Source organism: Sylvia atricapilla, chromosome 1 (genome assembly GCF_009819655.1).
Source record: "Sylvia atricapilla isolate bSylAtr1 chromosome 1, bSylAtr1.pri, whole genome shotgun sequence".
In the NCBI taxonomy this organism is placed as follows: Eukaryota; Metazoa; Chordata; class Aves; order Passeriformes; family Sylviidae; genus Sylvia; species Sylvia atricapilla.
Window position 1 is genome coordinate 4,828,821 of NC_089140.1, and position 143,563 is coordinate 4,972,383.

Genomic DNA, 143,563 nt, shown 5'->3' on the forward strand with positions numbered 1-143,563 from the left:
CAAGCACCCTGGTGCTAGAAGCTGCCAAAAGTCAGGCTGCTCACATGAGTTCAGTTTGATCTCCTATTTTGATTCCTTTTTACAAGACCCTGCATATTTCAGCAGAGGGGCCCAACCTCACTCAGCACGCTGGTTTGGACGGGGAGTCAAGCCATAAAGCAACCACTCTTCTCTGGTGATTAATGCACACTGTGGGTATCCAGGAGAGGTGAATTATAGTCTTGGCTTTGCTACCACCTTTTGTTTGATGTTGAGTTGGGTGAGATGCTATCATAATGGAACGGTACAAGGTGGCTGAGTTATGGTGGGGGCTCGACACTGTGAATTATGGCCCTCTCCATTGTAGCTTTTCTGCTCTGTCTTTTGAAATCTTTGTGTTCTTGCAACTCAGCTCTTTTCATAGCACACATTGTTCCGGAGGAGTGGGTAGATCCTTGCTTTTTTCGGCTTCCACAAAAGAAAACAGCCTCTGGGAGATCTCTGCCTGGGGCTGCTCATTGTGGTCGTTCTCCACTTGAGGGCGGTGTGACCTGGTCCAGGGCACACAAGAGGCAATTCAGGGTGAAATTAGGATGAAAAGAATTTGACACTTAATGCTGGATGTCCAAAGGAGGTCCAGGCTCTCCATCACTGCAGCTGGTGAAGAGTCACTCAGTGGAGCCAGGGGAGCTGGGAGGGAAAATCGGTTTTGTCTAGAATGGACAGGCTCCAGCTGAGCACCTGAACCGCTCCCTCTGCCCATGGGGCTGGACTGGGGAGGTCACTGCTCCCTTCCTTTTGTGTCTTTGTGTCTTTGAGGTGGTCTCAGCACTCTGCTAAGGGCTCCAACTCTGCCCCAGAAGGGTCTCCTAAAGGTCCTCGCTGGCAGCTGCCATCTGTGTATGGGTATGTGACAACCTTGAGATGTGTCAGGTGTCCAGTGAACAGGACAAACCAAGGCCCAGGTCTCAGCTCACAATGCTGGGAACTTGGGCATTTCGCTCCTGTGCAGACAGGGGCACACAGCTCCCTGCATTTAAGGGTCTTGTTTGCAAGATAAACTCTGCCCAGGGTTATTTATGTCATCAAAGAAGGGAAGATGTCCATCTGGGTGTGGAAATGCAAAACATTTTTTCCGAGGGGGTTGCATGCCCACCTCTCAGGCAGACTGTGACTTGTGGGTCAGGATCTCAGATCAAGAAGAAGCTGATGAAGTTTACTGAAAATGCAGATGACTAGATGACTTCCCACTGCCAGGTTGTACAGTGAGATTTTGCTACCAAATCTGTGGCAACAGGGCCTTTTAAAGATATAAATCTTTGTTTTGCAAAGGCTTGTAATAATCCCTATGGCAAGAAATGTATCTCAGGTTTCTGCAATCAAGACATACACTCTCTTTTTGTAGTCCAGGATAGCAACACTCCAGGAATATGGGAATATGCAATGACTGCCTGATAAATGTTGGTTGATCTAAATAATTCACCTTAGTCGTGTCTGGCTTATCTGTCAGGTCGATCAGCATTTATCTTTCTTGTTTGCAGGCGAGCAGGAGAGAAATATTATAGATGGAAACATTTCAGCCCACTTAAAACTACATGAAACTAAATCAGTGTTACAGTGGCAATTGAAGCAGACATTTCTAATTAGCAGCAGCTTAAAACACACCAAAGGTCTATAATGAAATAAATAGATCACCATTGTCCCCCAGCTTTAGGGAAAGTGGTGTAGGGCACCAGAAGCCTTGTGGTTCATGCATCTTCCTGGAGCCTGCCCCCCATGACCATGTTCAGAGTCTTCGCCAGTTCAGTTCCCTCCCTAAAGCAGTTTTTTCATGCACGTTACTCAAAGATTTTCAAACAGAAAGATGCATATTCTGCCTTGCTGGGAATAAGTGTTGTTCTGGTGTGGTGAGAGCTGCACACAAAGTTTTGGGTGGCTGGGGACAGGGAGAGATCAGGTCCCAGGTCTGGGAGCAGAGCCCAGAGCTGCACACATTTATCTCCTTGGAGGCAGCTGAAGCTTAGGCCTGTAACAAATGTGGGCTCCCACACCTCCTCTGTGGGTATCCCTCTAATCTGATTCCTTGAGTCTGGTCATCTTCTGATGGCTGATTTAATAACACTTGGGTTGAGCTGGAGCAGGAAAGGATTTGGTTTCTTTGAAAAAAAAAAAAAAAAAAAAAAAGAGGAAACTAAAGTGCTTTCATTTATGTGTTAGTGGGTTAAGGAAATGATTCTGGGATCATTTGTTTCACATGTGCCTCTATCTCACTTCTCAGACAGACAAGGTACTGCTGTTCCCTAAGCTTTTGATATAGGACAAAAGCAATAAGAAGAGGGAGTTTGTACAGGAAAAACAAATTCCAAGGGGGAAATTTCAAACTGGCCTGCAGACCTCACTCCCTCACAGGATTACAGAGAGGCCAAGAGCTGGAAAGGGCTTGGGACAACTGGAAATTGTGCTGGCTCTGACAGAGATGACCCTTCCAAACACGCTTTGAGGGGCTCCCCAGTTTTGGCTGTGGTGTTGCATTTGCTTCCCAGACACACAGCCACAGCTCTGCTCACCTGCATCCCAGGGAAGCCATCCAAAAAGCCCTGGCACTGTGGTGGGTGACCCTCCAACCATCTGCTGGTGACAGCAGGAGCCTCCTGGCTGCCTTGCTGTGACATTCCTGCAGGAGGGACTTCTGCTGAGCAATTGCCCTGCAGAAGGATGATTTTATCAACTGCGTCTTAAAAACTTTAAAAAGCCCTTTAAAAGTAGCCCTGAAGATAATGGGAACACACATTCCTGCTGGCCTGCTCGCTGCTGATTTGACATCGTGCCACGTGAGGGAGGTGTTGGAAATAGGCAAATACTACAGAATTAAAAAAAAAAAAAAAAAAAAAAAAAAAAAAAATTACTCTGAGTTGAAAGGGAGGAGAGCCAGGAAAGGAAATACCTCAGGCAGAGAATTACTACTTCTGTATCAAAGCCAGCAACTCCTTACTTTAATATTTAACACCCAAGAGAGCTGAGGGGGAGGATGCTGAGAATGGGTGAAATTTTTCAAAGGAACCCAATTTCTGGTGATTTTCCTTGGGTACATTTTTTTCTAGTAAGTATTCAGTCTGACGAGAAATGTGACTTTTGGTCGTCAGAAGCACATTTACACGCTCAAACTGCAAATTGCTGAACAATTTCAGCTGGAAAGCAAAGTGTGAAGAGCAGCTGGAAGGGGAGGTGACATCAACCCCTCCCATCAAAATCCACCACTCATTGCTGCTGCTTTTCTCACTTAAAAGTCAAAGTGTTTAACTCTGGGTCAAAGGGAATGTTTAGCTCAGGAGAAAAGAAGGCAAAAGGGGTAAGGCAGCTTTTGGCTGTGTTTGAAGGAGGGGTACTGAGAAGACGAGTTTAACAAAGGATGATGAAATAGAAACAAGCCGCATCAGGGGAAATTCATTTTGGGCATAAGAAAAAGCATCTTTGTCATGAGAGCACTGAAGCACTAGAAGAGAAGCCCAGGGAGAGTGAGCAGCCCGCATCTTCAGAGAATCAAAACTCAATGGAGCAAGGCCCTGAACAACTGGAGATGACCTTGAACCCAGGCTTGCTTTGATCAGGGCACTGTGCTGCAGACCTCCAGAGGTCCCTGACAACCCAAATTATTCTCCAGTTCTGTGAAGCCGAGATTGAATGAAATGAGGGAAAAAAAAAGTTCCCTGTTTTCCTGTCATTCCTCTGCCTTCAGCACAGCTGGAGGCTGGCATTCATGTGCTTTGCCATGCTCTTTGCCTTTCATACTTGTGGCCCATACACGGTCCTAATATCCATTTCAGCTGCTTTGCTTAATCAATTAAGCTGGTTTGAAGTTATTTCAGTCCCCAGTGATGCTGTCTGCCTCGGTGACACTGAAATCAATTGCCCTGCAACAAGAAGCAGTCTTACTGCACTGCCAGCACTTGTGGGGATGTCTTTGGTGCTGCAGGGACAGGGAAACCAGTGAGACGAGGGCCAGACAAGGTTCAAGATCCACACCTTACCGAGGGAAAGACAAAGAAAAAAGTTATTGAGAGGGCTGAAGCTGGTTATCAGAGGGACATGGCACATGCACAGGGATCCCTCCTCTCTCTGCTGCCTTAACTTACCTTGTTGGAAGGAATGGTGGCTGCTGAGGGTGCAAGGCTGGATCCAGGCTGAGGGAAGCCAATCCTGTTATCCAAACCAGTATCAGGACAGCTCACCTGTATACCTGTAAAAAGCTACAACCACATCTTCTAAGAAAGGAGCAATTTTACTTTCTTTCCTATTTGCAAGCAGTGTGCAGGAATCCAAGAATCTTAGTTTTGGGGCAGGGAGATGTGGGGTCTTTTTCTTGGTGCCAACCCCTCAGGAATTTTGGAGGTTTTGGGTGGAGAACTCTTTCGGGGTTCTGGAATGGGGCTTGGACTCTGCCCCAGAGGCAGAGAGGTGAAAAGGTCCATTGCAACTGGTGATAAGAAGGCAAATTAATTTAGTGTGCTTGTCACATGCTTGGATATCGTGGGGCTCCAGGCTTGATCCTGCCCACTGCCTCCAGTGGGAAAGACCACAGGCTGACTTTGCTTGGCCTGAGGTCACCTCCCATTCCTCTTGGTACCTGAGTTAGGAAAGAGCCAGGACACAGAGTTAAACAAAACATTCACTGGCATGCATTTCTTTCCCTGCACTGGCAAAAGCCTGGTTTGAGTAGATCCAGAAAGCTTTTGTCCCAAATATTTACAATTACACTGCTGAAAGGAACAGTCGGATGTGACCTGGAGGGCTCCTCTCCACCTCTCTCCCTGAGGGAGATCCAAAACAATGCAAAGGAGCTGGAGCTCCTGCCAGGCTGGTCCCTGCCTGGGGGAGGGATGAAAGAAAAAGAACAGCAGACAGCAGATGTCCTTGATATTATTTAATCCAGCCTGCCATGGGGTGGGGGGGGCAGGAGAAGAAGCTGTAACAAATGGATCAGCTGAAGGTTCTGCTGGGGAGCAGCTTCCTAGAGCTCTTGGAAAAGTCTGGGTCATGGAGTGGCCAATTCAAACCCTGACTTGCTGTGGGTCACTGCATCTGCTTTGACTTCACTGCAACCAGCGAGGAAAGGGGGAATGCTGGTTCTTTGTCATTTATTGGAGGAGGGTACATTTCCTCTGGAGTCTTTGAGTCCCCTGGTGGATCACAGGGAAAACTTTATTGCTGCCCAGTGCTGCTCTTCTGTGCTTTTCAAAAGAAACGGTGCAAAAATGTTCTTTCTTTTATTTGTAGAGTCTGTCCCAGTAGGACTTCATTGGTGTCTCTCCTCTTAAATTCAGAGACTTTTTCTTGGCTTAAAGGTAGCTCATAATTGACTTACAGCTGCCTCTCCACAGGATATTGCTGTATCGTATTCCCTTTTATGTTGCTGCGTTGTGGAAACATTCCTGTGAATTTCGGGGAAAAGGAAGAATGAAAAGGTGAGAGTGGGATAGAAATCTACTCCCATTTGGTTCTGAGTCTTTTGCTGCTTACCCCAAGGATCAGAAGGGATCAAGCTTTGTCCTGATAAGGACTGTCATTAATAAGAACCATTTAGTGATGTAGGGGACCTTTGCTTGGATATAGATAAGTACCATTCCTGAACTTTTTTTTTTTTGAAAAGTCACTCTTGCTTTTGCAAATGGTGTTTATGTCTCCTTGTCTGTTTCCAGAGGACAGTGAGAGAAAGATCCTTGCATTCAGCCCTGGCTGCATTCCCATTCCAGCTCACAGTGCTACAAGAGCCAGTCTTGAGTGCCCATGCAGAAAGTTGTGTCTGCTCCTTCTCGTGGCTTGCATCTCTCTGTGGATTTCCTGACCACTGAACAGTGAAGGAGAAGACAGTTCCAAGGCTCCAGACTCATCCTGTAAAAGCTAGAAGTGCTAACAAGCCCTGAGCAGTGGGAAGTCAATGCTAACTCTATTAGCTCCCCTGCCAGGGGCTGGCCAGCCTCGTTCATCAGGCCAAAGCTGCTCTCTGGGGATGGTCAGAGAGGCTGTTCCCCCCCGTGGAATCAGGTTATATGAGCAGGTGCATGGAGCAGGTTTTATGATGTGGTGCAAGAGCAGCTGGAGGCCCCAGCACCGATCAGGTTTCTTGGCTTGGCCCTCGATTACACATCAGGGATTGCCAGTGCTGGTCTGCTTCAAATCAGAGAACATCTCCCTTCTCCTGCTGCCCTCCACGGATGACACATCAGAACTGGTCCCCAACATAACTCTGGTGCAGCTGAGTGCTGTTCACCTTCATGGAGAGCGTGGTCTGGTGTGTTGTGAAGTGTCAGAGCTTGAACTCCCACTGCCACAGTGACCCACGGTGGAGCTGGTGGAGGTCATGTCTTCATCCCACTTCACATGATCCCACTTCCCCTCCATGGCTTCAGCTTCCAGCTGACTAGAAATGGCTTTTTCCTGACATTCATCTGTGGGCAGATGGAGATTTTCTGGGGTGTGGGTGCACATGGACCTCACGGCTGTGGCTGTACCACACTGCTTGAGCTTCTCCAGACTGGCAGCAATGCTTCTTTGGGGCTGTTCCCTTGAACAAACTCTCCTTTTTTCTAATGCATTGATGGCATGGAAATCTGGCCTGATAAATGCTCATGGTAGAAATTCAGACAGAAATGAAAGTGCTGAAGCATGAAAGCCTTTTCCTCATGTGATCACAAGCAGGGAGACTGGTGACCTGGGGAAGCAGCCTCCACACAGTGACCAGCTGAGCATGGCATGTACTCCACAAGCCCCTGTGGAATGCTGCCAAGCAGCATCTGCTGGTGATTCAGAACTCTCCAAGTCCTCCAAGCCATTTCTGAGTGGGCACAAAGAGTCCTGCAGCATTTTATAAAAAAGCACAGTTGTCCCAGAGCTGCATCACGAGCTGACAGTGAGTACTGCCAGGTTGTGACATGAGAAACCCTGTGTGTGACCTGGCCAGCATTATGATGCTCTTGTCTAAAGGCACTGATTCAATCTTGCACTAAATGGCAAAGCTACAGAGAAGCTTCACACCAACAAACACTGGTGAACCAGTGGGGGGCAATTTCTTAAGTAAATTGGAATTCCTTGAGGTTTCTGGTCAAAGTGTCACGACTGTTGAGCCAGGAGGCTGGGGAAGCAGAGGCTATCACCATTACACAGCAGTATGATTTAAAGCCATAACTCCAGGGGCTGTAGCTGAATGGCCAGGCAGGGGCTGCTGGAGAGCTGTGATATGAGACGAGCTGACCCAGAGAGCAGCTCAGCAGGGAGGCACGTGGAGCAGGGCCTGGCAGGGCGGGTGAGTGCTTGGGAAGCTGTAGTTTTATCTCCTCTGAGATGCCTTGGCTGTGTGTACAGGACGTGGCGTGCTGCCAGGGCTGGAGACGGCGCTGCCCTGAGGGAGCAGGGCTGTGGGGGCTGAGCCAAAGCTTTGGCTGCTCTGGTGCAGCTCATGGCCAGGCTGGTTGCTCAGGAGCTGCAGAAAAGGCAAATGCTGGTGGTCTGGGGGGAGATCTTTAGGGCTGAGAGCAGCCAGGGTCGGTGGGTGCAGCAGATGCTTCTTGGCTGGTAAAAGATGCAGGTCCTGAGCATGGGCTCCCCCAGCAGCACAAAAGTGACCCTGCTGTTAGATGTTTTTTGGCATTTCCCTGGTGATTCCCAGGCACAGTTTGGGGGTTTTCCCAGGCTGTAGCCATCCCCAACAGGCATCAGCCGTGTGGCTGTCCTTTAAGAAGGACAAGAACAGCTTAAAAGCATAGATGAGCTGAAAAAGCCTCTCGTGCCCACCGTGTGGTCTGGTGCAGCCAGGATAGTGCCAGGGTGCAGAATAGGGTCTGGCAGCCACAGGACTCCTGGATACCCACATCACGGCCTCCTAGACATTCCTCTGCTTGCTTATAGTGACCTCTGAACTCTCCCTGACTTCTGTCAGGTTAACACACGCACTCCCCAGCCCTGCAGAATGCTCAGGAAAATTCAGACCGGGCGGATCTGCACCGGGAAATAGCAGCTGAACCCTCTATACGGCTCATCTCCTGCAAAGTGGGACTTCATTTGAGTGCACCTCTGGCTTATCCTGATTTAAACATCCTGACAGTGGTGTGGCCCTGGAGAAGCTCCACCGTTTGAGCAGCACTTTGCAAACGCACAATCTGCAAAATCTCCCCGTGCCACTGGGGCTGCTTGAGTAAAAGCAGCGAAAAAAACCTGCTGCAGGCTACTGTGTGACAGCCCAGCAGAGCTGCAGGCAGGCAGGCTGGCCCCGTGGTGTTGTCACAGAGCTAACACCGGTGGATAATGAGGCTGGCAAAATAATAATAATAATAATAATAATAATAATAATAATAATAATAATCTCTTCCTGGGGAGGAGGAAACTCTGCCGCGGAGGTGAACAAAGCGTTAAAGCCTGGCAGAGCAGCTGCTGCTGACCTTCTGGTCCCAGCACCGCCAAACAAAGCTCCTGTTACAGCTGAACTTTAGTACCAACTTCTGCTGCTCCAGGGATCCTCGCAAAAGTACACTCTGAGCCTCAGTGAGAACAGGCTGAGTGTGGGTGAGGCAGAGGAACGGGATTTACAGGGTGGGGATGCCCACGGAGCGCACTGTGTCCCCCCTCCAGGCTCCCCAAAAGCCGCCCTCTCTTGTCATCTGCAGTGGAGAACTCCTGAAACTGAAGGCTGCTACCAGGCCAAGGTTTTTTTGGTAGCCACTGGTCAATATATCCAGCATTTTTTCTGAGTTTCCAAACAGCCTTTTGGCCTGGCCACCATGCTGCAGCGATGAGTTCTGTGCATGGGCTATGTGCAGCGGGAATATGTGCTTACTTTCGTGCCTAAAATGTGCTTAATTGCAAATTTTCGGCGTGCTCCTGGGTCCTCTGGCACGGGAAATAATGAACAACTGTTTAATATTAATATTTCTCTTCTTATTCATGGTTTTACAACCTCTAAGATCATATCCTCCGAGAATTCTTTCCTTTCAGAGGAAAAATTCAAAGCCATTCAGTCTCTTCCCACATGGGAACCTTCCATAACCTAAACTTAATGCTGCACATCCTCACTGTCCTCCTCCATTATTTCCAACAGAAAGCAAAATTGAGGCACTTCTCAGCAGAGGTTTTACAGGTATGGTCCCGCTCTTAGTGGGACATAAAGGTGTCAGAAACATTTTCAACCCGTGGCATTTCTCATCCTCTACTGGGGATGATGATAGAATTACACATCATTGGGAAAAATGCACTTATTTCTGTGTGAGACTTGATTAGAAGAATGAGGCAGACTGGACAAAACAATCTGGAATCTCCTTGTGCCCACAACTGTGAGAAGAGAATAAGTTGTCCTGCAAAATAATAAATAAGACTTGGCAGACCTAGATGGTGTTTGGACTGGTTGTGGCAAAGAATAAAGAAACAGGGCAAAAAACAACAGGTTTGGGTTGAAATAGTAATAAACAACTTGATGTTTTCTGCGTGAAGCTGAGCTCAGTTGTGGTGCCCAGTTTTGACAGTTTGAGCTCAAAATGTGTCCTTTTCCAGCTCAGGGTTTTTTTGTTTTGTTTGTTTGTTTTGTTTTGTTTTGTTTTATTTTCTTTTTTTCTTTTTTTTTCTTTTTTCTTTTTCTTTTTCTTTTCTGTTTTTATTATTTTTAAAATTTTCTTCTTTTTTTCTTTTCATTTTCTTTATTTTTTTTTTTTTTTTTTTTTTTTTTTTTTCTTTTTTTTTTTTTTTTTTTATTTTTTTTTTTTTTTTTTTTTTTTCTTTTTTTTTTTGTTTTTTTTTTTTTTTTTTTTTTTTTTTTTTTTTTTTATTTTTTTTTTTCTTTTTTTTTTTTTTTTTTTTTTTTCTTTTTTTTCTTTTTTTTTTTTTTTTTTTTTTTTTTTTTTTTTTTTTTTTTTTTTTTTTCTTTTTTTTTTTTTTTTTTTTTTTTTTTTTTTTTTTTTTTTTTTTTTTTTTCTTTTTTTTTTTTTTTTTTTTTTTTTTTTTTTTGTTTTTTTTTTCTTTTTTTTTTTTTTTTTTTTTTTTTTTTTTTTTTTTTTTTTTTTTTTTTTTTTTCTTTTTTTTTTTTTTTTTCTTTTTTTTTTTTTTTTTTTTTTTTTTTTATTTTTTTTTTTTTTTTTTTTTCTTCTTTTTTTTTCTTTTTTTTTTTTTTTTTTTTTTTTTTTTTTTTTTTTTTTTTCTTTTTTTTTTTTTTTTCTTCTTTTTTTTTTCCTTTTTTTTTTTTTTTTTTTTTTTTCTTTTTTTCCTTTTTTTTTTCTTTTTTTTCCTTTTTTTTTTCTCTTCTTTTTTTTCTTTTGTTCTTTCTTTTTTTTCTTTTTCTTTTTTCTTTTTTTCCACATAGCTCCCAGTGGGGTCATCCCCAGAGCTCTCCACTGTTGACTTTTTGCCTTTCAGGGCAAGAGCTCTTCTGTCTTTGTCCTTTTTATCCCCAGACTGTTGGCCTTACACTGGCAGGTGAGGGAAGTGGTGGGAAGATGAGCATCATCCCCCAGGTCTGCAAGCTTCAGGGATGTATCCTGGGACAGAGGTGGGTTGGCAGCAGAGATTTACCTAACAGAACTCATTGATGGGGTGTCTTTGAGGCCAACATTAAAATCAGCTCATTATTGTTTCTTTGGCCTTGGGAAAGCAGGCAGCCTGGAAGGAAAGCAACCTTATTGTTAAGAAGCTGGGAAAGTCTAGACTTTCTTATTCCCTCCCAGCCCAGTGGTAAGAAGTATCTCAAAGTGATAGAGCTCTCATTGTGAGCATTTTGAGTGTGCAGATTACCTTATTGGATCATTCTGGGCATGGAATTCCTTGTTTAGGTGTGGCTGGTACCTTCAAGGAAGCAGTGAGTAACGGGATGTGTGCAGTGCTTCTCCTCTGAGATTTTACAAACAGTGGTGGTGGACTTATTCCATCTGAACAGGAAAATCCCTGAATCCCCTCAAGAGAGGCAGTAAACAGTCACTTTACCATATATTGTAAAACCCACGTGTGCTTGGCTTGGACCAAACCATGGTAGGTGGAAATCTTTTTAATCAGGGAGCCTCCGCAATATTTATTACTTGGGGTGGCTCTTCACCTTTCAGATGAAGTCCAGGTCAGGCTCCATACTGATGTGGTCTCAGGATGGCCTTGGGATGGAGCAGGACCATAGCTTGGAACTCCCTTTGCTTTACACCCCAGGTGGGAGACGCAGCCCCCACTTTGCAGGAAGAATTTGTGGTTGGGCCATGAAGCCATGCCAAGGAGATGAGTCTTGCAGAGGAGATCAGTTTGGGAATCTGGAGGCTGTGGGGCAGCTCCTTCCCCTGCCAGGACACCCACCTTTGCCATCAGGCTGCAAGGCAGTGCAGTGTCACCTTGCCAGGGCTCCTGGCTGACTCACACCACCCCCAGGGCTTTGCCCCAGTTCCTGGGATTTCACGAATCCTCACCTTTCCCTTTGAAAACTTGTGAACCCGACTGTTGCTGGGGAAGACTTGAAAGCGTGGTGCAGGCATAATTGGAAAGCTTAAAGCCTCAAAATTTACCCTAAAAGCTGTCAGTTCTTGGATTCAGAAACCTGCTCCGGGTGGGCGCGGGAGGATAAAGGAGCAGCACTGATGCTTTTAGCAGGAACGCTGCCAGCATTAATATTAACAGAGCCACCACGGCCCAGGACTTCATTTGCATTTGCTCTCTGACAGAACTCATCCCAGAGCAGAGTCTCTCACAGTGCTGCAGATGTGATGCATGAGGCAGCTCTGTCCCAAGAAGCTCCTGGTCCAAGCACAAGGGCTCTGACTCGCAGGATCTTCTCCACAGTCACCTCACCGTGTCCCTCATGTTGCAGCTCCCCAACTCTGCCCTTGCCCACTGGGGTTACTAAAGTTAATGAATGTGGAAGTCTTATTTAAGTGGCTGGGATGCAATTAGCTCAGCACCTCACTGAGAGTTTGGGGGGCCCTGTGGTGTTGATAACCATTCCTATCCCTTCATGAATCATTGTGTTTGGAGGAAGGCAGAGGTAGAGCAGACATTTAGAGAGGTGCCTGGAGCACGCTGAACCTTTCCTCCATGGGTGCCCATAAGGAGAAATCACTGCAGCTGAGAGAGATTTCCTGCCTCTCCCTGCCAGATCTGTGTGGAACCAGTGACAGACAGGTATGCTGGGTTCACCTGTGCCTGGGGTGCACTGGGAGTCATTCTGGCATGTTTGGGGGTCCTGTACACCCTCACAGGTCGGGAGGATTTGCAGGCTCAGTTGCACCACTGCCAGTATCCATCAGGAGCTGAAATCAGGGTATCAGAGTGGCAGTGGTGGCCAAGTTTCCAACCTGGTCGATGCTGCAGAAGGCTGCCAGGACTGAGTCCTCACCCTGGACCTCTGGGGAATGTGCCTGGAAACTGGCTCACCTCTGCTTCAGACCATCCACTGGCCACCCATGTGCTCTGGCAGGAGACTCTGTGCAGTGGTGTGAACTGAGGCCTGGGGACCCCCAGCCTGGGGCTTTTCCCCTGTAAAGCTGCTGAGGAGCCTTACCAGCTTCCTTACAGCCTTTTGCTGTAAGCTGAAAAATGATTTTGGAGTCTACCATGGGGTCCATGTTCAGAGCTTCCCCGTGGTGCTCTGTTCTAAGCACCAGGTTTGGTTTGGGTTTTTTTCGATCCCCTAAATCAATAGTCTGGTGCATCATGCAGTGGAGCCTGGACTGAAAGGGAGGAAAACATACCCAAAAGGCAAACCTCCAACCTCCACAGTTGCTTTGGACACTATGAATTACCACCAGACACATGACTAGCAGGAGAGAGGATGGGGAGAGCAGAGGTCCGTTAGCGACTCCCTACCCCCAGCATATGGCTAATTAAAATTTCTAATTAAGGCACTGTGGGGGTGAAGAAAGGAAGCTCTTGGCCGAAAGTCCCCCCTCCTTTTTCTGTATTTCCTTCGATAGCTTTATAAATTTCCCCCCTAAATTAACTAATTAATATCACCTAATCAGTTAATAGAATTAGCTAATTAGATTGCTTAATGGAATTTCTGAAGAGCAGATTTAGAAGCTCTTAAAGAGACTTTAATCACTTTTTATCTGGGAAGCGGGGCACCAGCGTCTGCATTCATTCAGCAACTTAGAGTGATCGCTGTTATCAGCAAAACATTTCTGAAAATCACTAATTTGGCTTCATCCTGCTCCAGAGTCACAGCTGCAGTCACCCAGGACTGAAAGGTCAGGCTGAGCTTGGCTGTTTCTTCCTTCCAAGATGCTGTTGCCTGCACCTGATTGCATCAGAAGTCCTCCTTTCTGAAGAGCTCAGTGCAGTATTTAACACAACCAGCAGTGAGGCACAGCAGTGCAAAGCTAACCCGGCTCCCTGCAGGGTCTGGAGTGGTTTGTTAGCCCCTGGCACTTTCCAGGCTTGTTTGCTGGTGGTGTGCTCAAAGTGGTGAGTGACAGCAAATCCCTCCCTCAGCCACCGCAGAGGCAGCAGTGGTAGTGTTCACAGAGGTCAAAGTGTTCCCCACCGTGGTGTGCAAACACACACACACAAAAACACACACAAAACACACACACAGAGCCGACTGACCCCAGCACTGACACCACAGAGAGGGAGAAATGTGTGTGCTGAGCAAAACACGGGGCTGGGTGAGCCTGTGCTGCCCCACTCTGCTGTGGGCATGGATGGTTTGCCACACTGCCAGAGAAAAGGAGGACAGAGCAGCTCTAGCAAGTTATTTGTTTAAGGCTGGCCAGTTAAGGGGGTGAGAGCGTGGCTGGGTTTGCAATGGTATCCAAATGTAGGCAGTCTGGTTGTGCTGGGACATCCAGGTTGCCCAGAGAGGTTGTGGATGCACCATCCCTGGAAGTGTTTAGGGCCAAGTTGCATGGGGCTTTGGGCAATATGGTCCATGGAAGTGTCCCTGCCCATGCAGAAGGTTGGAACTATATGAACTTTAAGGTCCTTTCCAACCCCAAATATTCTGTGATTTTGTGATTCAGTGCTGTTCTGTGCTGGGAGGGCAGTCAGGGACCTGGTCTCCCCACAGCTTTTCAGAAGTCTCCACTCTGTGTGCATCTCCCAGCCCTGATGCTCACTGGTTTGTTATCAGTGAGGCTGTCAACAGCCCCAGCTGAGATCTGTGCAGCTCCAGAAGCCCAGAGTCTGTCTCAGGCAGAAGTTCATCCTGGCCATCTGGGAGACATTCAGTTGTGTCCCCCCTGGGCAAACTGTGTCCAGCCTGAAGCAAAAATCAGACTGACACAGCTTTAACAGAGAAGTCTGAAGGCAGTTTAATCCATCCCTGGGTTCTGACAGCACAGCCTGAGCTGGATGCAGGAGTCAACAGCTGTGCTGTCCCTAGCAGTCATAGCTCCAGAGACTGTGTGATTTGTGCTCATCCTGAGCATGGTGTGAAGCAGGGAAGGACCCAGTGTCAGCTCTCACCACGAGGGTATCACTCTGCCTCTGTCAACTGTCCCCTCATAATTTAATTAAACAATTATATTTTGTGTTAGTTGGATTCTTTATAAAATACCACACTCCAGGAGCCCCTAAGAGGTCACTATTTCTTATTCTCCTTCTCCAGTCTGCTTTTGTTAGACCTCCTCTGAAATACTGCATCCAGCTCTGGGGTTCCCAATACAGGGATGACATGGGCACAGCCCAGAAGGTCCAGAGGAGGCCACAAAGATACTCACAGGGCTCTGGTCTGGAGCTAGGCTGAGAGAGCTGGGGTTGTTCTGCCTGGAGAAGAGATGAGCCTGTGGCAACCTCAGAGCCCCTTCAAACACTAAAGGAGACCCAAGAGAGCCAGAGAGGGACTTCGGACAAGGGCCTGGAGTGGTAGAACAAAGGGAAATGGCTTCAAACTGGAAAAGGGCAAGTTTAGATGAGATATTAGGAAGAAATTCTTTATTCAGAGAGTGATGAGACAGTGGAACAGGCTGCTCAGGGAAGTTGTGGATTCCTGATCTCTGTGTGTATCCAAGGCAAGGCAGGATTTGAACAACCTGGTTTAGAGGAAGGTGTCCCTGCCCATGGCAGGGGACTGGAACAGAACAATATTTAAGGTCTCTTCCAAACCAAGCCACTTTTCAGTGGTTATCAAGGTGGGTTCCTTCTCCTAGCTCTCAGGGTGTCAGGGGGTAGTCCAGACAGGGCAGCAGAGCCTTTCCAGAGCCTGGTTCAATTCCTGCTGGGAATCACTATCAGGAAGAGCATGTCTGTATGTGCTGGCTGAGCAGTTCCAGTGCCTGGAGCCTCCCAGCTGAGCTCTAACACAGGCACCTCAGCCTTTCTCCTCTGTCTCTCCAGCACCAACAAAATGGTTTTAATGAAGTTCCCGTGAAAACCAAACCCTCTGAAAGAACTCAGTGTGCTGGGACTAAAGCCAGACACACAACACCATGTTCTGTTAATAAAGAAATCTCAGCAATTTCCCAGGGAATTTGCCCCTCTGTTTCCCCCCTGAGTTGTGGATTTCCTGTGGACAAGTTGAGACCTCTAGATTTCCTCAGCAACTGTGGTGGGGTTTTTTCCTGCTATTAACCTTTGCAAGCCATGCCAGTCCAGGAGTCACCTTCAGCCCAGCCCAGGCAGCATTTTTACTGGAGAGGGGACTTGCTGTGCCCTGCAGTTGTTCTCCTCTTGGGCTGAAGTGGGACTAGAATGAGCCGTTTACAAATGATGAGGCACTTCATGAGCCTGGCTTCAAAACTTTTTACAAAAAACATTTTACATCAAGTGAACAAACAATTAGAAAGGTCTTGCAAAGATGCTCATGGCTCTCCAGGGTAGACAACTGGATTGAACATGGTTCTCTTTGGAGATAATGAAGCATTTTGAATATAGTGGCTTGCCTCTTCCTTGGATGACACGGAGTGAGGCCAGTGAATGGAACCTCTGGAATGATCCTTCAGGGAGCAGAACAGAGACAGTGGTGTAACCCAGCATATCAAGGTTCCTCATCTCTGAGAATCTGGTTGCCCACAGGCTTCACTCAAAAACACAAAGGGAAACATTATTCAATATTCTGTGGTCCTGGGGATCAGAAGAACAATTCAAGAGGAGAGTAACAAACCTTTATTCACACTAATATTGGCCTGAAGAGTCGCAGCCAATTTCTGGTGACAGCAAGGATTTCTCTGGCATGGCAATGGGTGATGGTTGAGCATTCACCCCTCTGGATGCCTGGTGGTGTGTTTCCTGGCAGGCAGGTGGGCTCAGGTTTGTCCCTGGGCACTGGCAGCAGGAAGGGCTGAGAGTGCAGGTGCCTCTGCTGCAGCTGCCTTGGTAACAGGGAGATGATGAGGACCATATGGCACCAAAACAGCATCTCAGTAACAACTCTTAACCCTTTGGGGGGCATCTTCTTCCAGGCTGAGGAGCAGGGCAGGCTGAAATGTCTCCTCTGGGGCCCACCAGTGCAGCATCTCAGCTTTCACAGTGGTCCCATGTAGATGCCCAGGGAAGAGAGGAGAAAGAAAGGAATTCTGAAGCGGCTCTTTCACCTCCCTGATGTCTGGCAAGAGGTGGATTAGTACCTTCCTTATCCACAGAGTTGTGTCTGCAGCTTTGTGTTCCAGGTCTCTTGATAGACTTTGAGGAATGTGTCTAGTTTGTAAAATCTCTCCAGCCTTACGCAGCAGCTCGTGCCCCCTGGCACACGAGTTCATGAAAACAATAGGAATATCATTCCTTCTCTCTCTCCATGGAGATTTCTTAGCCTGCTAGGTAGGTTTTTGTTCTACTCTCTTGGTAATGGCAAAATTTGTTTCACTAAGAGTACCAACATCCTGCTGGGAAATTAAATTCAAACAGTAAAATAGGCCAAAAATGCTTAAGGACTCCTGGATTAGCCCATCTAGATGAAAAGAGCTGGAAGCAAAACAGGGGAAAAAAGCTGAAAAACAGGAAAAAAACGTATATAGTATCTCCACTGGATACTTGAAGGCTTTAGCAGGATGTTGTATGGAGTCTTTCTGAGGCAGTGTCTTCAACTCCAGTAACTGATGGATTATTTGGGAGGACTTGCCTGATTCCTTTTTGTGGAATCCCCTTTTCCCTTGTGCCTCTCTAGCATCCACAGCATCCTGCAGCAAGGAGCTCCACAGCCCGACTGCGCGTGGGTTAATGAACCACATCCTCCTGTTTGTTTAAGACATCTGCCTGTTAGTTTTGCTTGTTGGTCTCTAATTCCTCTACTGGTGGAGACCAGGGACACCTGGTGCTTGTTTATCTTCTTTGAGTCACTGATGAGCTTTCAGACATCACATCCCTGCCTTTTCCCCAGCGGCTTTCAGAGACAGACAAGTCCTAGATTATTGGATCACTGCACAGTGTGCTGTACGAGGAACGTTCCATAACTCTGCTTAATTTTTGTCCATTCCAGATGTTTCGTATTCGGAAAAATATTTGTGACAGCAGATTTCATGTGAACTCGTGAAGAACGCGGTAGGATGTGATCATTCTGGAGAGGTGGAGAGTGTTGTGAGCGCAGTGGTAACAGTGAATGCAGTAGGAGGATGGATAGAGGTTTTAATTAAAATGCTTATGTCTAAATAATGTCTCATATTTGCACAGGCTTGCTAAGAGAAAAAAAAAAAAAAAAAGGAATTTTTTCCTTATTGAAAACTCCCTTGAAGCAGAATACCCCAAGCAAGGTCTGGTTTGTTGTAAACTCTTGCTCAGGGGTTATATTCTGACCCAGCATAAAATGGTTAACACTGGAAAGCTAAAATATCCCTCTCCTGGACATTCCTCCAATGTGTCCATTTTCACAGGCTCTGACTCCTGCACTCCTTGAACATGGGAACATTTTCTGGTTTCCCAAACTGCAAGCTTGTATTAACTTTCCCCTAGTCAGGTCAGCAGCAAAGCTGTGTAAACAAATGACCTGTAGCCATAATCTTCTTCAATTCCCCCTATTGATTTCACTTGGCTGTTTGCCTGCCAGATATTAGCAAAGCTTCCCTCGGAACTGGGGGAAAACTTTGGAATGCCTCTCAGTCAGGGTGAGTCAGGGCAGGCTGGGAACAGCCTGCTGCTGTGCCAGGATCCTTGGCTGGAGTGGAAGAAGTGTGCTGGTTTGGGCTGGGAGAGGGTTAATATATATATATATATATATATATATTTTTTTTTTTTTTTTTGGTAGTCACATGTTTTGCCTTTGTGATGGAAATGGTGTTGATAACAAACCGATTTTTTTTTTTTTGACTGCTGAGCAGCCTCCAGGCCTTTTTTGTTCCTTGATTGCCCCATTGGGGGTGGTGCACAGGGTGTTGGGAGGGGAGTGGAGAGCACAGCTGAGACCAGCTGACCCGAGGAGCATTACAGAGCCTGCAGTGCCACGGTCAGCACACGAACCTGGGCAAGGAGGAGGGGGACAGGAGGACATTCAGGGTTATGGCATCTGTGTCACCAAGCCCCATGATGAGGCCCAGCTTTCCTGGGCTTGGCTGAACACCTGCTTGCCAGCGGGAAGCAGTGAATTTATTCCTGATTTTGCTTTTGTTGTACACATTAAACTGTCTATGTCCCAACCCATAAGTTTTGTCATCGTTATTCTTCTGAGTCTCATCCCTCTGGGAGGGAAGGATGGAATGGCTTCATGGAGCTGAGCTGCTGGGCAGGGTTAAACCACAGCATAGATAAGGCTGATAAAAAACCCTTCCATTAATATCACCCATTGACACTCGACGATATTTAGATTTTGAAAGTGTACATTTTGCAGTATCAAGGGGTCGACAGCCAGGTGGACCAGCTCTCTGCTGCATTTTGAAAGCCATTAATGCCATAGCTCCAAAGAGCAGAGCTATTTTGAGGTAGTTTCCCCAGAGATTGGTCTTGCTCCACCTGTTTAAAGCTTTGTCCAGGTCATTTTGCAGTGATATAGGACACATAGGGGTAAGGAACACTTTATGGCATTACAGATGACACAGAAATTTGCAGGCTAGAGAATGAGGAAGATATGGGTTACTCAGAGATATGGATTGTGTACTTAACTGGTCATGGTTCAGCAGGATGCTTTTAGTCCAGCTAAATTGAAGGGAATCCCTCTGGGAGTGAAGAATGCAAGGTTGTGCTTTCAGAAGAGCCAGCTCTGTGTTTGAAAGCAGTGTCTTGAGGAACGACTTCAGGGTCATCATGATAACCTCTCAAGATGAGCTCTCACTGTGGTAATTCCATGGGGGAAAGGAAAAAAAAAAAAGATAATCTTCAGAGCAGTTAAAAAGGTAGGTAATAACAGCTGGGACAGGGAAAATACAGTCTTGGGAGAGAGCTGTGTTGAGTCTAGACGTGCTGGGAAATCAAATGGGAGGAAGAGTTCAGAGAGACACCCAGAGATGGATGGTCACACTTGGAAATCAAACTAATTCACCCCCAAAGCAGACCTCAGCTCCCTAGAGCTGGAGACAACAGGCCACAGGCTGTCTGGAGAGAGATGGTGGACTGACCTCTCTCCAGATGAGCTTTTGAGCTTATGCTGTAGCTCATCTTTGAGGAGAACTTTTTTAAGGATGGAGCTGGAGCAGTGCTGGCCTCATGGACCAGTCAGGCTCTGGCTGTGACCCCCCATTTTCCTTACTGTGGTCCAGAAACCACTGCCAGACATGAGAAGAAGTAAAACAAACCTGATGAGCTTCAGGCCATCCTGAAATGTCCCAGGAAGGACTCCTGTGTGTGGATGTTTGGGTTCCTTAAGGACAAACCACAGAATCACAGAATAATAAAGGCTGGAAAAGACCTGTAAGATCATTGACTGGTTGTTGCCTCAGTGCTGTCGTGTTCTCCACTAAACCCTGTCCCCAAGTGTCACAACCATGTGCCTTTAGAATACTTTCAGAGCGAGTGATTCCACCACTTCCCTGGGCAGCCTGTTCCAATGCCTGACCACTCCTTCAGTGCAGAAATCATTCCTGATATCCAATCCAAATCTCCCCAGGTTCAACTCAAGGCTGTTCCCTCTGGTCCTGTCACTTGTTGCCCTGGGGGAGAGCCAGATCCCCACCTGGCTGCACCCTCCTGTCAGGGAGGTTTAGAGAGTGAAAAGTTCCCCCTGGAGACTCGTTTTCTCCAGGCTGAGCCCCTCCAGCTCCCTCAACTGCTCCTGGTGCTCCAGACCTTTCCCCAGCTCTGTTCCCCCTCTCTGGACTTGCTCCAGCCCCTCAATGTCCTTTTGGTAGTGAGGAGCCCCAAACCAAACACAGCACTTGAGGTGTGGCCTCACCAGTGCCAAGCAGAGGAAAGAATCCCTTCCCTGCTGGCCACATGATTTCTGGCACATGCCAGGGTGCCATTTGCCTTCTTGGCCACTGGGCAAAGCTGGCTCAGCTCAAACTCAGCCCCAGGCCCTTTTCCCCCAGCCAGGCTGCCCCAGCTCATGGCTCTTGGGGCTGTGATGCAGGAGACCACTTGGATGAGGCAACTCTCCCTCAATGCCAGAGATTCCTGCTCCATGTGTGGGTACAGGGATGAAGGCACCCACGTGCAGGTGAGTGTGCAGCCACACCCCTGGGGTTTTCATCCCCACTGGTGACATCCAGGGCAGCACCCTGATCCTGTGTTCACTCAGCCAGGGATTTTGCCTCCTTCCCCCTGTTCATTTGCCCTTCAAATTCTTCGAAGCACACAATTGATGCAAGAGGGAGCTGGCTGCCTTTTGCCTCCCCCGCAGAGCAAAAGGAGAGAGGCAGAGACAGAGAGGGTTGTACACGTAAAGAAAAAGCTCCAGAAGAACAACCTCCCAGCTGACAGCTCAGCCAGGGTCTCCCTCGGGGATAGGAATGCATTATATGAACTGTGATACACCGAGGAGCCCTGTGCATACATCACTTTCCAAAATGTTTTTAAAAGTTCATTAACTTCCAGTGGAAAGTTGTGGCTGCATCAGTTGTCTCCGAGCCATTTTCGCCGACTCTTGGCCCTGGCTGGGGAATACTTTGTTGATTTAGATGGGTCTATTAGAAAGTGTAAGTCTGCTGGGATATATAAAAGGCAAAGCTTCACTCTCCTGAACATTTCCTTAGTGCAGCACTTTAAAAATTGCACGGGAAGCAGGCTTTGAATGCCTTGCTGCTTTTTAACGGCTGGACTTTCAGCTTGGATGTTTCAACTTGGTTAGTAACCTGTAAATGACACCAGGAAAAGGAGTTTGGATGGGGAGGGAAGAGAAAAAAAGATGAGATTCATCCAGTATTTGTATGGCTCCTGGGAATTTGTTTCTAACCAGTAATAAAACCACCTGACACCCTGTGAGGTCCTTGTGCTGGAAAATTGGATGTGACCCACCTTCCCAAGGGAAAAGCTGTGGATTTGGGGTTTTTTTTGGAGGGGGATGGAAGGGGAAGGGTCATGTCTATAATATAAGAGCAGGGAGAATTATGGGGTGAAACATTATCAGAGCTGTATCCACTGCTTTTTGGAGGCAGTCTCCCCAAAATCGATAACTCTCCCTCAACAAATAATCAGATTTTTTGTTTTCATTTCTATCTCTTTCATGACCTTGACTGACAAAATTTCCTCAGATTCTGTATTTTCTCTTCTTTTTTGTTCTCTTTTCCTCTGACTGAGCTGCAAATTTAGAAGAAGAGATTTAAAAAAGCCAAAACACATCAAACCGCAATCTTCATTTAAAAGCGAGAAAAATGCCAACTGTTTGCTAAATATATTTAATGCATTTATCCTTTTTTTTTTTTTTTCCTTCTCAATCAGACCAGATTTTTCTCAGTGGCCAAAGGGAAACTGCTGCATGTGTCTGGCTCCGACATGCGCTGTACGTCGTTAAGCCTAATACATATTTATTTAAAATATTAATGTAGATGAATGAGTGCTGCCTGGCTGATAAGGTGCTCAGAAGGGACTTCTGTTGTCTTCTGTTCTTCACACAGCTTCATTCAGGAGCCTTGTTGGAAGGAGAACTATACTGGAAAGGAAAGGTTTGCTTCCTAGCCTATAGGAATTTTTTTTTTTTTTTAATTACTGTTTTGACAGAGAACAAGTTTAACTGGCTCTTCAGCCACAGACTATAAGGTCATTGCTATCACAGGCCATAAAGAAGATACAAAAATGAGGTAATAAAGTATATGGGCTGTGTATGTCTGGCAATTTAACATTATTCTTGTAACCCTGTGAGTCACCTGTGACTAATTTAAAAATGCTGATGCACTTAGATGAAAGCCACAGTAAACCACCTAAATCAGAGTCTGAGAGCAGTAAACACTGGAGGTGGGGAGGAGGATGGGGGTGAGGAGGGGATCCAGGCTTTTATCTCAGAGGATGCAGTCAAGATGTGCCCTGGTCACAGATGCCTGCTCTGCACAAATATCCCAATGTGGTGTTCACTCCCTGTGTGGTGCCCATGTGCTTTCCCACCAGAGAAAGACCTGGAAAAGGTAAATTCCAGAGGGTTTTGGGGAGACACTGGCTCCCAGGGGTGCCAGAGCTGGGCTCCCTCTGAATGGGCTGTTGGAGTTACTGGGTATCTGCTCCCAGCATCTCTTCAGCTGCTTGCTAAAGCTGTTTTATCCCAAATAAAGGGAGGGCAGAGACATGAATTGCTGCTTCTGCTGTGTTCTGACCAAGAGACCCTACCTGTGTCAAATTTGGGGTATTGCTCTTTCCATTTCTTTTTCCCTTCATTCTTTGCCAGCAGCTGCCTGTTTGTTTTTTCAGCAGTTGGTATCACAGAGTTAGAGGAAGGTTTTTTTGTAGGTAAACAACATTTTCGGGCAGGTACCCAGAGCAAACAGGCATCAGGTTTGGGCTGCTGGCTGCAAAGATGTGCCCTCTGTGGCCCTTTGCCGTGGGGACTGAGCTCTCATCAGGGTTTCAGAATCATTTTGTCTTGGTGGGAAAAACCAATGCAAATCAGCTCAGACTCCAAAATCCTGCTTGTGCCTGTGCCCCCAGCTGCGTGTTCTGAGCTCTTGGCACAGCTCACCCTGGGGTGAGTGGGTTTGGGGAAATGAGCCAGTGGGAAACTGTTTTCTTCTTTGGGATGGCTTTTGCAGGCTGAGCTCTCAGCCTGCAGAGGGAGGGCAGGTGCCTGCAGGGAGGGGATGGGAGGCCCAGCCAGGACTGGGGTGGAGGATGGGGTTCCCAGTGATTTCTGCAGAGTTAAAGATTCAGGAAACATCCCACATCTGGAGAGAGCTCTTCCTTCCCCATCTCCCCTGCCCCATGTGGGGAAGCAAAGAGATCTTTTTGCATGCTGGTGCTGAGCATTTTGTTCCCATGTAGAACAGCACCAGAGGAGCATTTTTAATGTAATACCTCAGTAATTTTCTACCCACAAAGCCGAGATTTCCACAGTAACTGTGATACAGAGACAAACATTGTCCCTATTACCATTGTTTTGGGTCGTGAATTAGTACTGGCTCTGAGAAATCCAATTTTGGAGTTCTCTTTGCAGGGAATGAGGTGAATTCCTGATGTGTAAAGCAGACAGGGAAAGGAGAGCAGATACATAATCACAGGGGCTGGGGACACTTGAAGGAAACAGTGATGGTCGATAGGTATTGATTCCCCTCTTTGATGTGTTCAGCAGCTGCAGGCTGGGGAGAAAAAAAAAGCCTTTTGTTCCTTCTGGGAAGGTGCAGGAGGCAGGTTGTGCTCTCTGGCCCCTGGAGCAGATGGGCCAGAGATTTTTTTGTGTGCTCTGTGGCACAGGCAAGGCTGGTCTGTGGTGGGAGGCAAGGAATGCTCCCACGCTGAACAGCCCCAGATTTTCTGTCCAAATCTTATCTGAATACCCCCAGAGCAGCATTACCCAGGGCTCCTGTGGGATTGCACAGCCCCATGGGGCACGTGCCACTTGATTTTGGAAGCCAAGTCACTCCCCAGGTGGTAATGGGGAGGGTCTGCCATGATCTGCTGTGCCCTCATGGCAAATCTGCTCCAGGCTTCAGAGTGGTTCTGCGCTGCCTAGTGCAGAGCTCTGGGCTTTGGAAGGTCCCTGCCAAAGGCAGCTGCAAGAGAAAGGCATGAGGACAGAGATGCAGAAAAGATGCTGGAGGATGAGCCCTCAGGGCTATCCAAAAGACCCCTCGGGGCAGAGAGGAGGGGAGTGAAACTCTGCTAGAGGCCAGGTTGATCCTCCCAGTCCCAGGAGACAAGGTGGTCACCTGAGCAGAGCATCCTCCCTTTTTCACTCCTCCCCTGGTGCAGCCATCAGAGCAGATCCTGCCTCCTCTGGACTGGGAATCTGGATGTGCCAGTTCTCCTTCTCTCTCTGGCCTGGCCCGTGGTGAGTTTAGGTTGGGTCACTCCACCTCTCCCTGCCTCCCTTTCCCCAAGTGCTTTGTCTTGTCAGAGGAACCCGTGAGCTCTCTGCTGCCAGTGTTGCCTCTTGTGTGTTTGCTCACGTGTAGCACAAGGAGACACCAAAACCCACCGTGAGCTCCAGCCCTCACTGAAATGCAGAGAGCAATGACTCATTTCAGGCAGCTTTCACAAGAAAGGCCTTGATATTCAACACCCAAAATTTTCGCTTCCCTGCAAATGCAATTTCTGCCCCCCCCAAAAAAAGTTGCAACATTGGTTTCACTGTGACACAGAGTGAAAAATGTGATTGGGAACAAGCTTTACCTGAGTGTCTTCTCTGAATAACGAAGTCTGACATATGGTGACAGGGTCCTGGGGAACGAGTTCAACATTTTTGACATAAATGATAACATTTTCAGCTAAACCCTCAACATTTACGAATGGTGATTTGAAAGGGAAGAGGAGGAGAAAAAGGACAAGCTCTTTGCTTAGACCCGGTGAAAAATAGGACAATATCATCGAAAGCCTTGGTTTTGAGTCAAAAGCTATGTTTTGACAGAACCCTATATTTCATGAAGAAAAACCTCTTAATTGCAAGACATCCACTGAGTGACTCTGCTCCTTCCAGAATCCCAACAAGACACACAGCGCTGCACAAAACCAGGGAGACAGACAAAACCTGTTCCAAGCAGCTTCCTAATGTGCGGACTCTTATCTCTCACTTTTGATTTCTTCACTTTGTAATGTATATTTTGAGAAATGGAGGCAAAGCCTAGGAGCAAAATTGCCCAGTGTGTGACTTTCTGACATATAATCAATTGTCTGCTCACTGACTACGGTCTGGCTGTGTTAATATGTCCGTGAAGTCCTTCAATTTATCAGGCAGGGCAGAAGCATCTCTGAACCTAGAGCTGGCTGGCAATAATAGAGGGGGAGCAAATATAGCCACTCTTCCCTGAAGTAACTTATCATTCAGTCTATATTCATGGATTAGCCTGTGCTGGGGTTTTCAGCCTCTGCCAAGCTTGCAAACTGCACAGATTTTCACTCAGGATGTGTGAACAATGGTTTGGGTTGGGAAAATGTTAAGCAGTGTATAGTAATAAGGTGCTTCTTAATAGAATATTTTGGAAAAAAAAAAGAATCTTTGGAAGAAAAACATTTTATGGGTCAAATATGTTCCTTTTCGGTGGATTTGTGATTGTCTGAATCACACAAAATTGTCTAAATCCGTGGGCAACTTTGACACAGGCACCATCCAAGGAAAACCACGTGGAAATCTTTTTTTATATGATTAAACCACATCAGATATGCTACTGCAGACCTACGAGGGAAAACCTTCCTTGGGCACAAACGTGGACTTGACTGAGGCTTGGACTTGAAAAATATTTGCATTTTGGGTGCTTGGCACCCATGTGGAAATCAGGCAAAGAGCTGAGACACCAGGTGACTGTGGCAAGAGAGTGGCAGCAGCCAAGGTGTCCCAAGACACAAACTCACCTCGGTTCCTTTCCACCTTGCTTCCAAATCCCCAGCATTCCATGGGATGGATGTGTTTGCCCTTTGCAAACATCCAAGCTTTCCCCCCTGTCCTGCCCTTTAGCAATGGCAAGCAGAGCATTTCTCTGCTGGGACCTTTGTTCTTTGCTCTTTTGTTTTTCATTGTTGTATTTTTTTATTTCCTCTGCTCCCTCTTTATTTGTGTGCTTCAAGGAGTTCAGCTGGAGAGGGATTTTCACCAGTGGAGGTGAGCTGAGCACCCCTCATCCGTGTAGACTTTGCCAGGCAACAGCCCCCCAGTGCAGCTGAAGCTTGGAATAGATTAAAGAAAAATATAATAGGGATTTTTAATTTCCCTGTGTGGAGCTGGGAGATGAAGAGCCACCAGGAGAGAAGTTTGCCAGGGGCAGTGAGTAGATGAGAATGTCAAGCCCGGTGAGAAACTACTGAGAAGTAGCAGAGCAGCATTTTTATTGGGAAGGAGTTCTCATCTCCAGCACTTGCTGCTCCAGGCGCCAAGCTGGAGTACAAAATGAGATCCCTGGGGTCCTACCAACAGGACAACATCTAAAGAGGCTGCTCAATTTCAATCACATGGCTGTTGTCACTCCTAATGTCCCCACTGTTCTCTGTGTGAGGGGAATGAAATGTGAGCTCAGGGGCTCCAGTGCCACCTGCCCATGCAGGCTGCAAGGTGAGGACAAGAGTTTCTTGGGGTGATGCCTGGTGTTTCTTGAAACTGCTGCTAATGTGACCCTCTTCCTGCTCAGTTTGCTGTGCCATCCATCATCTCGTGGTGACTACAGCAAGTACACTGTGTTTTGTCTCCTAGGCCTGGAGTTTGTGTCACTTGGCTTTTCACAGCACCTCTAGTCCTGATGGGAAATAACTTTCAAAAGCATTGATAGAATTCAAATAATAAATACCATCTTCCAGCAGGACTTAGGATCCTGCTCACCATTTCAAGTGGAATTCAAAGGGAGTTAAATCAGGGCTCTGCACAGAGAGGCTGGGCATCCTCTCAGTCCCTGCCCGTGGGGATTCCTGTGGTTACTCCAGACCTTCACAGTGAACAATCTAACAAGGGTCAGACAGTGCAGTCAGTACCAACATCCATGTTTTAAAGTTCAGAATAGGACAAAAGCTGATGTTATCTATTTCCTTTTTTTTTTTTTTTTTTTTTTCACTGAGAGCATCTTCTTGCTCAAGGTGCTAGAGATTCACTTCTAGTGTATATCCCACAACCACTCAAGCTCAAAGGAGAGCACAGGGAAAGTGTCAGACCATTTTGACATGACTTTTCAACTCATAATTTCACTTAGTTGTTTAGCGAAAAAAATCAGTTTTCAAAAATTTTAAAAAATATGTATTTTTAGTGTCCTCTGCTATATACCCATCAATATACATACTTGCTGATTTCAACCAAATTTGGCAGGAGGAGGTGTGTCTCAGACTATCCTAAATTTTCTGAGGAAAAGGAAGGGAAAACTAAAGGACACACAAGGGTTAAACTCCTAATACATGCCCCAAAGTGGGAACAAGGTTCACCTTTTCAAGTACCCATCTTTCAAGCTAACCTCCCTCCCCTACACCAAAATCCTGGGACACAGATGCAAAAGGAAGCCAAGTTTCCTCAATTTCTGCTTCCTGCCAAATGCTCAGGGAGTGTCTGGCTAACAGTTGGGATTTCAGAAACTAAAAAAAAAAATGAGCTGGAGGCTCAAACCCCTGTTGCACATCAAAATGCCCGAGTGCTTTGGCTTTGCTGGCCCCTTCTCCCCGCAGTGGTTAACTTGAATTAGCTCGTTCGAGAATGATGCCTTTTATCTGGCTGTCACATGCATGTTCAGAGTGAACAACAGCAAGGAGAATAGCACAAGAATAAAGGCCTTTGATGGGGATTTATAGAGGTCACGTGTCTTAATTTTGCAGGGGTGGAAGTGTGCACAGAGGGCCCGGGAATGTGTGCTTGGCAGGCACCTGGGAGTCTGGAGACCTGGAGGAAATGGAGAAACTTAGGGGAGAGGGGAAATTCCTGGGGGGAGACAAAATAGACCCAGATGCACCTTCACTGAGTGGTTTTTTTCCCTCTCAGGACCAGTGGATCAAAAGGTATCTCCCTAAAGCATCGAACAGGTTGGAAGTGCATGAGCAAGTCCAAGGGCAAATTGTCCAGTTCTACCAAAATGAGGTGCCTTGAGGAGACATTTCAGATGTTTCATCACTGGCTGGGGTTCCCAAGTGCTGTGTTGGCACAAAGCTTTTGGATGGCTGACAAGAGCTTTTGGAAAAGGTGACACCAGCTCCATCAGCACTGAGGGGTTCCCAGCAGGCAGAGACCCCAGTGAGCACAGACAAGTTGCACCCTTTACACCCAAACCCAAAAAATAGCAGCGTTTTCCTGCAAAACCCAGTCCTGCAGGAACTGCTCAGTGGAGCTGGTGCCAACAGTGTGAACCACAGCAGATAATCCCAGTGAAAAGTAACCTTTAGACCCCACCACTAAGCAGATGTGGTATCTCTTCTCCAGGATGTTGGGACTGGAGGTGGGACCAGCCAACACTTCATCAAGGCCTGGAAATAGAGTCCAAGTGGACTTCAGGGTCTAGAGACAGGCAGTAGGTGAGTGCAGTGGAAGAAGAGATGGATTCAATGGAGAAAACATCCAGGTTCTGTGTTCCTGCAGGGAGAAGTGGCTGCTACCAAAGGCTGCTGCTGTCCCCTTTGCTTTATTAGTCCTGCCAGCAGGTTTTTGCTGTGCTGGCTGCTGTTTTCCCCCTCTCTTGAGAAAGCTGCAGCCCCAGGGGGGAGAAAGTGCACCATTGAGTTTTCCAGGACAGGGACTGGAATGGTCCATGTTGGCTGCTTTAAGGAGGGGCTGATGATCTGATCCCTGCAGTAACATGTAGCTGCAGAACCAAACTCTTGGTTCATAGCAGGCAGCTTCTTGGTGGATCCTTAAACTCTCCAGAACCAGATAATGTGCAAAGAAGACCTTTCCTCTCCCTCCCAGCCTCTGTCCCTTGCTCCAGCTCCTTGCTTGACCCCCTGATGAGGTCACAGAGATGTTTCCTCCAGGTCAGTCTCACCAGGTCTGAAAAAGATACAGAAAATAACATCTTCTGTCACAAGAGGAAAGTGTCAGTAGTGAGTGACAGAAAAAGAAAAAAGAAGTAAAAGACCACGGGGCAGACACTGGGTAACAGAGAGATTTTGGGACTCTGTTCTTGCATGCTCTCCTCCTCATCCCTGTATCTCATTCCCCTTGTCTCCACAGTGAGCTGTGCCCCTTCCCAGCCCTGCAGAATGCTTGAGGCACGATTCTCCTCTTCTCTCACACCAAAGGACTGCGGTGCACACGTATCCTCACAGCAAAGAGGGCCCTATTCAGTGCTGCTTGGCTCCAGCCTTGAAGCAATTTAGCAATCTGCCATCTTAAACTGTCTAATGACAGCTCTTCAAGCAATTGGAAGATTGCAGCCTTCAGTAAACTCTCCAGCTGAGTGAGAGCTGGTTTGTGCCTCCTCCACTCCCTCTTGGCACTGGCAGTGGAAGTCAGGCTGCTCCCCGTGCACTTGGCATGACATTACTGCAAAAGCAGCACTCTGAGGATGGGTTGAAGAGTGGCCAGGGTTAGGAATATACAGTTAAATAAAATGAGTTAGGTAAAATAAATAAATAAACAAATAAATAATAACATATCAAAAAATCAAATCAAATCAAATCAAATCAAATAAAAAAAAAATAGTTTTCTCATGAGCACAGACAGCAGCTGGCAGAGCTTACATAACTCTCCTCCTCTTCCAGCCGGGGTGACTGCATCCAAACCACCTGTCAAGGACATGTCCCTGGGTTAAACATCAGCCTGAATTCCTTGTGCCAAGAGTTCAATGGCCAGAACTTGGCCAGGACTGGGATTCTAACAGCCTGGCTGACCACTGGACCTGTTGGGGATATGCCTCAGCTGACCAAGTTTGGTGACATTGGGGTAGTCCCACACTGGTTATCAGGTTTGTAGCCTTGGCTCCCTGCTGCTGTACAGGAGGATTGACAAAGCAGTGTGTGGAGGGTTAGCACATACTCCTGTTTGCTGTGCAGCACATTTAGAGGCTCCAGTGGGATGGCAGGGAGATGTAAAACTGCAGCAGGCATCTTTCCAGGCCCATCACGGCTTTGCCATCAAACTGGGTAGAACTGGAAATAAAAGACCGTAGGTTCTCTGTGGTACAAGTGGGGAAATGAGGCCTGGAGGGACCCAACAACTCCTGGGAATGCTGAGGCCAGTGACCATAAGGAGCTGTGCTGTTGTTTTTCTAATAGCTGGATGCTGGCTGAGGAGAGATGGGGCAGGCAGGGCTGGGTTTCTCTCAGCTCTAATGAAGCTGTCAGGGAAGCAGCAATCAGAGTACACTCGCTTTCCAAAAGTAGGCTAAATCTGGCTGAAGAGATTACATTTTTTGACACATTCAAACCTGCCTGGGAAGCTGACAGCATTCTTGCCTGAGGAAAGAAAAAATGAATAAAAGACATGGTGAATACACCACGTATTCATGTAAGGCCAGGGCAGTATGGAGATTGTGGAAGAAAGGATGTGTGAGGGTGATGCTTCACACCACAACCACAAGGAAGGATTCTGCTGCTGCTCAGCTTGTCCATTACACTCTGTATCATTGCACACTTGGGCAGACCCCAATGGATCCCCTTCCTGCATCCCCTTGGTCATGCAGAAATTCATCCTCACCATGGGCACTGGCACCAAATTTCCAGGTCCCCATGGGTGTCCTGAGCTTCCCACAGCTGGAAGGGTGGGAAGTTTCACTCAGAGTTGGTGTGTGAGCAGGGCATGCTGTGTCTGTGCTGGCAGCTGGCTTGGCTGGACACAAAGGTGATAAACTCAGGGAGAAGAGAGGGAATAGCATCACGGATGTGGCAATGGCTTGCCACGCTTACAGAATCCAGACAAAGTACTTTGGCCAAATTGGTGCACACCAGGACTGGTTTCTTGTTTGTGGAGGTAGAGGACACTCACAGACCCGCTCTCACTCAGGTTCTCTGGCTGCAACTCGTCCCTGGTACAAACTGTAGGAGTGTTGTCCTTCCAAAGCACGTGGGAGCAGCCCCCTGTGTACCTCAGGGCCATGACAGAGAGGGGTGTGGAAGCCAAAGCCAGCATGGGGGCTGCATGCCTGCAGTCACGATATTGAGGGGATGCTGTGCCAGAAGATGGCTGTGACTGCAGCTGTACCAAAGCAGACGTGCTCAATCAGCTGGGGGACCTCACTGAGGGACCACAGCATCACTTACTGACACCACACACTCCTTCCATGTGGGACACAACAACCAGAGTCAAAGCCTGTACCCACAGTGTGTTTCTGCCTCCACCTCTTCCCGCTGTGCCTTAGACTCCACAAGGCACACCATGGAATTCCCAAACCGATGCTGGAGCCAAATGATCCTGCAGTTCGTGAAGGGATTTGATTGCACAGCCCTACTCGAGTGTTATCACCTCAGCCAGCTCCAGGGATGAGCAGAAAGTGGAGCTGGGCTGAGGCCAAGGAGACCAGCGTTGGGCTGAATGGGCATCTCTGCAACCCTCGGAGCTGTGGCTTTCATCTCTATTTCTTTACAGCTTATCATGTTTGCACTAGGGCTCCGCAGATAACAATCTATTAACAGTAAAGTGAATTAGATCACTGCCTGGTTATTTCTCTCAGCTGAGGCCAAACTGCTCTTGCCCATTCAGGAAATTTGTGTTACTTTATTCTCTCTGAGCACGAAAGCATGTCACTCTAATTACCTCCCGTCTCATTCAGCCCCAGCAGCCCCGAAACACTTGGGAGACAGGAGAGCTATAACCTCATTAGAGCGTGTTATCGTAAGAGATCAGACACTGGCAGGGGTTTGTTGTGACGAGCCCTCCACAGATGTTTTCTTTTGAAAGTACAAAAGGGGAAGAGGAATCTGAAGCCGGTGAAGGGGAGCCTTGAAATAACCCCTCCGGTAGCAAAGGACCACGAGCAAGTGCACGGGGTCACATCCTGCTCTCGGCTCAGAGGGGGCTGTGGGCATGCAGCAGGCAGATCAACACCCTGGAATGATCCATTCCTCCCCAGATCTCAGAATTTGGAGAACATTTATTGCACGTGCAGGTAAACGTGTGCCAGGGCAAACAGAGTTTTCGGGCAGCAGACAAGCTGCCAGCACAGGGTGAGAGGATGGGGCTGGTGAGCAGCACTGGGGGTGGGTTTGGGGTGTGATGGAGCCTGGCTTTGCTGCTTCACAATCCCTTTCCCAAACTCTTTGGGGTCTCCAATCCAGAGATGCTCAACAACTGCTTTTTGGAGCTTTTCCCTCATATATCATGAATGGAAAGTTTACCTTCTCCTCCAACCACAGCAAACTAAAATTTCAAGCAACTCAACTCACTATTGCAAGCCGCTCTCCGAATCAATGAAAAAACAAACTATTTTTGGTTGCACCTTGACATTTTTCATTGGAGAAGTCCATTTTATTCAAGGTGAGGAGAGAGGCAATCAGAAATAGCTACAGACTTGCCAGTGAGCATGTGTGGGAGCAGAGTGAGCTGGCTGTGGTGGGACAACCTTTCCCCAAGCCTTGTGTCCACTTCCTGGAGATGGATCCTGGTCAGGAGTGGCCATGCTAAGGGAGGGTTGGGACCAGCCCCATCACACCTCCTGCCTTACAGTGTTTTAACTTAACAAGTGGTGCAGGTTCTGGCTGGAAGACAGGACTGAAGTGTTTAAGAAACACCACTGAATGCTTCCCAATGAATGTAAACCTCCTCACCCGAGTCAGAATAAACTGAAATGGTCCCTTTTATTATTAGCTATTGGAGAGGAGTTGAGGCCATTAATATTTAATGAAGCCAGTGCCCATGAGCAGCTCACGGCTGTTGCATGTGCCAGGCTTGTCTGGCAGAGGCACAAATCCTACCTTGCCAAGGGAGTCCAGGGAGATTCCAACAATTTATAGATGAAAGCAACTTAATGGGACATTAATTTAAGCTATCAGGACAGAATTGGGAAGGTGGTTTTCAGGAGCAAAGGGGTTAATGCAGAGCCACCTGACATCCCAGCCTTGGTGCCATAGGATTCATCCATTGGAGCATTGGTGGGATTGCAGCATGGGGACATGAGACCCACGGCTTAGGGATGTTTTATTCACTGGGATCACCACAGCCAGAGCTGCTGAAAGTGGTTCCCTGTTCACTGCTTCAGCAGCTTCTCGTTAATGTTCATTAAAGACCCCTTGAAAATGAATTAATGTTCATTTTGACCCCTTATTCTCTGGCAACGTTGCTGCTCCCAAGGCAAGCAGAGCCAGGACAGCCTGGCACAGCACCCACTCCCTTCCCTTGCCTGTTTTGGTTTTTTGGGATGCACTTTCACCCTCAGGAGATTTTGGAGTGAAAAATCAATGAAAGCCCTGATCTAAGGGTCTCTGAAATCAAAGGGAGGTTTGGGTTTATTTGGGCTGTTTTGGTTTTTGAGGGTTTTTTTTTCTGCCTTTGACTTCTACTGCTCCAGATTCTCAGCAATTTCCATCAGGTGGGAGCTGCTCAGCACTGGGCAGCAGCCAGGCAGTCGAGCTGAGCACCTCTGCATGCAGACACACTTTGGCAATGCTGTCTGACACACTTGTCTTCCAATGGAAGGTCCCATTCATCCCTTACTGATGGCTCAAGCTGAGGCACTCACTCTTAACACCGCTAAAAATTGGGGAATTAAATATAGACCAGGATAAACCAGACAACATAAATGTGTGCATACAGATATCTGCAGCAGACACCAGTGCTAAAGTCACAGGAAGCTTTCTGCTGAGCTGCAGCACATGTTGGTGAAACCACTTCCACCTTTCTCCCTTGGAAAAACCTGGACAACTTTGACTTTCAGGTGCTGAGTTGCTATTTGGACCCAGGCACACAACTGACTTATCAATCTGGCAGTGATCTCGAATATGGCTTGAGGGGGTGTCCTCCCCACTGAGTGCCAGGAGCTGTAGGTTTCAGCTCTCCTGAAATAACAGGGAGGGCAGAAAAAGCATAGCTCCGAATTTCATTTTTTTTTCCTCTCTTTTTCTGAGTCTTCCCTTGGAAGCTTTTCTTGTGAATATCTCAGGGACAACCCAGGCAATGAATCCCTGAGAGAAAGAGAGATCAGACTTTAGAACCAAACACACAAGTGCTGACTCCTGGGACCTGGGGAGGAATTGTTCAACTGCTCCCTGCCGTGGTGTGTGGAAAGCTGAGGAGCTCATTCTCCTCCAGGACATGCCATGACTGCTCACAAGCCAGTACCTACAACAAATACAACCTCGGGGGACTCCACACATCCCTGACCTCTGCAGGAGGGTGATATTTGAAAGCAGAGAAAAGGCTGCACACAGGCACGCAGGCAGACATTGACTGAGAGTGAGAGTGGCTGTAAGATTCAAAAAGGGAAAATCTGCTCTGATGGACACATCAAAGCCCAGAAATGGCTGGGGGAGCATTCCCAGTGGCAGGACAAAAGGTGACTCTTGCAGCAGTGGAGTCTCTGAGTCTGTCCCATGGCCCTCAGTCTCCTCTCTGGCTGGAAAAGCTGTTGCAAAACTGTCTTTGCCTCTAAGGCTCTGGCTTCACATCATCCCAGCACATGTACAGGACTCCTTCCAATGTCTGCAAACACAAAGGCTGAAAGGAGCCAGTCTGCTCCCAACCCCTTTGGGCTATTTGGGGAGCAGAGGCCACAGGGTGACAGAGGGTAGAGAATAGATGGCAAAGGGGGCAGAAGGCTGCTTAGCCCAGGGGAGCCAAGCGAAACACAGGGGCATTGAAGGCACGTACCTCTTACAGTTGTGGAGTGATTTATTGAAAGCCTAAAGACGGCATTGCCAGGCGCTCTTTGTTTCCATGGTACCATAAAAAATGGATGGGAAGTGACTGGGCTGTCTTGTAGTTTGAATGTTTCATTGGCATGTCGAGGAAACCTCCAGAGGATGCCTCGAGGGCATGAGAACCAGCTGATGGAATGTGCTAGTTTGTTAATTTAATAGGATACAGCGTTTTCCCTTAACACAGGCACATGCAAATCAGGGTGGTGAATCAGGTCAGCACATCTCCCCTGCGCCGGCACTCGGCTCTCACACGGCAGCTCCTCCTGCAGGATGCCGGGGTGCCCCAGCCCCTCCTGCAGCCCTGGGCAGGATCAGCCTGCAGGAGAGGTTTTGGACTCCAAAGTGTCTAGTGGGAAATGAGAAACACTTATTTCTGTGGTGTGGAAGCCAGCCTAGAGAAAGGTGGTGGTATGCAAGGCAATACCAGCTCGGCTGCCTGGAAGGGATCGATGTGCACATCGACAGGAGTATTAAAAAATTCAGGTTGCATGTGATTCATTAGGGGATGCTATCAATGATTCCTTCTACATGGTTAAGGAAAAGACATACCAGATTTATTTGGGATTAGCAGCTTTACTGTAGAACTTTCAAACCAAGTTACTGAATGCCATATTCAGGACATGAATCTCCCGAAGCTCACAAGGTGCTTCAAATCCCACAGAAAGGATATCAAAGTCTAATAAACTGCATACACAAATTCCGAGTAATTTCAATGAAATGGTAGTATTTTGATCCCCATTCCAAAAGGAGGTTGGTGAATCCTGACATAAATATTGTGTATGAGTGTGTGCATTCTGAAACCCAATGCACAAATCTTGCCTCACCTGTCACTAGAGGTGAATCCAATATTTCTGTTGAGCTGAACTGCTAAAGCCTCATTTTGGGGAGGGTTCAGTCCTGTCACAGGCACAGACTCTTCCAGGGATAGACATAATCCCAAACTAATTGAATTCAGTGGAGCTCTGCACGTTTCAACCAAACTCAATGACTTACCCAGTTCCTTCTCCTCACTGCAGCCAGGAGAGGATCCAACCTAAAGCTTTGCTCTAAGGCACCCTGGACTTCTGGAACTGCTGTCCTGGAGCAAGTGTCACTTCGTGCTTCCTGAAGCTTATGCAGCTGTCCTGCAAAGCTGCTGTGTGACACTGGGCATGGGCTCCATGTCAGCAATGTCCCTGTGTGGTGACAGGCACCCTGATGCTGGCACTGACATGCTCTGGTGCCCTTTGGGAAGTGACCTAACAGATCCCAGCCTGGCACATCCCTCACCTTGCCCTGGGAATGGGAACAGGAGTGCCTGCCATGCCTGGGTGGATGGCTGCCCCACTCAAGCTACACTGTGCAGCCAGATGGTTTAAATTTCTGCTGCCTGTTGGCTTTGTGCTCATCTTCCTCTCTGGGTCTGTGCATTCCCAGGGCACATGGCTGGGTTTCAGCCTCTTTTCCCCACACTGGAACTCTGCTGCTCCACTTGCCAGGACAAGAAATTCTTGGTGAGTCATTCCCTAGAATGTCTTGGTAAGACATTCTCACCAAGCTGCAGAGGTGGGATCCCATGGTGCTTTTTCTGCTTTTAGCCTGTTAATTTTTTTTTTAACTGGGGAGGGAAATTACTAATTTCTCTTGAGAACCTGCTGTTATGTGGGAAGCACTCTCTTTGAACTCAAGAGTTTTGTTTTCAGCCACAGAGACCTTAAGGATCGTGGAGAAGAGGTTTTGTGCTTTGAGAGGAGCTCCACCAATCTTCCCCGTGTCACCCCAGCTGCTCCCAGTATGAGCCAGGAGGATAAACACACAGCGAGAACCTTTTCTGGAGAAAAGGGAATAAAAAGAACAACTGTCACAAAAATCTGACTGAGGCTCACTCCCAACAATTCAGTGCCAGCTGCACAGCAGGAAAGCAGATCCAAAAGGACAGTTGCAGCAGTCATGTTTGATCTCTTACACACAGGAGGCCAGAGGCTGCATCAGTGCCAAGTCCTGCATGGCCACCAATAGCTGGCAGCTGAATGGGCCTCTGCTCCTGGCAGGACAACTGATCCTAATTTAATGACTAGGTGGTGAGGAATGGGCCACGCCTCTTTCTAATCAGCCATTAGGTCCTTTTGGTGCTGCATTTATTTCATCTGGCTCCCCTCGTGTGTTTCCCCGTGGCTACATCTGTGCAATGGTGGGGAGCCGTGGGCTTCAGCTACCAGAGCTGAGTGTCTCTGTCATTTCTGGGGCATTTCCAAACCAGCTAAAACCAGGACGTGTAAGAGCCCAGCCTAACTGCAAGTGCACAGCCAGACCACACAACACCCACTCAGGCTTGAATCAAGTGCCTGAACCTTTTGGAATTCCTCCAAAAGTTGTTCTGCTCAGGGGTGGCTTTTTAAATAGATAGTCTATGTGATAATCTTCTTCGGGACGTGAGTTTTAGGTGTGTAGGGAGTGCCTACTCTGGAACAGAGGGTGGGTATAGCTGAAAAAGAATTCAATTTGTCCTGATAGTTGCTTTTTCATGACATCAGGATGTATTCTACGGATTGCAAAACCTGCCTCAGCCCGAGACAAATTAGTTCAATACTTTTTTTCAGCTACTGTTCCCCTGTGTAAAGCATTTTTTGGTCTGTTTGCACTGTGTTCTCATGCACGAGTTGGAGAGGGAAGTGAAAATCTATCAAAGGAGATGTTAGGAGAGGTTTTTCAGCAGCATGACTGTGACAAGGCTGTGCTGCAGCTCTGTAGCACAGTGTCTGTGGGATGCTTCAGTACAGCCATGGAGACAGATGGCTGGTGCAAAGTGAAAAATCTACTTGCATCAAACAAACTATCCAGCAAGCACTCGGCAGGATCCTATGCAAAGCACGGCCAATCTGCACCTGCAGGTCCATATGTACTTGTCCCATCAAGCATTCTCAACCATGTCCCTAGAGTGACAGCAAATCCACTAATGCTTTTTAATTTTTTTGCCTTTTTTTTTTTTTTTTTCCATCACCACTTCTACTCCAGGGGTTTTGAGAGGATGTACAGCATCCTGTGGCTACCAATTCACAACATGTGTCCAGTTTAGCATCCTCCCCGACATGTGACACTGACCTTGCTGTGTGATGGATGCCAGACAAAGGGAATTAACCATTCCTCTGTTCTTATTTAGTTTGGAAGCAGTAACCTTTCAGTGCTCCCTGATGTACCAGATATGTCAGAGCGTCCCACTCTGACTTCAAAGGAATGTCACAGGAATAGGAAGCACAGAACCAGCAGCAAAGCAATTAGTTATACGATCTGGTAGGGCAGTTCCCCTGCTCCACTTCCTAATGCCACTTAATGTGCTTCTATTAATGTTAAAACATGTGTTAAAAGAGATTGGACATTGAGAAATTACGTCCCTCCTAGAAAGGACTGGACACCACTTTGATGTGGATTCAGAGTGAAAAATCTGAAAATCCACAGCTGTGGGTTCAGAGCAAAGTGAGGCAAAGAAACCAACACAGGGTTTAAAGTCTGCACTGGGGAACACTTTTCTCTTGCATGGATATCTCCCATGCAATTGATTTTATCTGAGTTTAAATACAAGAGAATCAAACTCTTTACCTGAAATCCTCCTCTCACTAAACAGTGGGGCACAGGCAATAGAAATGTAAGTAGCCTCACAGCAGTGGGAGAGGCAAAGTCTGGCTTCCCTTAAATATATTCTACAAAAACTGTATTTCCTCTATGGCAAGAAATAACCTGTACACTGATTTATATCAATAAATATAAACTAGCTCATGCTAAATTACCAGCTGGCCACTGCCAAATGTTTCTTCTTGCTTTTCCCTTGTTTGCTAGTAATCCATTGCTCTTTGCTAGCCCAGGATTTGTGCAGCCAACACCTGAATCTGGAACACTCTGCTGATATGGAAAATATAGAGAGGATTTATGCAGGAGTTCTGTCTCTAAGCCCTTTGAATATCCCAGCCCTGCCCCTGCAAAGCTGAGCCCCTGCTTTGCTTTACACCAAGTGCACGTTCCTCTTTCACCACGTGTAGGAGCATTTCAGGACAACTTTCTCCAAGAGGAGATTTCACCTGACACCTCTGCAGGTTAAAGAGGGACAAGGAAGAAGACAGGCACCCAGCTCAGCTGTCTTGCTCCTATCCCATTGATCTGATGTTGCAGAGAACCAAGCAAATTACAAGAGCATCAAGAGCACAGGAATGCCCAGGAGCTGGTGGTCCTGGTCAGTCACGGAAATCTGGCCCTCACTCTTGATTTTTGGGAATGTTTTGATATTGGAGCACATGCCTCTGAGGAAACATTGGTGCCCCCTGACAGGTGAGGGAGAAGGAGTGATGGGTTTGTTGTGAACAGCAGGTTCACTCTTGTGAGTCTGCTCCTGCCCCAAAGGAGGGTGTTCTGCTGCCTGGTGAGGAGTGAGACTACAGACACCAGCCACATCCAGGCAGCTCTAGCCTGTGAAGGTCTGAACCCACATCTGCATTAACAGCATGAAAAACCTGCAAATATGCTTGCATTGTCCACTGCTCTCCCTTATTTACTGCTCTGGTGTTCAAAGGCTCCACAGGCTTAAAGCAGACATGGAAAAACAATAATCTGCTCAACTACAGCACAGGGTGATTGTCACCAGCCCAATAAAACACATCCATACTACCCACGGGCAGAGAGGGGTGCATGCTGATCCCCTCTACATGAGCCCTCAGATTCCTGTGCTACACAAGTGCCTAAAGCCTGTGTTTGGAGAAACAAGGAGAAAAGGATTATCGCCCTTCCTCCTTCAGCTTTTGAGGCTGGGAGTGCTCCGGGGCAGGACCTGCCTGGTTGTTTGTACAGCAGCTCAAAGGGCGCTGGAGCTTTGCTGCTCCTTGCAGAGGCAGCACTGTGACTGCTGGGTTAACATGGGCATGGTTTATGTTTTTCTTTGTCCTTTCCATGCCCTGATTTCAACATCGAACAAGGATCAACCCCTGGAGCGAGCACAGGGATGTTTTCCTACCATTGCCCTGGGTGATGGGTGGATCCTGCAGCCAGCACAGCAGGTCGTGGTGGCTCTCCCTGCCCTTGGAGGGTGCAGAGGATGCTCAACATCGTGCCAGGAGCAGGGTTGGCTCCAGCATGGGGCCAGCCTGACCCAACTCACCTCCCTGCTGCAGCCAGGAAGATGTTGCTGATGCTGAGAGGGAGCAGAGGCAGCGGGGAAGAGGAGGAGATGGAGGGAAAACACTCACACCAGCATCCCTGCAAATGAGGGCAGGCAGGAACAGTCCCTGCTTGGAGGCAGGAAAAAAGAAAGGGAAGATGAAGGAAGGGCAGAAACAGAAGGTTTCTTCCAGGAACAAAACCTGTAAATGCGAAAGGTGTGTTTCCCCCAAAGCCATTATTTTCTGCCAGCATGGGGGAAGCACAAGCTCTCCCCTCCTCGTGCAGGTGTTTAGTGAGTCCTGCAGCTCACACAACAGATTTAAGCTTGTGGCTCTTCGAGCTCCTCTCCCTTTTCTCCCTAAAGTGTCCTCCATGCTCAGCTTTTCATTCTTTACGTCTCCAGCTCTAATTAGCTTTTCTCTCCTGCTGCTTCTGATGAATTGCTTGGGGTTTTGCCTTTTTTTTTTTTTTTTTTTTTTTTTTTCCTATCTTTGGGGTCCTGCTGCTTCTTGGGGAGCTAGGCTAGAGAGTTATATTTCTCATCCCTCTCAGTCATTATGAAAGAGAATCCTCTCAGATGAGGACATTCATTAAACTGATTTGGGATGCCTGGTCTATCTTCACTCTGTGTGTTTGCATTAGTGTGGGTAAAATAATTAAAATGCACAGGAAGTGTAGGCTGGAATAATCAGAAAGCCTGGCCCTAACCTGAGGAAATTTGGGGGCAGGGTTTGCTGCTTTTTAATAGGTGCCTCTACTTTAATTGCAAAACATATTTGAGTGAATTCTTCTCTTTATTCCCATATATTTGGATGTCACGGTGTGTGGAAGACAAAGGAGAAGAGACCCTGGACTCAGAACTGTGTCCTCCCAAATCCTGAGGTCACTGTAGGACCTTGACATTTAATAAAACCTTAATGCAGATATGGTAGAGAAGGGAAGAATCCTTATTTAGCCTGTGAATTTGGACCTCTTTAAAGTTCCCAGACTCTGACTCCTCTTCACAACCAGACAAACTCAAAAATTATTTCCAACATGAAAGCAGAGATGAAACCTATTTAGAGAACACAGGCGTTTAAGGGAGAAAAATATGGAAAATATTAAACACAAGGAGATGTCAGTGCCAGGAGTGACTTTTTATTCTGCTGAGGGAGTAGAGAAGCGATCCCTGAGATACACCCTGCAGTGGATGAGCACAAGAATAGGGTGGTTTGGCGGGCATAGGTCTAAGAGCCACAAAACCCTCACCTTTGCCACAGCATCTCTGTGTCTGGATCAGCCACCTCCTCTCTGTATTGCTCATACCAGTCTGGCAATAATTCTTCTTTTTTTCTTCTTTATGCATTTGTTTCAAGGAGCCTTGGGGCAGGGATGGCTTTTGGGGCCCAGGGCACCTGATGCTCCTCAGCCCCACGTGAGGATTGTGTGCTGCTGGTGCCACTGGTGCTGGCCATGGGGAAACCTGGCTTGATCAGATCCACTGAGGTCTCTTCTTGCCTGTGGAAGTGAAATGGCCACAGCTTGCACGAGCCAAAGGGAGGCTCACTGAGCACAATTAGTCTGGCCTGGCTCCATGCTCATGTGCCTGATTGGCTCTGTGCTGTGTCTGTGGGTGAGCAGCTCTGTGAACGTGTGCTCAGCAGGAGAACCAGGCTCACTCCAAGCCTTTGCACTTGAATGGGCTGCCTTGGGCTGAGTTACACTAGGACACCAAGCCAGGGCAACCCCAGAGACTGTTTAGGGTCACAACTGACTGAAGACCCACCATGGAAAGGGCTGTACTGGCCAGGACCTCAGCAGCTCCTACAGCCTCCATCTGCCGTGGTCTCTGGAAGGGGTTTGCAGCAGACAAGCACTGCTGGTTCCCTCCCTGGGCAGGATCTTGCACCAGGTCCCAGATGGGCACAGAGAGAACAATCTCACAGCAGGGAAGAGGCACGTGAAGGTATCAGAGAAGGGTGGTGTGGCACAGGTCAGAAAGAGTAAGCTCCATGCCACGTGTGACCCTCTCCTGGGTGGCCCTTACTGGGGACATCCAGTGTCCCTGAATGTATGACCTCTATAGGTATCTCAAATAACAGCACTGGATTTTGAGGGCGACATTCAGCTGTGCTTAGGAAAATATTTTCATCTCAGTCTGCTGCCCTTGCTCCTCAGTAGACACTTGGCCAGTGGTGTCCAGGGCTCAACTCATCCCAGAGGAGGTGAGGCAAATGGATAACACACTGTAAATGCTTCCCACCTTGCACTGCCTCTCAGGAGAGCAGGAATGGCTGGCTCAGGTGGAGACTTCCAAGCTGCAGGATTCTAAACTTCAGCTGCCTCACATGACAGGAAACCTGCTGAGCTCCAGGTTAGGGGTGCAGCACACCTGGTTTGGGGTACCTCAGTGTCAGGAACCCATCAGCAGGCAGGCAGGAGGGGTTTTGTTTGAAAACAGTGCAAGATGCACAGATAGTCCTGTTCCATGTGAGAGAGAGTGTGTGTCTGTGCACGTCCATGTGGCTGTGAAGGAGACAGAGATACCCAGGGACAGGGAGAGGGACAGAGAGAAGCAGAAAGAAATTATTTAGGACCGTTCCCAAGGTATGTCCTGTACTCGCCTCCTCCCCAAGGTCCTGGCACCAACTCATTTCTCTGCAGAGAAGCCAGAGGTGTGCTCCGCCACAGTGATACTCTATCAAACAGGAAAGCCATTTACTTTCTGCTGCCTCTGCAGATTTTCAGTGCCTGCAACTGCAGACCTAAAAGTTTATCTTACCAGAGGAATTTATATGGGGCTGTGAGATGGGCTGGTGTTATATGGCTCTAAGTAGTTACATGAAGCCTCTGCGGGCTAATAAAACAGTATTAATTGTATTGCTAAGGTTGCATTTTAAACATTAAATTATGGATGGCTTGATAGCATCGTGAAAGCCAGCATCTTGACATGACCTAACCATTATCTATGGAAATGGCTAAAATGCCTTTTTGCAATGTACTCTGGTTGATTTAACTCTTTGAGGTGACACTTAACACTAAATTATTTCCTCTGGCAGAGGGAGAGCAGGGAGGACTTCTCCTCCTCCTTCCCCTTCTTCACCATCCCTATTCTCTTCCTGTGCTGCTTCTGAACTGCTTTTAACCTCCTCAGCTTACTTTAGCCTGGAAATGGCAAATGGGGGTGGGGAGAAGCACAAGCCCAGATGTCACACCGTCCCCCACTTTGTCCTGTGAGTCTTTGAGAGGACCCTGGGAACAGTGGCAGCAGGAGGTGTGGGATTGCAGGGAAAAGCTCAGAGGAAACCCTGGCACAGTGGGAGCGGGCCCTGGAGGGGTCCCTGACCAACTCTGCCCCCAGAAAGAATGAACCAGCCCCTGTTAATCTAATTAAAGGGGTCAGCCCTAAAGGCCAATTACAACACAGGCAGTGTCAACAACCATTCTTCCTTCGCTGGCTGCTTTAGGGGCAGAGCTGCAGCAGAGCCCTTCACAGCTGGGAATGGTGTCTGCTGCTGGAAGAAAAGCAGGCAAACAAACATGTAATGGGTTTGCTTTTATTTATCGTTGCTATTTATTTTAAGAGACTGACGGGCTCATCACTGGAGGTGACCAGCAGAGGAGCAGACACACACTCCCAAAACATCAGGTGAGTCCCAGCCCTAGTGCTGCTCCTGTCTCCTGAGCTGCTCAGAGACCCAAAAGCCCAAGGAGGGTTTCAGGAGAAGCCCTTGGCTCACCCCAGGGCTGAGGCAACACAGGCTGAGGGAGACATTAACCATGGAAGGAGAATTGTAGCTTCTGCCACCATCCCTGTGGTCCTTGTGGCACACTGCCCTGGGTGCAGGGGGAGTCTCTGCTGGGATGGAGACCCCCGTGTCAGCTTGGATTTGTGCCACAAGCCATGGGAACTCCTGCCCCGTTTCGTCTGCATTCAGGAAAACATCCATGCAGCGGCAGACATGGAAATGAAATGCAAATCTCTGCTGCCCACGGCTCACAAAACACACCTGTGCACTGCTGCAGCAGGAAAACCCCAGTCGTGGCCTCTAGGAATCAGACAAAATAGGTAAAGGGCACAAACTCATGCTCTGTGACCTTGAATTTTTATACTAAGAAAGCTACTTGATGGCTTTTTTAACAAAAGGAAAAAAAAGTTTCTTTCACAGGTTGCTGTCCCCTGACAACATTTTGACATCAGAGACCCATCAGGCCTCTTGTATTACGGAGTGCTCATTTATCTTGGAAGCCTGTAGCAGCTGCTCATATTACAAGTGGGAATTTCTTCCCTTTGTTTTCCTCGATGTTGCTCTCCTGAACTTCAGTCCAAGGGTTGATTTAAGTGGATCTGTGTTACAGACTGATGAGAGATTTCCAGCGAGTGAAATGACTAAATGCAGCATGTTAATGTCTTTGGTGGATAAAGCTCACTACTAATTTCTGGGCACTTCAATGAGCTTTGCTTTGTAGAGTTCATAATCTGAGAGCTGGGTTTATATGGTACAAAGTGTATCCAAAGGAGGTACATTGGTGCAAAATATAGATGAGAATCTCCTCGTGTTCCCCACAGCTCCCAAAGACCCTTGTTCCAAAGCAGCTGCCCTGGGAACCCAAAGTGTTACACCAATCAGCGCAGAAAAGAAAAGCCCTGAACCCAATAAAGTACCCAACAAAGCCAATAATAACTGGAATATGAAGAGGAAATAAAGAAGCCCTGCGACAAAATCCCAGAGGATGATTTATGGGAAGTGTATGATGATAATGTTTACATTTGAATTTATAAGCTTGAGAGCTGAGATTTCTCTTCTTGGAGCACAGAGGAGCCATCCAGATGCTGGTGGGACTGGAGAAGATGCATGAATGTGCAGAAGTTTTCCCCTATCCCTGTCAGTGTTCAAGGCCAGGCTGGACAGGGCATTGAGCATCCTGATCTAGTGGAAGGTGTCCTTGCCCATGGCAGGGGGTTGGAACTGGATGAGCTTTAGGGCCCCTTCACACACAAACCATTCTCTAGTCTATGAAAGATCAGCTGTGTCCTTAAAGGCAGCTCTTGCACAACTCACAAAACAGTTTGTTGAGCTCAGAGCTGTTCTTGTTACTCATGAAAAGCCACCAAAACCTTCATTCAGCCTGAAATCCTCTGTTGGGTGTCTAGGACTGGCAGCCTCGTGGTGAACAGCTCCAGAGCTGTAGCTGTTGGGGGTTTGTTTGGGGGTCTGGCTGGACACAAGGAGGATGCCCCATCCAGGACAATGCTCCTGAGGGGACAGAGCTGGTGGCAGCAGTGCTGCATTAGCTGGTCCATCATGTGGGCTGTGCAGAGGCTACCTGGCTGGGCTGGGATGAGCCAGCTGGCCCTTCTGTCTGGTCCATGCCCAGGCTCTGCTGGTCTGTGCAGTCTGGATACACAGAATTCAGCCAGCTGGCTCTGGGATCACCACCGTGGGCTGAAGCACAGCTCCTAAAGGCAGAGAAATGCAGACCAAAGATGATGAATCCCTCCCTGACCTGCACATTGTTTGGGATCAAGGGTCAATTTTCCAGAGGTAGTGGGAGCTTCCTGCCCTGCTCCTGCTGCTGCATCCCAAAGAGATGAAAGGCAAATCTCTGGCAAAAATTATGGCAGAACATGGCCCGAGCTTTTGCAGGAAGTTTTGGAGCCTGTCCCTTGCTGAGAGGGGGTTCTGCAATCCTACGTGAACCGTAACACCAAGGCAGCGTCTGCACAAAGCGCTGAGAAGTGAAACCAGCACTCCCCACCCAGCTCTTTCCCCAGTTCCCAGGCTGACAGAGACTGCTTGGCTCATCCTTACAGCTGCAGCCTCCCTCTGTTCCCAAGGTCTGCTAGCCCTCCTGGCTTCTTCTTTGTTCTTCAGACCACCAGGACAGAGACACATGCAAAGCCAGCCGTGCCCTGGCTCTGCAGCGGTGGTCTCCATCTCCCTTCAGCACAGACTTAGGAATTTATAAGCAATCATAATTTCCTGCTGCCACTTGCCTTCACTGCACGGACCTTCTGTGATTTGCTTGGAACCCCAGCAGATATCCATCAAGGACGTGTCCTTTCCAGCTGGCATTTAATGGGTGCCTCTGATGGTGGTTGGTGGTCCATTAATCTCATCCCCAGCAGAGTCTCAAAGAGATGATTTGCTTCTTGGCCTTTTAGCAACAGTGAGTTCATGCCTTTTTCGTGATCCTTGGTACCTCCTCTTCAAGTGGTGGCTTGAAATACCTTTATGGAGGGTTGGTATTGATGAGCATCTCTGTGACTCCATGTGTTGTGTCTCAGTCCACCACAGCAGTGACGAGGGGACACCAGTCCCATCGAAGGGTGACCACTGAAAGATTTAGGACTTGGGTTTGGAGCAGCTTCTGAGGGTTCAAATGCTTCTCTGAAGCTAAGCCAAACCCTTTTGGCCTGGAAATAGAGCTGGGAAATAAAATGAGATTAAGCTGTCAAGGGAGATTTACGGTTCATCCTTGTTCCAGATGGGTCAAAAATACCACAAGTGCAGCTTCTTCGAGAGAGCACCAGTGCCTCTGCTCTCAGTCAGAGCCAGGGAGGGGAGGACAGGTGGCCCTTCCTTTCAAGTCAGTGGTTGATTATTGTTTTAGGGAAGTTCAGCTTGTGCTCCTGGCCCATCTGTAGCTGGAGACTTCTGCATCTTGATCAAAGTGGGAATGGGACTCACCTGACCCTGATGATGAAGGTGACACTTTCTTTGGGAAGGCAGCAGATCATGGGGACACTGCCATGGTTCTGGAGCTTGTCCTGGTTCACAAGCTCCTTACAAACATCAGATTTTGCTTCCAGATTCCAAGCAGCTTCCTCACTGCTCTGTCTGCTGGGCTCCCAGCTCGGGCAGCAGTGATAAAACATGTGGATCACCCTCTGCTGTTGCTGGCAACTTCCACCCTCTTTCTGTTCCTGCCTAAAAACATGGGTGAGCAAGGACCTGATGTTTTAAAGCGTTTAAGCCAAGCCCCAGCTGCTTCAGAACATGAACTCAGTGTCCATTGTGTGAGCAGCAGAGGTACCAGGGAGATGAAAGCAGCCAGTGACAGGGGACTGGGTAAAGTCACCTCAGCTGGCCCAGCTGGTGCTAGAAAAGGGCACAGATCCGTGCCCTGAGCCTTCTCAGGCCACACCACGGGGGACCTTTCAGGACGTTTGCATCAAGCCACAATCTCTGTCACTGTGAATCAAATCAGACTCTGGGAATTGTGGAAAAGTGGAGAACAGAGAAGAAAATGTCACTGTGCTGCTACAAATGTCTCCAGCACATCCACATTGACTCAGTAGATGATTCAGGTTCTGAGGATGTTGTTGTCCATAGTTTTTGACATTTTGGTCCCACAGCACTCAGAGGAAAGAAGATGTTTGGAAAAGATCCGTGCAAAGTAACAGGAGTGACTGAAGGCCTGGGAGGAGAGATGCTCTAGTTTGGAAAATAAACGGTCAAACAGAGATACAAGCAAGGTCCAGAGAATTCCTGAGGGATGGCTGAGGGCTCATTGTCTTGTATAATAGAGGAATTAGGAGCAGTGGACAAAACAAGAAGCTGACAGGTTCAGAAGCTGCATCCTCCTGCTGCCCCACTCTGGGGTGTGGGTACAGCTGTACCCCAGAGGTGTGATACAACCAGCTGTAAAACTCATGGGGTGGCACTAAGGTGACCTTCCAGCTGACTTCAGCTAAAGAGGATGCCATGGCCTCAGCATGGCTTTCACACACAGTTCATTTTTTAACCCCTATGTTGAGATCTTTTGGATACTGTTCTATATTTCTAGCAGTGAAACCACTACTTCATTACAAAATCAGCTAATGACCACTGAAATTAGCAAATGGACATCAGTTACCATCAGAGGACATGGGTATACCTTGAAAATTCAACCACATCTCTTCTCAGTGATTCCAGAACCTCAGTCCTCATCACTTTCCGTTTTTTCATAAGTTCATAGTGCCCTGAGAAGAACTGACACTGAAAACTATATTTCTGCCTCTGTCAGTCTTGTAGGGTGAATTTGCTGGTGTCCAATGGAGTGTAAACTCCAAAAGCAGCTTCTCCTGGTGGGTGGTGTTGGATTCTTTACCTGCTAGTAAGGTAGAGAATCCAGCACCAATATTGTCACCTTTATCCAGGCTTTTTTTCTTAGGACATATGCTCAGGGACATATTTGACCTGGCCTTGAAGATTGCTAAGGATGGGGCATCCACAACCTCTACAAAATTTTTATTAAGTTATTTTTTTACAAAGTTATGCAAATTCTGTATCACAATGAGTTTGTACAGACTCTTCTTTCAGCCTTCAGCAAGAAGACAGAGAGATGTGAGGCAAAAATGTTTTTTCTTACTCATTCTGGATTCTGTGTATGTTTTGCCCCACCCCTTTTATTTTGATTTTCTATTTTTTTCCTCTCATTTTCATTCTCTTTCCCTTTAAAAAAAATAATTTTTATTACTTACTAAAGTAAAGTAGTCAAACATCTAATGAGTTCCTTTGTTTTCCTTGTAAGAAGCATCCCAGAAACTCTAACCATCCTGACTCTTACTGCTTTCAAAGAAACATTTTTAATTCTTCAGCGTGGCGCAGCTTTACACTTCACAATATATTTTGCTTCCTTGTTTCTCAATGGGATTTTCTCCAAGCAGTGCTAAAAATCAAGAGCGCTTCTTTTGTCTCCGAACAGCATTTTTAAAATTCTCAATTCGTGGAAAATCTCCCAACTTTTGTCTTACACAGCACAAAGAAAAGAAGCATTTGGAGGTTTTTGCTGCCGGGTGTGTGAGCAGCTGCAGCCATCGAGAGCCTCTTCAGCAGCTGTGAGCAGGAGCTCCAAAAGTCAGCTCTGGCCACATCTGCCACCACACACTTGTGGTTTTTGCTGCTTAAAGGAAGTTTTCCTATCCTTGTGTCCTGCAGTTTGTCCTCAGCTGGGTGCAGCAGCTCCTGTGGCTGAGCCAGGCCTTCTGCAGGTGCCTGATCTCACCTGAGCTCCTCCTCTGGGGGCAAAGGGATGCTGGTGACCCCAGAAATGTCCCTCAGGCCAGAGGGGCTGTTCTTGGCAGATGGTCCAGTGCACCTGGGGCTCTCCATGTGCCTTGAAGGCTGCAGCCCAGCAGGACAGGGAGGGAAAGCACAGCTGTGGAGGGGCGGCATTGCTGTGTCTGAACAGCTGGAAGCATGCACGGCCCTTTGCTCTTTCTTTCCCTCCCTTTTCAATTAGTTTGTTTCCTTTTTCTCCCTTTCTTTCCCTTTCTGTCTTGCCTTCCTTCTTTTGGTTTTGCTTTTAAATTTCTTTTCTCTTTTTCTCATTCTCTTTTAATTTCTTTCTCTTCTTATCTTTCTTTTCCCTTTCTACTTTGCCTTATTTCCCCCTTTCTGTTTCTTTTTCTTTCCTTTTTATCTATTTTTTTTTCGTTTTTGTCTCTTTTTTTAGTTTTACTTCTCTTTTTCTTTCTCTCTTTCTCTTCTCTCTCTCTCTCTCTCTTTCTATCTCTCTTTCTCTCTCTCTTTCTCTTTCTCTCTTTTTATCTTTCTCTCTATTTTTTCTCCTAATTTTTAATCTTTTCATCTTCCTATTTCTCTTTCTTTCTTACTTTTTTTTTCTTTTTATCTTTCTCTCCTTTTCCTCTTTCTTTGTGTGCCACTCTCTCCCTCTTTTCTCTCTCTTTACCACTCATATTTAATTTCTCCTCCTTGCCCCCTTTTCCTCATCCCCCAGCCCCCTCTGGCTGTGTTCCCCACACTCTCACCGGGATGCCACTGCCTTTGCAGCCATCCCCGAGGCCTCCTGGAGCTGTGGGCAGATCCCTGGGCCAGCAGTGCCTCAAAGCTCATTTGTGAGCAGCAGGATGCTTTAATGGAGGGTTTCCCACCAGCAGCATTTCCATCCTCACACAGGGAGAAGGAGGAAATTACCCTGGGGCTGAACCACCTCACCGTCACCTTCCTGGTTAACCAGCCTTATCCCAGGGCAAATCCCCTTCCTACCACTCTGGCAGGGATGGGATTGCTTGGGAATCTCCCCAGCAGGTCCATTCCAGCACCAGCTCCTGCTCTGTGCAGCACATTCAGGGCACAGTCTGCTTTGGACTGGTGAAGAGCATCTGCATCCTTCTGCAATGGCTTGGAAGGTGGCTGGTGGACTAATTTAATATAGCTTGGTCTCAGTTCTTTTAATTATGTCTTTATAGTCTTTTAATTAGGCTGAATCCTACTAATTTAAACCACTCTTGTTCAGAGAGACTTCTGCTGAGCAGCTGTTCTCGTTCAGAGCTTTCTCTGGGTTTAGGAAGAGAAGCCTGGGACATTTACTTCTCCCCTCCAGGCTGTTTTTCTTATTTTGCTGCATCAGCAAAAGGTTGCAGGATAGAAATGGTTCCTCTGAGATAGAGGAACGTGACTTACAAACCATTATTTGTGTCTGGAACCTGTTTACAAGGTTCAGACAATAAGGAAAACCAAACCCACGGTGTTTCCTTTGCATGCAATGCTGCTCCAGCTTCCCTTCAAACACGGCAGGGATTAGGGACTTCAAGGACTAGGACGACAAGCTCATCTGAAAGACAGGGCTCATCCAAAAGAAGAAATCTCCTGGCAGCTAGGCTAACTTCAAGGGAAAGCCATTGGAAAGAGAGCTCCAGGAACTGCTCTTTTATTCCTGCTGCATGCCAGACTGCTGGCTGCAAACCAGGCCTGTCCCAAGGGCTGTGCAGTCCTAAGGAAAAAAAAAAAAAAAAAAAAAAGAGGTTCCCTGGTGCATAGCACAAATCAAAACTCCAGCCCAAAATTTCACATGAGCTTCATCTCCCTCTCCTGAGCTTCAGCTCAGGTCTCCTCAGTGAGGTGGCCTGGAATCTCCTTTGTCACTGAGCTCCAGGGGAAAAGGAAAGTGATTTGTAAAAATAAAGCAGTTTTTTACATCTGCTTGAAGCATCAGCTGGTGCTTCAAGCAGTGATGGGAAGCGCAGGGCTTGGGACCTCAGGGCTACCCCTCTGCTTCCAGCAGCACCCATTGCCCTCCCAGGCAAACACAGGGTGTTGTCCAGCATCAGATTTTAACAGGAAAAAAAAAAAAAAAAAGAGAGAGAGAAGAAAGACTGTGCAACAGCTGTGAGGGATTACCAGTGTGTATCACGCTGTCCTGCTCTGCAAGAATCCAGTATGCTTTAAAGTTCAGGATAGGCATTATTGACTGCATTTAATTGCTCGTGTCCTGTCCTGGGCAGGGGCTGCAGAGTGCCAGGAGTAATGCAAACACTCACAGGGGACAATCCCTGCTAAGAAATCAAAGTGCAAGGCAAGAGGGAGGCAGGCAGCCTGTTTTCCTTCTTTAATAATTCCTCCAAAACATTAGTCTTCCTAAAAACAAATACTGTGGTTGGTGCAGGGAATTGAAATCCATCACAGTGAGGCAAGCAGACAGCCTTGCTCTTGCTGCGAGTCAGGAGGGAGGTGGGAAGAAAAGGGAGAGCCGAGGGGGAAAAGCATCACCATCGTGTGGCTCATTATCATGCCTGCTCTGGTCGTTGTCTGAGTTTATAATCCAGACTCCGTGGTACCACAGGAGCTCATTAATTTGGAGTCCGCGCTGCTGAGTCCAACGCAATTAAGAACAATCAAAGAAATGTCACCGGGAAATAAATACGCTTCCTGGAATTTCTTTTCAAAGCCCGTCGTATCGCTGGGATTATTTGTGGGATGGATCCTCAGCCCTTCTCCTAACAGGCTGTATGGTCATCCTTGCAGAAAGAGGAGCCCTTTGTAGCAGCAGCGCTGGCTCCGGCCGCTGCTGCCGGGGTTTTATGATGAGGAGGAGGTTTAGCCAAGTGCAGATAAGGACCAGGCTGGATTTTGCACACAAGAAAAAGAAGTGACCTGTGAAACCCAGTGCCAGCTGTCGTGGAGGTTACACAGTGCAGCTGGACCTGTGTAGAGATAAAGTTTATGGGTGATAAGAGTGGCTGGCCAACACACTGGCCTGGACACGGAGCTGGCGTAGAACTTCTTTAAACTGGTGTTTGTTGATCGTTAACTCCACGGATGAGACACTTTTATGTGTTATCCCTTTCTCTAAGCAGCCCCTACCAGTCACTGATCTACAAAAAAATAAGCGTCCAGCCCCAGGTCTGAGGCTGGAGGGGAGCTGAGCAGCCAGTGCTTGGCTGTGTGGGTACCAACAACCAGACCAGTGGGAAAGGGGACAGACCTCCCCTCCCTCAGCCTCCCCGGGAGCCCAGCACTGTGTACACCAGGCAGCAGCGCAGGCCCGAAATCCAAGGGGCAGAGAGGTGGAAAACAGCACTCCAAAAACTTCCACTGACCCTCTTTTTCAAGGGGTGAGTACTTCTTTGACTAAGTGTCTGTTCACGTGCCAAAACAGCTGGGAAACCAGATACTTCATGCTGCAGTACAACTAATTCCTGTTTGCTGATGCTTGGGATGCTTTTTGGGAGAACCGTTTTTCAGTTTTCATCTGCTTTCAGACAAAGCATGATTAAATCGAATTTTCCATTGAGAGAGGGGAAAGAATACATTTCTGATTGTGCTGAAGACTTTTAAAGCTGTTCAGGGGGATTGTCACCTTGAGAAATCTGTGCTCTGTGGAGAGAACTCTTCTGGGGGATGCTGAGTTGAAGGAGGAGTGTGCCTTGTTTTGTGGCATGGTTGGGAGTAAAACACATGCAAACCTACAGCTGAGTATTCTAAGTCCTTTAAGCAACTCGCCCAAACTAAAAGTACAGTACATGCTTTGGTGTCAGATAAAACAAGATTCTCTGTTCGTCAGGATAAAGTTTGGTGGAAGGGAATGCCAAAAGCAGCCCTGGCTGTTTGCAGCCCAACAAAGCTGGGATTTTCAAGGAGAGTGAGATGCCATGGAGAACCAGATGCCTGCATCGTACTGACCTCTCTGCTTGCCAAAGGTGCTTCTTTTCCTTGGGTGGGCTGAATTTTGCCAGCTGCTGTCATCAGTCAAGTTTACAGCCTTTGCTGAAGCTTGAGGTGGCAACACAAGCACCCTGCCAAGCACCAGGGTGAAAGATTCACACCTCGGTGATGGTGTTGTGTTTTCTCAGGTCTTTTGCTGGTGCAGCCTTCAAATTCCTCGGGAAAGTGTGAGTCTGCCTGCAGGAGGGAAATATGTGGAAAGGGGTTTTAACTGGTTGCCACCCTTTAATTGTCCCATGATGATGGCCAAAAAAACCTCAGAGGAGATTCCCGATTCCTGTTAATATTATTATTAAAACTATTAGCCATAACAATGATTTTCCATATTAAGGTAACACCTGAGGTGTAAGGTCACCAGCATCCAGTCTGATCTATAAAAAAAAAATCAGGGATATTACAACCTTAAAACCAAAACTAAAACTTTGGTGGGGATTCCTCAAAGCCAACACGAAAACCAGCTGAGAAAACCTCCTCCCAGCCAGAATCAAAGCCCCTTCCTCAGCTGGCCACTAACTTTTTATTACCTTTATTTGCATTTCTTTCCCACATCAGTCATCCCCGGGGTGCCTGATGCTTCTTGCTGCGACCTGTAGAGGGAAGTGTGCAATGTAGCAAAACATTCCAAAATGGTCTGGTGTGTCCCTTGCCAGGAAAGGCTGTTTCTCACCCCATCCCCTCCATCCTTAAGCAGGCCTCACATTTTCCACTCCCATCATTTGATCTCAGGTGGGCTGGCACCGGGCTGGGTTTCCCAGGCAAGACAAGGTGTGGGCAGCAGACAGGAGATGCAGAAAAAGGCTCCTGCCTTTTTTTTTTTTTTTTTTTTTTTTTTTTTTTTTTTTTTAATTAGAAACAGCCAGTTGGTGGAATTTGTCCATTGCTGTGACTCACGGTGTCTCAGTTTTTTGGGGGCTGCCAGTAACAAGTTAGGAAAGGGCTGTTTCAACCCAGGACAGAAGTGTCCAGACTTTCCAGGCTCCCAGCCAAGGCTGAGTGGAGCCCAGTGATTCTGGAGAGAGCAGCAGGCTCAGCACTAGGGCTGAGGCTTGGGTCCTGTTTTATTGTCACTCGTGACACTGAAATAAAAGGACTTGGGACACCGTGGAACAACAGCAGCTTTCCTTGCCCTGTGGCAAAATGAGCCCACTCTCCTCCATCAAGCACTGTGGAATTCCTTGCTGGACAGTTCAAGACCACTCAGCAAAAAGCCTGGGAAAACAAAAAAGGCACCCTGTCCATGCAAATGTGCCCATCTCTGCCCAAATGTGCCCTTTTCCCGTGCCCATAAAGGCAAGGGGCCAGGCAGAGCTTCAGAGGCATCACTCTGCAGGTATTTTCTGATTGCACGAGTTGTCAATTCCGTCAAAACTTCAGCATTGCTGATGTGGCAAAGCGTGGCCTGACTCAGAGCCTCTTAAAAGCAGCAAGAAGATCTGACTGAGGCTGGAAAAACCACTGGTTTGGATCCACTTTTCTACTGATACTGATGATATGGAGGAAACGAGACCCAAGCTGGAAGTGACTGGTGCTGAGGTCTGCAGATGCCCAAACCTTCCCCTGGGATTTCTCCCCTGGAGCAGTCTGTGTGTGTCCAGAAAATGCAAATCTCCTTGGAAAGGGATAGTATGTTGTCATGGTGGATGAGTATCCTCTAGCCTGAATTACTCTTCATTCCCCTTGGAAATGTTGGGAAAAAACCAATCTAACAACTAAAGACAAACAAGGAAACAACAACAACAACAAAATCCCCCACCAAATATTTATTTGGTGACACAAGGTTCAAAAAAGAATTCAGTTGGGTTTTAAGACCTGCAATTTTTAACCTTTCTTGGAGGACTGTAGCCTTGAGCATCCTGGGCTCGCTGTCTGCCCTACAAGATAGAGCAATGCAAAGACCTGCTTATTTTTGATTTTTTTTTCCATTATTAAGAAAATCAGTATGTAATGGTAAGGAACAAATTACCACTGCCTTGCTGAGATTTTGAACTTTACACATCAATGCCATTGTGAGGTGGAGAAAAACCTACCCTGTGCCATGGACTCACTCTTGCAAGGACCTTTTTCAGATTTCTACCCCATCCCAAGGGCAGTGATGGCTCTTCAGCCAGGTTGGCTGGGGCTTGGAGCAACCTGGTGGTGATGTCTTAAATTTTCATGGATTTCAGATTCTGTGCTGCCTAAGGGTGTAGTTCTGAGCCTCATCTTCAGTGTCACTCAGCTCTCTTCACAGAGTAGGGACACCAAACAAATCCTTTTCCTGCTGAAGACCAAGGACAATGAGAACAGCTTTCAGGCCCAACAGCACAAACAACAGTGTACTGAAGGGAGGAAAAGAAGGATGAGACCTCACAACCTGAAGCTGTAACTGAGCAATTAAATCCCAATATGCAAATGAACCAAAACTTATAAAAGTGTGAGATCTTGTGATCAGTCACCCATTTTGTGACCATTCTAAGCCCACCTTGGGTGTAGCCCTGGTCAGGCTCTTGTCCTGCCCAAGGTGTATCCTAAAGGATTATTATCCTAAAGGATATTTCAATAAATATCTACTTTATTCTCTGGCTCTGTCCATCTCTGTGTCAAGTCAGCCTTCCCAAGTGGTGGGACACAATTTGACTTTGGCAAGTGAATTGCAGCCAAACACACTTTAATAAGAGGCTTGTGGTGGTGACTTTTATCTGGCCCATTTTCAGGGCAGAAGCAGGGGTGAGGTGTCAATCTTTCCTCCTGCTCTTAACCTGTCCGAGGGGAGCAGGAGCCCTCGCTGACATTAAAGACAAATATAGGCCAGACTTTATATAATTATATAGGCAGGAAAACTGGGATGTCTCTTTGTAGAGGCTGGGAACGTTCCACTGGAAAACTAGGTTAGACTGAAAAAAAGAAAGAGCCTCTGTAACCCAGAAATAGCTGGGAGGTTTAAGTATAATTTTTTAGCCCTGTGTTATTATGGTGCTAATTCAGGTCTGAGAAATAAATGTAGGTAAAGGTCTCCCAAGGTCAAGAGGAGAAACAAATCACATTTACAGCTTCCTTTTCGCAAAGAATCTCTTCTACTAATTGAAAAGTTGCCATTCACATGACTTTAATCCCCTTCAGTGTGTGGAGGAATATTTGTGTTTAATTGATCAATTTATTAATTAATACTTTTTAAAACAAGGTCATTCTTTGGACCTGTCTGAAGCACATCCTTTCACCTGGAAGGTAAATTTTAAGAGCAAGAAGAGCCTGGAGGTTCTTCACGTGCCCTGGGAGCTGAGATGGAGGCAGCCAGCAGAGAGCTGGGAGCAGGGGTGGGTGGGTGCTGCTCCTCCTCACAGCAAGGAGCTGTGATTTCAGCCTCCATCCCTGCAGCCTTCCCCTAGGCAGAGAGTGATGGCACAGCTCAGGCTGAGCCAACTGCCTCAGGAAACCCAGAACAAACTCACTGCAATGTTCATTGCCCCTTGAATTCACATTTATTTTTGATTTGTGTGAGGCTGATGAAGATTAGCTCCCTTCATGGAGCGCCACCCCACAAAGTGCTGCACAAGGAGCTGCTGCAAAAAGAACAGCCTCAAAACAACATCAGGTCTCATCAGTCCACAAAAACATGCTTTTTGCTTAGAGCAAAATGGCCAGAGCTGCCAACATCCCTGTCCTGTCATGGGAGGAGATTTCTAAGAAATGTCAGTGGTACAAGGAAGGATGAGGAAGTCAGCACAACACTTTTTCTGGGAAGGTGAAACATTTCCCTAGTCTGAAATGTCTGCACATAAACAAGTGCTGGGAAGCTGGGCAGAGGGAAATGATCTGTTGTTCTGACATCAGACCCAAGAATTGAAAGCTTTGGTGCTTTGACATCTTCCTTCACTTCCCATAAGGTCCCAAGCAGATGGTGTATCTCCAGAAGGATCACCAGCAAAGGGGCTTGTTCCCAAGGAGTGACCAGTGCCTGGATATCTAGTAACAGTTTCATCATGCAGACACCCTGAAGCACAAAACTGGTGTCCAGACCCGAGACAAGAAGAAAAATTTGTGGCTCTAAAGTCAGAGTTCAGAGTAGGAAAGAGCAATGCTAGAAATGGTTGAAACAAATTGGAGGAATTGCGCGTTACGAACAATTGGCTGGGGAATTTCGTTTTTCTTAAAGGTCAGGCTTTCACTGGGGCTTGAATTGTTTTTGACTTGGTTTCTTTAGAACATGGAGCCCTCCAAGGGGCAGGCAGTGTCTGGGGAAATGAGGCTGACGAGGATTTGGGAGGGGACAAGGGCAGGAGGGAGGGCACTGGTGTTGCAGCTCAGCCACGCCGCACAGAGCGAGGGGAGAGCAGGCTCCAGCAGCCCTGCACGGGACCACTTGGGATTGAATTGCTCTTCTCCTTGGACTCTTTCTCCTGAGTGTGGTTTTAGCAGCCTTGCCAAGTCCACCAATCTGCCCAGCCAAGGCTGCAGGCTGGAAAAGGGTAAATAATCCCAAACAGTGCTTCTCACTTAAAATTGCTCCTGGAAGCCAAAACGCTGTCCCTTCTGGTTTTTATCCCTGAAGAGATGACAGGTGGTAACTCTTTTCTTTTTCTGAGAGGAGTTTAAATCCAAACCCTGTAGATTTTTAAATAGCAGAGCTCAGGCCTTGCTTTTTAACAACTGATCACCTCTAAATACATCAAGATGACATTTCTTTGGCAAACCTGAGCAAGGTTCAGGCTAGATAAGGGGTGGGTGAGAAGCTAAAATTCTTAGACAGACAACACCAGATTGGATGGGGCTTTGAGCAGCCTGGTCTGCTGGAAGATGTCCCTGCCCATGGCAGGGGCTTGGAATGGGATCATTTTGAAGGTCCCTTCCAACCCAAACCATTCTATGCTTCTATGATCTACAAAATCTCAGCTTTTGAGGAAAAAGTCCCTTAACCCCCAGACCTCACAGCAAGATTTTCACCCTGCCATTTACACTGCAGATCTTTAAAGGCCAAGAGTGACTTAAAGGCCAACCAAGATTTGCCCCTGCTGGTGCAGAATGTGTCAGGTGGCGCAAGGTGAGATGTGAAACAAAATGAAATCAGAAATACCAGCGAGGTCAGCTGTCACCGTGGGACAGCAGGTAAAAATCAGAAGTCTTGGACAGTCTCTTCATGGTTTTTTTTCTCTCCTGCATCATCCCACACTGGGGCAGCAGACAGGGATGGTGCGTGAACAATTTAGTGAAGAGTTTTGCTTGAGTTGGCAGGAGGTGAGTGTCTTAGCTTAAGCAAACACAGAGGACCTTGAAGCCACAGCTATTTTATCATCTGGGAGCAATACAGCTGCAACCTCAGGCCAGCAGCTGTGCTCTTGTGAGTTTTGGACCCCGAAGAAAATGGGAGATAAAAGTTGCCTTTGATCTGACTGGACTGGAGTTTTATTGCAAAGTCCCTCCGTTGATGATTTACTGCAGTTTTTGGTTGGATGAGGATGAGAATTGGGGGAAAAGGACCAGCACAGCCTGTGGGAGGGACAGCTCATTTGGAAATGTGTGTCTGAGAGCCTGTAGGACTGTCTGCTGGGGTAGACAGGGAGCAGAGGCTGTTACTCTCCCCCTGCCCCCTCCTTCACTAGATAGAGCCATGTCTGAAATTGCTCAGTATCAGGGACCCGTCCAGAAACCCTTCCTTATCTCCTGACTAATCACGCCTGGATGAGGCCAAACTGAAGCTTGCTTCATCTCACAAAGGACTAAACAAACATTCTGGCTCCCAGTGATGCAACTCCAAGTTGATTTTTCCAGTTACTCAACTTCTCTCTCCCTACGTCTAATGTGCTGAACTTTGAAATAAATGCCTCTCTCAGCAATTTCAGCAATTTATGTCAAGAAAATCTGGATGCATCAAAGTGAGACGTAATATTTTCTGACAGAGCACAGGAATAAAGCTGCAGCAGTACATGTAGCTCCCGAGCCTGCATCTCAGCTCTGCCACTGACAAGGTCTATGGCCAAGGGCAAGGTACTTGAACTGCCTGTTCCTCAGTTTCCCAGCTGCTGGAGAGGGGATTGTGGCATTTATCCCAGGCAAAGGAAGTGGGATGAGTTCATACACTATACCTGTAACACAGTGGGGGGAAGCTGTCTGTGAAGGAAAGGAAACATGGACTGTGCTGCCTCAGCAGAGAGGATGTTTTATCCCCAATTTGGGCTAAAAAATACAGCATGTGAAGAGGTGCTGCTGATTACTCCTCAGAATCAGCAACATACATTGCTTTCGAAGAGCCTTTTCCATATGCTAGCCCTGGTCTCTTGGCTGCTTCCCAGCCTGGGTCACAACCTCCTGTCTCTTACAACTGCACTGATGCTCCTTTCCCCACCAGGCTCCTCCTTCCTCACCCAAAATTCCTGCACGGAGTTGCAAGGATCCTGAAGGGCTCAACCCCCAGAGAGATGGAGCCCCCTGACAGGAGCTGAGGGCATTCAGGTATTTGTGAGAGCAGGTCCCAGCCTGAGGAATCAGGCCCAAAACTCCTACTTTATGCCAACAGCCTTGCTGATAAAAGACAGCTCTCACTTGAAACCCCGTGTTGAGAATCTCAGGAGCCTACAGGGTCCAAAATCCAGACCATCCTTGTGAGTTATCTAAAAAAGAGGGAACTGCAGGAACTTACCAATGCTTGGAGGTGCCTTTTTTCACCCCCACGAAGGCTGGGGTTGATGAACTTTTATCTGTTAGGCTTGTGTAACCTGACATTGATTTGGTTTAGAGAAGGACACAGAAATCCCCAGCTTTGGCCATGAAATTCCCAATGGTGAAGTGTGGGTTTGTCTCACTGCTATGAATAGGAATCCTCAAGAGAGAAAGGTTCAGCATGAGACATCTCAGCTGGACAATTGAGCCTTGGTGAGGTCCTGCAGCAGAAATTAATTCTCTCTGCACTTTTCCACAACATTTATTGAGCCTTTTTAAAGACAACTTGCCTTTTCACCCTTTTCCCAACAACCTGACGGCACAGGGTTGAACTATTTCTTTCCTGATGTACAGACAGGAAGACTGAAATGTAGAAAACCTAAATAAAATGCCTCCACTGCATCCTCACAGGTGGCAGAGAAACCCTCACACAGCCCTCACCAAGCCCTGGTGACAGTTCAGTGGAGGAAAATATTGTCCTGGAAGGCAAAACAGAGCAACTTTTGGTTTCCCATATTCTCTGTCACCCTGTTTGTGTGACATTCCATGTAGATGAGGCCTCTTTTAGTCTCAAGGCAAGGTTCTTGTGGCGTCCTCCAGCTTGGGCTGTTTTGCTCTCTCCTTTATTTTCAGAGTCAGGAGGAAAATGCTCCCATGGAGTTTTGCTTTCTGGGTTCAGCTCCAGCCAAGCCCTCTCCCCCAAGCAGTGCCAGGAGAGTGGCACTTGTGCCTTTGGCTCCTGAAGCTGAGCTGCAGAGGAGGCACTGATGGGAGCTGAAGTGACCTCAGCTGACCCAGCCTGATCCAGCATCTGCAGAGCACAGCCACTCTCCCTCCCAGCCCAGATACCTCCATCCCTGGCTGCTCTGAAAGGCTCTGCCTCCTCTGCCTGCTCCTGTAACCATCAAAAGGCGTTTTGAGCCTTTGTCCTAACTCACAGAAACATTTCTTTAACATTTTCCCTGATCACAAAGGCAGTGTTAAACATGAAACCTTTAGTGAGGAGTGCAATGGAGGAAGAGGGTTTGGGCAGAGTTGCTCTTTCCCTCTGCTTTTCCTGAGTGTTTTCAGGTTTTGACTGGATTTTGTCCATCTCTGAACCAAAGGTTCCCCTCAGTCCCCTAGGGAATACCCCCATATATATGTGTGTTAAGATTTAGGTTGTGTAGCTGTATGTGTGGCATTCAGGCTCTTGCCACTAATGTCACTACAGTTATCAGAATGCTGATAAACATTCTTTATATTATATATAGATGTATATATATATATATATGTGTGTGTGTGTGTATAAATATATGAAGTGTATCTATACATAAATTATAACCACACCTGAGCTGTTGTGGTGACAGAACACCTCAAACTGAGGTGGAGAAACACCAAAACCCAGGGATGGAGGTGACATGGCCAGTGACCAGCATGTAGATCTCAGCTTCCCTTGAATTAAAGAGGGATGGAGGGACTCCTTGGGCTGGTGGTTTTTCCACCCTCTGACGTGGGAATAACCTGACTGGGATATTACCTGGGCTGCAATCAGCAGGGGACTTGGGGAGCAACACCACCAAACAATATCACCCCTTCCCAAAAATCCTTTAAAAGTGAATACTGGAGCCAGCCACAAATTAAAATCTCATTGAAGCTTGCTGTTGGATGCCAGGAATAATAGACTTCAGTTTCAAGGTTTGCCAATGAGTCATTTCATGGCTACCATCATCCCAAAATGCCTTTGAGCCTTAGGGTAAAAATGACTTGTCCATCAAGAACAATCAAAGGAAAATTGGAGAGGATTTTTTGTTCCTGAGGGCTTTCTGTGGTTATTTCCCTGGATGCAGCTGATGGGTCTGCTTTCCTTGCTGGGGATTCCTTCCTACCCCAAATTAGGGCTCAAATTGCAGCTGCAGCCTGGAGACAGCCCTGTGTGCTCTCCTGGGCCCAGCCCAGGCTGCTCACGGAGAGCCCTGCCTCAGGTGACGTCCCAACCTGGCCTCAGCCAAAAGCTGGTGGGTGTCAGAGTCTTTGGGGTCAAGCAAAGCAGGGCTCCAGCTGACAGCTGCTGTCATTTCTGTCTCAGTGTCAGAGCATCCAGCATCCCCTCCACATCCCCATCAGAGAGAGCAACAGTGCCAGAAGGAGCAGTGGGTCACCAAGGGATGGTTAAAATGCAAGGAAAGGAACAATGGGATTTGGGATCTGGCATGTATGTGGGTTTGGGTAACTCTTTTTCTCTTCATTCAGCAGGAAAGGAGTCCCTGTCTCCATCCTCCAGTCCACAGGAACCTTACCTGGCCTCAACCCTCATCACCTGGCTGCAACCTGTCCTGGGTTGTAGTTTAGGATGTATTCTATCACCATCTTCAGTTCATGGCCCATCAATGCCTTTTGCATGACTCACAGATAACTCCCTCCGGGTGTTATCTCTCTTTAATGGGCCATCAAGTACCTCCTATATGACTCATCATCCCATTGGGATATGCCCCGCCCAGGGGGAGGAGCCAAGCATTCTCACCTGGATATAAACTGGGATTTGGGACAGAATCCAATCCACTGGATTCCCAGAGGACCAGAGCTACCAGATCTTTCTATGAGATCACTGCTTCAGGAAGACCACCTCACCTGGACTGCTTCCATCACCCTGCTCAGGGTGAATTCTGACTCTGTCAGTGGGGGATTTTGTATTATTTTATTTTATTTTATTTTATTTTATTTTATTTTATTTTATTTTATTTTATTTTATTTCCCTTTTCTTCTCCTCATTAAATTGTATCTCTGACTTGGAGCCTCTCACTCAGTTTGTTTTTCAAACCCAGCTAACAGCACACACCTAAGCACTGTGTAAATGGTTTCAGGCAGACCTGGGTTCCTGCAGCTCTCCTGGCTGCTGTTCAGAAGTGATGAGGGACCATGTCCAAAAGTGTCACGGGAGTGTGCAAAGTGCTCCTGCTCCAGCAGGAGATGAGCACTGCGTTGCCCCTGCCCAGCAGCCTGTCCCTGAGACACCAGACAGGACTCCTGTGCATCACCCAGCAGTTAGCAGGGCATGAGATGGGTTTCCAGAGCAGTAGGACACCAACAGAACAAATCCTCAGCCAGTTTAGCCTTGCCAAGCTCTCTAGGCTCAAGCTGCTGAGCTGCTTCTCCTACACCGAGTTTCAGATCTTCCACAAGACTAAATAACCTGTAAGAAACTCCTCTCTTGCTCCCTTCACTGGTTTGGGGCTCCCCAGATCCCACTTTATAGATTAATCCTGATAGAGTGATTGCCTTGGGAGGCAAAGTGCAGCTGTAGACCAGGAGTGACCCATGGCTGTGAGCATTTAGATGAGCCCCATCCAAAACAGAAAGTTCTGCTTGCAAAGACAAAACCTGACCTGTAGCAGGGACGCAGAACAGGAATTTGTCCAGAGGTCAAGAGGAGCTGGCTCTTGTGATTTTTACTTCTTCATCTGTCAGTATCATACTCTTGGCAGGATTTTTAATGAGGAACCTGATTGCTTTGAATACAGAGCTGGAATGATATGATGATTTCCCACAAAATCTTCCCATCACAGCTGCAGAGAAAGCTCCTGATCCCTCAGGTCAGACATGGCAGGTCACCACAGTGTGCTGGTGTGATGTCTGGCAGTGCCAACTCCAAGCTGCCCCTGCTTTCAGAGGGGACAGCCTCATTCCATGGCCAGGAGGACAGAGAAGGGACCTGGAGGACAAATGAAAGGAGTTGTCTTGGCCCTCTCCTAACTCAGATATCACATCAGCATCGTGCTCTAGGGTTTGTTCAGACCTTAAACACCGAAGCTTTCTCCATTTTAAAAATGAGAAAGGAAATTCTGTATCTCACACACAACCTGCTTAATTGGACTCTGAATTGATAGTGAATCAAATCAGAAAATCCAGGTAAGGGAAATGCTTTAATTATCCTCTCTGGACCCAGACCTATCATATATTGGTGACTCATTTGGTCCTTGCACTATCTCAGCCTGGTTTTGCTTTCACCACACAGGGCCAATGTTTTGAGATCTTCTCCTCTGACCTGGCAGTGGCTCACATCCAAAGCAGCAGCCTCATGCTCTGTGGACACAGGTGGAATATAGAGCCCAGCCAAGAGATTGCAGGGCACACAAGCAAAATCCAAATGCCCTGCAGCAGTCAGAAGTGCTCAGCTGCTTTGGACCAGAGTCCCAAGCAGAAAGCTCAGCAAGGAAAGGGAGGCATTCCAACAGGAGCATTTCAGAGACAGCTTCCCTTTGGCTTCCTCCCTGCAGAAAGTGGATCTGGTTCACCTGAAGCACCCCAGCCACGTGTGTGAGCAGCTTTACAGCAGCCAGGGATATTAAATCCAGCCCTTTATTCTCCACATGAAACCTGAGTTCCTCCAGCAGACACACTGCAGGGCTTGTGGCACACGGAGGAGCCACCTGGAGTCCAGCCAGGTTGTGGCTGGTGTTTGCACACACAAACACACTGGATAAAAGTCACCAAAATCTTCCCACCATCTGATTCTCACTGATTCCCACTGCTCCCTTGACTTCAGCATTCTCAACAGGACTCCTTTGAGTCCTGGTATGAACAAACTTTATTTTAAGAGCTGTTGCCCAATCCAAAACACCATTGGGTTAAAGAAGTGGCATCCAATTACACCCAACAGTATTAATCAGCTTGAGTGTGGCAGCATCTTTAACAACACTGTGTCTGCCACTTTTGTTCAAGGAGTTGTTCGTGTGGCATTTCCCTCTGGGTGCCTTTTCATTGTCACTGCACTTGTTCTGAAACCACAGATTTGCTCCTGAGAACAGATGGTGACTGGGGGCTCTTTCAAGTCAGCTGTGAGAGGAACCTGGCCAGGGCCTTAACTGCTGGGACAATCTTCCATCTGCGGGGTCTTTCCTTCCCCTCAGCAGCAGCTGAAGAAGACCCATGTCTGATAGAAAATAAAGGTAATATAAAGACCTGCCCTGCAAAGCTCCCAGTGTCCTAGTGGAAAGTGTCCTTGACAGATGGACTTTAAGATCTGTTAAACAACCCAAACCAACCTATGATTCTACAGTGTCAAGGAGAACTCTGAAGACTAAAGGGAAAACCCTGGATGTGGGAAGCACTGGGTGTGCCAGGATTCCATGGAGCATCCAAAAAGTGCACCCCATGCACATAAACACACTGCCCTCAACTCAACATCAAATCACTCTCACTGGGGTTTTTATTATCCTGGCAGCAAACTACAGAGCCAGCTCCTGGGTTGTGATGTCCAGGTGTCAAGGTGGGGCTTTGGGATACCAAAGTTTGCAGTGTGGTCTTGTGTGCTGAAGAGTGACAAGCAGACCTCATGTGGGGTGTGAGAGCAGAAGGAAAAATCCCTTTTGCTGGAGGAACCACAGCCCACATCACCACCTCACACTCACAGCACTGGTCACTGTCCCTTGTCCTTACCCCCCAGTCCTCACACAGGCCAGTGCCACAGCTCCTCTCTGCCTGGATCCATCCCTGCTCTGAGCATCTCTGTAAGGAGTGCAGCATCCAGATCAACAGTGATGGCTTTGGGAAGAGACGGGTCCCTGCAGACAGCAATTCCCAGCCTTGACAGCAGCCTTCTGCAGAGATGTTCCTTTGCCTTGCACTTGGAGACTGTGCTCACAGTTGTTTCCCTCAGTTAAGTGCTCACATCACATGGCTAAATCAGGACCTGTGGCTTCTAATGCAGATTTTAAGTCATCTCCTAAACCTTGCCTTTAGGGGAGTGAGGAGACCTCATGAGCAGGACAGCAGCAACAAACTACACATCTCCTCCATGCACAAAGAGCCTTCCTCCATCAAAGCTTCTCTCCCTTAGAGAAGTTTCATCCAGGCAAAGCTTCACCCCAGACAGCCCTTGGGAGGCCAGGAAGTTCTGCAAATACAATATGTTGGGATTAACAGCCATGTTCACCAATAACAGGTAACGTGACCTGACAGGTATTGATTGGGCAGCATGGTGTCACATTTGCTCTGTATGTAGGTCACCCAGGCACAAACACTTCACATAATTGTGTCCCAGCTGAGCACAGGGCATCCCTTCTGGGTCACTCCTCTGCCTCCCTGGCCTGCTCTCATCCCAGCCAAGACATCACTTTCATCAGTATCCAGCACTAATGACATTCCTGTTGATGTCTGGGGCAAGGAGATTGGCATTTTTCAAAGTGAAATCCTAAGGTCGTGTGTCTGTTTTTAGCCCCCCTCCATGTCTTCCCCTCCTCTCTTGCCCAAGCCCATTTTACCTTTGCTCTGCTTGTGGGAAAAATGGGAAATGAGCTAGGGATGAAGGAGAGCTGCAACAACTGAGGTGAGTGTGCTTGGGTGGGACAGACCTGGACTGGGGAAGATGTGGGATGGGAAAGGTTTTAGGCCAGTAGGGTTGAGAGAGGTGAATTTTAGGGTTAGAGTGGTGAGGAGGGTGGTGGGACAGAACACTATGGGATGTCCCTGCCAGGATGTTCTCTGAGAGCAAGGGTGTGTACCTGCCTTCAATCCCTCCATCCCTCCACCCCTCCAAACCTCCATCCCTCCAGCTCTCCACCCCTAATCCCACCATCCTTGCACCCCTCCATCCTTCTATACACACAAACATGGGAATGATGTCCCACTGCCCCACAAGGAGCAGTGAGATCTCCATCCTACCACTATTTTTAACCTCCAGAACAGTACTAAAAATGTCCCATGCTGTGGTTTCACCGTTGGGTGAAGGCTCTGCCTGGGCAGATGTCAGGAATGAGCTCTGGGTTTGGCATTTCTATTAAACCACCTCGCTGTGTCATTTTTTTTCCCCCTCCTTTTTCACTCCTCTCTCTCCAACCACAACAACCTTCAAGCCAGCTTGTGAAGGAAGAGGAACTCATGTTGATATTTCTTTTTTTCTTTCTCTTGTGGTTCCTCAAATGATTAATAGAGAATGTGGGACTTGTGCGCTTCTCACTTAGGAAAAACCGAAATAAGTCTACGGGGAAATTCTTTGGGTTCCATCTTGCAAAATAAACCAGATAATCCCAGAAATTGGGCGTCCTGGATCTGTCTCCTGAATAAAAAAAACCTAGATCTTTACCTCCATTGGAAGAGGCTGTGCTTTGTACAGCAATAGCAATAAGACAAACAACAATTTTTTCCCGGTGGTTTTGTAGGCAGCCAGAAAACAGGAAGAATTTTTCATGACAGGTTTAGCAAAGAAATGTAGTGGTTTAAGGTTTGCTTTTACAATGCCAGGGAGCGGGGGGAAGATGGTGGAAAGCAGTAATTTGAAATATTTTGAATCACTCAGACATTGTTTAGCTCATACCTAACCTTCCTGAAGCACTGCAGAGACCCATGGAAAGGAGAGGAAAATCCAGCTTGGGCTGGTATGTAAAATCTGGTGTTTTACACTCTGGTTTTCTGTTCCAGGTCCCAAGGATGTGACCTCCAGGAATGGGTCCTGCTGGAGCTACTGGGCTCTGGGACCATCAGAAATCATCATTAGGGCTTAATGGTCATGATCTCAATACTAGTTATTGGTGCTATGCCTGATCCAAATCTCGTGTCAAAACACAGAAACCAGAAGACCAAAATGTCACAATTTCTCCTGATATCTCTTTGCTTTCAGTGGTGCAGATGAGAGCTGCTCTCGGCTTTTCTTAGGCCATTTTATGGCCTCATCCTTTGGACTTGGCAATGTTGGCTTAAAGGTTGGACTCGATGATCTTAAAGGTTTTTCCCAACCTTGGTGATTCTGTGTTTCTATAATCATAAGACTGAAGAAAAGACACATTAAAGTCGTGATTTTTGGATTGCAGACAGTGAGCAGCTCATTAGCATCATCGTTAAACTCACTGTTGGATGGTGATATTAAAATGAGTGATTAACAACATTATGGATATTTTAACATTGGAAATTAAAAAATGAGTCATTGGTCATTTCCCAGACTGCAAGGTTGCTTCAAGTTTAGAAACATGCTCAGGCTTTTAAGATTTTTCTGCCCAAATGGGAGGCCTCAACAGCTTTTCTTAAAAAAAAAAAATGAAAGAAAATTTCCAAGATCTGGGCAATAGAAGAAAAAAACAACAAAACAAAACCCAAGAGATGACAGCCTGGGAGCCTTGAATCCTGCCACAGCAAAGATCAAAACACTGGATTCCTGTACTGCAATCTTGATTATGGGATGCTCCAGTGGTTTATTTTGCCGTGCAGAATGTTTGTTGAAGGGAGGAGAGTTTCTCATGGATGTGTCCCAGGGCTCTGTGTGTGCATGGTGGATGTTGGAGAGGAAGATCAGTGTTTTTACCCGCTGTGTTTGGCTCGTGTAAAAACAAAGAGAAACCAGCAGCCTCGTGTAAGGCTCAGGAGCAAATGGTAAAATTAAAATGCAAAGACTCGTTTTGGGATAAGGCTGTGGGGCTGTGCTGAAATCTGCTACACACGTTGCTCTAGGCGTAACTTTTTTGTAATTCTGGAAGAGATCAGAGAGCAGAGTTTACTTCACTATGTGTTTGCAGGTCAGGCTGTGGGGAAAAATCCCTTCCATGCTCCATTTTTCTAATGCCAAGGAGAGCAACAGCCTACACTCAGGACAGGGAGAGATTTCTCTGTTCTGACATGTAGGAGGAGACATTCCTCTCCAATGAGTCTCCCAGCACAGAAATGGGACAGGGATGGTGGCACAAGCAGGGGGAGCACCTGGACACAGGGCTGGTGGGATGTGTGGTGGCACTGCGGTCTCACAAGTGCCCCAGAAGCACCAGCACAGCTGATGGGAACTGCTGAGCTGCTTGCATCTGGCATGAAAATTTTTGGCCCTGAGGGGACCCTGTTTGGCATCTCAGCCTCAGCAACAGACAAATAACACTTGCAGAACATGCTGACTGATAGGGAGTAAGAAACCCAGAAGAAGGATTTCAGAGGTGTGTGCAGCCCTGCTCAAAGCACTGCAGAGCCCACTGCCCCTTTTCCTGGCCTATATCACCCCTCAGGGCTCCCTAAAAACCCAAAATGTGCAGCATAATGAAAGCAGAAAATAAGGGAGGAAGAGAGAGGCATGTCTTACAACCTACCAAACTTAGCATCAATACCAAGGATGAAGGATTCTGGGATGGATGGATGGGTGGGTGGGTGGGCTGGATTCAAGAGATCCAGCCTTCAAATTGACTTGGGTTTTGACACACATAATGCATGGCCAGGTCCCCAGTTAAATTCATCTGTAGCTTTTGTTATATGGCTTTGAAAACATCCTCATCCTTCTCATTATAGATACACTATCTATCTATCTATCTATCTATCTATCTATCTATCTATCTATCTATCTATCTATCTATCTGTCTATCTATCTATCTATTTATCTATCTATCTATCTGTCTATCTATCTATCCTTAAAGGCAATTGCATTTTGGGGAAAAAAAAAATTCTCTAAGGTTGTATTACCCCAGAAGTGCCATGGCAGGAGCTGATAATCAGCAATTTAGGTGTGCATTTGGAAGATCATGAGGACTGGAGCAGCCTTGGCACTCCTTTCAGTGACCCCGTGGTTCTGGGCTCTGTGTAAGCATCATCTGGAAGAGACCCTCACTGTCCCTCATAGAAAGGGAAATTGTACTAACCCAGTTTTTATAAAGAGAGCAAAGGAACAAGGCAATTTTTGCTGTTAATGTGTGTCTCTTTGTTGCAATAGCTACTGCAAATTTAATGTTTCATAAAAACACATCGAAGAAAGGATGGCGGCCTTATATGACCTACCAGAGCTGGAAGCCAGGGCCAGGATTAGGACTCCAGCTCTCTGCTCCCAGTGCTGGATTCTCCTTATTAAATGACACCTCATCATTACAATAATGAGATCATCCCTGTTATTTAATTACATTCTCCTTGTTGCTGCAAATCCTCAGTGTGGCAATCCAAGCACTTGCTTTCTAAGGTTAGCAGGAACACAGAGGAGCGTTTCCTGCCTTGCAAGTGATGTGTATCACTTGCATCTGGCCTGACATCAGCTTTTTCCTGCTGTGGCCCTGGAAAAGCTGAACTCATGAGCATGCCCGTGCTCTGAGCAGTGACACTGCCAGCACTCTCCTCGCTGTTCAAACATTCAGATGTGAGTTTAATTTTGGAAACTCGTGGGATTCCTCAAAGACTGCTCACACCACGGAGTGGAAGCATATACAGGATCAAGGCTTCTGGGGCTACAGACCATTTGCTTGTTGCAAAGACGTTGCTTTTTAGGGTGCAGGCCAGGAGGAGGTTCCCTCTTGCAAAGGGGTTTGGACATAATGGAATTTGACTCTCTGTCCAGCTCTCCTTGGCTTTGTACAAGAGACACTTCTGTCTCCAACAAATTAAATCACAGCTCCTGAGAGTGAGGAGTTGTTAGCTCTGGGAAGACCTGTTGCTTCTTGTGCTAGTACTGCTGTGGCAGAGTCAGGGCAGCTTTTATTACACATAATTAATTCCTGATACATAGGGGTAAACTAGGGGTCAAGGGGGAGGATTTATTAGCAAAAAATCTCGTGTGCAGGGCTGGACTCCACCACAACTTCATTTAAGGGCCAGGAGCATGGATGGCAGCAGCAGCAGCACCACCGTTAAAAGTTATTCCACGAAAAAGAAAAGCACTGGAGGAGAACAGCCTGGGATGACTTCTTGGGTGATGGCTCCAGGCTGCTCCCAGCTCTGCCTGCAAACTCTCCCAGGGATGGCTGGGGTTGCATTTTTGGCAGGCTCCGTGGCCCTGGGCGAGACTGGGGCTGGCTGAGTTTCTGGGTGTGAGGAGAAGGCAGCTGTGCGAGTCACGGCTCGTGCGTGGATCACTCCCTGCCAGCCCTGGCTACCAGGGCTACCAGCCCTTCCCACCATGACTCCTGTTTGTCTTGGCACTGGCCCCTTGGGGATGTTGGCATTCCCAGTTAGGCAGCCTAGGTCCTGAGGAATGTGTGTGATTTATACGCTGAACATTGTGGCCAAGGAAGGATTTAATCCCAGTTTGGGAAGATCTACAAGTTTATGCCTTGACTGCACAAACATTCTTTTATAACTTCTTTCACTTCTCATATCTCAGAAAATTAGGTCTTGTCTTGCTTTTACATTCATTTTCAAGATGTGTTTAGCTAGGTTGCCTGAGAGATAAACAAGCAAAGCTTCTTCCTCATTCCAGGTGCTAGTTTTCCATCTCTGCCATTCCTGGCTGGACAGCAGTGCTCGGTATGCCTGAGCAGATTCCCCAACTTCTTTCTCCCCCAACCTTTCACCACTTCATTACAAATTTGCTCCATGCTGTCAGGAAGGAGCCAATAGCTCCCCAGGGCAAGGCAGTGTGTCTGGGCAGACTGGGAGGGTCTAGCATACTTTTCAGTATTGGAATAATTAACAATTAAGTCCTTAATTAATAGCTCACATGTATTTCCACCGGCATCTGAAGCACTTTTCTATGGCTGTGCGAGTAAAAGGTTCCTCTCATGTTTAAGTCTAGAGTAATAATGCTTGAAAAAAGAAAATCAGAGGCAATCTCTCCTACATCCCTGAGAGATAGGGAGACTTCCCTTTAGACAGACAGATGCTGCCTTTCCTCCCAACATCTGGAGAAGGGAGCTTTCATGCTGGTGGTGAGAAATGTTCTTGGCTTGCTCTGGCTGGATGAGAAACCGCTGCTATCTGAGACAGCGGCTTTGCCATGTTTGTACTCCCACCAGTCACTGGGGCAGCAAAAAACCATGAACTGGGAGAGAAAAGTGCAAGGGGAGAAATATCCGGTTAGTATTCCCAGTAAATCTGCAATTGTTCTAATTGCTCAGGGCATTTGCTTTCTCTCATCAGCACATAAACTTGTGCCCTTGAATGAGTTTGAGCAGTGATGCTAAACACCTATGAAACTTGAAATTGAGGATGGAAAAAAACAACCTTGCTTCTATTTATTATAATGCAACTCCTGCAGAAATCCATTTTAACACCTCTGTCCCCACCTTCCAGAATAGGGAGAAGGGAAGAGAGAATTTTACACACACACAAGTGCAAAGCCAGCCTTTTACCTAAGGTGCTCAGTTTGTATGCAAAAAAAAAAATTCCTGCTTTGCTAAAAACATCACCCTTCACTAAAAATCAAGGGCAAAAACAGTTTGGTGGAAATTTTCCAACCAGTCCAAGTGTCAGTTCCCAAGCCTGAGTTTAGCTGTCCTATGTGGGACAGACAAACCCATCAGACACTCTGATCCTGAGATAATATTGCCATGTTCTGCCTCAGACAGACAGGTTGACTCGAAGTCCAGAGTTTAAAATATGTTTGACTTCAGTGCAATAAAATCAAAAGGGAAACAAGAAACCTGAAGCAGCATCGTTAACCCGTGCTGCTGCTGCCATGAATGTCATATTTGTGTGCCTGGAGTGCAACTGAACTCCTTGGGGTGGTCTTTTATGTACCTGTAAAGCAGTGTCTACATGTACAGCACTCTGTAAATAAATAATGCACAGCAATAACCCTTAATAAAATAGGCTGGATGTTGGGGCAATTTGGCTGTTCAGCTGGATTGCTGCTGACAATTCAGAGGGCCGATTTATGGCTTTGAGGTCATTCTGGGAAATATTATACCATGGTTTTGTCATCCTGTTGCCATGTTTTTCTGATTATTTGTATATTTTTGTGTTGAGCAAAGCAAGCACCATTCCATTATGCTACAGACTTAAAGTCAGAGGAGAGCGTCACGGTTTTCTTTGTGCTCCAGCTGTTTCTTGCCAAACCAGTGGTTTTCTATTTGTGGTCTGTGAGTAATGGTGGGTGTAAAGGCGATTTCGGAAGGGTCTGTAAAAGGATTTATTTTCCCAGAGATCTCCACAAGCTTCTGGTTTCAACAACATCTCAGAAAATACTGAAACTTATTTTGAAGGTATCAAGGAGCAGGGCCTTCTTTGTGTTCGTCACCACCATCTGTTTGTATCTTGCTTTCCACTTGGAGATCTCTCTCTCCAGACCTCTGGATTTCATTTTGGCTTTGTCTGTGCAACAGCAGAGCACTCTGCTGAGAGCTTCTCTGGTGAGATGGTTTGCAGCCTACAGCACTGGGATGCCTGGTGGGGCAGTGATTATTACTGAGGTTTTCACTATATCCTCACTATATGTTCCACTATCAAGAGGGAAATTGGAAGAAATTCTTTGAAGATCTTGCGGTGGACTCCATGAAAGAGGCTTAAAAAAGCCCAATGTGGTTTCCTTTCCTGTTCCCACATGTAATGATTTATTTTTTTCAATAATGGAATAGTTTGGGTTGGGATGGACTTTTAGGATTGTCTTTTCCCAGCTTCCCTCTCTGGTGAACATCTCAGCTAGACCAGGTTGCTCAGTCCAAACCGACCTTGAATGTTTCCAAGGTTGGAGCATCCACCAGCTTTCTGGTGCCAGTGTTTTACCACCATGACAATACAAAACTTCTTCCTCGTCTCTAGTTTGAATTTACTCTCCTTCTGTTTAAGACCATTACCCTTATTTCTATCACTGCAAGCCCTACTAAAAAGTTTTTCCCCATGTTTCTTCTATGCCTCCTTTAAATCAAGAATGCTCTCAGTAAGACCTTCTCAGGGCCTTCACTTCTCCACAGGTTGTGAGCAAGGCACTCTGTACATCATTGCAAGCACCAGCATTTCTGATCACTCCTACCTTTAGTGGTTCAATTTTATTAGGTAAAGCTCTTGAGTAGATCTGAAGATGGGGAATTTAATCTGGACTGGGATTGGGAGCACAGCTGGGCTCTCAGTGGGGTAGAAGAGCTGGGTGAAGGAGGCAGATTGAAAAGCATCATTGGACACCCATTTGGGCAGCAGTAGCAGAAACCTCAGTACCCTCTGTTGAGGTTGCTGTTACTGGACACCAACCTGATGAATAGTCAGTGGGCTGCAGGGAGTGATCCATTGTGGCCTGAAGAAGATGAATCATGCCCTACACCTCTGCTTCTGCCCACTGACCGTGGGAACCTTGAGGGACTAACATGGCTGAGAACTCGTCTGGAGTTAGATGGGACAAATATCACCCTCACTGACTCATCTAACCTCAGGTTCTTGCCTGTCACGTTAGCTGGTCCCCACAAGAAACTTCACCTTCAGATCCTAAAGGTCTCTTGCCTCTACTCCGCTGTTTGAAGGCTCTGAGACCCAGCCAAAACTTCATTCCTGAGACAATTAGGAAAAGGCTTCTGATTTCCATTTATGTCTCACTATTGTTTTGCTAGGCAGAGCAAAGCAAACAACTTTAGTCTCCTGTCACCAGACACTACAGCCAGCTTTCCGCTGCACCTACTCCGGTGTAAAGTTGCATAGTGACAATTCCCCATCAGCAGTGATGTTTGGAGATCTCTATCAAGGCAGGTGTTCAGCAAATGGCCTCTTTGTAGGGGGAGCACCTCACTCTACTAATTGCCAGCACAAGAGCCATACTACACACTGACACCAGGCTTTGCAGCCTAAGGCTCTTCATGGGGTGAATATAATCTTCTCCTGCACCTGTAAATGCAATTTAAGAATGTTATTAGGCAACTACACAAACTAGGTGCAGTACAAAATATTTCTGCTCGCCAAATGAGCTGGGCAGGGGGCACTTTGGGCTGCCTTTTCAGTGGTGTGGGTGAGCAAAATCAGCACAAGTAGAGTGAAAGGAAACACCAGATAGACACTGTGCTTCTGCTATATCCGCTATATCAAGTACAGAGCTGGAAACTGGAGCTGGACAGCAGGCAGAGACTGTGATTTGTGGAGGAGATGGAAGTATGATGTGTTTAGTCTTCCTGCTACACCCTCTTCTAAGTGGAGGAGGTATTTCTCGCTGTACTCCTGTCTGGCATTATTCTGAAACTCCATTTGGCTGAGGTTTGCCTTTATCATATGAGTTATGGAGATGTGCAAGTGTCAACTCACAAAGATTACAAAATGTCTTCTAGAAATTAGCTTATCCCACCTTTACTTCTCTGCTGCATTTAACCATTAGGAAGGATCATCATAAGAGGCATTAGCTAAACAACAGGCAGAAATCTGCCTCCTTAGATAGAACAACTTTCCCCTTCTCACCTTCCCTCCCAGACTATTCAGCTACATTAAAAAAAGTACTAGATCTGAGCTCTGCAGCTTGACTTTCATGTTTGCTCACAGCCAAGAAGCTGAAAGGCCTTGGTTTTGAGAAAGTGAATATGAAAACACTCCTCCTTGGGCAAGAGGAGATTTGCAGTCTTTGTCATCTCACGGGCCACCATTCATTTTTTACTGATGGGGAAAAGCATCGGCTGCATGAGGGAAAGAGACAATCCCCAGCCAGCTTCTGTTTGATTGCTCTTGCCAGGCATCTGCAGGACCTGTTTGGATGTTTTTTGTTGTTGGAAGCCAAATGGGTGCCACAGATAACCTTCCTCAGAGGCATGTCCCCTCTCAGATTGTGCTTTTCCACCAGTGGCACGCTATGGAACGCACTGGGCTGTGCGCGGAGCCCGGCTCCTGGATGTGGAATTCCTGCTCCTCGCCAACTTTCCCCTAAAGCTTCATTATTCCAATAAATCACGGAGCTGAGTTATGGGGCTCTGTTTGGTGGGGGCTGCTTTTAATTGCAGTTTTAGGAACTGTGGGAAAGCAGAATTAATGCCATATGTTCTTTAGGCTTTCGGACCAGTCGCGAGGTCTCGCTTTCAGTTTTGGCTGGGATTCAAACATCACAGCGAGTTTTCAGGTTCCTCTGTGTCAAGCCACAGCAAGAGGGAGGGGGAAGGGCAGGAGGGGAGATGGTGGCAGGGTGAGGGAGGGTGCTGCTGTGTGGTGCAGTGCTTCTGGCCTGGAGAGGCACAGAGGAAGGCCAGAGTTCTTCTAGAGGCTAGGAGAAGCACTCCAGGTAAAATCCATCTGCTCCTGGCCTCAGCACGGACAAACAAGACTGAAACTTGTGACTAAGCAGAACATGCTGAGAAGGGGAATGGAAGACAGAGTGGTCTTTTCCCTGTCTTCCCTCCCTCTGCTTCTTTCACTGATTTTCCTTCTCTCAACGTCCCCAGTGCTGAGGGATGTGGTGCCTTTGTTCCTCTCCCTGCCGATGTCAGGCTGTGCTGTGCACCTGCATTTATAGACTGTGAGCTTGGAGGAAGTTCAGGGTAAGGTTTACACACCACCGGACTGATTTTGTGAACACGGGTAAACCCTTAGGAAGATGGGACAAAAGTCGCAAGGCTCCCTTTAGCTGTTTGAATCCTCCTGGCCCCAGCCCCTGTGCCCAGTGTCTCTGGTACCTGTTCTTGGTGGTTCTTGTGGGAGTCCAGCTGCTCTCTGTTCAGGGAGGATGTGGCCATGCCCAGCACTCCAGGTCAGCACACACCACATGGCAACTGGCCACAGTCTCTATCTGATAAGATTTTGTAGACTCAGACACACAGCCACAGGCATTTGCAGATCCTCAGGACACACTCGCTGAGGCTCAAAAGGAGTAATTTTGCTTTTTCTCATGCCAGTCAGCTGACCCCGTTGCACGGGATGGAAGTGACGAAGCCTTTACCCTCTGAAAGCCTGGTCCAGGAGTGTGTTGAAACATCCTTCCCCTCCAAATCTCACCAGTGGTGCACAGAGCAGTTGCTTCGTCAGACACAGAAATAAGAGCACTTCTGAGAAAACAAAAAAATACAGCATTTTGTAAGCTCTGGGAATCTGGGAACGGAGGCAGGTGAGAGGCTGAATGGTGAACAAGGTCCCAGCTGAGCACAAAAGACACAGAGGCACCTCTCTATTTTCCCTGCTGTTGCCGGGACCTTTGATGTTGGAACACAATCATGAACACACTTTTCTCTCTGCTCTTCCAAATTCTGACTTGATTTTCTTTCAGGTTTAAAGTGTCCTGAAAGCAGCATAAATTATTCTCCTAGTCAGCAGTGTGGAGGGGGGAGGAGACAACTCTTGTCCAGGTGGGAACCCATCCAGCACGTGTGGCCTTCCAATGGACGTGGTTTGGAGCACGACTAATTAGTCATCAATGGTAAATAACAAAAGGATGATTCCAGCCGAGCCAGAGGTGGTAAATAATTAGTTACCTCGTGTGTTAAATGGTATGAGGAAGGACGGCTCTGTCAGATGACTCAGCGCTGATGAGGGGAAAAAAAAAGTGCAACGTCACAGTGAATATATGGATTTTCCAGGTCTGAGGATGATGTTGCCCAATGTAGACGTTGTTGGCCGTTATTACTGAAACAGCTCACTCTGAAATCTATCCAGCAACCAAAAAGCACCTGCCTCTAATAACAGAAGACTTGTGATGTGCATTAAAAAGGGTCTGAGGGATTGTTTCTACCAGCTCTGAGTAGGTGTAAATAACTTGATTGCTTCTAGGTCTTGCCAATTATTGGAAGTGATGTAATTTTTGTAGAAAAATAAAGACCTGACATCAAAGTGATGCTTAGCAGTGTTTTCGACAAAATCACTATCTCTAAATGCATACACATGAGGACAAAAATGTCCATGAAAAGCTTTCAGTGAAAAAATTTCCACAGATTCCATTTTCTCAGTTTCACTTCAGCAATGTTAAAATGTTTTGGTGACATAGAGAGGTCTTGTTTCAACTTGTTTTGATTGAATTTTGCATTGTATTCCAATATTAACTGAAATATTGTCAATGTGTTTTATATTTTATTGTGCTGGGATTTATGCTGCACCTCCTTTTGTTATGTTTAGTTTTGACATTATCGAAGTGAACTGTTTCAGTCGTATCAGACCAAATGGCTTTTATATTCTGTCTCCATCAAACCTTTTTAAATTTTATTGGTTTTTGTTCAGATTTGCAATGATGAATTGGAAGCAAATTTATGTATTTCCTGAATGACAAAAATTCTAATATCCAGCTCAGTCTGTCTGTGTATTTAAAAAGAAACTGTATAAATCAGCAACTTTGAAGAGCTGGTCTGTCTCCCAGCTCCACCAACACCCTGGACATGTCATTTAGGGCTTGACTATGTGAGAAAAGCGACTATAACAGGTATCCATGATCACCCAGAGCACATCCACTCCATATTAAGGATGAATTCTCATCTACAGTAGTTCTCCAGTCTATATCACTCACCCTAAACTCAAGCTTTCACCCTGTGTGAAATGTCAGTTGTGGTCAGATGAATCTTCCTTCACATTTCAAGGTGAGCACCCACTCAGCTGAAGATGTGCAGCATTCCTGTGATTAATCCCCCTGCCAGTGCCTGGTGCAGTGAGTTTTGGCCCAGCCTCAGAACAGCTCACAGCCATGCACAAAGGTTTTGGCTACATGATGCCCCTGTGTCTGCAGGGTGGCAGCCTCTGTGGGGCAAAGAGGGGCTGCACACTGGACCCCAGAGAAAAATGAGGGCCTAAAGAAAAGCACCACTTCTGTCATTTGGTCTGGACATTGTTTCAAGCTCTGCAGGTGGCATGGAGTTTTAAATTCCCACCAAAATTTAATTCCCCAGACAACTCCCTACATAAAAAAATCCCTCAATCTACCAGTCCACCCTATTTGTCAGATGCAAAATGAGCATTTATGCTAAAGTTTCTCATCTCAGATTGGTGTATCCAGATATATCAGGAGCATCTCTTTCCTTGTGTGAGCTCAGGGATGAGTGCAAAGGAACTTTGAACTTGTTGAGACCTCATTCCCACTCAGTATCACCCACATATTACAATAGTTGTCCTTTCAGTTTCCTGCATCATGGAAACATTTTCCTTCTGAGTGATCAAACACAGCAGCACCGAAATCCTTTCAACATGTCCATGAAGACACAGATTGCTTTTCCCACACCACTTTGCCCAGTCTGACTGTGCCTCCAGTTTGTAGAGCTGCACTGACAGAATCAAGCCACTCAGGGCTTGAGGACAGAGTTGGGCACACCTCATGAAGACTCATCCCATTGACAGCCAGGGAAAATCCCCACCTGAGCTGCTGGGAGCAGGGTGATGAGCTAGAGGATGTCCCATCCCTCATGCAGCTGGCTGGGGAGCAGGGGGTGAGCAGTCAGGACAAGGAGGCACGACCAGGACCACAGCAGATGTTTTCCCATCCGGTCTGGTCTGAGCAGCAGCCCCAGCTGCTTCTCTGGAGATGGTGAAAAGAGGAAGAGCTGTCAAAGACAGACAACACTGGGGTTTCAGTTGTGCATTTCAGTTCACCTCAAAGACTTGGCTGCTTTGTTTTTGCAGTGCCTTTATCTTTATTTTCCTTCACATGCAAGTGTTCTGAAGCCCCTTCTCATCTGGGGAACGCCTCAGGAGGAGTGCAGACCCAATTGTCTGCTCCCTCTGCCCCTCCACATCCAGGATGCGTTTGTAAATCATTTTATAGAGACAAGAAGTGTGATGGGCTCTTTGCACTCCCCTTTCTAGCAGCCCACTTTGTTATAAAATGGTCAAACCTTGGCCAAGTGGGAGACAAACCACAAACCTCTTCTATATCTTCTGGTTTCTTTTCGAAGACTCTGCAATTCTTTGAACACATTTTTTTCTTTTCTTCCCCCCCCCCCAGCTTCTTGGGCTGGTTAGATAACAAAACAAAAGATAAAAGCTTAAATAAAGTTGCAGCTGCTCAGCACCAGCCGAGCTCTTTATCACCAAAGGGGTGTGCAGGCAGAGAGGGGCACCATGTGGGTTCTCTCCTGTGACTCAACAAGGGAAGAAAAGTACCAGAAGGGGCTGATTTTGAATCTGTAATGAAAAATTGTATGAAACCTTGTGTTCCTTGTCTTTCAAAGTGATCTGGCCCCTTCCTGTCCTTCCAATTCAGCAAACAGCTCTCAAAGGTGAGGTGTTTTCTGCTGCTTGCAGTAGTATCTGCTCCATTTCTGGGATTTCTCCTCTTCACAGCTGCTACAGAAGGGCATTGGAGCTGCTGCTCTGGGTCACATCAAAGGCAGAAAAGCCTATTAAACAGTATTTCCCAGCAGCCTGGTGACCATCAGGCTCCCTCCCTTCCACCTGCTGGGCACTGGAGGAGGCTTGAGATGAGTCAACAACTCAACAGAGGTTTTGTTTCCCCAAAGCAAAAGGTGCACATGGTTTTCATGGAGAAATTGGAGTCTGAACATGGTTGGACACACTGCTGCTCTCTGCACTGGGCCTGAATCCCTTGACAGCTGGGTCTCACAGGTTAAAAGAAACAAGGAAGTCACACAAAGGCAACAGACTAGCAAGAGCTGTGGTTGCATGAGACAGCAGCATATTTAAGCTGGGGTTTTGCCTCTTTTCAACCCGAGCCACAATGCTGAGTATGCAGAGCAAAAGGTCACAGTAAAAAGCACCTTTAGGTTGACCAGAGTCACAGCATCACGATGTAAAGCAAGACAAAGAGCAGATTTCTTCCCCCCTTGTTACTCCAGATCAGAGGTAGACAACAGTGAAATCAATCCTGAAGGAACTGGGGTGGGGATGGATCTTCGGGCAAAACTCCCACAGCAGCCAGTCTGGCCAAGGAAAACAAAAGAGAAATTTATTACCAAATGACATCCAAGCCCATCCCATGCCCCAGTGTTTAGCAGGTTTTTGACTCTATGTGCTCTTTTTACCTTCCACCCCAATCTCCCCCAGATTTTACAAACAGCCTAAGGGACATTAACATTTACTTTAGCACCCCAATTATCAGTGAGGGTATTTATGTGGACAACTCATGATAAATTTATCTGCCCCTTTCTGAAGGATGACCTATGTCCAACTTTACTCCAAACAAACCTAACTCTTAAAGCACCAATCTGTGTAGGGACACTAATTTTGAAATAGAAATGGCTGAATTTCATCAAAGATTGACTTTCATCAGCAGGATGAAGCTCGGTTTTTCAGACAATATGCAACACTTGCACTGATGAGACAAACAGTCCAAAACCCAACTGTCTTTATTTTTGTACAGAATTTACATATGGAAACGTCTCCAGAGCATTTACTGTATGACTTAGAGAAAACAACTTAATTTGGGGCTTCCATTTCCTCTTCTATAAAGCGAGGAGGATGCTATTTATGCATTTTTCAGTTTAAATAACATGGAGCAGGTGCATCAAGTCCACAAGTGCTGCAGTCCTGGGACTTACTCCGTGGGCATCCGTGGGAAGGGGATCAATAACCCTGAAGGGGACATAAAGCTCTCCATCACTTTGGATGGCTGTAGGCACAGAGGTTTGTAATTTAAACTAGATTAATAGGCCATGAAAAGAAACAGACACCCACCTAAACTGCCTTATTTTCATTATCTTAGGAAAAAATTAATCAGGGCTGTTTAATACGTACTGCTCACCCTCATATTCACTATGTGGTGGATTTTATACATTATTAAAATCCTCACTTTGGTCCATTAGCCCTGAATCTCAATGTACCACTAACAATATAATTTAGACCTCTAGAGCCCCAACCACAGCCCTATTGGGGTATCTTTGTACCCCCATGGCAAAAACTAAATCATTAATGCTAAGTGTGGAGTTAAAAGCAGGCTGGGTTTTACAACCCTGCTGCTGTGAGCAGAGAGGCAGTTTCAGAGGGGAAAACTAAAATAGCACAGCACAAACTAAGAGGAAACCACCTTCCCTGGCTCTCAGGAAACCAAAACCAAACAAGGGTTAACTGGGCAGAGCCAGCACTGACTGTAAGTGGGAGGCTTGGGCTTTATTTTATTATTGTCATTAATTTCCTTCCTTTTACTTTCAGGAGAGGAGCACAGAGTTATTTACATTACATTCAAGTGTGCCCCACTGAGAGATATATATATATATATATATATACACCAGAAGAAACTTCAGGAGTAATAGAAAAAAAAGCAGCTGAAGGGACATGGATGATTTCTGCTGCTCACACCAAGGCCTTGTGCCATTTTTTCCCTTTGAGGCACACTGTGACAATGCCAGTTCCCCAGTTCTTCACTGGCCCATCTGCAGGGTGTCAGAAGGAGGGATGAGCCACTGTCACATGATGGGACAAGAGATGCCAGTGACATGCCGGATCATTTTCTTTAATCAATACTTTCTTTAATCACTTTTCAATAACACTTGGATTGCAGAAATAAGTAAGAGACACTTGGTTGGAGCTGTAGGACCCAGAGTTAATGAACTGGAGCAGTTCATGCCCCTTACTGCACACCTCTGCTCAGAAGAAGGCTCTCTGCCCATTTCCATTGCTGCATCTTGGAGGGTGGGTTCCTTTCCCTGGGAGCAGGGGGAATGGAGGCAGCAAACCCTGCGTGACTCTGCCTGCACCACTCCCTTTCTTTATACATTTCCTTTCTTCCTCCTATTTGGCTGTCTCGGCTAACTAGATTAGTAAAACACGTGCCTTTTGTGCAGCCCCGGGGATGGGGGGACCTGACCTCACCAGTGGCTTGGACATAAAAGCTCACTCAAAGGAAAGGACAAGTCCCCCCAGCCACCTCCACCCTATTCCTCCTCTGCTCCCTGGGACCTTGTTTAACTTCTTTCCCAGGGAAACCCAGCACAAGGCATTTGCCAGACCATCCCTTTGTGCAGCTGAGCCGAACTGGCTGTGAGAGGTTTTTTTTGCTGGAGAATCACAGGAGATTCACCAGCTCTCGTGGCTCCTTTCCCAAGGCTGCTCCTCCAGGGTATCCCTGCGTGCATCCCTTGATGGACACAGGCTCCTGGAAAAGCCTCAGCAGGGACCAAAGCATTTCACACTCCTGGCACATCCAAAAGTCCACACCTCATGGCCAGGTTTCTGTACAGCCAGCCAGAGGCTTTATTTACGGGCTGGGATGCTCAGCAGTGAAATGGTTAGAGCTCTTGGCATCAGGGGGTCATAATTACCCTTCCAAGTTAACACCCATTGAGATGAATGGGAGCACACCCTTTTCTGCGGGTGTTTTTGTTGCAGTCTGCCTGGCTGGGGACTCAAAGGCGAGAGTTTACCTTGGTTTGCAACCAGAAAGGCTGGAAAGCGCCTCTCCGTCTCTCTGGCTTTCTTTTTTTTTTTTTTTTTTTTTTTTTTTTAATAGGAAAAGGGAAAGTTTTGCAGATTTGTGGGATAGGGACCATGGGGGAATGGTGAAGCCGTATAATTTGGGTCAGGTGGTGCTGAGCACCCATGAAGTTGCCAGGCTTTGGAGAGCAGGAAAGGGCTGGAGTGCTCTGGGAACCGAGCTCCCGGGTTCCTGTCAGCAGCACGGGAAAGCTGCTGTGTTATCTTTTCCTCACATCTGAGAAAAGGAGCTGGAGCTGCTCAATCCCCAAAGCTCCTGGTGTTTCCCACACTTGGCTGCTGCAGGCACACCCTGGGCTACAGCCACTGTCCCAGCAGCATCACGACAGTGTCCATCTGGGAGGTGGAGCTGGGCTAAGCCTGGGGCTGCAGCGTGGGCTGGACATCCCTCCAAAGGTATTTGCCTTCAAACAGCTCTGGCAGGTGCAAAGCATAAGTGATGGAAAAGGGATGAACCCTGGCCTGGAATGAAACACCTCCAGCCTGTGGCTGCTTCAGACATCAGGTGTTTTTGTGGGTACAGCAGAGGAGATGCTCACCCCATCTGCCTGCCAGCAGTGGTTCTCCCCCAAGCAGGAGGAGTTGGCTGTGGAGGCAGAATGTCTGCTCTTTAATCCCCAGTTCCCATCCTGGCACACCTCACCCCTTCCAGCACCCCTTACCGTTCCCTGGGAATCCACAGTCAGAGCAGCTAAAGCCAGCTGGGATCACAAACTGGTGCCTGGAGGCCACGTTTGCAGAAGAGATGTTCACTGAGCAGCCCAGAGGGACTTCACTCCCCTTGCTGGTGTTTTGTGTCAGGATAACAACCTCACCTCAGGGGCTTGTGTGTACTTGAAAGGGTTCAGGTGGGAGAAGCAGCAAAACACCTGTCCCCCAGGGAAGATGCAGACTTTGCCATCAGAGGAGAACTTTATTGTGGATAATCTGGAGCAGTTCCTAGAATAAAATAAACCATCCTGGCACAAAGGTTTCCTCTCCACAGTTACACATTTATCAGGGGGACTAAGGGCCTGTAATGCTGCTCACAGCATGATTAGCATGAATGTAACCCAGGGAACACAACAAAAAGCAAGCAGAAATACCTTTACCACTCCACTCTATCCCGTTGCAGCTGCTTCCTCTCTAAGGTGCAAATGAAAGCTGCAAACGCCCATGTGCCAGGGGTTATTTGAAGGAAAAATTATGCTGGCTAGGGGATTAATGGTGTTTTCATCCACACTTTTCAGTGTAGTAAAACAAGGCTGAGACACATTCTGCTTGGCAGCAGGAGCAGCCCTAAGGCCTCGGGTGATTTGGGATTTACATCCCCTTGGAGCTTCCCTGTGTGTGTTTGTGCAGCCAAAGCCCCGTGGGGGGAATGGCAGTATTCTGTGTGTGTGTGTGATAGAGACACAGACCTGTATGCACAAGCACAGCCACGGCTGGGCAGACAACCCCAGGACAAACCATTTCCTGTAACCTTCTCCTTCAGCTCCCAAAGGTGTCAGAGCCAGAGTGGTGAGGGGATCTGGGCACCCCATGGGCTGGCAGCACCCATTTCTGGGGATCATGCCCCTCCTGACCCCTCTGCTCCAACCACTTGGCCATACCAACCTCTGCACCCTGCAAAAATCACACCTCAAGCACAGCTGCCAGCACATGCAGGTCCAATTAATCCAAAACCAGGAGGCAAGCCCCCAGATTCCTGAGGTGGGAAAGAAAAATCATCTACCGTGGTCTCATTTGCTTTTCTAACAGTTACCCTTAATCAGAAAGGCTTCAAACACACTGAAAATAAATTCCAGTTAATAAAGTCCGGTAAAGCTGCAGACTTGGAAGTGGTTTGGTTTAAAAAAAAAAAAAAAAACAACAAAACAAAAAAAACCAAACCCAAACATTGGCAAAGGACAGGATTGTCCAAGGAGCTGGAAAAATCTCGGCGTCATTTCTGCAGAAACGAAACTGCTCCTGCAGCGGGTGCAGCCTGTAAACACCTGAGTGGCCCCAAGAGCAAGGGAGCTAAGTGAAATCACATGATCTTCTGTAAAAACTTCAGGAATCAGATGTGAACTGGTTCTGTGAGCTGAGGATAATGCAGACACATAATAAATAAGGGAAGAGAAATGTGGTTGCAAAGAAATCCACTCCGAAGTAAATCCTTATCTAAACAACGCTGCTCAGAATTGCTTAGCCTGTGCTGCTGTGACTGTGCTCCCCATTACTTTTCAGAGCAGCATCAGGTAAAATATCATTAAAACCCTCTTCTCACCCAGTTACACCAAATAAAGAAGTTTTGCCAGCCTGAGAAATTTGTGTGCTTGCAACCAGAGATGCAAATCCCAGCCAGCCTGGCAAATCCCTGCATGGCAGTTCTTAGTTTTGTGCAGTGATGACTTTGCTGTGTGCTGTTTATTTTTCCTGGTTCAGCTGGGAGTCAGGTGCTTTATGTAAAAGCAAAAGGTGATGCTAATGCTCAAAAATAAAATGCTGCTTGAGTGATCATGGGCTGCTTTACAGACAGCCTGAAAACAAGAACCCAAGAACAGCTGATGCAAAAAAAAAAAAAAAAAAAAAAAAAAAAAAAAAAAAAAAAAAAATCCATGTGCAAAACAACCACATAAGAATCATAGAATTATAAATAGCTTGGGCTGGAGGGGACCTTAAAAATCATCTCATTCCACTCTCCTGCCATGGACAGGAACACCTTCCACAATCCCAGGTTGCTGAGAGCCCTGCCCAGCCTCACCTTGCACATTTCTGGGGATGTGGCAGTCACAGCTTCTCAGAGCAATCTACTCCAGTTCCTCACCACCCTCCCAGGAAAAAAATTCCTCCTAACGTTTTATCTAAGTTTCCCTTTGTCCTCTATCAGCCCATGCAGAAATAACTGTGGACATGTGCCGATGAGAGCTGCGTGAGCATCACCCTTTGAATTCAAGTTGTTGCAACAAGTTGTCTTTTGTTTTCAGAGCACTGACTGTGCAAAATGCCCACAGCAGGGCAATCCAGCCCATGGGCACCCACAGCAGCTCAGCACCAGCAACTTTTCCTCCTTTTCCCACAGTTCCTTGACCTGTTTCAGATCCCAAGAGCTGCGCTGGTGTCATCCCAGGATTGTCTGCACTGAGCTGCAGTGATGGAGCAAAGGGCAGGGGCTGGGTGAAACGCAGCTCCTGGCTCAGCCCCGGTGTGCCAGGGCTGAGCAGGGTGCACGGGTGACTCAGGTTAGCTGATGGGACAAGTCACAGTGGTTTCGTGGTTGGAGCCCAGGCCAACAGAGCAGAAGAGCTGAGAGCTCTTGCTCCATCTGTCACCAGCTTCCTCTGCGAGCTGGAGTGTTTATTCACACACCCCAGACTTGGAAAAGAGCTCGGAAAGCTGTTTTCTTTCCAACCCAGCTGACTGTGCCTCGGATTAAAAACGATACCAGCGAGAGGGAGCGGAGCAGCCTCCCTCTCCGTGCCCACGTAACGGAGACGAGCTGTGCTCTGCTAATATTTGCAGGCAATAGGTTTGGTCAGACTCTAATGATCACCTTCCTCGCTACACAGAGCTTCCTTCTCGTGCTCATCTGCAGGGCTCATCTCCTTGGCTGTCAGCTGTGTAAATTTGCTGAAAAGCAGAACTGCAGAAATAACTGATAGGGGTGAGGGGTGGCCAAGCTGGGAAAAAAAAAAAAAAAAATCGACCTATTTGCCATGGGGTAACCAGAAACGGTATTTTAATGAAATAACGGTGTTTTGGGCCAAGCAAGCACTTGGTCTGGCCGCAGTGATCTCTTAAGTATTTTTATAAATTGCTCGGATAATTTGTTAATGTGAGAGAAGCTTCAAAGAGAAGTGAAATATTTCTGCTAAAAAAAAAAAAAAAAAAAAAAAAAAAAAAACACGCATTTTATTTTTTTCCGCTGGGGAACAATTTCCTGAAATTGCTTTCAGTCGGTGAAACATTGCAGTCAAACCCATCTGCATATTTTTGAAGAGAAAAAATTGCTTTCTTCCACCTTGCATCTCCCCTGGCTGCTAACTTAACTGTATCCTCAGCCATTTAATCCCCTTTACTTGCTTCCTCCTTTTCTCCCGTAACAAATGTGAATTTCCTGTCTTTTATTTTTTTTTTTTCACCCTGCCTAACCCCTTATCTGATCTGTGCTCTCTCAGTCCTGACCTCTCCTTCCTCCAGCTGACCTCCTGATATCCATTTATCTCCTGCTCCCCAAACCCACCTTTTCCCGTTTTCTTTCCCACAGCCCCAGGGAGAGGCTGCTGGGCGTTACAGGAATCAGAGCAAGGAGAGAGGAATAAATCCAAACCCAAGCTGTCCAGGGCTGGGAACAGAGCCCTGTGGCAAAATTCCCTGGGCAGCACTGACACTCTGACCACCTGAACTAAAACTCCGAATCTCTCATCCTCCCGTTGTAGGTGTGAAGTCAGCATCAGCGTTGACCCCCAAGGATGTGGATTTAAATTAACGAGGTCCCTTCATGACACTCATTAACCTTGCTCCCTGTTAGGTGCTGTGGATGGGGCTCTGCTCTCCAGGTTGCTCTCTGCCCCTGGTGAGATCCCATAAAGCCTCTCCAGGTTTCCCAGCTGGGATGGAGCTGTGGAGCTCATGTGGCCAGGGTCTGATCAGTGAGCAGGGATGACTAATGAAAGACAGGGCTCCTCGGAGGGTAACTCTGCAAGCCAGCAGGACACAAGAAATGGAGCTCAAAATTCCCTTCCCCCGTCCACAGCTCTTTGGTTCACGGTTTGCTGCTTCCCTCCTTGCCATAGAACAGCAAAGATGTGGGACATGTGAGCTCTTCTCCCTGGGGTCCAGCGGCAGGACACATGGGAATGGTTCAAAGCTATGCCCAGGAGGTTTGGACAGGACTTTAGGAAGCATTTATTTACTGAAAGGGGAGCCAAACACTGGAACAGGCTTCCTGAAGAGATGGTCCATGCCTCAGGCCTATCAGTATTTGAGAGGGTTTGGACAATGCTTTAAATTTGATCAGTCCCAGATTGGTCAAGGAAGTTGGCAGATGATCATTCAAGGCCGCTTTCGAATGAAATCTCTCCTCTCCTCTCCTCTCCTCTCCTCTCCTCTCCTCTCCTCTCCTCTCCTCTCCTCTCCTCTCCTCTCCTCTCCTCTCCTCTCCTCTCCTCTCCTCTCCTCTCCTCTCCTCTCCTCTCCTCTCCTCTCCTCTCCTCTCCTCTCCTCTCCTCTCCTCTCCTCTCCTCTCCTCTCCTCTCCCTCTCCTCTCCTCTCCTCTCCTCTCCTCTCCTCTCCTCTCCTCTCCTCTCCTCTCCTCATTTTGACAGGGTTAAATCTTCAAAGGTTTTCACTCTGGTGTTTTACTCAGGCAGTTTTTACTCTGATGTTTCCCAATCCAAATTCCCATTAAACCCCAAAATACTCCCTGCCGCTTAGCTGCTCAATGAGCACAGCTCCTGCAGCCAGAGGCAGAACCTTAGAACCCACAGATGCTTTAACCCACTCTCTTGGACCTTCCCAGTGGGGTTGTCCTAAACTGGGAGCACCAGCCCTGCAGACACGCAGCAGCACGTGGAGTTTTTGTGGTGTGGGGGATTTCGTGGTCTTGGGATTCCCCGAGGCAGGGGACAACTCCAGAGTGGGAGAGGGCAGGGTCATGTGTGCCACCACCCTCCCAGGCAGAAAAGCTCTGGTTAAAGCCTGTGGCACCAGAGAGGAACCATCAAGTGGCCTGAGGGAAATGGTGGTCACTGAGAAGAGTTTCGGTTTTGTCTGAATTTTCCGGGGAAAAATTCCCCCTTTTCAGAGAAAACATGCATGTCCATTTGTTATGGGGAAATAGAACTGTGTACACATACACAACTATTATACAAAATGTAAACACTTCTCTGTGTGTACAGGCACATCCATATATGTATACATCTCCATGGATGTATTTTGATTTGATTCAGTCTTTTCCTCACCAACAAGTGTTTTCAAATTATAGTGAGTTTATTGCAGAAAAAAAGATGAATTTAAGATCCCTGTAAGGAAAACACGATCTTGAAAATAATCTGATTTTAAAAGAAAATCTTCAGCCACTGCTGCTGACCAGCATTGATAAATCATTCTCAGAGGAAGGTTCACTGTTCACAGGGATGGGCTGCCAGCAAACACATACAGGGGGACCAGAGGTTTTGCTGCTCCCAGTTACCAAAATGGAATAAATGGGCCAGAAAAATGACTCTTTTTTAAAATAAATGTATCTGTGTTACAGCTTTTACTTATGGTGGGGAAGCTTTGTACTCCATCTCCCTGTAAATCATCACCTGGCACAGGTCCAGTGAGAGCCTCCACTGAACCACCCACCAACAGGTGACTCAAGTGTGTCCTGGCCTGACCTCTTCATTTAAGTAGGCTGCGTTTCTCCTGGTTTTCTGGAGCTCCCCAGATCCTGCCTGGATGGGTTTCCTGCTGCTGGGCTCCAGAAATGTGGCTCTGTGCTGCAGGTGTGCTGGTCAGTGTGTGTGCTTTACAGGAGCTCACCCTTCACTGTGGCACAAGGAATAAACCAACACGAGATCAGAAGCACTTCCCTGCCTGAGTTGGGTTTTTTCCTTACACTCTGCTGACTTTGTTAATATACCCCCAAAAATGTCCTGGATCTTTCCCCTCCTACACCGGGTTTCTCTTCTAAACCCCTTCACTGCTCCCACCTCCTCTGAGGAAGCCTCCTTTTCACTAGGCAGGTTCTTCAATTCAAAGGATTCGTGTGTTACACAAAAAAATCCTGCCTCTTTGTTCTTCCTTCTACACAAGTTTCCTTTTAAGTGGCTGGAGAGACCTTGATTCCCCTAAGTGCCAGAACCCTTTGTCAGGCTGGCTCTCTGATCAGGCTCCTCGGTGGAGCTAAAGCCCTTGCCAAGCTTTCCCACATTTAGCCAACCGCCCCTTTGAGCTGAGTCTTGAAAAACTGGCTTGTCCTCAGCAGCAGCTCCCTCTTTGTCCAACTGAGCTCCATTTGAATGTGTAATCATCAAAGTTTAATGAGGCTCTTTTGTGAGCCTTATACCAGGTGGAAGCATTTTTAGATTTTTTTTTTCTCTCTTGCGGTTTTTGGCTCAAAAATCCGTAGGCAAGAAGAGAAGAGAGCAAAGAGCTCCGTACCCAAAGCAGAATTTGCTGCTTGATACCTGCCTAAAATTCTGCAGGAAAAATGCACCAATAATTCAGACAAGGTGCAAGGAAAGACAGAGAGGGTGGGTCAGCACCCACCACCTGGGAGTTCTTTGGGGCTTGAACAGGATGTGGAAAGAGAAAGCAACAAACTATTGAACTGGGGCTGAGAAAGTTCTTGGCTTGTTTGGAGTTAAAGAGTTCCCAGCTATATCTTATGAGAGGTAGATGGAGGAGCTGAGGTTGTTTAGCCTGGAGAAAAGGAGGCTCAGGAGAGACATTATTGCTCTCAACAACTAATAGGAGGTTGTGGAGAGGTGGGAGTCAGTTCCTCCTCCCAGGTAACAAGCGACAAGACCAGAGGAAACAGCCTCAAGTTGTGCCAGGTGCAGTTCAGATTGCCTGTTAGGGAAAATTCCTTTCCTGAAAGGGTTGTCAGGCTTTGGAAAAGGCTGCTCAGGGCAGTGGTGGAGTCATTGTCCCTGGAGGTTCTCAAAAGACATGGATGTGGCCCTTGTGGACATGGTTTAGTGGTGAACAGAGTGGTGCTGGGTCAACAGTTGGACTCAAGGATCCTACAGGTCTTTTCCAACCTTAATAATCCTATGATTCATCTTTACACACTTTGCCTCCAGCCCAGCTCTCAGCGGCTCTATTTGTGCCCTATTTCTGACCTTGCCAGGAGCAGAAGAATCTTAATTATGAGTCCATGACCAGAGAGAAGGAGCTTTTCAACTCATTGTTTATCTACCCTGGAACAAACTCAACCAGCTCTCTCCTGGAGCTCCACAAATGTGAAAAAAAAAAAATCACTTTAATGAAACATTTCCTGCCTTTTCAGCTGGTTGGTACCTCTGGTATGTCTGCTCTGATAATTAGATCACAATTTAATCCTGAATTTTCTGTTGATTCAGGGTTGACTTCTGCAGGTGCAGCAGATTTCTCCAGCTGAGCCTCTAGCCCAAGAATCAGGGAAGGGGGTGGATATTGGTAGAGTTCTGGGCTGACACATGGTATTAACACACATTTCATCTGGGCAGGTGACTTCTCTGAAGATTTTCTAAGATTTTTCCACCTCCAACCCCTCTGGACCTCAGCAGCCCCTCAAGTGAAGTTCCCAGCTCTCCAGTGGCCTCCTGGATGGACTCACTTCTCACCATGGAACCAGAGGAGTGGTAGAACATGCAGAAAGAGCTCAGGCTGAGGTGGAGCTCAAGCAGTTGAGCTTTCAGGAGGTGCTCTGTGACCAGGGCTGCAGAAAGCTGGCTGTGACACTTTAGGAACACCAGGACACAAAGAGGCATCCAGGCTTTAACTCAGTCTTGAAGACTGAGACAGAGTGGGAGGAAAATTAATCTGAAGTGAGGCAGGAAAGCCACAACACAAAATGCTAAATTCTTGGAAATCAGACCTTAAAACTAGGTATTATTTCCTCATTTTGTGTTCTTTTGTGAGAATTGAGAAGAAAATAACAAAACCAGGTCCTGTTTGAGCAAAAGGTTCGGGCTGGTTGGATGGCAGAGAAATGTCTTCACCAGATCAGCAGCAGACTGGGGCTGTGGTCCAACAAAGCTTCTCCAAGTATGTCAGGAAAGGAAAGGAAAGGAAAGGAAAGGAAAGGAAAGGAAAGGAAAGGAGAGGAAAGGAAAAGGGAAAGGAAAGGAAAGAGGAAAAGGAAAGTCGAAAAGGAAAAGGAAAGGAAAGGAAAGGAAAGGAAAGGAAAGGAAAGAAAGGAAAGGAAAGGAAAGGAAAGGAGAGGAGAGGAGAGGAGAGGAGAGGAGAGTGAGAGGAGAGGAGAGGAGAGGAGAGGAGAGGAGAGGAGAGGAGAGGAAGAGGAGAGGAGAGGAGGAGGAAGAAGAGGAGAGGAGAAGGAGAGGGAAGGAAGAGGAGAAGGACAGAGAGAGGAGAGGGAAAGGAAGAGGGAGAGGAGAGGAGAGGAGAGGGGAAAAAGAGGAGAAAAGGAAAAAGAGAGGAGAGGAGAAGGAGAGAGAAGAGGTGGAAGGTGAAAGGAAAGGAAAAGGGAAGGTGAAAAGAAAAGGAAAAGAAAAGGGAAGGTGAAAAGAAAAGGAAAGGAAAAGGGAAGGTGAAAAAAGAAAGAGCTGAAAAGAAAAAGGGGGAAGAGTAGAAAAGAAAGGAACAAGAAAAGGGAAGGGTGAAAAGAAAAGGAAAAAAGAAAAAGGGAAAAGGTGAAAAGAAAAAAGGAAAAGAAAGCTTAAAAGGGAAGGTGAAAAGGAAAAGGAAAAAGAAAAAGGGGAAAGGTGAAATAGAAAAGAAAAGAAAAGAAAGAAGAAAAGAAAGAGAAAGAAAAGAGAAGAAAAGTAAAAAGAAAGAAAGAAAAGAAAAGATAAGACAAAAGAACAAGAAAAAGACAAACGACAAAGAACAAGAACACGAATCAGAACAAGAACAAGAAAAAAGAAAAGAAAAGAAAAGGAAAAGAAAAGAAAAAATGAAAAGAATAAAGAAAAAGAAAAAAGAAAAGAAGAGAGAAAAGCAAAGAAAAAGAAAGAATGAAAAGAAAAGAAAAAGAAAAAAGAAAAGACAAAGAAAAGTCATTTCATATGGCCTGTTTACATCTGCCTGGTGAAAAATGCTGTGACAGATCATTCTGCTGGCAGAATTGCTGTGGAGACCAACTTCTCCACCTATGAATCCAGCTGCCTGTGGCCTTCAGGTGCTGAGTTTCCCAGGCAATGAGCACTCAGGCTGTCCCCTGGGTAGGACCAGAAGCCATTTTTCGTGCTCCTGCTGAGGACATCTCGAGTGGGGTTGATGTGTGACACTTGCCCAGAGCATGAGTGAGTCAGAGGCTGCTGCTCCCCACACATCCACCCCCTGTGTCACCTCACTGTGGCCAAACTTTTATCACTGTTCCTGCTTTCTTTATCACTCTGCTGTGCCCAAGCTTCCCATCTAGTTGAGGAATCCCCAGGCAATGAGACATAAAGCAGGGACTGCATCCAAAGCCTATCACACAGCCGTAAATACAGCTGGCAGGAGGCTCAGACCCAGGGATTGTCTTGGTGCTCTCTCTCTGACCTGAGATGGCAGTTTGACCCCTGCAAACAGCTCTTCCATGTTTCCTCCAGTTGAATGGAGGCCCATCTAAAATGTAACAAACCTTCTTTGTGAGCCTTGTGCCAGGCGTGAGGGTGACCCTCTCCTTCTTGGGGGGGTGGAGACAGGAATCAGATCAAGAAAATGGCCTCAGAGCCAAAACTGCTTTCCTCTGTGATACCAATATTGCAAACACTGTCAGTGCCACCATGGGATAAATTATAATCTTATTCCCACAGGGAGAGGGGAATCTATCCCTCAGGGTCACCATCTCACTCCACAGATCACTCCCAGTCACATTGGATCCATTTAAAAAGGACCTCTGTGCAGCTTTTGGAGGTGTCAAGGAAGAAAAACCTGGATGTTTATTTTTTATCTGATTATCGTCCAAACAAAGTCAACGTGACAGGCTTCAGAATTAAACAGGACTTTAAAACCAGTTTGGCTGCTTTATTGCCACCACCGGAGTGAATGAAGCACCTGGATGGAGAAGGCAGGTCCCAACAGACCAGAGGCAGACTTCTGGCAGCGATATTGAGGGCAATCTCTCAGCAGTGGGGGTGGTTAAAACTCACGGGCATTTCCAGAGAAAGTGTTTTAATTGCTGAACACCAGTCAGCAGCACCTGCTTCCATGGATGCACTGATGTCTCTCTCTCAGCGTTGCTGTTTCCAGCTTTCAGGCAAACAGCACTTCACATTTAGCTAATTACTCCGAGAGAGCAGCGGGGTTTCTAAGGGCTGCAGCTTTCACACAGTTTCTATTAATATCCCCCAGGGGCTTCCAGGTTTGTGCTTCTTTGGGATAACACTGATCTCTCTTTGCCAGGACCACTCAGGTCTTGTGCATCCACTCACTACCGACCACTTAACATGGCAGCTAGCTAACAATCTCCCTTATCACACAGCCCTCCTGATAAAGCTGCTCTGCAAGAGCAATGAGGGCTGGTGCCTGATTCCCTCAGACTTGCCCCTGGCTCCAGAGGGGACTGGAGGCTCCTGGCAGCAGAGGAGCAGATGCCTTGGGCTGGAGCTGTGTGGGGCTTGGTGCTGTCTCACCCCACCTTGTGATTCTTATCTTGCTGTCCCCAAAAACATCACTGCCTTGAGCTAAATACCACAGCTTTAGAGGGCATGAGGAGGGGTAGGTACCAAAAACCAGCTCCCTGCCTGCCAGCCTCCTGTGTGAGTGCCCAGGGAGAAGCAAGAAACTCCTCCTTTTGCCCCCCAGAGCAGAGGGATGTGAGCACTAACATAGGAGAGCCCAAGATATAACACTTTAGAAACTAAACCCCCTCATGCATTTGCAGCCTCCTCCTGCCTGCACGCAGTGAGGATTCAGATGGGCCACATCCATTCGGGTTTAAAAAGCTCATCTGGCTTTGCCTTAAATTTATGGGGATCACAGGGAATCAAAGAGCGCACGGCTGGGAGTTTAAGAAGTGTTTTGTTCCTCTGAATTACATGAATCCTAAAAGATCTCCGGCATCAAAAGCACCCATTAACCCCAGCAACTTTGTTATTGTCATAAGGGACTTGGTTTTTATTCTCTGTTGCACTTCCCAAAGCTTAAGTCAACAGAGATAGTCTGTTGACTACCGCTGCACTTTATTAGGCTGATAGCAGAACCCATGACCATTCTCTCTGCAGTGATTACAGAAAACTTGAGATAGAGGGAGAAAATTTAGAACAAGACAAGCCCAAGCGAGTACATGTAAAAATGTGAAAAAATCTGCATCAGTCTATGAATCCCCTCGGTGGTCCTTGAGCTCTTGCAGTTACAAAAAAGTCACAAACTTCTTTTTTGCAATAAAGTTTTCTTTCCCACTTTCTTGAATGATTAACAGGAACAACTCCCTAGCGAGAGCTGGGGAAACAAGGCAGCGAAAAAGTACTATACTATCCCACACAAATCAAGAAAGGAAAAAAGCAATAGTTATAATCCCCTAATTACTTATAGCCACAGTCACTGGCTGCCCAACATCTTCAACCGGTGGCAATCCTGAAACTCAGATCAAGACGTCATTGTCTTCCTGGGAGGGGAAAAAAAAAAATCCGACATTGTGTTAGTGTAAACTAAGACTTGCAGGCAATAAAAGGCTGTTTTGGGGATGGCTGGCATGGAGGTTACAGGCGACAGCTGGTGGTGGTCTGATGGGGCTGCCCTTTCTAGCTGCCATCTGGACTTTTGCATAGGACAGGCGGAGAAATAAGCTACTTATACCTTAATAAGGAAAAAAAAAAGCCCGTAAAAATGGAATGGGGGGTGGTGGTTTGGCTGCGAGATCACTTTGTAAATAAACAGGAACGCGAGCTTGGACTTTGCTGCTCTGCCCAGGCTGAGGCAGGGACAGCAGCTGAGGCTGAAAGCACCTAGAAGTTGCAGGGATATATAAACACTCTGTCCCCTGGTGCATTAGCCTGTGTGAAATCTGTTTAAACAAATTAATTTGGTTGTTATTATCGCTGTTTGATCAGAGCAAGGACGGGAACCCAATGCACTGACGGGGCTGATTCTTCCACCCGGACAAACAGAACCGTGGCAGCCCTTTGGAAATAGGTGGATGGTGCCAGGGTTGCAAAGTTAGAAGGAAATGATACTGGAGAGAAATACAGGACCAACATGCACTTGGCAGGTGTGTGGACTGCTGTCGGCGCACAGAGATCCCTATTTACTCCCACTTTGGGAGGGGAGTTGCATTAGGGTGGACCAAATTTACCCCGTTTACTTCAAAAAGAATAATTTTACTGGGCCTGGCTTTCCCCCCCAGCCACTTGGAACTGCACATATAATGTATATTAGAAATAAATAGGGAGTAAACTCACTCAAAGACCAATTTCCCTGCAGGAGGGCTCCAAAAGATCTATAAGAGCTGTTGACTCCAACCTTTGGTTCACCTTGGCGTGAAGGTGACCAGGGTGAAGTTATCACAGCAGCAATGCTGAGAGCTGTCAGCCTAAAGAAAAGGTTTGGCAGATAAGCTCTGCCCATTCTGCCTGCAGATGTTTTGCCTTTCCCCTCTGCCCCATCAGCCCCGGGAGCACCTGGTCCAGGCACTGGTGCCCAAACTGGTGGTGGGTTGGATCCAACCCCAAGCAGCTGAGCTGCAGGGGCAGTGACTTTGCTAATAACAGAGATGGAAGCTGCAGAGATGGAAGCTGCAGAGATGGAAGCTCTTCCTGCCAAAGCTCGTCTGTCATAGCCTTGATTTGCTCCTCTGCATCCCAGATGTCTCGTTCCCCTCCGTGCAGCTGGCCAAGAGGAGGCAAGGCTTGTCACCCTGCTGTGTTGGCACATCCCTTGGCTATGGCAGCCCCTTCCCCTGGGAATGCCCGACTCAGGAATTGCAGGTGGTTTCCAGCCTGGCAGCGTGACCTCTCCGGGAGCCTGGATGCATGAGATGCTTCTCCTTCCACCTCCTTCATCTCACCCTGTCCCGTTCTCTCTGGGGAGCAACACGACATGGAAGGCTATTTCCCTGTTTTACACACACAACAAACCCTTTGTTTTGTCCAGTTTTAGCTTTCTGCCCCCCAAACCCTCTTCCATGCTTGCCTTCCCACGCCCCGTTGCAATTAACTCGCAGCATCATTAAGGCGTGGAAAAAGCAACACCAGCAAAACTTCTGCTCCCTCCAGCAGCGCTTCAGCCACGTTCCAATCCCTGTCTCCAGCAAGTCACCCTCATGTCAGCATCCAACGTGACCAGGATCCAAACTCCAAACGCTCTGGACCATAACCCGAGCAGGGAGCAGATCATCAGATGCTACTTAGAAAGCGTTTTGTTCCGATTAAAGCCAAAACACGTGCGAAGAGCTGCTGAGGGAAAGTGCAGAGCATCTGATTCGCCTCTTTTGCTAACACGCTCGGAGGAAGAGGTGACAAGTCAGTGGAAATGGCTGCAATTTGCAGTCGAACGTGCTGCGTGCATGAATAGGAATTGGAAGGGAGGAGACAAACAAGCAATGTGCTGCACGGATTTCCTCCAGTGATGCTGGAGCTTAGGCAAACTAATTAGTCCCTCATCAAAGAGCAACCCTATCTATACTTTTTATTTCCTAACAACTAGGTGGTCGATGTTTAGTATTTTTTTAAAAATTGTTTCTCTTATCTTTAATTTTCCTGGGGGAAAATGTACCTGAAGATCCAGGCAATCGTTCTCTCCCTGCTCTGACATGGTTTTGCCATGAGGTAAATTTACGAGTGTCAAATAAGTTGCTCCTTATGCCAATGTCACAGAATACGAGTGTGTGGAGGGCTGGTGGCTTCTGCTTAGTGGAGTTGCCAAGGATTGTGCTAATTAGCAATTGGAAAGACTTACATTTTAGAGGTGTGGAGTGATCCAGGGAGGCAAGTTGAGGCTTGTCTAAAAACTGGTAAAGGCTGTTCTGCACGGACCAGCTGCAAAGGGACTTTGGCTTTTTGAGAGACCTTCAAAAATTTGTCTGGCTAAGTTCAGGTGCGTGCCTCACTCAGGAGTGAACTAAGGGCTCTGACTGCATCTCCAGCAGCTACTTGACCTCAGGAGCTGGAAGCTGACAGAAACTGCTTTGTCTTGTGTTCCCTTCACAGCTCTGGGCTCCTGCTAACCCAGAGGCTGGCTGTCTCAGGGCTGGGCTGCCCATCCTTCTACCCCTTGTGGTTACTTGCAGGGATGAAAGAGGAAGCTAATGACAGGTGAATGCAGCAGTGACACAAAGAGGCTGAGATGGACCTTTGGGTGATGGGAAGGAAGTTTTTCACCCAGCTGCCAGTGGTCAGTTGAAGTGAAGTTATACATCCCATGTGTGAGTTGGAGCTTTACCTGCAGCTGAGCTGCCTCATCCTTTCCTTCACTCAGGCACAACCAAGAAAGAGCTGGTTTGCCCTGCTGTAGCCCCAATAGTACCCCACGGGGGTCTCTAAGGTGGGAGCATGTTGGGGAACCTTCTCCTTTGTAAATGCTGGAGATGACAGGAGTTGCTTTTTCCTCGCTGCATCACTGTGGCATCACTCCCTGCAGCATATCCAGAACTGTGGCTGGACTGTGGCAGCTCTATCTGCTTGACGTCAAAATAAACCCATCCCAGGACCCACCATCACCAGCACTGGAGAAGGTGTTTCTCTTCAGGGAGAGCAGCTAATCCAGGTCCAGCAGCTCCAGCATGAGGAAAGCCCCTGGCCATGCACATTGTCTGATGTGCAGTGCTCATGCTGGGGGGAAAGCTGGAGACCAGCTGAAATGACAGTGCCTGAGAGAACACAGTGCATCATCCACACATCCCCAGCTGCCAGAGCCATGGGAAAGGCCCTTTTCCAGAGGACCAGCACGCTGATCTCAGCTCAGGGAGCTCTTCTGAGCTGAACAGGCTGGGGTCTGGACTCCAGAGCAAACCAGCAGCAGATTTGAGGTGAGACGTTCTGCATGGAAGGTGATGGGTGCAGAAAGAGCAAGTTGGGAAATCTCCATCATCTCAACTGAATCCAGAAGGAGATCCATGTTGACAGCCTCAGTGTCTCGCTTTCGACAACTGATTGGCGAATTTGGGCCTGTGCAAATAACTAAGAGCACATGTGTCAAATGGTTTTTATTTCCTAGAATTAACACTAGATACAAGAGTACTAAAGGAAGTGGCCTCCATATCCCTGCTGTGGGAGTCCCCTGACCCACTCATACCTTCTCTTTGCTGTTCCCTGACCAGATACAGATTTCACTAGAATAAATGAGATTGGCTGGAGCTACAGCAGATATCAACCAGCACACAGAGAGGTGAGGAGGATCAGCTCTTTCACACCATTTGCTGTGTACACACAGATAATGAGTTTGCCTGTTACTTGTTTTTTAGCTTCCTAAAAACAAGTTTTAGCAGCAAGTCCTTCCAACACGGAGGGATCACCCCGCGACGCCACATCTCCCTTGATTTCCTCTGGAACAGAAACGCTTTTGAGATCCCATTTTTAACTCTGTTCACAAAAAATGTGACAGTTTTAGCTATATTGGAAGACCAGCCTGACCCTGGCAGCCGCTCGCACTGTGATCAGAATAGTTATCAGTCAAACCCTGGTGTGTGATGTCTGGTGGCACTGAGGATGGAGCTGCTCTTGCAGTGATGTGATGCACGCAGTGAGAAGCAGTGAAGCACAGCCTCACAGGAACAGACAGGTGCAGGAGGAGTTGTCTCAAAGTCAGGCACAAACCTGAGCTAGCCATCCTGGACTCCCTGTATGGTCCACAGGGAAAAAACAGGTCCTTTCAGGGAGTGACTCATCTTGTACTAAAATAGGTCAGAGGAACTGCTCTCCAGCAGCATCTGACTCCTCTCCACAGGCTGTAAAAGGAACCTGAGGGGGGCTAGTTCAGATTTAAGCGACTTACATTCACTTGCCCAGTGTTTGTTGGTGTGAGTCGCAGCCAGGCTGTACAAACTTTTCCGGAGTCAGTGGGAGTCGTGTCAAAGGGCTTTGGACCTGACACTTCACTGTCTGAGTCAGACTCTGCACTTCCCAGAAAGCCCCTGGACTTAAAGAGCTGGTCAGGGCCGAGCTAGAAGGAAAACATGCACCTTAACCCTGTGTTCTAGAAAATAATGACAGGCAGCACATCCAAACAGGGAAATTCTGTCTTTTATTTTAAACACTCCGATGTAAGACGCTGCAGAGCTCGGCGCGGCATTTTTTCCCCTGTTATCTCTCCAGTGAAAACGAGGTCACACTTTTCACTGTCACAATTGCTGGGACTCTCATCATCTTTCAGCCCGATGCATTCTCCTTCCTCCGGATTTTCCCCTTGATCTGAAGCATGTTGAAGTCAATGGAAATCGACGATGCTGGAAAGAGGCGCCAGAATCCCTCGCTGGGAGAAGGGCACCAGATTTCTTGCAAACTCCTCCCTTCACCCTCTCTCAGCTGAAACCGATGACAGGATTATTTTTCATCGAGATGCAGATACTACACACAACCAGCACAAAAGATCAGCGATTAGCCTTTGCATAAGCAGCCAAGATTGCTTTGTCCTGACCTTATCAATCTGGTATTTGTATTTCTAGGGAGTTTTTGTGAGTGGGTTTTCTCGGGAAGCTGAAATCCTTCTTTTTATCCCTCACACAAAGTTCCTGCTAACTTCATTGGAATTAGTTTCTCATTCAGGATGAAAACCAGATAGCTGTCCATGACTTGTCTGAGTTCAGGAAGGCCTTCAGGTTGCCAGGGATTTCCTTTTCCTTCCTTTGCCCCACATTTCAACACAGCCTATAAAATGAGAACAAGTTATTTCCTGTGTAGTAGAACAGGAACAAAAATATCCAAATGCACGTGGCTGCTACCTACAAGCTGCAAGTCTGAGCTTCCATGGAAGATCCAGGGTGTAATTCTGCTGCTTAAAGGCAGACATCTGGTCCTGTCTGAGCTGCCTGAGGGCATCTCAAATGTGTGCACAGGGTTGGCAGGTACAACACAGGAACTGCAGGAAATTCTTCTAGAAATCCCCATCATTTGGTAATCAAACTCCAGAGCACAAATAACCCCTTCTTTTATTCATCCTCAGCAAATGATGGTTCATTTAGGCAACCAAAAATGCAGTTTGACTGGGCATCTCCTGATAGGTCTTGAGTACCCAGTGATCCTGTGAAAATATAGATCTTTGCAAGAAGCAAGAGATCAGGCTCCCTTTTACACTCTCTTTAAAATAAGTTTTCAAACTTAATACTGAACTACTCAGACAACAAGGGAAGGGAAAAAAGGATTTTTTTTCCTCTCCTGTGTCCCTCCAGTACTGTTCCACTGACTGGGCAGGATACTTTTAAAAACATCTCCTGGGGCTGAGGAGCTAGAAGTCCACAGCCCGCTTTGGGTCTGCACACCTCAGACCCTCCCTGCAGTTCCTATGGCCTTTTGAACACTAAAAACCCACCAAGTCCACATCCGTCAACCTGCAAGGGTTTGGAGGAAGAGCACGGGGCAGTTTGGAAAGTCAGGTCTGTGTAAAGTGTTGTGTTGAAAGCCAAACTCGTTGTCATTCTGACTGGACCAGTCCTGGATGACTGAGCCAAAAGGCCACTGCAAATAGGAGCAATGAAGCTCCTGGACCTCAGGGTGAGACATTCTGGCACAGAGAACATCCTTCCACATGTTCACGGCTCTGCTTTCCACTTTCTGACCTGCAGTGCTCCTGACAGCATCCTTCCCCAGGCTGCCACTGGTGCAAGGCTGCAGCTCCTTTCTCTGGCAAGAGGAACTAGAGTTGGGATGAGCACTTTTAACAGCATTTGGTGTTCTCACTCCTTTAGCCTAATTCTGCAAAGCAAAAGGAGCACCACATTAATTCTGGCCAGGCTTTGGTCACTTGGGGAATCCAGGTGTTTTGTAGAAGGCAACAAAAACATTTGGGATCCCCAGTGAGGAAACCCCAGCAGGTCTGGGTGAAGCACATGGATCCCAATCCTTCCTTGCAGGCAGAGAGCAGTTGGCTCTCTGATCTTTTTGAGGAGAGAAGCACAGAAGCAGCCTCAGCAGGACAGTGAAGGGAGCCATGGCACATCGTACAAAGGAGAACACAATGAAGTAAGCATGAAAAAGTCCTGCTGTGGATATAGAAAACAGCCAGGGGAGGGTTGCAAGACCAACAGGTCCTGTCTGCACATTCTGCTTTGCTTCAGTGTGGAGGAGCTCCCCAGAGAGCCCCTGCTCCTGCCTCTAGTGAGCAAGCAGTTCAGTGGAAAGCAGTGCATTTATTTTTAGCTTTGTGCAGCAATTAGGCAATGGCGGGGAATTGGGGGGAGGGAACTGGGGTGATGTTCTCAGGAAGAAAATTTTTGACAGTTTCCTTAAAAAGATAAGATCTATCCCATTCCAGTAGGTGATAATAGCACAGGAAACCGCTGGGGGAATTTTTGCTACGCGTCTTGTTCTTGTGAAAGTCGCCTACTGACACCCTTGGATTTTGGCCAGGTGTCTACCTGAACAACAAGAACCTTCTTCCAAATTGCCTATCCACCCCAGGAAGGTATGTTCCCTCCAATCTCCAGGGACATGGGGACAGGTATTTCCTGGGTCTGGCTGTGGTTCCCCCAGTTCCATCGCCTGCGCCTGGAATTCTCCACCCCACCCCTCCAGCTGCTGATGGGGTCCCATGACCTCCTTGAGCAGCTTCAGACAGAGCCTTTGCCATAAGCAGGTCTCACACAAAGCCCGTGAGTGCTCAGCAGAGCCATCTCCTCGTGACCTTGGGGAGGGACTGGGAGCACCAGGGAAGGGAGGAAGGCAATTGTCTGGCACTGGCACAGCTGCTCGCTCAGGGAACATCTATTCAGACTTAGGAGCAAACAGATGGTTTTCTGCCACCGGCCAACCCATTCTTTTTTTTCTCCTGACACTGCCCAAAGGGGTCACAGCAAGAATGGTGATTCTCTGTGTCCCTAATGTATGTGCATTGTCCTCCCTGTCCCACACAGAGCAGAAGTGACCAAAGTCAGATGGATAAAAAAGCTTCCTGACCTATTGGATGAGTAAAAAGTGTGCAGCTTTCCCTGTCCAGCCTCGGATCTGCTCGTGCCACAGCCATTCCTGGCTCTTCCCCCTGCGAGGCCGTGCACAGGGAGAAACTTGAGGCTGGTGACTGAGCCAGGGGCTGAATCGTGTTTCAGCAGCTTGGGCACATCCGTGTGCTCTAAGCCAAGAGGAATGCAAACTGCTCAGCGATGAACAACTGCTCCAGCAGCCCACAGCCAAAAGGAGACACTCTGGGGCACGTCAGGCACTGACCCAGCCTGCCGTGGAGGGAGCTGTCAGATTGTGTTATCACAGGGCAAGGCTGCATCTTCCGCTTGGGAAATAAATGTCGCTGCTTTGGCGTGGTGGTTGTAGAGAGGCAAGAGACCATTACCCAGCAATTATGTTCTATCTCGCTGACGTTATCTCTTAATTGCACATTTGCAAGTGCTTCTACTTGCTGGGTGGTTGGAAGGAGGAAGGTGAAGTGGGGTTGCCTGTCTGGGAGATACCCAAGCGACCTACACCACTGCTAATTTTTAAGATATAACAGCACAGTTGCACTTCTGCACCAGTTAATGGTTATTCCCTGGGTTTTCCCTGGAAAGAACTTCAAATGGTATAATTGGTGCAGACCTGCTCATGCAGGACTTCATCAAAACCCTCAAAGTGACAAGGATGATCAGATATACCTTGAAAACATAACTTTTAAAGAAGAAGCATAAGAACAGCCACTCAATCCACAGACATTTCTATCTCCTTCCTTTTCCTTGGGATTTTGTACCAATCCATGGCCAACCAGGAACATCTGGTCCATCATTCCATTGCACAACATGACCACTCACAGCTTGACGTCGCCTGCAGGAACAGAAATCAGAACCACCCATCCTAAAAGCCATCTGACACTGCAGCAGAGGAATTGTCACTGGTGCCTGCCAGAGCACTGCATATGACACATTTTCAGGGCTGTCTCTTTCCAATGTACGGCAGCAACACTCACAAACATCTGCCTGTGCATTTATAGCATGGCTGATTTTTAAAGACTGGGCCTTGGATCTTGAAAGGCAGTTTGGGCACCAAGATCTGAGGAAATCACCCAGGAATTAGGTTTCTGGGTAGTTCATCTGATGTGTGTCTGTTCCTTAATTCTGGTAATTGCAGTAGAGGTCTGTGCTCTCTACTAGACTTTGCCACCTCTCCATTTTTTTTCTGAAGGTAGTTTAGGCCTGGAGCCACAATTTCTTTTTAGGACATGGATTCTTCCAAAGGAAGAATTTGGATTTTTTCAAGTATGGCAGTTAGTTGTGTGCCTTCATCTTTGGTTAACTCCAAATTCTGATGGGTTGTGCATTGAATTTTCTGTCATTGATGTAGTGACATTGGTACAAACCCATAATGTAGGTGTCTGGCTAAAGCTGGACCTTGTTCACATGGAACAATCTTTCCAAACACCCCAAGCTTGAGGCCAGTTTGTTGGGGTGACAGAGGAAAACCCCAGAAACACCAGCCTGAGCACCAATAATAAAACTGAGATGTGTTGTCCTTGGCTCTCGCAGCACTGAGCCTCAAGATGACCTTGGCTCTGGGACCTGAGACTCTGCTTAGAGACTCTCCTGGTACTGGAGCCACCAAGAGATGGAGACATGTCACACCAGAGGGATAAGGTTGATTGAAACCATCATGGATGTGGCAAAGGCTGAGAGCTACAAGATGGGCTGTCACCATCAGTGCTACTTGCTTTTGATGGTAACTGTTATTTTAATCAAACCTTTAATTGCTTAGAAGTTTGGTGATCTTTTCAACCATTTTTGAATTGAAAACTGAGCTGAGAGCCACATACAGGCTCAGAGGAGTGATCTGACTTCAGTTGCCTGGTGGGACATTGCCTGATGCTTCTGACCTGATTGGTGTGGCCACACCCTTTCCTTGTTTCCCTGCTGCTTAAAACCTCTCTGAGATGATATCAGCCTTTTTAGTAAATTATTTTTTTATTTGTTTGTTTCCTTACATGCTCGAAAGTAATTTATGCTCAGTATTTTTTTCCACCCTGGTGCTATTGGGAATCTGGTCACTGCAGAGTCCCTGGGCACATGTCAGCACCTCGTCACAACCTGGAATGTTTTCTGCCAGGAATGATGAGATGCGACAGTTCCCATTGAAGGGTATTCCACCCAGATCATTCCAGTTCCAAGGTCCCAGGGCTTTGAAGATAAACTTGTTGCTTGTTTGGTTTCCTAGCAACTTGTGCTCTGCAGGCAGAAATGCTTCCTTGGACCCCAAGCTCGACCTCGACACTTGGAGCTGGGATGTGCTCTGCTCTGCCCCAGTGAAAGCAGCTGCCTGAAAACACAGGGACAGAGTGAGAAAGCTGGGGCTGGAGCAAACCCTCTGATTAGATCTGGTCTCTCCCAGTCACTGTTGTTCAATAGAATCCTCATTTTAAGTTTAAAACAATACATCTGGCCAGCTGTGAGGGTGGATGTGGCTTGGGCTGTTTTGTTCTGGTTCTTGCTGGGGGAGTTTGGCCCTGATGCCACAAAGTGGCTAAACTTGTAATCCAGAGTCAAACATCACAGCCTTTGCTGGAGCTTTGTCTTCAGATGAGAAGCCCAAGGGATCCATTTTTTCATGAAATATGGTGAGGCAAACCATCACCACCATTGAGACCCTCAGGGGTGAATCCAGAGAAAAAAAGCAGATTTGGTCACCTAAAAGGCACATGAGTCTTAGCCTGGTATTTTTATTGAGCTGTTGAAAATAGCAAAGGGCAAACCCACCTTATCCTGCACATTGCCTGTTTAGCAATATTATTTCAGTATTTCTGATGATCATTGGAATCTCAGCTCCACTGCAACTTTTAGCTTAGGTGCTTCAGCTCCGATGTCCCAAGGAACCCTTGAAGCTCAGATTTAGTTTCACCAGTCTGCACCAAGGTGAGTGAAGGGCAGACCTAAGAGATACTGAATTTGATTCTCTGTATCCCACTCCATCAGAAGTTTTTTGCAGGCATTTCTCACTGGTGCCTGGTGGGAAAAGATATTCCTTCCACTTATGCCCCAGTCAAGAAAGTAAAAGATGATCATTCTCCAGCTCAACAGAATAATGGACAATCCTGTGCCAGAGCCACTGTCACCTAGGTAGCTGCAGCATTGAATGAAAAAGTCTCTTACTTTTTAGACAGGGAGGGAATTGCTAAATACCAATGAGGTCTTGATCTTGGAGCTGAACAAGGTCTTCTGAATCCCAGTATTACACTTTTATATAGCCACCTTTTCTGAATTTGTCTAACAAATTTAATCAGAGCTGTCAATGACCATAAGAAGGTTTTTGTCCTATTTCAGTTAACCCAGGGCATTCTTTCCTGAGGATAATCTTTAGCGAATATAGCACTGCTTTGTGGTCCAGGGAGAAAACTGAATGTATTGCTCAGTTTGAATTATAGCATATTACTGTCAAGGGTGCTCCTTCAAAAAGCTGACACCTTCTAATTACATCTGTGAGACTCTGAGAAAAATGGTATCCCGGGGAAAAAAATTGCTTGGCACCCACTTTGTTAGTTTTAGCCTGATGTTCATTTCTAGCCATTCATGTAGGGCTGAGTCATACAAGAGAAGCCTGTAAGGGAATCACAAACAATCTGTCTGGCTTGAGGAAATCAGGAGCCATTTCAAGTGTGCATTGCCTCACTCCAGAGTTAGTGGCAGGGGCTATTAGAGACTCTGGAGACTCTGAAAATAGAGAGGGCATTTTTCTACCTGAGTAGTCTGCAGATAGACTGGAGATGGGACAAAAACAAGTTTTGTGAGAGAAAGACCATCCCAGGCAGAGCCAGAATCAGATGCACCATCGGAGTCGGATGCAGTCATCCCTCACCTGCCCAGGGCATCTCTAAATCTCAGCTGACAATCTTTTCCTTCTGTCTTTAGGCAACATTTTTCACCTCCCCTGTGCTAGCTTGAAACCTTTAATTCCATTCTGCCTGTTCTTCCAAGAATGTGGTGCAACAAGTGGAAACTCATCTCCACGTGGGGGAAGAAGCGGGCGGGAAGAGGGGGAGCACTGCGTGGATATTAAAACATTTGCAGTGGGAAATGTTGAGTTGTGAACAACAACAGCACACCTCGGGCTGAAATCATGGTGCCAGGGCTCTGCTGGCCCATGGGGTGTCCCCGAAGGGCTGGCAGCAGTGTCTTGGGGGGATGCATGCCTTGGGCTCAGCAGAGAGATGATCCAGGATTGAAGATGCACAAAAACTCTGCGTGGTGCAAACCTGCCAGTGCAGGAAGCTGGTTTCCCCGTGCTGGTGAGGCTGGTGTATGCCTGGAGGCAGCATTACAATCCCATTTAAGAACTTATCCACTTTGTGTGCATGCTCTGATTGATCCACATTTGCTAAGGGACTCTCTTTCTTCCTGGCCCAAACTGCTCTGTGTGGTGAAGAAGTTTTATTCTTCCAATGCCATTTCGTGGTGGAGCTGCAAAGCTTTGGCCCTGCTCTGGTGGCAGATGGGGACCCAGGATGCCTCTCCCTTTGGCTGCAGAGTGGAAGGAAGAGGTCAGGTCTGAGCAAAGCACCTTGTTCCTGCTCTTGGTGCTGATAAGGTACCAGAAAGGTTGTGCAAGCCCTATCAGAAGATAAGAATGTGCCTGAGGCCGTAGGCTTGGTAAGCTCAGAGTAAAATGATTACTAATGAGTAGGACATGGGGTAGTTAAAGCCTTGGAGTTTCTGTGGGGTTTTGGGCTATCAGAGCTTGAAGGGGGTGAATTGCAGTAGATGTCCAAGGCAGGGAGCATCACTGCTGCATTAGTATGGAGTGAAAACGGGACACAGGATACATCCAGGAACAGGAAGAAAAATGACCCTGGCAAGTGCTGTCGTTCCCTGGAACCCGTGTGTCTGTTTCTCACACTGCTGTACTTCATATGGTCCTTGGCCAAGTCACAGGAGAGTGGCTTGCTCCAGTGTCTGAATTATCAGTGCATTTCACATTGGTTGTGGAGACCTTGCAACTCTAACTCTGAATCTATTACTCCAAGTGTAATAAAAAGAGCCTAAGGTTGGTGGTATGAGAAGCCTGACATTGTTATGGAACAAACTGGGAATGGTCAGTTTCTGGGGAATTATAAAGTGGAGAAGGAAAACCAGGATCATGCTCAGAGGACTCAACCAGGTGAGAGGCCACAGCTGTGGTAAAGCATCTGCTACAGGGATGTCTGCCAAATGTGAGATTTTGGGAAGGAGCTGTGGGTGACCCAGAAAAGCACATTTCCTAATGTCTGCTGGCAGCACCTGCACACTTCCCTGTCCAGGAGTTCCCCCAGCAGCACTGCAGATTCCTGCTGAGGGGTATCCAAAGGGACAACCAGACCAGGGTGCCTCAGTTTACCAACAGGGCTCATGACCTTTGTGAGGGGCTTGATGCCTTCTCATGGGCAGTGCCAGGTCAGAGCAGACAACTCTCATTCCACTGATGGATTTCTTATATTATTTCACTTCCTGGCCCAATTCTTGTGCCATGTCTGTCTGAGAAGACACAATATCCCTGGAGTGTGCAGTGGCTGTGAACTTGGTTTTAGGTTCCCCTGGGCACAGCAGCTCTCATCTGGTGGCTGTGTTGGTTCTCCTGGATGACTTTATGGAGGACTGTATCACAGATGAAGGTGAGAGCTGTCTGCTTTTTGAACACAAGGGGACGATTCAGACCTTTTGTGAGGGATGATCAACCAGAGTAAATAAAGTTGCTGCTTGTGGGAGTAACAATTAAAGCCTATTATAACCTGCTTAACTAGTCAGGGACTGAAGTGCCTGGAAGAACTTGCTCTGTCCTCCCTGAGTGCTGTTTGGCCCTATTTTCCTGATTTGGGAAAAAGATTGTGTTCTGAGGGGGTTAGCTTGAAATTCCTGCTCTCATGACCAGGGCAGTTACCTGGTTCCTATGGATGACTGATACCATAGAAAAAAAAACATAGATGGTTTCCAAGTGATCCTTCAGAATTGAGTATTTTGATTCATGGGACATGCAGTATGCAACACTTTGTGTTCAGGACAGACAACACATCACAAATTAAACCAAACTGTGTGTCAGGTCAATCTCTGAATTTACCAAACTGCTGCTCTGATGTTTTCAGTGGACTCACCTGGAAGACAGACAAGTTGGTGTGACAGGTAACTCGTGTGGAGGCTTCTTGCTGGCTCAGGGGTTTGGAGAAGGGAAAACAGGGACAGAGAGCCCATCTACATGGAGAAGGCAGGGTCTGAGCTGCTGGGGCCTGTGAGCTGATGACTCAGGGCTGGATTAGTGAGTGTGAGCCATGGAAACTGGCTGGGTGTCTGACTGCCCCCACTGCCAGGCAGGAACACTCAGGAGCCACCTCAGCCTTATTTTCTCCTTCTTTTTCTAGAAGAGTACACACATGGCAGGGCTTATCTACGATGATTATTGCTCTGTTTTCAAGAACTCTGAAGAAAGAGACGCCATGCCTTTTCCCCTCCCTCTGTCTCTCTTTTCAGGAGATCTGCTCATGGCTTTCTAGATTTTTTGCATGCCTTCCAGATACCATCAGAAAGGAATGGCTTTTCCCAGGTCTTTCATGCAGCTCAAGGCATTATTTGGCTTTTGTGGCTCTTTGTGTGTTGCAGTATCTTTATTTGGGGCAGCACTGAGATAGGTTGGGTGTCAGTCATAGTTTCCCAAAGCCAAGGGAAAGTTGGGTTCATGTGCTCATGGTTCAGCCATGGCTTAAAAATAGGAGCTGGAGTTTGGTGTGCCCAAATATGTGCCCGTGGGCTGCAGGGTGACCACACCCCATGGCCACTTGTCTGGGATTTGGGGATGCCTAGAAAATTTGTCCAAATGGTCAAAGTCTTCTCATATTCCACCAGGATGGGAAGTTAGGAAGGAGAAAGGGGACATATCAAAAGGAACTTCTCTACCAAAGACAAAGCTGCCCATGATGTCCTGGCTAAGAATGAGCCAGACCTTTTGTACAGCTGGGTCAGTGGGGGAAAACTGCCTTCAGCACATGTCCAAGATGGGTAGTGAGGCACTGGAACAGGTTCCCCAGTGGATGGCCCTTTGCTGGAAGTGTTCAAGGCCAGGCTGGCTGGGCCTCTTGAGCTACCTGCTCCAGTGGAAGGAGTTAGAATGATCTAACTACACGATCTTCATGACCCCTTCCAACCCAAACCATTCTGATTCTCTGACAGGTGCCAGTATGTCCATCCATATTCTCCTGCCACCAGACACACGAAGAGAGATGTGTAACTTTTCTGGTTTTTGTGTAACTTTTCTGTGCTCTCCAGAACACCAGGTCAAAATGGGAGAGGTGTATTTAAATGTTACACCCCCTTCTGCCACAGTAAGACCAGCAGTCTTTTGCTCCCTGCTCCCGGAGAAGAGACTGCAGATTTCAGGGATGAAAATGTCATCAAACCAAATGTGAAAGGCATCTGTTGGAGACACAATATCTAAGTATGTGTTCTTGGCTGAGATGCCATTGTTTATTTTGCTGTGGGAGGTGTTCACTAGAGGTCTGGTTTGTCTTCCCTGTCCTCTCTGTGCTCTCAGTAACGTCTCTGATGTGCCCTGGATGACAAAACTCTTGTCCTCCTTCCTCTCCATCACATAAGATGTCACCCTGAAAGAAGGACGGGTTGCAGGACTAAAGCTGAGGAATGGGGGGTCTTTCTGCTGCCCCCTTGCCAAGAGGGAGCTGGCAGCCAACTAGAGAAGTGTGGAGAGAAAATGAGGAGAAGAGAGGTTTGTGTTGCTCTGTGATGTGACATGAGACAGGCCTGGACCCATATATGACTGGTTCTGTCCAGTGTAGTGACATGATCACTGTCCACTGATGACACCACACATCCCCTTGGCCACCACAGAGGTGTGGCAGGGCCATCCTTGTCCCCACACTGATCCAGGAGCTCATCCACACTAACCTAATCCCTTCTCTCCCTGGCTGTAGCTCTGAGCTCACAAACTCTGCAGCTTCTGTGACTGCAATGAAGAAGATGCTCAGATTTTTTTCCAGCTTGGGCACAGCAGCCTCATGGCATGAGGGTGAGCCAGGGACATTCCTGCAGGGCAGGCAAGGCTTCATTCAAGTGGTTTGGTTTTTGGCCAATTGTGCCATGTCAATCCCCTACTAAAAATTGTGATGGAGGGAGACAGCCTTAGGTTAAAAATAAATATCTTTGGTAATTAACAGGCATGCTTGGGGGACTCCTGAGCACCACTCACTTCTCAAAGCTTGAATTCCCAAATCAGGGCAGTTTTGCTCAACTTGCTTTCAGTGACACATCCACTTGGCTTTTCCAGGGGATTTGCTGCTGTTCACATTGCAGTGCCACAGAGGTATTTATGGTCTTAGATTTCTGCTTATCTGATCCACCCCTGCCCTCCACACTCCTGGTATGGTGCCAATACTGAAACACTTTTCCTCCCTCTGTTTTTGCACCCCCGGAGGAGGTAATATCCAAACACAACAAAAACCAGGTAGGTCATCCAAAGAACTTGTGGAGACGAATTTTTTTTTTTTTTTTTTTTCAGTTTCAGCAGCCTACAGCAGGGGCAACACAGTGATTTATTGTCCTTTGGACGTGGTTTTCAAGAATAAAAATCTTATGGTGTTTAATGCGGTGGAATAAAGCATTGCTGTGACCATGTCACCGCTGCTAAGGAAATTTCAAGTGGGACTCTGGCTGCTCTCCGAACTGCAGCCAGGATCTGAGTTACTGTCCCACAGGGGTTTTCTGTTGGAAACAAACGTAATTGGCTCTGTCCCGTTTCCAGTTTCCAGTTCACGAGACACGAGCTGTAAGAGCACACGGGTACTGGGCCGGCTGCTCCCGGGGCTTTGGAGCTGTGATAATGCAGCAATCAGCCCGGGAGTGCACAGAAGGTGCTGTCCTCCCCTCCTGCCTGGGGTAAGGCATCATCAGGAGCTGCTGCTGCCCCAGCCCTGCTGGGACATGGGGCTGTCACCAAGGAGACACCGCTGCTCCCTCCCACCCATGATCCCAGCACGGCTTTTAACCCAAATAGCTGACCTCACATTAAAGATTACCTATTTTTATTGCTCCTCAGGATGGGAAGAAGAAAAGGCTGAGGCTTGCAGAGGCAGGCTGAGCCAAGATGTTGTTTATAGTGGGGATAAGGAAATTACTCAGAGCAAGTTTAATTCTTTTTTTTTTTAGTTAAATTAAGGTAGTCCCCAGTTAAGCCTGGGCATTATTCCATTTGGTCTGCTAGTAACAAAGCAGGAAAGACCCTGGGGCCCAAGAACTGCTGGATAATGCCACATCTGTGCTAGTAAGTCAAAAGTGCTTGAGACTTAGTTGTGGGCTCTCAGACCACCAACAAAAGGTCCTGTGTCCATTAAACCCCTTTAGGCTCTGAAATATGGCAGACACGAAAATTTTGCCTTGGGAGTGGATCCTGGCCTGTGCTAATCTGCAAACTGTCCTGGGGAACTGTTTGGGACACTGGGGCTGTGCTGCTGAAGCTGCTGCCAGGGTCAGTCCCCAGAGCACACCCTGGCACCAGGGTATTTGCAGAGGCATCACCCCAGCAGAGGAGCCAGGCTAATGTCCCAACCCTTGGAACCAGGAGCAAATGAGGCACAGAGAGATGGGGTCACCTAACAGAGGTCTTAAAACACATCTCTGTCAGAGCAAGGACGGGTTCTTCATCACTCTGTCATTCTCATGGAGTCCCTGAAATGCTGCATTTGCCTTCTCCAGATTTCCTTTTCTGAGAGGCACAGGATGTGCTCCCAGTTTGGGGATTCTCACCTGGCAATTTGGGCATCCTGAAGTCCACACTTTGGTACCTGCTGGCACAGCACAGAGCAGAGTCAAGTGCTGAATCCTCTCTTTGCACCAACCCCACATCACCTTTCTGGGCAGTCTGTGGCCATTTGGGGCCAGCTGGAGGAGAAAGTCCATCCTCAGGCCAACACCCAGGAGATCACAACTTTCCTGTCTTGTCTGACTGCCTCACATCTCCATTTGCAAAGCAGAGGTTGTCATCTTGCCTTGTGGTAGGGCTGTGAGCAGTCAGATACAACAGTGATATGCATCATACAGGCCATATCTAGATTAACAGGTAATTGCTACAACTAGATTAGCAAGGCAGCAATAGGAGAGTACAAGAAGAACAAACTGGCTGGTGCTGTGGGCTCAAGATCTATCCAAGTGCAGTCCACAGTGGTTACTCCAGGTCAGATTTATTCCAACCACCTGCACTGAAAATTCCCACCCTGCACACTGTCTGAGGCTGGCTGAAGGACCAGATACTCATTTATTACCTTGCATTCCTAAGAGGGCTTGTGACAGGGCTTCTGGTTCCATTTCCACTGAGGCAAAAACAACCAACAACAACAAAAAAGATAAAACATTAAATTGTGTGCATCAGAGCTGTTTGCAACTGGATCACTCTGGAGTGGGGGAGGCCAAGCCAGAAGCTGCTATAAAACAGCATTACTGCTCTGAACCAAAATGCTAAGGCAGAGGCAGCCAGAAGCACCTCGGGCTTAATCCAACATTCAGCAGAAAGATTCTCATTTGCTGCAGCTCTCCCTGAGTCAGGCCCTAAGGGCTCGTCTGTACACAAAAATTAATCTGGATTAGGATGGGGCAGGAACTTAAGGTAAAGTAGCTCTTCTGGAATAACTTCACTTCATAACAGACAGCCTCTGGAGGGTTTGGTTAGGGAGCACTGTGTTACCTCACATTTGGGATGATGAAATGCATCCTGAAGAGAATGTCCTTGTGGTATTTGGTCACAATTACGCAGAGAACACTTAAAACACATCCATTTCCTGCAGGAGGAGAACAGAGCTCCCTGCAGATTTGCAGTTCTTTCCAGGGCTGACTTGCCAGAACAGCTCAGAGGGGTTCCATCGTTCCTCTGCTTCCATTCACTGAAAAAGTGCACAAAATCTCAGGTGGCCAGCACTGCAGCTCCCCTGGCAGCAGGGACATGTGGAGCATCAGCTCAACGTGTATGTGGCTGTTATTTAAGAACCTGCTCCACACACGTAGAAGCACTTCAGAGGATCAGTTCGAAGCCCTGTCTGAAATAATAAATCCTGCACAAGAGTGGCTCTGCATGGATATAAATGCCCCTCTAAGTGAGCCTGAATTAGACCCTCCTGTAGTGCAGGTAAGTCCTCCTTTCCAATATCTGCACCTCTGATTGTTCAGAAAATCACATATTAAGTAGAGAAAGCCTAATGAATGTTATTAAGTTGGACATCATTGAGCAGAGTGATAAAAGCAGGCCCCACCAAGAACCAAGGACTCCTTATCCCACTGCCCAAAGGACAGAAAGGCAGAAAATGTCTTGATAAGTGTGAGCCTTCCTCCTGCACTGAAACAATTTTTTACATCCAGGACTTTTTCTTCTACCTGGCTGCTCTTACACAGCTTTATTTCCAACCAGGTTTCAATGGCCTGGTAAATATTTCTACCAATACACATTCACTCTCCCAAATACTCTGTTTGCACTCAGCTTGAGTTAATTGTTCATAAGCAACAGTCCATAGGCACAAAAGTTTCCACATATCATTTTTTTAGCTCCCTTGCTATTTATTCTGTGAGGTGATACATTGGTTCCTCTCTGGCTTTATCAGTCTTGCACAAGGACAAACGAGGAGCAAAAAGGAACCTCCCTTCTCTCCCACTGTGGAGTGGAGTCTACAATCCAGCAGCCAGGGCAGAGGAACAAGCCCTTGTCAGTCTGTAGGCACAGCCTGGCTGGCAGAGCACATTTTCCTTAACATGCCTAATCCACAGGTATGTGGTGGCTTGCTCTGCAGAAACCTCAGCTTTTCAGGTGCTAGAAAATATGCATGTTCCATGGTACTTGATAGTTTGCTCACATCCCTATCTCCTGGAGGAAGGCACTGCTGACCCTCTCAGCTTTAACCTACTCTTTAACCTACCCTACACAACACTGCAAGGAATGACAATGCACTTGTCATTTCTTTATATTATTTTCCTGCTGTAAATCCAGAAATGAGACCTGGATTATTGTTTTCAGTTTGCTGTGATGGACATGCAGTCCTTGCTTCCCAGCAGAGTGACCCGTGCATCTGAGCTCTCCCACGCTTCCTGGTGAAGTTGGGGATTGATAATGGAGCTTATCACAACCACAGAATAAAAAGTTATCATTGCTTCTCGAGTCCAGCCCCCCTAGGGGTAGGGGGGAATTGAATGAGGGCCCACCCAGTAGGTGGGAAGGATTTTCCTCCTTCTTAAAAGACCCTCTGAGGTTTTTTAAAAAAAAAAAAAAAAAAAAAAAAAAAAAAAAGAAAGAGTGGTTTTTCTCTGATGAGGTGGAAGAAGCAAATTGCCACATTTTTGTAACCTACATGAAAGGGCTCACACAAGGCCATCCCACTTTGCACAACAATCACCTGCCCTGTGCCAGACCAGCTCCATCCCCTGCACTGTCATTATCCCCCGGGTGTCCCTCAGCCGGGCTGCAGGGCGTTCTGCAGCCTCCCTCACTCCTTCTCTTCTGAGCTGTTCCACTCTGGATAAACACCACTCATTGATGCAGCTGTTGGGAGACTTCCCACATCCCAAGGGAGTGCTCCAACCACAAAATTATCCTCACCCTTGCTCTCGTCCAGTGGGTATTTAATTATTCTTACAAAGTGAAGTAATTCCGACTGAAGAAAACAAGAGGCACCCGGGTCAGAGTACCCCATCATTATCACAGTAGGGAGCATTCTCCTAGGACATGAGATTTCCCAATCAGACGCTGAAAACCCGAGGGAAGATGGGAAGAGAAATGTTATTGTTTTCTCCTCCATTTGTGAATAGTTCCTCAGAATTCATGAGAACAAGAGAGTTTGAAATAGATATTTATCTGTATATGTGTGTTTCTGGAAATGCCGAAGTGAAATGTTTCAACATTTCCAATTTATTTAATTTTTTTTTTTTTTTTTGCATTTAATCCAAAACCATTTGAGAATATGCATCATATTTGGCAAATAACCGTGGCCACCCTGAAACCACATTTTTAGCAAATAATGATTCATTGAGTAAATTTAGGCTCATCTTAAATGTCTATTTATATCACGGGAACACACCCTGTCACTGTTGGGACTTCACCATGTTGAGCACTATCCAGAGCTCACAGCCAGACGTGCTCTACCACAAACAGCCTGAGAGGGAAAAATAAAGCCCTGCCTATTTGCTTTTGCAACAGCACAGATGTCAGCCTCTGTGTCTCAGAAGAGCTGTGCCCCATCCTATAAACCTACCCCAGATCCCTCACACCATTTTGGGACTGGCAAAGCAGAGTATCATCTCGTCAATCTCCTCTCTGTCACCAGCACAGCAAAGTCATCCATCCCTTCTTTATTTCCCTTTCCCAGAAAAGAAGCATCTCAGAAAATAAAACCCCTTTGCCTTCCACTGGCAATATCCAGTGATTGCCGAATGGGTTAATCCCCTTTAACCAGCATCCCAGTATGAAAGGTTTCACTCTTTGTCACCTAATGGTCTTGTGTCTAAAATAGAAGCCGAGCTGCCTTCACTTGAAATGTTTTTAATCATTGTGGAATAAAAACCTAGCCTGGCTAGTGCCAACCAAAGAGATGTTGTCTGCTCAGCAGATTTATCAAAGCTTCCTTGATGTCTTTGCCTTTGTAATGCTAAGCACTTCACTGTTTGGCATATTTAAAGTAGGATGCGGTACATGTGAAGCATTCACAGAGTGATGATGTATCGAGTGTGCTTTAGGAAGTAATGAAAGCAGCAGACTCATGATTTTTGAGCTTTTAATTACTTATTAAGTGGCATGACATAAAAGGCTACGGGGGAGATTTTTTTATTTTTTTTTTTTTCAGCATCCAACTTATTGGCTTTGAAGTCGGTGCCTAAATACCCTTTGTGCCTTTGAAACTTTCCGTCTGCTCACAGGGGAACGTGCTGCTGCTCTGGGCTTTGTTTCACGCTGACCACATTTGTTCAGGGGGAGAGGAGCCGAGGGATGGGAGCCTGCTCAGACACAGGTCTGTGCCTTTGCCATGGTGGATAAAGATGAGGGACAGGCGAAATGCGTGTCCTTGGACAAAAGGATATTATAAGAGAGGGCTCTCAGCACAGAGCCCGGAGCAATGAGTTCTGACCTGGCCTCAAAAAAAAATAAAATGCCAGCACTACAGGGGGCAAATAACCATAGCAGCCCCCAGGGTGCTTTTAATGAGCTGAATCACAGTCCGAGTCCAGCTCTTCATCACTCACAAGCCACCGCCACAGCTGTTTCAGCAGATGTCCCCTGTGACAGCGAGGGCCCGGCCGAGCACAGTGGTTGGCCCCATCACCATCTCCTGCAGGTCTGGTGTCACTGCTGGGACAGGAATGCCAAAGCCCCGGGAGCAATAAAGTCCAGGAGAGGCCAGAAGAAAAGACCCTCAGATTCAGGTTTGGGGATTTGTGGGTACTCTAGGATTTTTTTTTAAGCATATTCTGAAGGAAAATACTTTCTTCCCATTATTCCCGTGATAAACCAGAAGTCTGGGGTCTCACCGAAGTGTTTTCTGTGAGGATGGAGCCAGATAAAGTATTTTTCATTGCAGTGAAGATGAAACCAGATCCTCCCCTCGCCACCATCTGTACCAACACTCATAGTGTCACAGGATGTCCTCGTGAGCAGAGATCTCTCTGTTCAGTCAGCAGGTGACCCGGCAGTGAGAACACCTCTTTTTCACCAGTCCCACTGATTCCAAGAATCCCTCATGGACCATGAATCCAAGATGGTCACTCTGCTCCAGTGGTTGCTAAATTCCTGGGGGTGATGTCAAAGCTGGAGCCAAATACAAGGGGAGAAATTCACCCTGCAGCTGCCTGAGGCACCATCCCTCTGCTCTGTGAAAAAGAGGTGTCATTCTGACATCTTGAATCAGTATCAAATACTCCTTTCAAAGAGAAAGAAAACAGGGAAAAGAAAGGAGAAAAAGAAGGGGCTGCCCTCTCCACTGATGGAGAAATGCAGTGCCAAAAGTGCAATATGTGTATTTTATCCCCACTGAAGGAAAAAGCAAAGCCACAACTTCCCATGTTCAGTAAGTGACCAACACAAACATACAAGGGCTCAAGTGCATTTCTACCCCCTGGAAAAGTTTTCTTTAATTAGGACAGACACAGTGCTCAGTCAAAGCAACATCAATGTCCAGGCACACAATTTGATTAACCCACTTCTTACAATCTTTGCTACTTGTTCAAATATTCCAGAGGGAAAAAAAAAAAAAAAAGAAAAAAAAAGAAAAAAAAAAAAAAAAAAAAAAAAAAAAAAAAAAAAAAGTGGGAAAGACTAAAATCCACTATATTTCAAACAGCTGGGGATTTTTTCTTCTTATCATTTTTTCCCCAAAGAATGACAAATACCAGCATGATGCTTTTTTGAATTTCTGAGTCTGCAATACATTGTCTCTAACTGGATTTTTCTCAGTACTGGTCAGATCTGCACAGGGTCATCTGGGCAGGCAGCTGCAAAGGGATTTGCTTCAGGAGTGGAATGACTCAGGCTGCCTTCCCAGTATCACAAGCAGGACATGAAAGGGTTTGTGTCCTGGTGTTTCCCTGAAGCTTTATTAGATCATATTATTTAGAAAATGTACTGCATAAAACAATAATTATTCTTTTTAAAAAAATTCCTGCAGTCCTATATTGCTCATGATAGATTAATTTGCAGACCTATTTTGGGTATATTATTTGCATTTATTACTGCAGGTCCAATAAAGAGCAGAGGTGAATGCTGCCAAAAAAGAGAAAAAAGAAACAAAGGAAGGCAAAGGGCTGAATATTAACATCTTCATTTTACTACTAGGAACTGAACACAAAAAGGACTAAGGGCATGTAAAAAGAAAATTAAGTTCAACATAAAGAGCCTGAAGAGTCCCATTTGGCAGAAACCCAAGTCTGAAGGTGCTGTGAGCATTTCACTTTTAGTTTTGCAGTATTTTCTGGGATCCAGGGTGTCCCCTGACACAGTCAGCTGGAAAAAGCCTAGGGTTTAGGTCATGATGAACTCCTCAGCATCCAGAAATGAGCCATTCCTCTGACTAATTCCCCAGTGGGATCCCACCCACTCAGTGCTCCATGCACAGGGTCAGCCTGCCCACAAAACGGGGCACTGATATCCCTCAAATCTTCCTGTGGCACAAAACTGGAAATCCCAGGAGGTGGGAAGTGGGTGTTTGGTGCTCCACAGCCTGAGGACAACCTCGGCCCTCTCCATCCCACCAATGTCCCTGCACAGCAGCTCAGCAGGCTGGTCTAGGGGGGACACAGCTTTTGAAACTGGGATGTTGCATACTGAACAAATCCAGTGCAATTAGGTGCAAAGGAGAAAGAGGCTCTTTGCCCCTTTCACCAGATCTACCTGGACTTGTAGGTGAGCTTCATTTCAACAGGAGTTTTGGAATCTCTCCATTTGTTCAGTCTCTAAAGATCAGGTGCCATCGGGGGCTGATGTTGGAATATAGAGGATCCTTTATCAGACTGAGCCCCAAACAGCTTCACTTCTTGTCATAGGTCAGTGGCACATAAGGGACTGAAACTCACGGCTAATGTGGTGGATTTCTGCAATTTTGAATCAGGAATTTGTCCTCCTTTACTTGTTGCCCACTAACATCCCTTTTCTGTGGCTCCACACTGGGCTTGTAGGGGCTGTTCTCTCACCTGGGACTTCTTAATAACATTTCTGTAGTGGGTTTACTTGTTGTTGAGGGAAGAGAAGTGAGAATTTCCCCCAAAAGGCCTGAAGGAGAAGTTGGCCTGGACACAGGTTGGAGGGGTTGGTGTCATGGTCACGCCTGTCACACTGCAGGTCACGATGGGAGAGGTGAAAACCACCCAAGGTGGTGACACCAGCTGACCTCTGCTGGGAGTGAGCAGGGGCAGTGGGGAAAGTGCAAGTGGCTTTACCACACCCTCTTTTCACCTTCACAAGGAGCAGTTCAAAACCACCCCTGGAAGGCCAGGAGAGGTAGCTGAATTTTTTCCTCATTCTCAAAAACCTGAAGTGTTTATGTTTCTTTTAATGCGCACATACAATTCTCGCTATGAGGATGTACCACCAAACACTTTGGGCCAAATTTATCCCAGCCATGGCCACTTTCCATCCATGGTAGCTGAGCAGGAGCCACTCCAGACTGACATCAGTGTAGCTAAAAGCAGGATCTGATCTTTCTTCCCTTCCAATGACATAAGAATCAGAGGGTTTAGATGCTGATGAGGGATTTTCCTCACTCAGCTCTCTTACACCAACACAGAGGCTGAGGGATATAAAAGAATTTAATTATGTTTATTAGAACAATCTATGGTTTAGTGTCAGCTGGGGGCAGCTCCTCAGTCAGGCCAACTACCACTTGATAAATGAGCATAAAGGGGTGAGATTGCTTGGTGTTATCCATTGCAGGAGCCTGGAGCTCAGCAGCAGCTTTCTCTGCTCCAATCCCCTGCATTAAATCTGGAAAAATGCAGCCTGTGCGTGTGGGAGAGCGTGTGCAGGAGGGGAAGGTGAACCTGGCATCGCCTTCACTGGGTATTTAAAGAGCTGCAGTGACTCCAGAGTAGTTCCCATGTGGACACACACATATGTTCACACTCCCACTTACTTCAGTGTCTCTGAAATGAGACTATTTTCTTTTTTTTTTGCTTTTGAGTTGGTTTTGCTGTAGCGGCATTTGAAATTGAACTGTGAGGAAGGGACCGTGATTCCAGAGAAATATCTGATGCCCAAATGCTTCCTTGAGATGGCTGTATCCAGGAAGCAGCACCCAAACCAGTCACCCCCACCTGACTAGCTGCTAAAGACCAGCCCACTGAGGTCTCCAGCACAGTTCATCTCCTCCGACAACAGATGACTAAAATATGGCAGGGGAACTGTACCCAAAGTGCCCATTCCTCTCCAGTGACCATAAGGGTGTGTTTGTGCAAGAGGTTCAAAACAAAGAAATGGAAGTGCCCTTGAAAGAAGAGATGATGTGCAGATCCACAGGGTCCTCTCAGAAGAGCTGAAGGCATGGGCTCTGCCTTCCCTGCCTGGGTGGTTTGTGGTTGTTATCCACCTTCAAAATCACAGAATCACAAACTGGTTTGGAAAGGACCTTAAAGACCTGTCTCATTCCAACCTGTCTGCTGTGGGCAGTGACACCTTCCACTAGAGCAGGTTGCTCGAAGCCCTGTCCAACCTGGTCTTGAACATGCCCTGTTGGAAAAATAACTTCCACTATTTGGTCCTAGAGTCCATGAAAGCCTCTACCATTCCTATTCAGGGTTTTGTGTTCACATTGCATCACTGCTGTATAAATTCTCAAGCAGATAAGCTTTGCACAGGGTTTAGCATCCACAAAATCTTCCTCAGGAAACTTTCATTATTTTTTCTTCGATAAGACAATTTAAAAAGAAAGGTTCAGATGAATCAGGATCTGGAAGTTCCTCTCAGTCCATGTGCACATACAACCAAAGAATTCACAATTCACACGAGCAACACCCAGAGATAAGATTTCACAGTGTGGGCGAGCATCTGTAATCCTGCACTCTGACCCACAAAGAGGGTATCTTTTATTATCCCATCTCCGAGGCATTCAGCTTCAATGGGCGTGTGGTTTGTACACATCCCAGAGGTTCCTGCCCTGGTTTTCCTGACTGTAACCAGGGGCTGATGGAGGCAGAGGTAAGACTTTGAGGGATTTTTTTTATCAGGCATGGAGTGATAGACAAGGGGAATGACTATAAAGGAAAAGAGAGTAGATTTAGAGTAGATACCAGGAAGAAATCCTTTTTTTGGTGAAGGTGGTGGAGGCCCTGGCACAGACTGCCCAGAGAAGTTGTGGCTGCCCCTGGATCCCTGGAATGCCCAAGGCCAGGCTGGACAGGGCTTGGAGCAGCCTGGGATAATGGAAGGTGTCCCTGCCCATGGCAGGGGGTGGGACTGGATGATCTTTAATGTCCCTTCAATCCAAACCATTCCATGATTCCACATTCTCTTAAGGCTTCTCCCCCCAGGATGCACGTCTGCAGCTGGTGGGGGCTTCACTGTGGCAGCTCAATTTGCAGGGGATCAGATATTTGCAGAAGAATAATTCAGCGGCATCTGAGAACAATTAAATCAATATTAAGTGACAGCTTTTAAAAGAAGCTTTCTGAGTGCACCACGGGCATTAAAGAGACCTCACTCTCTGTGCAGGCTTAGTGAGAGCCCAGAGAGCAGCTCCAGAGCAGGTGAGGAGGCAGCAGCCAGGACAGGGCCAAGCCTCCTGCCTCCTACCCCATGCTGCTAACCACAGAGCATCCCCTCCCCTTTGTCAGGAAGGATAATCCTGTAATGTGACTCTTGAGCAACGCTTCGGAGCCTAAATAGAACTTCATTCCAAAATAGCTCGTATGAAAATGAAGATAAGGCTCAACAAGTTGTAACAGATGCCTGTTAATTAGTCACTGTAAGGCACTTTCAAATGGGAGCTGTGTTGGTGGCAGCAGCCATCCACAAAGGCTGCTGTCCCCTCTCCTCTCCAGGCTTGGGGAAGGAGCAGGGATCAGCCTGGACACCCTCAAGTCCCTCAGACTCCCAGGCTCCCAGGCAGCAAGGTGATCCCTGCTCGCCCTCTGACAGCTGGGCTCAGCCCAGCATTAGAAAGGCAGGAATTTGGGGTTCACAACTTGCACACAAATCCCAGCATCAGACAGTTCTATGGGTGTAGGGCAACCTCGGGAAAAACCAGCCAGGACTTATGTGCCCTTCTATAAGCACAGACAACACACACTGGTATAATTTTATTAATTTTGTCTTGATACTTGCATTTTATCTTCATTTATATCTCATATTTCTGAACCCAGCAGTAAACAGTTTCTCCCTCTTTCATAAGCCTTAATGATACAGGTTCCTTTTTCCCCCAACTCTTTTAGATTACCATTTAAATTAACTATATAAATCAGGCCCTGGCCTCTATTACACGGGAAAACAATTGGGTTCTGTTTAACTTAGGAATCTGCAGTGTTTATAGATAGACAACCCCGAAGGTAAGTTACTAAACTAGTTTCTAGTTGCATTGATCTGTTGCCAGAATACATAAATTATTAACTGAGAAGTAACTCCAGAGAGTGTTGTGTATTAAGTTCATATTTGGTAGGGCTGGGGATAGGTGGCTTGGCCATAAGTAGACACTAGAAATATTAATCACTTTCAAGTAGAATTCTATATTTTAATTGCCGAGAGGAGACTTCTTGCTTTCAGTGTCTGGGTAAGAAACCTTTCCCTTGCTTAATTTAAGTTACCACAGTGCAATCCTATGGGAAAACTCCCACTGATTTCCCTGAGGACTCCAGAGCTGAGTCCATGGGAGTCTGACCATATATTTTAGTTGATCAGAGTTGCCCAGATCCCTCTGCCACCTAAATCTATCTCCCCTGAACTCCAGCTACTCAAAATTTAGTGTTCTGTCACTGGAGCACTACGTGGAGAGTGAGATAATAGTGTTTTCCTCCCAAAATGACACGAGGCACTCAAAATACTTGACAGTGCCAAGGTCTGGGTGAAGAACACTCTTTTCTGCTCTTTCATGTTAACCAGGAGGCTGACCCAAGGTCAGCTGTCCTTCAAAGCGTGGAGGGTCACAGAAAAAAAAAATTTGAATTAATTCCCTGGCTGCCTTTTTGAGGACTGAGACAAGTCTTTTCTTGAAAATTAGGGGAACTCACTGGGGCACAGCATATGCCCACCAAGAAGCACAAGCTGAGAAACACATTTGCTCTTTATCATCCAAATTCTCTTCAATTTCTGAGGTGTGGAACTCGGATCCTCTGGAGGTCAGCAGGACAATATGTGCACCCTGGCTGCTCCGTGGGGCCAGCCTGGCTGCAGAGGATGGGGCTGTGAGGAATGCAAGCTGTCTGCATGCCACTCAGCCCCTGGCTGGATTCAGCACTAATTCCAACTCGCCTCTCCCACCTCCTTGGAATAAATTCCTTCCCAGCTGAACTGTACTGTGGCCAGCAGCTGTGAGAGAAGGGAGGTGACAGCCTGAGTAGGCTGGATCCCAGCTGGGCAGGTATCACTCCACACTTGGCCTCATCCTGGAAAAATCAGAGAAATCTAGCTTTGCCTCCACGGCATGGGGTGTCAACCCACTTTCCACACAACAAGGAGAAATCCAAGTGTGATGACTGTCACCAGAAAGAAATTGTCTTGCAGGAACAGCCCAGAGCCATGAGGTGCCCCATCCCTCTGCTTGCAGCAGACCCATCCCAGAGCAGCTCAGGGAACAGCAGGAGAGACATTTGCATGGGCAGCAAGTCAGAATTAAACAGCCACATCTTGTCCAGGCACCTACATAGAGCACCTCTGCTGTGAGAGAAGGGTGTTCACCTTTTGTATAATCTTCACCCACGCCAGAAGAAAAGAACCTTTTTGGCTGTACAGGTGCCACAAATATTTTTTAAAATTTTTATTTTGCAAAGCCTTGTGGTTCTCTGCAGCTCAGTGTAAGCTTTAAACTCATTAGGATTTGGGATTTTTTTTTTCTGCTTCAGAACTGTGAGGGGCTGGAGGATGAAACCCACTGCCCTTGTTTGCACAGTGCCTGAGGTTCTGAGGTTCATCCTCATGTCTGGATCCTCCTGCCTCTGGAGGCTGGTGCTGTCATTGAGCAACGTGGAGGTGAGGTGAGGATTGCAAGTGGATTTAAGCACTTAAATGACTTCAAGCAAAAGGGATGGACAGATTTTCTGGCTATAGCCCAGGAAGTCCACAGAAATTCGAGTGAAGGGAGCCCAGTTATCTAAAGATGTGTGACATGTGTGACAGCTCTCAGGCAAATTTTTCCTCACCAATGAGGAAAGATTGTGGAGCAAATTTTGTGGAGCTGAGTGCTGAGGGAATCAGTTTTGGATGCCCTGGTCATTATATGTCCTTCTCTCATAGTTCCTTCTCCAGGGAGGCCCAGTCTTCTGAGGTGTAGCATGGGGCTTTGAGATTAAAAAGAGAAATGTCTTTCTTGTATTAGGCATCTGTGGTTGCCAGAAATAGAAATAAAATTGGCCCTGAACATTTAAGAAAGACAGAGATTTGGCTTTGCAACTCTCAAAGGCCCACAAATTTAGTTTGATATGAACATTTTATTATGTAATGGTGTGGGTGACCTCTGGACTGAGGTTCTATCCCAGGGTTTGTGTTTTAGTTCTATTCCTCAGGAGCAGGGTAAAGTGGAAAGTTTTGTGGTTGCAATTCTGAATATGTTGGTAGTCATCCTCTTTGTGACCTTCTGCAGGTCGCTTTATCCCTCTGCAGAAATTCTCCTGAACAAAACCAGGGGGAAAAAGCCTTTCCCTGCACCAGGAACAGCTTCTGAAGACGTTCAGGGTGTGAGAAGTTCAGAGGCCACCGAGATGGGAAATGGTCCAAGTGCTAAGGTCCACCTGCTGTGACTGAGCTGGAGCTGCAGTGGTGGAGGCAGCCATGAAGATGAGGCAAAACAGAGACAAAACCCCTGAATATTGTGATAATTTCTGTATTGACCCTACAGTTTGTCTCCCTGAAGTGCAGCAGCAGAACTGTGGTGAAGTGCCATATCCAGAGAGCTTTTTGAGGTGGTGAGCAGCGATCTCCAGAGATAAGGAGCAAGGCAAACACTCTGTGAATGCCTCTGCAGACAACTATTCTCAGCCTCATAAGCTATTAATTACCAGATGTTAGAATTTATTTATTTTTCCTGAAAAGAATTCTGACAGCATAGAGTCTTTAGAAAAGAATGGAGGGAAAAAAGGGAAAAAAAAAATAGACTACTTGTTAAAAATTCCTCTTCTCCCTCCAGTTTTTTAAATGCTGCTGGGTTGCTGAGCTGTGAAATATAATGTCTTTTTAAGAGTTCCAAGATTTTTGCCCAGAAGGAAGAAAATACTGTTCAGGTTTGTCTCTTGAGGATTTAATGATCACATCGTAAATTTCTCTGGAGAAATGAAAGAGCAGTCAGTGGGTAATATCCCATCTAATGCTGTTTTCCCCTCTTTTCTTCCTCAAAGGCCCAGCCTTTCTCTTCAGACCTCTGGGATTTTCTGCATAATGGGAGGATGCAGAGACACAGGATGACGTGCCCTTCACAAACCAATTTGACACACTCAAATATTATTCCTGCTCCAGCTTAAATCTTCCTGCTTGATCTAAACCCTTCCATGCCCTAAAAAAAAATAATAAAAAAATCACTGTTCAGTGTCCTCAAAAGCCAGAGCAACTGAAATAAGGGAATTTTTCTATGTAGCTGGTGTATGATAGTCCAAACATCTGTGCTCCTGCATCCCCAGGTTTCAGTGGGATTTGTCTTTTACTGGAAGGACACAGATACTGGAGAATAATGATTTCCATTTTCTCCATCATCTCTGCAAGGCAGGTGAAAGCAGCCTGACTCTCTGCTCAGAAAAGCCTGCATGGAAACCTGGGAAAGAATGAGACAAAGGGGCAAAAAGCTGTTGTTTTTTTAAACATCAGCCACCAGCCGTGGAAGCAGAGACTCACAGAATATCCTGAGCTGGAAGGAACCCACAAGGATTGTGGAGTCCAACTCCTGGCCCTGCAAAAGGCAGCCCTAAGAATCTCATCATCTGAGTTCAGCTGCTCAGCTTCATTCCTGGGCACAGGCAAAGCAACAACAATCCTTTTTGGCTGCTGTGGTTTTTTTACCCAGAATCACATGTAGAACAAAGGGAAAATCTGTATTTGGGGTAGAAACACTCATCAGGCTATGGCCAAAATCAGTGTTTTAGTGTTGTCCTCCACATTTTCTCCACCTAAACCCTTCTTACCATCTTTAAGGTCAAAGCTTCTAGTTCTGGTGTTGGCTTTTCTGGGAACCGTGTGTCTTCACCCACCCTGCACCAAATTTTCATCATAAATACTACAAAATAAGGAAGAAGCTTTTATTATTTGCATGGACATTGGTACCCTTGGGCTGAGATCTCCCCCAACCTCAGGATTTATACATTTCACTATTTCCTGACCACCAGCAGCTTGTGACTCTCAGCCCTTTGTTTCCCAGGCACCTTCAATGAAAAAAAAAAAAAGAGCACAAGACTCCTTTGTTGTCTGGTTCCTGCCTTGCAGCACAAATCAGATTTCAAGCTATGCCCTCCTTTATCCCATGGTATTTTTAGATCACATCTTACCCTATTTGCTCATCTTTTTGCTGGACAGGGCTTATTTCCACGTGTGCACAGGCTGACCTGGCCACTCACAGCAGATGCATTAGGGAACACCATGGGGAAGGTGAAAATGGCACGAATGTTTGAAACCCTGGCCTCAGATGGAGGGAATCCCCTGCCATCCAAACCACCAGTGCTGGTGTGTGGTTTGTAGGAGGAAAATGGCTGGGTCTGAACAGGGGGGGACCCTTGCCCTCTCCTCACACCCACTCAGTGCTGAGCTTCAATCTGCTCAAGTGATGAGTGGGTTTAATAGCTTTGGGCAGATCTCTTCTTTGTTCTCCAGGTTTCCTGCTGCCTTGAGAGCCACAAATGCCACACACAGGTTGTGGGCATGGGCAGGAGAGGTGATGGGTCCCTCAAGAGCCTTCTCACTGCCTGCTGGGGCTTTGGACAGGTCTTCCCTCCTTCAGGCCTTGGGGGTTTGGTTTCCTTCTCCTTCCCATGAGTCAATGTGCCTGATCACAAAATAAATACTGTACAATATTCTTTTGGGAAACACAGGGCATCAATGCTGTAACCCACTCTTAAAAATAAATATTGTAGAACATTCCTTTGGGAGACACAGGGCATCAATGCTGTATCCCACTCTTACTCCTCTGAATAACCCATTTCTGCATGAGGCACACTGCCCTGGAAGGACTTGTTGAATGTCAGGGTGGCACTCCAAGCCTTGATGTTGTCTCCTGATGCTGGGTCTGACCACACCTTAGCACCAAAACCACCAAAAGACACTTTAGAATGCACCTGGAGATGGGCCTAAGCCACAGATTCAAATGTGAATGAAGACAGAAGGCACTGGCTCCAGGGTTCTGGTTCTAGTTCTTAAATAAGCAATTTAGTTTACAGCATGCCTGGCCCAGAGGAGCTTGTAAGAAGGAATGGAAACCCTCCACCAGAAGTTATGGGCTTCATTTGGAAATCTGTGCAGGAGAGTCCTACAGCCTCTGCTATGAAAACATTGGGCCAAACCACCAGCCTTGTCATTTAAATCACTGCTGCCACACACTTTCACTTGACATTGGCACACAGCGTCTCCACACACCTACAGAACTGTTTCATAAAGTGCTCAGCCTGGCAGGATGCACTCCCAAAGGATAAATTAATAATAAGCCACATTTACAGACACGACATACTCAGAATTGCATAACAGTTCCAGAAATGAACAATCCATATCAAGTTGGGAAAAAAAACGACTCTGTTTCAGATCCCCTGTCAATGGGCACATTCCTACTTTGTGCTGCCAATATTTGCTGGATTTAGTGTGGCACAGATAAGATGTGACTCATGGTAAAACAGGCAAATCCTGCCCGAACTAGAAGCAGCCCATTTAGTGTGTTGAAAAGGCACCAAATTAGCTATTTCCTCAACATTTGCATAAATTTTTTTGCATAAAACACACTTCAGGGTGTATTCCCTCTCATAATCTTCCGATTTATTAATCTTCATGGCATGGGCATAATTATTTTCATGGTTCTGCCATGGTTCCTACAGGCAATAAGCAACACCACGTCTAAACAATTATATCACCTTCTTCTCTTCCTTCTCCTGTCGCCTCCCAAAGCCAGGGCTCTCCTTCTTTTGGCAAATCCCGATTTCCTCCTTTCTTGCTCCCAACCCACCTGAAAGGAAAGGGATTAGGATGGAGACAGTTGTGCTGGCTGCAAGTCTGGCTGTGTGGTGAGGAGAGATGGGATGGCTGCAAAGTTCCCACAAACTAGAGGCTCCTTCCAGCCAGGGCTTCTCCTTGGCACCCTCCAGACACGAGGGTGGAAAGGCAGGAACAGCCAAAAGCAGCTTCAGACTCCTCTGTCAGGGCAAGGAAGGTGAGTGTAGGAGGCCTGGAGAGACACAAGGCTCTACCCAAGGGGTTCGGAGTCAGTCAGGGCCTTTCTGCAAAGGGAGTTTTAGGTGTTGCCAGTAGAAAAAGCCCCACACCCCCATGGCCTCACAGTGTGCACGTTTTCCTGGAGGTTTCTTTCTCCAGGTGTCCCTGGCTGAGGTGCTGGCAGCTGAAGTGATCTCCTCAAGAACTGTCTGAGGGACACAGGTGAGGTCCTCTCAGTGTTTGCACCCATCTGACTACATGGATGGGTTCTCCTCCTTCTCTGGACTGGCCTTTCAGCCTCCACACCACAGTGCTGGCAGGGTCTCCAAATGGTCCCTATCTACCAACTTCAGCCCTATTCTAATAGAATTTATGACATTTTCTGTCCTGGGGCAGAGCCATGGGTTTGACCCAAGGTGGGTGTCAGGTCCCCTATGTGCTCCAGCACTTGGGGATGCCTCTTGTTTGAGCATTTTGACCTGTCAATGCCTCCTTGGAGAAGCCAGCCCATACCTGCTGGCAAGCAGATGGTTTCAGAGCCCTGTTTTGTGAATATCTCCTGGCTGGACCTGCTGGACAAGGGAAAACGGAAAACCAAACTCACTTGGGCTCCTTGTGCTTGATCCCAAACAGAAATCAGACCAAGAAACGAATGCACAGTGATGTCTGTGCCTAGAACACCCCAAAATCACACACTTTGAATAATCAGAGCTCTCTTTACCACCGAGAAAAAAAAAATAAAATCACACACTGGCTAAAAGCCGAGTCTCAGTGTTGGCAGCCGGCTGCTGCTGATGCCAAACGAGCTGCTTTCCTGGCTGGCAATAACCAGCTGCATTCCCATCCAGAAAGCCAAACTTGCACCCAAGAATCAGAGCAGGCATGCAGGCAGCAAAGCAGGGCACTGTGATCCCACTTAGCACACGGCAAACCCGAGTTATTCTAGTGGATTTCTTCCAACCTCCTGCCAATAAAACTAAAATCGTGATCTGGCCCGTAGGCATTGCTTGGTTCATGGAAATATTTTCTGCTTGCTGCTGGGTGAGCTCTCCTCACTGTGCCTGTTATTGAGATTTGGGGGTTTTTGCCCCTCACAGCAGTGCTCAGGAGAAGATTGTAGACATAAAAGAAAAAAAAAAAGAATAAGAGCCATTACAAAAAAAAATAAATTAAAAAAACAACCAAAAACAGAAACAAAAGACAAACTCAAAAGCTGGCTCTTCCCTGCGATTTTTATCGCAGGCAGACAGCAAACCCACACAGCTGGGTGCTGGTGTCTGCCCAGCCTGGGAAGAGCTGCTCTGGGAGAGGTGCCTACCTGTGCTGGCTGTGCAGGGGAGCGGGGCAGGAGAGCGTGGGCTGCAGCAGAGCCTGGCAAACAGCAGCCCCCAGAGAGCCCCCGTGGTGGCTGCTGACACAGCTCCCAGCCAAGGCTCTCAGTCCTGTGCCAGCTGGATGGAGCCACCCTCGGGCCCCAGGGGATGGAGCTGTGGTGTTGAGGCTGCTGGTGTTGGGCAGTGGGAGGTGTGTGGTCCTTGCCTTGTATTTTCCTTGTATTTCCCTTCAGAAAGAGAGGTGATGGCTTCAAATTGCACCAGGGGAGGTTCAAGTTGAACACCGGGAAGAATTTCTTCACTGAAAGGGTTGTCAGGTGTTTTAACAGGCTGCTCATGGAAGTGGTGGGTTCGATGTCCTTGGAAGTGTGCAAGAAATGAACGGACACATCACAGGTTTAACTTGGTCAAGGGTTTGACTCAGTGATGTCAGAGGTCTTTTCCAAATTTAATGATTCTCTAATTCTGCAGTGTTTGAGTGCATGGGGCTCCTGGTCCCAGCATTTTCATTCCTTGGACTCTTTCCTATTGCCTCCCAGTGCTGTGCCTCCACAGTGCTGAGATTGGAGCTTTACTGCAGGTGAAACCTGCCCTGAAGGTTTTCCTTCAGAATTCAGCCCTGGCCATGCTCAAATCACACCAAGGCTGGCTGTCAGTGATGCTGAGGGACCCGAGCCCCTCTTTCTGCCTCTCTGAGCTGGAGGGTCAGGCTCAGACCCAGTGCAGACTCCAGGATTAAAGCTGGCTCTGCTCTACCTTTTGGCAGGCTGCTCCCTCTCCTTCTGGGACCTGACAGCCCTGTTAGTGGCAAATGTCCTCATTGTCATTGGTGCCAGGCTAATCTGCCCTCGGGCACCATTTGGGACAGTGGCTCCAGGACCACCTACTCCAGAGGCTTCATCCTGGTGATTTTGCTGTCACAGTGTGTATTCAGACAGGTCAGGTAGCTGTAGGGCTGTCCCCAAAACCTGTCTGACTGAGTGCCATGGATTGCACCTGGGTTGGGATTTTTGACAGGGAAATGTGTTTCCATGATATTAGCCAAGAAACTCAGAACAAATTGCATCTCCTCATCGTGCTAGACACCTTCTGCTCAGGCTGAAGGAAATCTCTGAGGGCAAATGCAGAGGAGGACACAGAGTGATAGTCAACTCTGAAATGTGCTGCTCTAGAGAGAGATCAGAAATAATCCCATGTATAAGTGACCCCTGTCAGTTCCCCAGTACTCACTGTCCCTGTGTGACTTTGCTGTGACACGAGACAGAAGGTCCCTCAACAGCAGCACCCCAAACACAATTTGCAGAGCAGGGAAGCAGTTGTGAAAGAGTTTGCAAATAATAAAAACCCAGCTGGAAATTTCCCTACCAATATTGATGAGGCAGAGCCAAAGGCTCTCACCAGGATTTGGTAAGACAAAGTCCTGTAGTCTCTCTCATGGGAGTGCTCAGGATCTCAGCTGGTTTTCTCTCCCCAAGTGTGATGCCAGGCATCTCGCTCATGTTTGAGCAATTTCCACACGTCTTTGCTCATGTTTGCAGGCTTTTGAGAGTTGCAAAATTTCCCCTTCCGCCATCATCCCAAGGAGGGTGGACACTAGCACTGTTCCCAGCCCCAGGGTCAAATTGCTCAGCCTTTGAAGATATTTCCTTGGAGTCCTTGAGCCTGAGTTTCTTGGCCTCTTTGAAGTTTCCCCTTGATGTTAGTGCATCTCTGGGTGACTCAGTTCCCTCCCTCTCCAAGTGAGATCAGATCTTGTTTGCCAGCTTTGTCTTATATCCCCCTGCTCAGATATGTGGTTTTGGGCCACTGAGTCCAAGGGCTCTGAATTTATGGTGGACTCTGCATGCACCAGCATCATCTGGTTGCTTCTTGTTGGTAGCACATTTCCCTGGTGCAGGGGCTCTTTGAGGCATCCCTGCTTTCTGGAGGTGAAATTCTACAGCCCAGCTCCAGAGGTCCCAGGACTCCCACCAAACATCAAAGCCCTCATTTGCTCCCAGTTTTGCTGTGTGGGACTGAAATGAAGATGAGAGAGCCAAAAAAACTCTCCTAGAGCCATGAGGAAAATCCCTTTGGCCTTTTTATTCCTCCTTCAGGAATGACTCCTTTGCTCACTTCTTTCCTGGAGAACTTTCGCAGCTGCAGTTGTCTCCTGAGGGCTGTTGTGGTCACTTCAACAGCAGGAATCAGCCTTGAGCTCTTCATACTGCCCAAGGCTGGCAGGAGCTGCACGTTGGGTTCTGCTGTCCACCCTGCAGCCACAGTGAGCATGCAGAGCTCACAGCCACACAGAGCCAGCTTTGAAGGGGAGTGGCCCTTATCTGACATCCCTTGATTTAGGCCCTTAACCTGGGAAGGAATTTGCTGCAGGTCACAGGAAGCCAGTGGATAATTCCACAATCCTCATCGTGTCCCAGTCCTGCAGCGTCAGCCTCTCAGGCATGTTTGTCTCCAATGCAGATATTTGTGAGCTTCTGGATGAGGAAACCAGTCCCTCAACTCAGTCTCCTTACACCCACTGACTCCTGAAACCTGGAATTTTTTTGGGAAAAGCAAAGATTTCAATGCTAACAGCCAGCAGGCAGAAAGCAGAGCCCATCCCTGGCTGTGCTGGCGCTGCTGGAAGCAAGTGGCATGGAGTGAGAAGAATGAGATGGGGAAACCCAGGATAAACAGGCTCATTTTAGTGCTGCTATCCCAAGCCAGCAGTGACTCTGCTCCCACATGAGAGTAACCCTCCCTGAGCTGGGGAGCTGGACTGCTTGTGGAGCTACAACAAAGGATTCAAACGTGTTTCCTCTTGGAACAGGATGAAGCAAAGCGTCCGCAGCCCCATCCAGTGGGCAGGTTGTCATCCCCCCTCTCTCTGCCTCCCTCCAGAGAAGCAGCTCTGCTTCTCATCCACATCCACCCTCCCCTTTGAAAGCCAAGCTTCCTGCTCTGGGTTATTTCTGACCTCCAGAGCCAGGCTGCCTAGAGCCCAAGGATGAGCTGGCCAAGGGGGGCTGGTGGGGCAGGGTCAGGACTTGGGGTGCTGGGGGGTCATCAAAACAACTTTTCTCATTGAAACAAGGCAAGATCACAGAATCATAGAATGATGGGAGTAGGAAGAGACTTTAAAGATCATCTGCTTCCAGCTCTCAAGATGCGTTCCTGGTCAGCTCCTGTTCCAAGCAGGCAAAGTTCTCTCACCCTCATCCCAAGGCAACCAAGGAATTGCCATTTTTTAGCCCTCATTTTCAGATGTTCTGGTGTTTCTGCATGTGCATTTATTCCCTCCTATTCACACGGATGTATAACCAGGCAGCAGCTGTAATGTAATACCAGAGTCCCGTATATAACTCTGAAAACACCACTGGAGCAGCCCTATTATCGTGAGACCAATCTGAGCAGGAAATATTATCATTACCAGGGGGCATTATTTTTTCCAATCACACTTCATATCAGTTGTCATCAAACCCTGTGTTTTATATAGTGTTACAATAGCCACAGTTGCCATGAATTGTCTCTGGATGGACTGTAAGTATTAAAAACAAAATAAGAAGCATATGTTGGAATGTCTGAAACTAGCAGACAAAACTCGAGGCTTTGACGACGTTACGGGTTTTTTTGGAAGGAGCCAGATTTTAGCAATAACATTCCACTTTTGTGAGTCTACCCACCAGCATCTAACCTGCCCTATAACATCTCACTTGAGTTTACAATTTCCTTCACCTCCTGTTCCTCTCTAATGTAAACTCTCTGGCTTTTCTCGAACGTGTGGCTTGGAAGAGAAATAGCTCCAGCCTCCCAGGTGCCAACTGGAAATCTTCCTTCACAGTGGACGAGCAAGAAAAAAATATACAATCTAAGGAAAGTGCTCATCCATAGCTCATTTTTCCCCCCTCCCTGCTCCTGTTCTAGCTGTAGCAAAATGTCAGAGGCATGATGCACACATTCCTTTGAAGCCATTCCATCTCCTGATGATCCATTTTGCTTACGAAAGGAATGTACGCTCGAGCGCTGTGATTTTTGTTGGAAGGCCTCAGCAGCAATGGAATAACTGCAAGGAACACTGCCAGGTTTCTCTCCCCCCTCTTTCCCTGTGCATTCCAAAACATCCATCCAGCGAGCAATAAATAGCAAAAAAATATTAATTACCCAAAGGAAGAATTCTCTCCTGAACAAATATTGGCTTTGTGACAAGAAGGAGCTTGTGAAATGTGTGTTTGCCTACCAAGCCCACTCAGTCTATTTCTGATTCCCAAAGAACATAATGACCCATGTGCCAGATTTTATTTGGGCTTTTTTTTTTTTTTATATTTTTTTTTTTTTATTATTATTATTTTGCATGGCCAGCAAGAACTGTAACAAACATTCAGGAAGGAAAACACTCCATTGTTGCTTTTGGTCTTATGGTGGGTTTTGTTCTGTGCTTTTAACTGTGCTTCACTTCTGGAGCTGCACAGAAAAAAAGAAAAAAAAAAAAACAACACCCTGTTATTCTTTTTTAACTTATTCACCAGTTCTCCCAGCTTTTCCCAAATTAATTTACTGCTTGAAAGTGTTCAGAAAATCAGCTTGGGAGAAATCACTTTTGAGCTATCATATACCACACACAAATACAGAAGCACATGCATATATGTGTGTGTATATATATGTATATATATACTCACAGATACATGAATAGGGGCTCGATCCTGGGGCCACACAGATTAATTTAAAAATCATAAATATATAAAAGCTTCCAATCCACACTCCAAAGCAAAAATGATGGTCTCCATCCTGTGCAGAGTGCTGTGCACAGGGGTCAGTCTTTGAAGATCTTTGTAGCTGATTTTTTTGCTCCTGTGGCAAACACCACCCACCCTCATCCCTGCCAGGCAGCCTGCAGGAGCTCAGCTCTTGGAGCTACTGCAAAGCAGCAGCTGTGGTGAGCATCAGAGTGGCTGAACTGGGCCAGTGAAAGGTCCAGCCTGCCCAGACCCCAGCCCAGCTGAGCAGAGATGCCCTGGGAGGGGTGTAAAATGCTGTCCCCAGGGTCCCCCCAGCCCCCTCAGCCTTTCCCAGCTCAGGGGCTGCCTGAGCTGGATGTGGGGTTTCTGTGTTTAATCACCCTTTGCCTTCGACTTCTCCAATCTCCCTTGAACCTGCAAGCTGAGAAGTTTCCTGCAGACTGGAAGGAAAGGAGAACTGGGAAAAGGGGAATGTTTCTGCTCCCACTTTGGTTTGCTGGATGCAACCCCCTTCTGCCAAAAGGAGTGTAGGTCACCCTGCTGCAAAACTCACTCCCATGGCATTTCCTCAGCAGGTCCCACAACCTCCACGGGCTGCTTCCCTTTGTCAGAGGCTCAAATCTTTTGGTTTAACAGGAGCTAAAAAACCATGTTGGCATTTGCTCCTTGCCTTGCTTGTTTTGGGGCCATTCTTCTGAGAAAACAAATAAACATACAAAAAAAAAAAGCATCACTTGGACAGACACTTGGAGGAAACCAGGAAGGAGTTCAGGTCTGGGTGGCCCCCGAGCTTGGTAACCACAGTCCCAGGACATGGAATGCCAGTGCTCTCCTGCAAAACAGCACGGCAGTGACATTTGGAGTTTAAATAAAATCGTGGCAGCCTTCCTGAAAGCAAAGCCTGCTTCAAAACACTCAGAGGAGACCACCCAGAGAAGACATGCCTGGAGTTCCCCATGAGCAAATCTCTTACATCCTAAGCTATCCCTCATCTAAGTTGCCCAAGGCAGGACAAGATCCATTCATAGGTTGTGCCCTTCCCTGCTGCGGGGAGCTGGTTGTATTGTAAAGGCAGTCAGCAGTTAGGAGCAGTTACATAGAATTATTTATCCACATAGAGATCTTTTCATGAACAGAATAGTAAATCTTTTCATTCAACAATTTTTAGACAAAAGCTATTTGTTAATGTGACATTTTTCAGCTGTATCAGTGCAAACATCCATCCATTTAGTTTTTTAAGCGCAGAAAACTTCTTTCTTGCTGTTTGCAAAGAGAAAAAGAGAGAGGGAGGGTGAATGAAAACTGAACCTATTTTGGTTGTTGTTGTTGATGTTGTTGTTTGGGGTATGTTTGGCTGGAAAATAGAAAAAAAAAAAGGTCAAAATAAGATGATGCCGTGAGTCTTTAATTTAGGGAAAAGGTCATTTTTAACCATCTAAAATCACTTGATTCAATAAATGTTGCCCAGATCCAGTGTCATGTTTTGCTAATCAGATTTCAGGAGGCATTCAGCACAGTAAATCACACTGCCATGTCTTATCAGCCAAACTAAACATTGTGGTTCCACCATGAGGATTATCACAACTGGAATGCTCTCCACAGCTGGCTCTTGTGGCACCCCAAGCAAGAAATTGTGCAGAAAAGAGGAGCAAAAGGACAGGGAGACCAGGAAAGGGATTGCAAAGGTTGGTAGCATTCACTGGGATTCCTCAGGGCTGAGATCCACCCAGCTTTATCTTCCCTTCCTCACCTTCCCCACATTAGTGACTGTCTGAGGGGAGGGATGCCATCCTCTCTGCTTGTCGTGTTTGCTCTGAATTTGCGCTGTGAAGTTACAATTTCTGATCACTGTGGGGTTTTTTACCCCCCTGTGCTTGTCTATCCTTTCCACAGGATTCTTTCCCCCTCCACCAGCAGACACGAGAGCGGATTACAAAGCAATTCAGCCGGAAAAAAAACTACCAGGAAATGAAACAAACAATTGATTAAATTGTTTTCTGCACAAAAATCCAAATTCTGGCTGATATTTCTAGAGCTGGAATACCACCCAGGGGATTATGTGCAGTTATCTCCAACCGCTGGGTATTCATCTTTGCTCCTGGTGTGTTTCTCTGATCATCAGTGGGTTGTAGCAGAAGATAAATTTCTTCCAGTCGGATGCTATTCCTGGGGCTTCTGTGGCGTTCCCACACAAAGCTTTAATTGTCATAAACACCTCGAAATTTGTTGCGCATCAAGAAATGAACCGATTTGATAAACAACACTCATGGCAGCAAAGTAAGCACGGGCTTGATTCCTATCATGCAAAATGAGATGTGGTGTCAGAGTCGGAATAGCAAACAGGAGGTTTCATGGGAAAGGCTGCTGCTTGTTTGCAGCAGGTAGGATGCCTCTGAATGTTTCGGGTGTGACTCATTCGGCAAGAGGAGACACCCAAATTGCCCATCTGAGAAAGTCTCCCCAGTCTCCTTTTGCAGTCGCTGGAGAGCTCAACAAGGGAGACTGGGACTCCTCCACAAACAGGCACCTAAAGCTGGGTTGATGTCCTGTGCTCTCAAGCCTGACCATGGCAGTGTCCCTGTGGTTGGCAGAGGTGCTGAGCTGTAACCTGTGATGAGGTGAATGTTTTTGGGGTTTTATTTTTGTGTTGGAGCAAATTCTAGTGTTCTGGAGCGCTGCAGGGAATGTTAACGGCAGAAATTATAAACCCAGAATGTGTGCCTCTGCAGGAACAAACCTCTTGGTTCTGTGTCAGGTTTAACCCCACCCAGATCTGTGTTCCGTGTGAACTTTCTCATTTGTTGCTATGCATTCGTGAACACTTGGTGGTTTTTCATATTCCCATCGCTCAAGAGCTTGCACCCTCACTTTGCTCAGGCTGCATGCAAAGCCTTGACTCTGCAAGGAAGATTTGGCCAAAATCTCACTGTCCTTGGTCAAACCTTGAGTTGGCCACTGGGTATCTTTGGGGTAGGATATTCCCCTCCCTGGTCCTGGTGTTCAGCTGAGTGGGGATCAGAGATTGTCTTCTCAGCACAGCTCAGGTGCTGGGAGAAGGACAGACCTCCTAAAATACAGACTCCTGAAGCCATACAATGGTTTAGGTTGGAAAACAGCTTTAAGCTTGTCAAATCCAGCAGTGCAAAGTCCACCACTAAACCCTGTCCCTCAGCATCACAGTCACACATCTTTTCTGCACCTTCAGGGATGATTCCTCCACCACTGCCCTGGGCAGCCTCTTGTGATACCTGACAACACTTCCAGTGAAGAATTTTTCCCTAGATCCAATCTAAACCTCCCCTGGTGCAACTTGAGGCCATTTCCTTCTCCTATTAGACAACCATGGCCATGAGGAGGGTGAGGACATGGAGCTAAGGCCAGATGGATCTCCACTAAAGGATTCATTCCTCTGCTCCCTTTTTGGCCAAGGCAGTCCTGTGAACCCCTTGGAGCAGTCAGGAATTCCAAGGAGGAGCAGGTCTGTTTTAGCTGACAGATAAATCACCGTTCCCAGCTGGCCCCTGGAACTGTCAATACCCTGCCCACACCTGGGCATTTCCAACAAAATGTTCAGTTTTCACCCATGCATTGCTTTGAAATCCACCAAAATGCATCCACCACAATTTCCACGTCCTGCTCTTCTTGTGTGGTGATAATCTGTGTTTGAGCTGCACCAAGACCTCAGGTGTGACATGTATTTTCTCCTGCTAAGGCAGAGACAGCCTGTCTTATCCCTGTGTCCTGCATCCTCTAACACAGTGTGGTGTCACCATAAATGACCCTGAAATTCAGGGAACATCAGAGTTTATAAAATCCAGTCTTTATCCAGCCTCATATTCTGGATAGATTAGGGATTATTTTGCCTTTTTTTTTTTTTTTTTTTTTTTTTTTTTTTTTTTTTTTTTTTTTTTTTTTTTTTTTGTAAACAAGAGAAACCCTAACCCATTGAAAAATGTTAGAGGGAAATTGCAAATGTTACGCTTGTCTGAACAGGAGTCACTCTGGGGAACACAGCACAGACATACTAATTTCTGAGAGATCCCCCCCCACCTTCCCCCCATCCTGTGTGTAACTCAGACAAGGAATGTTCTGGTTTAGCTTATTCCCATCTACTAAAGCACACACACTGCTTATCAGAGATGCACTAGTTAAGGTGGAGGAAATTAAGGTGACCTCTACTAGTTCAGGTCTTTATGCAATTCGAGATGGTCATTAGTCACATATCTTGGCATGCAGTGAATTAAGGGCTCTGACTTACAGACTATCTCAGACCCTTTGTTTTGCGTTTTGCTCTCCTTTGTGTGGCTGAACACCCAAGAAGGTTGTTTTATTCATCGGAGTCTTAAAACTGGTTGCTTTATATAATTTAAAACAATAATATACAATTTAAAAACCTGTATGTCTTCTGTGGCTCTTTCAGCTAATTACGTGTGAAAAGTCCTCCCAGACTCGGTGGGAAAAACGTTTCTCAGCTATTAATCAAGCCATTGATTTAGGAATTTTGCTCAGGGAAAGAACTTAGCCCTCATGCAGGGAAAGGACCATAAATCTGCGAGAGGAAGAACTTCTGGGGCTCTGTGACTCATCCTCTTCCTGCCTGTGTGAATGGAGTGACTTTTGCAGACCAGATGCAGCAGTCAGCAGCACAAGAGTGGCAGGGAAATCCCTGCTGCCCTCTCGGCATGGAGGAGACACAGTTTGAACCTGTTTGGCTGCAGCCAAAGAGGAAAATGCAGAAAACAAGGTAAAAACCACCCCTGGGCTCTGCAGTTGTGCTAACACACAAAAAATGGACAACAGAAAATGTTGCTTTTCATAGAATATCCTAGGCTGGAAGGGACCCACAAGGATCATCAAGTCCGACTCGTGGCCCTGCACAGGACACCCTCAATTGTCACCATGTGCCTGGGAGCATTTTCTGAACAATTCTTGAGATCTGTCAGGCTTGGTGCTGTGACCACTGCCCTGGGGAGACCCTTGCAGTGCCCAGCCACCTTCTGGGTGAAGAAACTTTCCCTCATAAAGTGGTGGGACACCCACATTTGTACCACACAAGGCTCTAAACACTGCACGAGGAGATGCCACCACAATTCCCTTTGCAGCACACCTGGACCCACGGCACCTTCCTAATCCCAAGGCTTCACAGACCTCCACCTCCTCACCCCACCCTGGCCAGTGCTTTCACCAAAGCTGAGGTGCCCCTGGGGGCAAAAAACCCAACAGAAGAACTCAGAAACTGCAAAAAGGAGCAGCCAGGAGTTGTGGGGAATTTGTGCCTTTACGGCTAAAAAAAGGGCTGTGCACAGCTGATTTGGGTGAGTTATCTCACTGTTAAACAAATCTTCCTGTTTGGGAAAACATTGCTCAAGAGCAAAAGGGCCAGAAATTGCTTTCAGAAGCTCATTTTTTTTGTGTGGGCTTATACACTTTATGCCTCTGTCCTAAGAAGCACAACTCCCACTGACTTACTAGAAATATTAAGAACTAGTGACTCAATTTCTAAGAATAATTTTGGATGTTTCTATTTATAGGTATCGGCCCTAAGCTCAAAAGCACTGGCAACACCCAATCATCTATTTTTCCATCATGCTTTGATATCACACTGAAATAGCCTGGAAAGCAACACTTTCCACCGTTCCTTGTCTCTGGATAAGTGCACTTTCCAATCCAGAGAGCTCACAGCACTCGATTGCTCAGGAAGGGACATGAGCCATCAACTATTTTCAGGAAGTGCCTGGAAGCCCAGTTTAAAATAGAAAAGGAGGTGCTGGTGGACAGATGCAAAATTGTCCTTCTGTGGTGGGTTAAAGGTATTAAAGAGCATTCCTGAGGGGCAGCTGGTGGGCTGGAAGTGTCACTGGTGGAAAAAGTGTGGGTAAAGGAAGTTCTTTTGTGGGGCTGAGGATGGTGAGGCAGAGGATGGAGAAGGAAAGGATGGAGGGATAAGGCAGGGCGTGCAGAGGTAGAGGTTGGAAAGGCAGGGCATGGATAAGCAACCTTGAAATTATTTCTGCTTGTGGCAACCAAAGTACCTTCAAGAATGTCCCCAAAGATGAGTAATTAGACCCACTCCAATCATTTTTGACTGCACTCTTAAAATGTGGCCCGTGATTTTTAGAGGACAGACAGAATCACAGAATCACTAAGGCTGGAAAAGCTCTCTGAAAATCGAGTCCAACCCTTAACCCACCACTGCTAAGGTCACCACTAAACCCTGTCCCCAAGTGCCACATCTACATGTCCTTTAAGTCTCTCCAGAGATGGTGACTCCACCACTGGCAGCATCAATAGTCTCCACATACCAAAAAAATTCTGGCTAGAAAATCACTCTTGAGCGTTTCGACCAAAGAAATCAGCATCTGTAACCAAATAATGAAAAGAGACACCGACAAGATTTAAAAACTCTGCAGAAAGAAGAGACAGCTGCTTGTTACAGGAATCCCCCAAACCATTTAGTGCCCTTTCTTTAGGATTACAGCACACCTATTGCTTTAGGGCAAAAAAAGACCTAGAAGGGTTTGTAGAGGGGGGGATCCCATTGGGAAGGTGTTGGGGCAGGGATGGATGCAATTCCCCCTCCACGGGGCTCAGCACAGCATCCCCACAGCCCCAGGCATTCCCAGCTCACCGAGGGGAGCTTAGAGAAGAAACCCTGAAGGTTCTCTCGCCCTTCCTCCCAGCTGCCCTGGGCTCGGGGTGAGAGGCAGGATGCCGGATGTCAGCTCGTGACTCATTCTCTGGGAAACTGAGTGTGGTGTGGCTTTCTGAGGAAAGAACCCATGAGTAAGGGCTTTTTATTTTTTTTTTCCCCTCACTTTTTTTTCCTCACTTTTTTTTTTTCCCCACCTCACTTTTTTTCTTTCCTCAATTTTTTTTTTTCCCAAGAGGAATTGGGCAATGCAGAACAGGTTACATCAGTTTGTCAGGGAAGAAAGGCACTGCAAGGGCCCCAGTGCTTTCCCCTTGCTCAGAAGCCACAGAGTTGAAGGCTGTGGTCGGGGGGTGTTACTTTCACAGGTTATAAAAGCTCATTTTGAGCAAAAAGAAACAATATGAAATAAAACGCAATTGTTTCTCAGAAGTTCTTGTCTCTCCTGAAAGGGTGGATTTGAACAATATTATTTTAATCAAGTGTTTGGCTGCTGCAGGATGTTATAAGGAGGCTGGGATACACATGGATCAAAACAGGTTTAAACCAGCTTTGCAAAACCAATAATGTGTATTTCCTTATAGGGCTTCAATATTATTATTTTTTTTAACCAGTTCTGCTTAATTACTGGTTTAGATGGCAAAACCAGTCCATCTTTGATTTTTAGGAGAGATGAAACAAGCCTTCCAGTAACAGCACCTCCCTGCCACACCAAGAGCTGTGAACCTGTTGTATTAGGAATTATTAGTCACGTAGAGAGACTGTCAGTGGCCTAACACGCCTGAGTTATGCTTTTTGTGTGGAATCCTCTGCTCAACACGCTCTCTGAGCATCCTCCTGCCATCAGACAGCCAGCCTGACCCAGGGACTGCTGGCTGGCTGCTGCTGGGCATGGTGACATGAGTTAGCACTGTCCTGGCCTTCACACAAGCTCATTTTGGCTGTCACAGGTGAGCCAACAGCCCCAAAGTTGGGAGTGAAGTGGACTCCCAGAGGGGCTGTGCTTGGTGTGGTGGGGAAGGGCTGCTGGGACCTGGGACCCTCTGCCAGCAGAGAGGGTCTCAGAGGGGATGTGAGCCCACAGCCCTGTCCATGGTGAGCTGCCAAAGAGCCCTCCCAGTGGCATTTCCCAGGAAGGCAAGAAAAAGTCAACCGAGTTTTCTAATAGGTGCAGGAAAACTCACATTATGCCCAAAGAAGGGGTTAAAAACAAAAGGGAAGGAGTCAGGGCTGGGGGGACATCCCTGTGGCAGGACAGCTTCAGTTAGTGGCTCTGGGGAGGGAGGATTGTGACAATATCCCCAAAAAATAACCACTCAGCTTTGCAGGAGAGGTGACCCCACTGGCAGGGCTGGCCCAGAGCTGGTGAAGGTTCATGCAGGTGTTTCCCTGTAATAGGCACTGTCAGGTACCTTTGCAGCCTTGATGACCATCTGGTTACTATAAAGAATGGTTTATGGGATCTCATCCTGGCTTTTGATGACTATAACATAAGTATTGAGGGCCTGCAAGCTACAGCTTCATAAAAATAACAGCTTAATAATGAGAACAACTTTCCCCTTCCAGAACAGGGCAAATTCAGGTGTATATTCCCCTTTCATTAGGATTGTAAAATGAGACAAAAAAAGACCCAGTCATCTAGGAGAGGAGAAAAACCCACAATCCCACAAATTTCTTAGAACTTAAGCAAGGTGCAAGCACATCTCTCAGCTGTCTCCAGGGCAGGATAGAATCCCAGTCTCTAAAATAAAGAAGGGGAAACTGAGGCACAGAGGTTTGAAACAGCTGGAACAGCATCACCCAGGCAGCCAGTGGTCAGCACAGGAACCTCAGCTCTCACTCACTCCTGCACTCCTGTAATTAAAGACATCAGCACAGCTACCCAAAGATTGTCACCTTTTATCATGGATCTGTCTTGCTCTTTCAAACTCTTTTTTCTTTTTTTTGCATTTCCAAAAAGTACTAACTCTCTTCAGTTCCAGTTTCTCAGTGGTTTATAGAGTATCAGGGCAGTTTGCAAATACATGGCTTTCTCCTTTCCAGAAATGCTTGCTATGTCTGGCCCAGAATTGTTTTATTTTCTCACAAAGGTATGGAGGATGTTCTGCTGTGAATTTCTTCAGGACACTGAAATCTTGGATGTGTAAAATCAATGGTTTGGAGGTTTTCCTCGGACATTCCTCTCAAAAATATTTTCTGAATTTGCTCTTGCAAATAAAATACCCCAAAACCAGAACAGAAAACAAACAAAAACAAACCAAACGAAAGTAACACAAACAAGAAAAGCTCCAGAAGTTTTTCATGCAAGTATTTTGAAGAAAAGATTGAACTTCAGGTATCCTGATATTTACAGGAAACAGAGGCAGCAATTTCACCTGAAAACAGGGTCTAGGACCATCCTTTGGAGGCAACTGTTTCTAGAGAGCAGTGGGCTGAGCAGACAAGGCCAAGGCTGATCCCTGGAGAAGTGGGATCAGCTGGAATTGAAGCCCTCCATGGAGCAGGGACATCCAAGCACCTGGTCCTCCCCCAACCCTTCTTTTGCAAATCAATCATCAAAAAGTGGAGCCACCACAAAACAACACCTGACCAAGAGCCAGGGTGGGCTGGGGACTCCAGCCTGATCCTCACAGCACTCATCCCCTGCTTGGATAGCCCCTTGCACGGGGAGTTTGGTGGTCCCTGGGGCAGGGAGGGCATCACTCCCATCCTTTATCTGCCAGAGAAAACTCCCTCTCTTTTTCCTTTTGAGAACTAAGCCACCTCCTGATGTCCTGAGATGGGCCAGGGGAGCTCTGGAGTGGGTCAGGGCACTGGAGACCATTGCCTGGGAGGAGGTAGGGGTGGGATTCTCTCTCTTACGCCTCGGGTTTGACCCCTTTGCCAGCAGATTGTTCTGATTTTCCACATGGAGGGATCTAGGGACCCTCTCCAAAGTTCAAACTCCCGGCCTCTTCCCCACTGGCAGCAGCAGCAGCTCTGGGCTCCTGCAAAA

The 143,563-nt window shown here is 47.0% G+C and overlaps 1 long non-coding RNA gene across 1 annotated transcript; it reads left to right on the top strand.

The window, feature by feature from the left end:
* Nucleotides 1-75,338: 75,338 nt before the first annotated feature.
* On the top strand, nt 75,339-76,662 carry LOC136362582 (uncharacterized). Its single transcript, XR_010743820.1, has 3 exons — nt 75,339-75,370; nt 75,725-75,933; nt 76,093-76,662. It is a non-coding gene; the product is annotated as an uncharacterized lncRNA (long non-coding RNA).
* The last annotated feature ends 66,901 nt before the right edge of the window (nt 76,663-143,563 follow it).